The sequence below is a fragment of the Mesocricetus auratus genome, unplaced genomic scaffold, assembly GCF_017639785.1.
Source record: "Mesocricetus auratus isolate SY011 unplaced genomic scaffold, BCM_Maur_2.0 Super-Scaffold_100007, whole genome shotgun sequence".
In the NCBI taxonomy this organism is placed as follows: Eukaryota; Metazoa; Chordata; class Mammalia; order Rodentia; family Cricetidae; genus Mesocricetus; species Mesocricetus auratus.
In genome coordinates, this window is record NW_024429191.1 from 60,734,399 (window position 1) to 60,877,968 (window position 143,570).

Below are 143,570 nucleotides of genomic sequence, written 5' to 3' on the forward strand. Positions count from 1 at the left end.
GCCCAGATGCCTGCTTTAGGGACTCCCCTTCGGGTGCTGATATAAAACGAGTTGTTTTTGAGACTGTTAGCCAGCCTCTCCCAGTTTACAGTCTCTTTTATGTTTACAAGTCCTATGAATGTGCGATTGAAACAGACCAAAAAATGTGTCTCAAGAATCTTACGTGCTTGGAAACCAAAGCAAGATGCCGTGGTGAAGGGAGAGACCGTTCCAGAAACTCAAGTCTGAGTTATGGGAACTGAGTTAAAAGCCCCATTCCAGAGAGATATCTGGAGTCACAGCAAGCCAATGAGGTAAGGTATCGCTATGTAGAGAAAGTCAGGGAAGTTCAGCCAAGACACTTATACTAAGGATCCTACCAGGGCAGCACACAGAGCCCCTACCCTGGGATGCTGTGGGTTGACACCGAGTCATGCAGTATGCCAGGCTTCCAGCCATCTCCACATTCTGGGCACTGAGGAAGATGGTGACAGAATGTAGGAAACAGCCTAACTTTCCTAATCTGGAGTCTGGGGTTAGAAGGAAGATGGCGGAGAACCACTTTGCTAGGTCTTCACCCGTGTTGTCTTACTTAACACTGAGCATCTCCTGTGTGAATGGTAAGGAAGGAAGCTGGAAGAGAGTTAACTTGTCCACGGTCGGATAACTAGTTGGGGTAGGGCAAGAGTGGTGACAAAGGCCAGCCCCTCCCCTATCCAGTGTGCAGCTGGGAGGACCCTGAACTGATTTAGACATGACTTTATCCAGGACAATCTGTCTGGAAGAGCCATTTAGGGCAGATGGGAAAAGTTAATTCGGTCACAGAAACCTTACAAACGGGAGTGGGTGAGGGGGTGACTGCCGATCCTCCACAGTGAAAACTGGAAGCTGAACTGACCCACATCCTCATCCTGTGTCCTGGGTCACTGTCCTTCCAGGTCTTGTTGATTCATGAACAACAGACTGCACCTTGGGGCATGGACATCCTGGAGATGGCACCACTGGGGCTTTTGGAGACAGAGGGGGGAGAATCAGCTTGACTGAGAGCCAGAGGGACTGAATTTTAGTCTTCTCTTGGCCACATTGAACCCGACATTTGGCACATGACCTCCATCCAGCATGTAACATCCCTCAGCACAAAGCCTGGCTCAGGTGCTGTTTCAAGCCTGTTCCTCCTCTATAGCACTTGAGTTTGCTTCTGGAGCCTGGTCTATCAGAAAAGCTGCACTCAACCCATCTTACAGAGCAAAGTCCTTGTCCTGGGGCTCGGGTGGGTCCTGCCTACCTCTGCTAGCCATGTACAAGGGCTCTGGCCTTCTCAACAGATGGGGGCAGAATCATCTCACCGTCTTGCTTCCCTGCATCTCCCCGCCTTCTTGGATTTTTTTAAGTGCCTCTACTCAGAGTTCATCAAAGATTCATCTGACTTAGGATTGGCACAGACATCTGTGGGAAGGGTAGTGCCTGGGAGGGAGACAGGAGAGCAGAAGGCAGCAGGGCAGGAGGGGCACTGGGACTCTGCCAAGGACTCTTCATCAACCTCAGAAGGTCGCTAGGTGAGAGGGACTGGAGACAGGGAAGAGTCCTGCCTCCCCAGAGGGAGTCCCAGTCACCAGTCTCCCTTCTTGGAAGCAGCAAGATCCATGAGATAACGGGTGGCCCGTACTCTACAGTGTAGTGATTGAAACTAATGGAAGGGAGTGTTGAGGGTGTAGCTCAGTGGTTGAGAGCTTGATTAATATATACAAAGCTCTGGGTTCATTCCCAGCATCATAATTCAGACCTGGTGTCTACACACTTGTGATCCCAGCACCCTGGAGGTGGAGGAAAAAAGGTCAGAACTTCAAGGTCATTCTTGGTTACATAGGGAGTTGGGGGCCTGCCTGGGATATGTAAGACTCTGTCTCAAAAGAAAAGACTTCTACAAGAAGGGGACTAAATGCATCCGTCCTTAGCAATGGCCTCTGAAAGCTATGAGAGGGTCCACCAGGGTTCCCTCTCCTGGATTTCAACAGCTCCTTCTATTACCAGCTATGTCTCTAAATAGAAAACTGTTTAGAACACAGGGAGTGTTTCACTTTTAAAGTTCACAAGTCACTGGAAAGTCCACCCCTTTAGGCTCTAGCTCTCAGGCGGGGACTGGTCTTCCTCTCCATGGCTGCACCTTTGTCCCAGGAATTCCCTGACCTCTACAACAAAGAGCTGATTGAGCCACCACAGGAGGGTAAGTGGGTTTTTTTTGTTTTTGGTTTTGGTTTTGGTTTTGGTTTTTGGTTTTTACGAGACAGGGTTTCTCTGTATTGTTTTGGAGGCTGTCGGTCCAGCCCAGCCTCGAACTCACAGAGATCCGCCTGCCTCTGCCTCCCGAGTGCTGGGATTAAAGGCGTGCGCCACCAACGGGTAAGTTTTGAATGACGTTGGCTCTAGGTGCCAGGTTGGAGCTCCTTCCATCTCATCGCTGTGCCTGGCCACACCCTGCTTCGTAAGCGTCACTGCAACTGCTACCTTCTCCTCCTGGAGGTGTGGCAGGTAGGAAGGAGGGGACCCTCTGTTTCCCATCGAATTTGCTGTCTTTCAGCAGCACAACACCCACAGAGGACTGCATCAAGGCAGTAAACCATGTTCATGACATTTTAATAATTACCCAATGTTTGTTTAACAAACAACTGTGGTCAGCAATAAAACCAAATTAAAAGCCCAACCCAGAAGTTTGAGTTGAGCTCTCTGGCTGGGAATAGAAGAGTTGAGGGAGAGGAGAAGAGATGAAGGGTAGGACTGGAGAATGGTCAAGGACAACCTTAGGGGCATGCCGGGGCCACAGTGTTCTGTACCCTCACATTATGAGCCAGCAGCTGCCCACCCAGCTCTCCTTGCAACCCTAGAGGCACATGTCTTATTTTCCTATCCCAGAAGGATCTCTCAGGGTTCTGACAGAAGAAACAACTAAGACTGCATAAATTCTCAGCCTATGGGCAGAGCCTTACTGCCACAGTCAGTGTCTTCAGTCTCTGACTTCTAACGGGTAATCAGCTCAATGAATGAATGAATGAATATAAACAAATGAATGACTGGGATGCGTGAATCAGTGAAATAAGAAATGGATGAATAAATGAGTTTAAACAAATCAGTGAATGGGTGAGTAAATATAAATGAATGAATGTATAAGTGACTGAGCATAAAATGCTGTCTCTTCATTTATTCATTCTTTTAAGGATTTTCCCCACCTTAAATATGTATCACATACCTATACTTCCTGGGGTACAGATGTGAACAAAATCCTTGCTGCCTAGGAACTGAGTGCCAGGGGGATAAATGATTCATGATTCTGGTCACTGTGATACCTGTTCAGAGTCCCCACAGGGGTCCAGGTAGATGAAGGGCAGGATTCACAGAGGCCTCCAGGAGGAAGAGTCTTGAAGTTGAAGTTAGATCCTGAAGGGCTGTTAAGTAACAGCTAAAATGACAGGAGCCTGGTCCTGGGCGGTGGTAAGTGACAGTAACTGGAGTACAGTACTAAGGGGACAGTATGTATAAAATGAAGCAAAGAAGAGTTGATGTGTTCAAAGACTGAGGAGAGTTTGTGGGAGTGGAGACCGGAACAGGAATCCGAGTATAAGAGGGAAGGGGGACCCTTGGACTTCATTCTGAGTAAAGAATCCATGGTGACGGTCTGGGTAGAGGATGGCATAGTCGTAATGTCACTGCGATGGTGAAGTTTGATTGTCATGGTGACTGGTTTCAGAATTGCCTAAGAGACACGCCTCTGGACATGTCAGCAAGGGGTTTCTGGAGAGGTTTAATAGGGAAGGGAAGGGAAGGGAAGGGAAGGGAAGGGAAGGGAAGGGAAGGGAAGGGAAGGGAAGGGAAGGGAAGGGAAGGGAAGGGAAGGGAAGGGAAGAGTCGCCCTGAGAATGGGCAGAACCGTCCCATGGGCTGGGTCCTGGACTGAAAAGAGCCAAGGAAAAAGAAGCTGTGTATCAGCACCCATCCCGGGTTCCAAATATGAGTATGATGTGACCCATCACTTCACATTGACCTCTGCCTCGGTATACCATACCCTCACGCTGTGGGCTGAAATCAGCCCTTTCTGACTTAAGCTGTTTCTGTCAGGTCTTTGGTCACAGTGATAAGATGAGTGACCTAAGCATAGATACACAGGAGTGGATCCCTGCTGTGATGAGCCTGACCATGCAGCTAGCAGGCCTTTGGAATTGGTTTGTGGGAGGGGTGAGGAAGAGTTTGGAACTGCGTGCTGCAGCGGTCCTAAGTGCAGTAACCAGAGATTAATGTGCCATGCAAATGGAGTCTTCAGTGTTGGGGTCAGCAAATACCATGTCTGCAGCTGCACTGAGCTCAGGGGCCCTGCTGTCCTTTGGTTCCTAACTGTTGTCAGGAGAGACAGCAAAGGGGATGGGAGGTCTGTAGATCAGACCACCAACTCTGCCCCTTCTAGCATGAGCTGTGCAACACCCTGGCCCTCTCTGAGCATCAGGAAGGGAATCAAATGGGCTGAAATAATGCATTAAATAAGAATACATGCACAAAAGGATGGAACGATGATTTTTTATCTGCACTGTTACTGTTCTGTAGCCTTCTGGTCTGCACCTGCTCCATTGCAGACATATGTCTAGTCAGTGTCCGCTGATTCTATACCGTGGGGTTGTGTAGATGATCCTGGCCTGGGGGAAGACGGACAGAAGCAGGGCTTGACACTCTCCAGTGGATCTTCCTTCCCTCCCCATTCATTCGTCTCTCCCACTCTGAGACCACCCAGGCACTACCTCTTCACTGCCCAGAAAACTCAGCAGCTGCTTTGAGACGATGCTAATAGTACCTCTTCTGAATGGTCTGCTCAGCCTCCATATGCAATACTGCTCAGCCTCCTGCACAATACTACTCCCTGCTCTGCACACTCCTCCCTGCCACTTTGAGTCTCCCTGAACTCCCCTTCCCTCTAAAGCAGAGTCTTGGCACAGCATCACACCCTGGCACATATCAGTTAAAGTGTTGAAAAATAGTGATCAGGTAACCTGCAAAAAGATACTGTTCCTCGGGAGGCAGAGTCAAAAGGGAAGATACAGGGTTGGAACCAACATAGGGTGGCCAGCTTCCTCTTCAGGTTCTCAGTGCTGGAGCAAGGAGGAAGGGGTTGGGTTTCCTCCAACCAGGGAGGAAGGATGGTGAGGCTCCCACTGAGGAAGTATCTGGGAGAAACCATTCGTAAATGGGGCATAAAGAAATTTCTGATGGGGTGAGGATAGCCAGACCAGCAAGACTAGGCAGCAGCCATTCCTCTAAAACAAGGGTGTGGGTCTTTAATGAATGGAGCCAGCATTCAACAGCTCTTTGCTGAGCTCCAGAACAGAAGTAATCTCTGGGTTTGCAGTTAATTTGTTCTTTTAATGGACCCATCTTGTTATCAGCTACTAAAACGGGCTCTCCCATTAGCTGCTGGCACCCAGAGAGGTTGCCGATTTCCAAGGCCCTCGGCTTTAACAAGGGTGCACACATATGTGAAGAGGCACAAGGCGAAGCAGGGCTATTCACCTACAAATACTAGCTACAGAGACAGATAGACAGACATCAGAAACATGGGAGCAGAGACTCAAGCCCAAGACATTTAAATACTAAACCCCACTAAAGTCCACACAGATGGGCAAAAGGGAACCAGTGATCCCTGTATTCAGAGGCACGTGGAACCAAAACAGCCCTTGAGAACAATGAATCCAGTTCTCTTTTCCCCCAAATTTTAAAACTGGTATATAGCTATATGTGTACATATGTATGCATAATGTATGCACATGTGTGCACACGGCATTGCACACATTTGTGCATGCATGTCTGTGGAAATCAGAGATGAACATCATGTGTCATCTTTGGTTATGCACCACCTTACTCTGTGTGTGTGTGTATGTGTGTGTGTGTGTGTGTGTGTGTGTGTGTGTGTGTGAGTGCGCATGCGCATGTCCACATTAGCCATTTATTTTTATGTTATAAGCATTTAGCAGCAAGTTTGGCCAGATAGAGTAGTATGAAGAGATTATAGCAAGACTTTCCTCCTTTCCCCAAAGAGAAGTTTTTACTCATTGGGGGAAGAAAAGACTGGGAATAATGGAGAAGGAGAAATTTTACTGGAGGCAGTGTGTACTCATGAATACACACAGACTGGATGTAGTGAATTTCTTTCCTTTTTTAGCTTTCTTTTAATTTATTCTGTGTATTTTCACATCATGCATCTTGATTCCATTCATTTACCCATCCCTTCACATCTGTCTTTTACCCCTGAAACTGCCCCCCCAAAATAAAACAAATTTAAGAGAGGGTCATGCAGTAAATACCTTTGTCCTTATATCTTTACTTGCAAGTGTTCATTGCAAAGAGTCATTGGTCTGGTCAAGGCCTCTGGTTTCTAATATCAATGCTGGGCCCTCACAGAGGAATGGATATCCTGTTGTTGCCCAGTGCTGTGATCTTTTGCTAACCTGACTGGCTAGCCTGACTGGTCACTGAGGCCCTAGAGGAATTCTCCTGTCGCTCCCTCCCAGCATGCATTATAGGTACATGCTGCCATGCTTGGCTTTTTACATGAGTGCTGAAGATCCAAACACAGGCCCTCATGCTGTACAGCAAATACTTTACCCACTGAGCCATTTACTCAGCCCCATCCCAAGTCTGTCTTGTGACAAACAAAGGGAAACCCCAGAGAAGGAAATTGTCTATCCTGAGGCTACATATCACTCAAATGCAGAATTAGATCCAGAACCTGAGTCTCCTGGGTCCAGTCCCAGGAGTCCACAAAATGTGAGAAGCAAAGTCAGATACCAGAACTCCAGAGATGGGCAGCCTCACACTGGCTCGTTTTCTGTGTCCCCAACCACCTCCTCACACAAACCTATCCTCAGCATCACAGCTCAGCTCACAGCAGTTACACTCCTGACACATGTGCAGTGCTTTACAGTTTGGTCTCAAAGGTAGACAAAGCCAGTATTATTTTAATCTCCATTCTCCAGATACGGAATCCAAGGTTCAGACTGGCTCGAGTCGAGGATTTGCCCAAGCTGATAGCTAGGAATACTAAAGCCAACATTCAAAGCCAGACTATCCCAATCCAAGTCCCAGCTCCTCCCAATGCTGCCTTTGTGACCCCCAAAACTGATTCTTCCCAGGTCACAATAAAACACACAAAGTGCCAAGAAGTACACACACATTACACACACACATATATATATATATATATATATATATATATATATATATATATGCCTCCCCCTACACACACATACATGTTGAACAAATGAGCAGGGCTGAAAAGTGTCCACAAGCAGATGCCTCCCCGACTCACGCTCCCTCTACCACCCAGCCAAGGCTGGCTCAAGTCTGCCTACACTCTGGGCACTTAATAAGCAAAAACATCAACTCACTCAATCAATAAGCTCAGCTGTCCACAGCAAGCAAGGGCTGAGCACTCCGAAGAGCTAATAATGCTGTGAGATATAAACATGGCCATTAGCCTGGCTCCCACCCTGCCAGGCAGCCTAGCCACTCTGGCCAGGGGCATTTGCAGCCAAAGGCTGTGGCATTTTATGGTTGGCTGAACCCACTCAGCCTGTCCAGGCCAAAACGGTACTCCCACCTCCTTTTCGTGAAATCCTCAGGTCCCTTGCCCATGATGCCAAGAGGCACCCAGCTGAATATTTCCAAAACAATGAAAACCCTAACAGTCACATCTCTGGGATTCCATAGCAGGAGACTATGCTGACTTTACAACCTCACAGTGACAGCCTCACAGGGTTACCAGTGGGGAAGCGGCACACACAGCCCTTAGGAAAACTGTCTCCAGAGAGGTTGGGCCATCTATATTTGAACCTAGCTGTGGGGCTTTAGGTGAGGGACTTAATTGCTCTGTGCTTCAGTTGAATTATATGTAGATGTGATTTCTGTGCCAGGCAGATTCCCTCTCCTTCTTGAGGCTGAAGAGTGATTCCCAGAGCCACCTACACAGGTGAGAGGCATCATCAGACTTGAAAGAAGAATGAGCCAGTGCGTGGTGTCTGGGCCCTCCTTCCTATGCCTTGAGGGCAAACCTGCTTCCAGCTCTCTCCTACAGTGACCTTAAGCATCAGAGTTCCGTTCAGCTTGGCCAAATGAGGGTCAATGTGAGGGATCAGGAAGCCTGGATGGTACAGGATGATAGTGACCCACCAAGACTCCAGCCCTTGCTGAGAGCAGACACCAGATGCCATTCTGGGTCCCAAATCTGAGCTCTGCCACCTCCTCCTTTTGAAAGTGTCTCAGGCCCCTGCAGGGAGTTGCAACATCTAAGGTTGCTGCTCCACCATGGATAATCAGGGGAGCACATACTCCCCAAGCTTTGGGGGGAGGTGTCTTTTTAGCAAGTAGAGTTATTTGAAAGTGATGTCAAAACAAAAGTCTTCTTCTTATTCTCTGAAATGTCATAGAGTATTTGTCATCTAAGTAATGTCTCCTGCCTGCTCACTGTGTGTCTGCCTGTCTCTCTGTCTCTGTCACTATCTCTGAGTGTGTTCTCTATGTCTCTCTACACCTCTGTGGCTTAGGGTTCTTTGTCACTATTCATCTTTGTCTCTTTATCACTTTCATCTCTCATTCTGCATGTGTGTGTCCATGCATTCTAGAGAGAGGGGTGGACAGACAGACAGACAGACAGACAGACAGACAGACAGACAGACAGACAGGCAGACAGGCAGGCAGGCAGGCAGGCAGGCAGGCAGGCAGGCAGGCAGGCAGGCAGGCAGGCAGGCTGGCTGGCTGGCTGGCTGGCTGGCTGGCTGGCTGGCTGGCTGGCTGGCTGACTGACTGACTGACTGACTGACTGACTGACTGACTGACTGACTGACTGGCTGGCTGACTCAATCATATTCCCAGGCTCTGTGCCTCGTCAGGAGTAGGGTTCAGGGCCATGGACAGGGTCTGGTGCCCTGGCCAGACCTCATGCTCTAAGGAAAGGAGGGCAGGCCATTGATTGGCTCCTAGGATCAATACAGGTGGAAAAGAGGGCCCTGGATGGGTGTGATTGAGGAAAGCTGAGAACAGAGTAAAGATGTAGGGATTGTGATGGTGACAGGCCACGCGTGTGCCTCTTTGGTACATTGTGTATCCTGGGTGAGACAGTGAGTGCAAGCAACCTTGAGTATACTAGTCAGGTAGGTGAGCTGTGAGTGTCCAAAGAGATGAGACAAGCATGAGGATAGGCAAGTGGGTACCAGATAGAAGAGTACAGGCTAGCCCTCAGGCATCCTGGCATTCTGCTTCCTGCTAACTCCTGGGAGGCCAGAAGAAACCCTGGGGTTACCAAGCCCAAGGAGTAGTGGGAAAGCCACACACTCACACTTGGGACTCCATACATGGATTAGAGTTGTGGAGGAAAGCAGGCTGTTCCACCAGGCCACACACCCAACACAAGCAGATAGTTGGACCTGGGGAGATGGCTCAGTGCTGGCTGCACAACATGAGGACCTGAGTTCAGATCTCTAGAACAATATAAGAGCCAGGCACAACAGTGTGCATGTCATCCCAGCTCTGGAAGACAAGGATGTGTGAAGACAGTCAGAACCCTGGAGCTCACTGGCCATGCTAATCTAATCCGTGTGCTTCAAGCTCAGTGAGAGACTGTCTCAAAAAAACAAGGTGAAGAGGAAACAACATTAACCTGTACATGTATGCATGGGTGAGCATATCCACCCACACATATACACACACGCATGAGCACATACATATAACACACACACATACACACACACACCAGCCACGTTGCCACCATACCTAAAAAGACCCATATCACTGGACCCCTCCACAGTGGCCCCCCACAACTCACATGATAACAACTGGCTCACATAGTACCACTCACAATTATATGCATGAATTGTGTGGAAGCCCTCAGAGACCTGTCATTGTAGATGGAACAATATCACTTACATAGAGAGTGTGCAAGATCTCATACAAGGACCAAATACGCACTGCAAACAGCGTATCACCTAAACACACAGAACTGGGGCATGAAAATGTTAGCTTACTTGCCTGAAGTTTCCCAGCAGGAAGAAGAAAACAAGAGTTGGTTCCAGAGTCCTTAACTTACAATGTTATTCTCAGACACCCTGGGCCCTTGCCCCCAACAACTTCCATCTAGACAAAGACTCTCCAGTTATATTAGGGCTTATCTCTAGGACTCCTATTCTGTCTATCCACAGAAGCCTTTTTCTGACTATAGCAGAAACTCTTCGCAGGCATGTATTTTTCCTAGAAATCCAGGCCATCTGTGAAGTGGGAATGAGTGTGTGACCCTCACAGGATCTGGCACAAATGCAGACATCTGAGAGAGCACTGCTGGCTTTAGAAAAACCAAGGCAGCTCTCCACAGATTCTGACAGCAGCATCGGGAACCTGGGACACTCACTGAAGCTCTGGCTGTCATGTTCCCTGTTCCAAACACCACCTGAACCTCTGCTTTGTCCTGATGGGAATGTTTAAAGCCCCAGAGTCCTTCTGAATAATGTGCTCAGGGATGGAGCAGCCTGGGAGCCATCAAGACAGAGTCTCAGAAGCAAACTAGCCCATGACTTTTCTAGCAATGAGAACAAGCTATGTCTTGGTCAGGATAGGCTGTATTTGACTGCAGTAACAAATAAACATTACAAATCTCTGTGCCTGAAATCTAAACTCTTGCTCACCTCACACTTCCACCTCCAGGTGGCAAGGCACACTGCCCAAGGTCATCCGTAGGCCCAGAAAGGTGGAGCAAAGAGGAACAGTAATCCTGCTTGTTGCCAGGCCTCTGTGTGCGTGTGTGTGTGTGCGTGTGTGTGTGTGTGTGTGTGTGTGTATGTGTGTGTGTGTGTGTGTGTGTATGTGTGTTAGCCAGCCCAAGCCTAACTCATCTTCTCTCTCCCCCTACAAGGTCTTTCCACATTCACAATGTCTACATATGAACATTCAAAGCCGTGCATCCATTCAACACGACTTCAATGCCCCCTCTGGAGCAGGCACTGTTCCAGGAGCTGTGATACTGAGATGAAAGACCTGGTCTCTGCCTTTGGCAACAACTCAGTGTCAAGTGGAAAGCAGAGGAGGACCAGGCTCTGCAGAGCAATGGCAGGGGTGTGTGGGAACAGAGCAGTGATGAGCCCTGCAAGTTAGGCAGGGGTAAATAGGAAAATTCTCTAGGGAGACACCCTGATAGAGGACAGGTCTTGGACAGGTGGGAGGGGCACACAATATAAGGAACAGCGGTTAACAGCCTCCTGTAATACATTCAGAAAGAATCTCTTTCAGGGAGCCAGGGATTCTACAGAGGCCCCTAGCAAAGACCAACTAGAGACCCTTCACCAGGCCAGGTAGCTTCTGTTTCCTCTCAGCTGCAGCCTCGTCCTGACATTGATTCCTAAAGCCCACCCGCTCTTCATCCCCCAATCCCTTCTATAAACTCCCCTCCTGCAGCAGCCAGGGGTCACCAGTCTTGAGTCAAGTCCACTCCAGGTCCAACTGCTAGCCCCCAGGAGGCCCAGGGTTGTCTGCTACAGTGGGATGAGCCCAGAGTTGCAAGGGGAGTTTGCCAAGCCCTGTACCTTCCAGGTACTGAATTCTGTAGAAGGTCCTTAAGTCACCAGAGGAAACCCTGGGGCTTCCTTCTGAGGAGAGTGAAGACCACTGTTCCTAAGCAGGAGAAGGAACAACTAGATTTGTGTCTTTTGTCTAACAGGAAGATGGAATAAGTGCTTGGCAGTGTGGGCTCTACCTGGGTGTGTGGAAGCAATCCTGGAAGCCAGGGACTTTGGAGCATGGAAGGAAGTGATGGGAACTTATCTTACTTGCTAGCTTCACAGAAGGCAGAACTCCCCCATCCCCCACCTCCTCCTATAGACTGGCAGGAGCCTTGCTCAAGGTCACTGTGGAGGACCTTAGCTGGGCTTGGGCCCAATCTCTAATGTACTGTGGCTGGGTCTCTGTCACTGGAAGCAAACAAAGAGCCATCACAGAAGGAGAGGAACCGTCTCCAAGTGTGCTCCCATCGTGGTGGCCTAGGAATACAGCTGAAACCTGGAGCCCCACTTCCTTCACTCTGAATTTCCCCAAACATTCTGCATGGAACTGCCAAGCTCACTACTGGGAGGGCCGGGCAATAGGAAAGCCTAAGAAGTCATGAAACAGGGGAGACAGGGGTTCTAAAATGGGGAGACAAGGATTATGAAGGAGGCCCTGACATCCTCCCCAGCATCTTAGCAAGAACACCCTGAAGTCCACAGCTCAAACATGGAAAACCATATGTACCCACAAACACATAGGCACAGCCATCTCAGCCCAAGCCCTTCATAAACACCACGAGGCCACAAGACTGGTTTAGTTTTAGTCTATTTGTTTCTGGATTTCCTTTCTTTTCTTCCTTCCTTTCCTTTTTAAACAGGGCCTTATGTAGCCTGGGCTGGCTTTCAAATCACCCTGTGGCTGAGGATGTTTGAACATCTGACCATCTTGCCTCCATCTCCTGGGTGCTAGGATTGTAGGAATAAGCCATCATGCCTGGTTTATATATGCTGGGATTCACCCAGGGCTTTGTTCATGGTAGGTGAGCTGCATCTCCATCCCCAGGAGCTGACAATATAGGGTCCTGAGTCAAGGCCATCATCCAGAACACAGAACAGTAGCCTCCAGTCCCACCTGCGTGCTCCTGTCCCTCTCTGGGCCCCTGCCTCTCCCATCTTCTCACTGGCAGGTGGCAGTTCCCTTGCTGCTCTCCATCCTGACCTCTGTCTGTTCCATCCTGTATCTGCCTGGATCTTAATGAGCTTTCCATCTGGGTCTTCCCAGTTCTCTCTAGGTCCCTGCCTTGGTCTCCAAATGTCTATGTCTGTGTCTCTTTTTCTATCTTATTCCCTGTTTCTATGACTCTTTCTGTGGTTCTGTTACAGACTAGACAATGAGAAAAAGCACAGCTTTACTGGGCCTAGACTTGCACTGTGGGGATGAGGAATTGGGGCCAAACCATGAAAAAGAGCTATCTTACTTGCGAGCACACATATCGTTTCATTCAGCTATGGTTGAGAGCTTTCTCATTTTCTCCAAACTAGAATTTTCTCATCACTTTGTGCTGCTGCCTAGGAGAAGGAAGAGAGCAGGGCGAGAAGGACAATGTTGAGCCCACAGCAGCGAGGCACAGGATGAGCTCCAGACTAGCAGGGAAAGACGCAACTCTAGAGATAGCATGCCATCAACATGCTATTTAACTTTGAACATATACCCTAACATCTCTGAATCTGCTTCCTCTTCTGTGGAATGAAGATGACATGATGGGAGCACCCCTGTCTGCTTTGCAAACCTCTTTGTAACCTCTTATTTGAGGATGGAGATGGAGATGCTTTCAGATAAAAAAATACACCATCATGCAGGAATAGAGAACAGATAAGGGCAGTGACAGATGCCAGTGAGGGTGAATGAGGATAGTGGTGATGATGATGATGATGATGATGATGATGATGATGATGATGATGATGGCAATGTACTAATAATGGTCATGATGGTGGTGATGATGAGAGTAGTGATAGCAGTGGTGGTGGTAACAATAATAATGATGGTGGTAATGGTAGTTGTGACGATCCATCTTCATTGTCATCTTGACTGATTTAGACTCAACTAGGAGACTGGTGTGGCACCTCTTTAAGTTAATCCATGAAGTGTACCCAGAGAAGATTAACTGAGGGTGGAAAGCACATCTACAATATAGATTATGCCATCCCCTAGGCTGAGAGTCTAAATGGAATAAAGAGTAGAAAAGGAAAAGAGTAAAGGAAAAGCCATCCTGACCTTTTTTCCTTTTTGGTTTGTTAAGATATGTGTTTTTCTGCTCTACCATGACCTCCTCACCATGATGGACTGAACCCTTTAAAATCATCACACAAAACAAATACTTCTTCCCCCTCTGAGTCAGAATAATGCAAAAGCAGATAATACAATGGTGGTGGTGGTAACAGTGACAGTTGATAATGGTGATATAATGATGCTAATGGTAGTGGCTATGGCGATGATGATGGTAGAATGCTGATTATGATAGTTATAATAGTGGTGTGATGATGGTGGTGATGATGATGGTGGTTACGGTGATAAAGCTAACAGTGGTGACTATGATGGTATGGTGACAATGACAATCATGGTAGTGGTGGCATGATCATGGTGGTGGTGGTGATGATGATAGTGATGGTGGTTATACTGATGAAGGCAATGATGGTGGCAATGGTGTGTTTGTGATAATGATGGTATGGTGATGGTGAAGGCATGGTGGTAATGTGATGATAATGGTGGTGGTTACGGTGATGAGGATGATGATGGTGATGATAATCACTATGGCATGCCTATGAAAGTATAAGAAGCTTACAGAACAACAATAGGCTATATATTATGCTACATAACATAACTAAACACTAAACATACAGAATAAAGAACAAATATTAAGAGCTGCAAAGGAAAAAGGGCAAGTAACATATAAAGGCAGACCTGTCAGAATTACACCTGACTTCTCAGTGGAAACTCTGAAAGCCAGAAGGAACTAGATAGACATTCTAAAGACACTAAGAGATCACAGATGCCTGCCCAGACTAATATACCCAGCAAAGCTTTCAATCACCATAGGCGGAGACAGTCATCATGATGAGTGTGATGAGATTGGTGGTAGTGAGGGTAATGTTGATGGTGGTGGCAGTGGGGGTGCTGTCAGTGTTGGTGATCATGTTTACAATAACACAGTGCATCTCGGAACCAAGCGCCCAACAGAGTCAAGAAATAGTGGGTATGCTTAGGGAATAGGAGTTCCTCCACCATACATTGAGAACCTCCCACCTCTCTGGACCAACCCAGGCCTCCCATCCCCCTCATACCATCCTGGAGCTCAGCTGCTGGCTCTAGCCACATAAGTCATCTCCTCCAAGCTCTTTCCTGTAGGGCTCACCCTGTATCAAGCTTGTATGTGCTCCTGCCTCTGCATCATTAGCACCCTGCCCTGGCTAACCCTGCCCCCAACACACACTCATTCACCCCTGTTCTCCCACCCAACTCACTTCTACCCAGACAAGGAACATGAATGCCCTTACTACAGCTAATGGTCTCTAGGAGCACCCCATAGCCCCTGTCTAGGTTTTAATATACTCAGCCTCACCCACAACTAACTTGTCAAAAGGCAGCAGGACATAGCCCTGCTACTGCCACATCAGCTCTGTCTACATCCTTGAGGCAGGGTGATACCAACTCTCTACCTCAGTTTCCCCCCAAGGGAGTTACTTATTAGTCTCTGGGACCTATGAGAAAAGTTTTCCACAGTGTGTAGATGGGACAAAATCAGCTTCTTAAACCTTGCTGCCACCCAGCCAGTCCTCATTGGATGGCAGACAGAGCAGAGGCTGTGGACAGACAGTAGGCTTCTATAACAAGAAACAGCCATTTCCTCTTCTCTCCACTCAACATAGAAGCCACCAGGGGACCTAGGAGAATAGGAAGGAGGAAGGAAAGAGAACAGCTAGACGACCATAGCTCAAGTGCAGAGCCTCCCCTCTGTGCCTCAGGTCAGCCATTGATCAAGGCACAAGTCTATTTGGGTAGCCTTCCTGCAGAAGCAGGCAGAACCTGATAGTTTTCTCTTTCTACCATGGCCTCCCCAGGTCCTCCCCAGCTTCTCCCTAACTCCTCCCCTGCAGTGACCCTGTGGTTGACAGGACCTCTGGGGGAATCAATCACACCAGCATAGCAATCCCCAGCCTCTGACATTCCAATTAAACACTTCCCTCTGACCTTGGTTGCATTACCCTGGCTTAGAAATATCATCTATCTTTGCTGGATTGATGGACAGACAGATGGGCAGACACACAGATGGAGCCCATGAGGCAGGCAAAGGGACCAGCAACCACACAACCCCAGAGTTGGTCTCAGTGCCCTGAGAACACATTTCAATCACAGGGAACTGCAGTACACGCCAGGAGAGAGCCGTCAGCCTTCTCAGGGACAGACATCCATCTCTGTGGAGGAGACAAACAGCCTTCATCCCCGGCAAGGGGCACCCTGCATTTGCCCCACAGCCCATCCCATCAGTCATCTGTCACCGCTAGCCTGAAAGTCTGGAGTCCAGGTGGCAATTGCAAAGAGAAGACACCAAGGGCATGGGCTGATGGCCCCTGGCAGGTGACCCTTGTCTGATGGGGGACATTCAGCCCTTCTAGAAAGCAGTCTAAGATTGGAGGGAGGTGTCTACCTCAGGACTCCAAACTGTAAGGGAGGCAGCCACATCAGGGAGATGTCCCTCCCCTGGGTAGCTACTTTCTGATGGAGAATCATCCTTGACTGGTAGAGAGCTCAGACTGAGAGACAGGCAATGTAAGTCCCTCCCCCAACCACAGATACAAAGTGCCTGCCTTGGGATACTGCACCTGAAGGAGAGGCATGACCTCTGCCCAATCATGAACAACCTTCCTCACCCACTGGAAACCAGGAGAAACTGAGCCCTCCACTCAGGGCTACCTAAAGGAGTCTTTGTGACCTTTGCCTTTGGGCCAACTTGACCTGAGTTCACATTCCTGTGTGTCCTTTAATCAGTCACCCACCCTCTCTGAGTCTCTTACTTTACCTGGGGTGAATAGGGCCTTCCTGGAGGCATGTGGGAGAAAAGCCGAGCAGACCACCTGGGTCACGGGAGAACCTCAGTGGAAAATGATGAGTCTGGGTCAGACTAGTTAGCAGGACTGAACTGCCAGGAATGAGTTAGATGCCCAGAGGAACCCCAAAGATTATCTGGGGGCCCAGACTGCGGGATTGGAGACAGGACACATTATCAGTCAGCCTCACATTTACACATTAGACTGTATTATCCCAGGAGCAACTAAAAAGTTGCCTTATTCGCCCCCACCTCCAAAGAACTGCTTCTGAGTTGGCACTGTTTCCTCTGCAGTTATTTTTAGTTTGTTTTCCCAGTAATGATCCTTTTGGGTGAATTTCAGGGTTGTAGCTGTGTGCTCTCTGGGAGATGGGAGCCGTATCCATACAAAGAGAAGAAGGAAAAGGGAGGCTGTTATTCATAGTAATTCAACTAGATTTGTAAAGTTATTATTAAGCATTTGTCACCACAAAAGTCACTCTGATTTGGCTTTCCTTCGAGCCGTTCTCCCAGCTCAATTTTGTTTCTTTGTTACATGGGAGGCCCAGAGAGCTCAGAGACCGGTCCAGTACACCCAGATGAGTCCTTGCAGCAGGGCAGGGTGAGCCCCTTAGGCTTTGTGTCTAGGTGAGCATGGTGCAGAACATGAAACAGCTCTGGCAAGCCATACAGAGCACCAGGGCCAGCCACTACCACAACACATGGCCACACTCAGGGGAGTGCTGCTGACAGTCCCAAGGGACAGTGCGGAACTGGGCACAGACAAAGGAAGGAAGCCATCCAAGGTCACGTAGCTAGAGAGCTAGGATTTGAACTTGGTAACCTGGATCCAGATCTTGAGTTCAAATCACACAGTAAATGTTGTCTGAGAACCGCTGAGATGCCCCAGCGAGACAGGAATGAGGTAGAAATGGGGCCCTGGGACCACAGATAACTTTTGTGCTGTCTTCTGAGCTTAGAATGTGGCTTCATTTAGCCCAGAGAAAGCAGTGGGACCTTGCAATGAGGATATCTGCAGGGAGCTTGTGTTCTCTGAGTTTCCAGGGGACACTGAGGTCCTTGCTCTTCCTTCCTCAGGCTGCTTAGTTGCTAGGCTGGTAGGGACCCCCTTAGCCTCCCTCTGTCCTGCTGGTGGATTGTGAAGTGGGCTTGAGGTGTCCCAGGGAGATCAGCTTCTGAGGCATTTATAATTAGAGGAGGGGTTGGGGGGGCTTTACTAGGCAGTCAACAGACTTGGAATTGAACCCCAGCTCTACCACTTCTAGCTGTTGCAACCTGGAGCACATAGCTTTGTCCCACCAAGCTCAGCCACCTCTTGTCTTAGTGGGGATGGTAAGTGCATGACACTTGGAGTCTAGAGAAAACACAAAGGGTGACAGATAGAAAGTACCTAGCAAGGTGCCGAGCACTGGCATCTAAACTCTTGCCTCATGTGCCCTTCGTTCATTCACCATTCATTCGTACACACGTTTGACTAGTAGGTGCTCAAAACCAGGGCTCTGTATATGAAACTGTATGCAGAGCCAAGAGAGGTTTAAAGATGGATGAAACACAGCTTTTGCCTTTGAGGGTTTTACAACTGAATAGAGGAAGCTCAGACAGAGGCTGGGTGAATTCTAACTAGGAGATAGGAACTAATCTATCCTGGATGGAAGAAACAGCTTTTTCAGAAAAAGCCACTAGGGATGGGGAGAACAGAATAGCAGCCAAGCAAAGGACTGGTGGTCAACTGAAGGTGTTCTGTAAAGCCCTAAATGCAAGGCTGAAATGAATCCTACAGGCAAGAGGGAGTCGCAGACGGTCCAACAGCACAAGCAAGGCGTGGGGATCTGAGAATTAAGATGTGGGAGGAAGATTGGGAACCTGAAACAAGAACTCCCACTTCAGGGGAGCAGGAAGGAGATTCTGGGTTCCACTTCCGGCCTGGACCTAGCCCCTGTATGAAATCAGGAGAGGTATCTGCGGTTCTGAGGCTTGCCTTCCCCTCCTAGCACACTTGAGTCCTCTAATGGCTGTCTAGACATGCAGTCTGCAGTGAGAGGGCTTCTCCCCCAGTCCTGCCTCTGCAGCAGCCCAGACTGAAATTCTCTCTCAAGGCAGGAAGACTTGCCTGTGCCAAACCCAGAGCCAGGCAGTGCTGGATGGACAGTCCCTAGAGGCACACGAGCAGCGGGGATTCTGGTGGACACCAAGGACCCTGTTCTTCTCTCTCAGGGTTCACTGCCGTTTAACTGCTGGGCTGGGACATGGCTAGGGTACTTTCTATCTCTCTGCTACACACAGAGAGAGAGAGAGACAGAGAGACAGAGAGACAGAGAGAGACAGAGACAGAGAGAGAATTCTATGTCTCTATCTCTGTCTCTCTCTTATACACATAGTGTCCTATCTGCTGTGTCTCTGTCCCCCTACACATACATATAGAGTGTGTGTGTGTTCTCTGTCTCTAGCTCTCTCTTATTCACACAGTGTCCTATCTGCTTGTGTCTCTTCTCTGCCCCCTACACACACACACACACACACACACACACACACACACACACACACACAACCACCACTTTACCTTGGAATTAAAAGAGGTTGTATGGGGGTGGGAAGGAAAGGAGGAGCCCAGAGTCCAGCCTGCCTGGCCCAAATCCAAATCCTTTCTTGGCTGGGAGCCCAGGGTGGTCCCAGCCTACTGGCCATGTGTATTCAAGGGAGGATGGGAAGGAACAGCCAGACATGGTTGGGGACTGAAAGGAGTATGTGTTGAGAAAGAAACAAAATGAAGATTCTAGGAAAATGTGAGCCCTAGGGTCTTTAAAACAGATGTTTCTGGGGGTAGTTCATTTTGAAGATGATATATATATATACTATATGTTGGGAGTGGATGCATGTACACATGTTCACCCATATCATGTTGGTGCTATATACGTGTCCTGATGTCTTCGTCCTTCTTTGTGAAGTTTCATGCGACCGAATTGATAATTCCAATTGTACAATTCTCACAAGCACATGCTTTTGCATCTGCTGGCCTCTTCAGCTTCCTGACCACTCCACCCAGTCCAGTGCCCCGGGCATGATGAAAATCTCAGTTCTGAGAACTTTCTGGAACCTTCAACCTCCTGTTTAAGAAAACTGATCTCTTTTCTGGTACCACCTCCCCTCTTTGCCAGGCCTTCCCTATCAACCCATCTTTCCTTCATGCAGATTCAGGTCACCTCCTCCAGGAAGCCGTCCCTAACCTACCTGGTTCCTGGGAGCTCTGGGCTTCCCTCTGAAGTGGTACTCACTGCCAAGAACACTGAAACTCTGGAGGCCAGGGACCATTTTGTGCATCTATCAAAGGTCTGAACACATAGTGGGGGGGGCACTAACAGTTCAATAACTTAGTGGCCAACTGGCTGAAACAGCAGGCAAAAGACACCCAGTGGGAACAACACAAATGGCCTATGTTAGTGGGTCTCCTCTCTGCAGGGAAAGTCAAACAGATCAATGCGATCCCAAAGACACACTGCTTGCTACAGGAGGCACACACAGAGCCTTAGGTGACGCATGGCATAAGGCAGAGCCTGCTCAATGACTTGGAGGGCTTCACAGAGGAAGAAACGTCCACAGTAAGCATGCGCAAGGTCTGAACAGCGCCGGAGCCGCACCTGGAGCAATGAGGCAGGGAACCTCATGCTATCTGGGGAAAAAGAAGACAAACTTCCAAGTCTGCTGTGTGGCTGAGCCAAGCACTGACACTGGCGTGTCACAATGGGTTCATGGAGGAGCAGGAGCCAGGTCATCCACTTGTAGTGATCCCTTGACTGTCTAAGTAAATTCCCGTGGGACTTCAGGTCCAACACTAGCTGTCGGCGCACCTTGGTTTTCTTGTCCTTAGAAAATAAAAAAGAAGGCTGGGGCTCAAACTCCTCCATGGTGGAACACTGGCCTGGTTTGTACAAAGCCATTCATTCCAGTCCCAGCTTTGGGGGACAAAAAAATGACAGCAAATTCTGATCTAGAATATTAAACTGGTCGCATAACACTATGTTTGGTGGGTATGGGAGTGGGGTTCACGAGGCAGTGATGATGACTAGTTAGGAAGGGGAACTGAGCAGGGCAAAATGCTCAGCGCACAGGAGGGACTGGGACTTAAAACAAGGCCACCAGGTGAGTGATGGGGCCCAAATGCCAGGGGCCAGCGTTCGGCTTTCCCTTACTTGCTCATGGCATACACAGCTGCTGTTCTGAGATCATCATTCTTGGTGCTTACCTTCCTCTGGAAAACACCCCAGTGTGGATGATGAGCTACAGTTCCTGTTCGGAGCTACATTGTGAACTCTTAAACTTGACACATTGAAGTTTTGCCTCTAAGTAACAGGATGCAGTTATATTTGGAGACAAGGTCTCTAAACTGGTGATTAAGTTGAAATGGGGTCTTTGGCATGGGGCTCTCATCCAAAAGACTGGTGTCCTCATTAAAATAAACCCAGGATTCATGAGCACAGAGAAGTGGCCATATAACCACACAGAAGACATCCATCTGCCCTCCAAAGACGCAACCCTGCCAACACCTTCTTATTGGACTTCCAGCCTTCAGCAAGAGAAGTAAATGTGTTAATTCACCCAGCCGGTGACATTTTATTACAGAAGTTGGAGGGGACTAGGCAGTTGCCTTGCCTTACAGAACTGGAAGCAGGTCTCTGTCTTTAGCTGCTGACATCTTCCAGAACAGATTAGTAATGGCCCTGAAATCTTAGCTAGGAACCCATCAGGCATGGGGAGGTGAGATACCTGGAGGCCAGAGGTGGGTAATGGTGATGATAACCCTATGCATGTGTGACCATGATTAGACTCCACATAGATCGAATGTGAAGCCAGTGCTGGAGGTGGGGAGGGATGTGACAGGCTGAGCTTCTGTGAACAGAGCCACAGGAAACAGTGGTTCCTTGCTCCCAGACACCCACAGTCAGCCTCCTGTGCCCCGATGGCATCTCTGGACTGGAAGTTCTGTATATGCCAGAACCCTCCTGGCCATAAGCATGACCAGGGAGAGACAGTAGCCTGTAGGGTGAAATAATCAGTTGGATTACATCTTTGATCTCTGCAATCACACATTTGGTTTGGCGCCACTGTTTTCTAGTCAAGTGACCCTAGTCAAGAAACATCCCCAGTCTGAGCCTCAGTTGGATATGGCAATATTAACCGTCTCTATTTAACAAGGGTGTGGCAAGGACCCACACATAATGCATGCAAGATCCCAAGCACTGTGCCTGGCACATCAGATGCACTCCTGGTGTTAGTTTTCAGTGCCACTGGGTACCTGACAGAGTTTTTAGAGGCTCTCTAACTTTTATCATCTGGGTGTCTTCTTGCTCACTGTTCATTCTGATGACTAGCACAACACTCAATAAAATAAATGTATTTGTTCCTGTATGCCTGGGGAGATTGCTCAGTGACTAAAGTGCTTGTTGTGCAAGTATGAGGACCTGAGTTCAGATCCCTGTGTGAAAATATGGGAGTGGTGATGTGTTCCTATAAGCCCAATGCTGGGCAGGACAGAGGCAAGTGCATTGCGGGGCTCGCTGGCCAGCAAGTTTAGCTGAAACAGTGAGTTCCAGGTTCAGTGAGAGACCCCGTTTCCTGCGACCTGCAAACTCCCTTCCACCCCGCCCCACACATACATGTTGTGCATCCAATGCACCACACACTCACAAAGTCAAAACAGTTAATACAATGGAATGGCAGAGTTAACAGGCTGTGATGTTTGCAATAACAAGAGTAAGGGCTAACTTAGGAAATCTGAAGAGGGGCCCCAGGAGGTCCCAGGAATACCCTCTTGGGGATGCTCACCCTGGTCTGCATCCTCCTAGTGGTGGGCATTCTGAAAGCCAGGGCACACTCAAAGGGGTCCTTTAAGCAGGGAGGAAGCCCCACTGGCTCTGGATTGGGTCTTGATGAGCACTTGACAGGGTGCTAGGGCAGAGCCCCACTCCCTCCCCCCTCCTCCTTGTCATCTGTTCTGGATATTGCAAGGGAACTGGAACAGAGACAGCCCCAGCCATTACCTAAGCTCCAACGAGAAAAACACTCAGAAAGGAAACTCAAGAAAGAGACAAGATGCTCCTGGGCCATACGCACCTATGCATGCCAGTCCTCCCTCCAGCCTCTGCCCCACCTGACCTCTGCTATCGAGGTCCCAGTGGCATGTCTCTTTGGGAACCCATGACCAAGGCTTCTTGGTGAGACAAGGAGCAGCTTGTCATAGTCCAAAAGCGGGGGTGGGGGAGGTGGGCACTATCCTCTCTCCAGGGAAGTTGTGATAGGGATACCTGGATAATTTCATTTTATGCCAATATCTTTTCCCCTGAAACCTGGAATGTGGCTGCCAAGAGTGAGAAGTCCCCAAGCAGTAGAACTGAGATTCCTTGAGTAGTTGACCTTCCAGATGAAATGAACAGTCCTTCATTCCTGAGGTGGAGAAGAGGGACATGTGGCATTTGGGAACCTGGAAGGCAGTCCCTGGCCCATGAAGGGCAGATCCCCATAGAAGGTATTAAAAGAACTCCACTCTGTGAGGATGACAGGACCATGGACTGGCAAGATAGTTCAGTCAGTAAAGTGCTTGCAACACAGGCATGAGGGCTTGAGTTCAGATCAACAGGAAACGTGTAAGAATTAGGCATAATGAAATGTGTCTACTATCCCTCATGTTGAGGGGGCAGAAACAGGCAGATCCTCGGTGTTTGCTGGACAGTCAGTCTAGCCCAAACAGTGAGTTCCACATTTAGTGAGAGACATGATGGTGGTGATGATGATGATGATGATGATGGAGAGACTGAGGAAGAGACTTCATATTGACCTCTGGTTTCCACAGGCACATGTACACCCACAAAAACACATACAAAAATGAGGGTAGGCCCCTCAGCCTTCCTGAGACAGCCTCCATCTTCTCCAGGACTAAAAGCAGGTATGACCAGGTATTCCCCCACTGTCTGACTCATACACTTAGCATCTCCTTCCCTTCCAGAACAGAAGGTCTATGGGAACAAGAGCTAAATCTCCCTTCCTCATGGTTGGCCCCATGACACCTGTGGGGCTGGAGATATTCACAGTACTGTTGTGAAAGTTGGGGTGGAAGACAAGGAAACTGAGTTGGGACAAAGAGAAAGCCATGATGTCCACATCACTAGCCATCTGTCCAGCACACAGTGCTATTTCCAGCTAGGGTCAGGAGGGTAGGGTGAGCCCTCAGCCTCTTTGACTCTTGAGTCAGACACAGAAGCTGGGGAGAAGAGCAACCTGGGCAGCCATCTTGGGGGAAGGATGTCTCTTTCCTCTGGCCCTCTCTAAGTTCAGGGTCCCGGCCGCACTGGAGGGCAGGGCCAGAAGGACTTTTATTCCTCTTTTCACAGAACCATCCTCCACCTCAGGAGTGGATCCTGTACTCTTCACCCCAACACCACACACACACACACACACACACACACACACACACACACACGGAGTGGGGGGGATGCAGCTGATTGCTGGCTTGCCTCTCCTTGGGATGGTTAATAAGCCCTTAGGTGGCATTAATTGCCACTAGACATTAGGGACCTAATGAGAATCATCTTCTTTGACTGCTCCAGCATGGTCCGTCCCCAGAGCCTCCAATGAGCCTGTGAGCCCTCCCCAGTATACCTCTGAGTTCCAGCCAGCCAGCCATGGGGGAAGGGCGAGAAGAGCTGGGCAGGTTCCAATATGAAACCAGCACCAGCCTCTTCCTCCTAGCCGTTCAAGCCCATTTCCCCACAGGTAACTCACAGGATCCCAAGGGCTAGGACCTGAGTATGGCAGAGAAGGTGTGGACAGACCTCTGCACCGGCCTCATGGCCCCATACCCTACCCGGCATACAAGGGTGACTCGAAAACTCCATCCTCTCATATGGGCTATGCCTGTGGGACTGGAGTCTGCCCTCCAGAGTAGAGCCGATTGAGATCAGCCCTCTCAGGATTCCCTCATGACGTCCAATAATGCTGTCAAATAACTGCCATTGATGCCTTGTCTGATTGACGGTTGACTGTCGGGTCTGATTTGGGTTGCATTCTAAAGGAAGAGCTGCGATGGTAGAGGTGAATGTATGCCTTCACTCACACCCTTCCCTCTTCAACCGATGACGGGGTGAAGTACTGAGGGACAGTTTCTCATATTCTTCCAGGCCCTCCAGAGGCTTGCAAAACAACCTGTAGGCAGAGACAAATCCCTCCTCTGCCCCCATCGGCGCCCCTTGTCCATCCCTGCCCGAGGAGCTCCAACCAGAGGAGCTGGGCGCGGCAGCAAGGCTGATTCCCACCGGGTGCCCTGCAGAGACCCACGAGGACTCAGAGGCTGTGGGAGGCTGCCCCCTACCCGCGCCTCGTGTAGAACCCGCTGCAAACATCTCCGGCACCCGGCCGGCGGGGAGCTGGCATCCTTTGAAAAGGGACATCAGCGGCGTCTGCGGTGGCGTCTACCCAGGAGAACCGCAGTCGCAGCAGTCGGCCGGCCCCCACTCGGATCCCAGCACCAACCTGAATCGCTGAGGAAAATTTTTTGAAAATGTAAAGCACAGGAGAACTGAACGGCGAGGCCAGCCCTGGGCTGACTCTCATTAAGGAGCCGCGCGCGCCCCCAGGCTGGGAATGCGGAATGGACACGTGGACAGACAGGGGAGCCGGGGGAGGGGGGGGAGTCTCCGTGGCGCGCGAGCCGTGGGCCGCGCGCTCCAGGGCCACGTGATCACGGGGAATCTGGGAGGGGAGGGAGGGAGGAGAAGGGAGCGAGCGCGCCAAGCTGGGCGCCCGCCCGCTACGGTCCTGGTGGGCGCTGGATGCCGGACAGAGGAGGAGGGCGGCGAGCATCAGTGTGTGCCTCTCTGGAATCATTTACGGAGGAGCTCCGTGGAGCCGGCGGCGACTGCTTCGGGCAACTGTGGCTTCCTCCGCCTCTTTTTTTTTTTTTCCTGCTCCTTGATTCTTCTTCTTCCCCCACCCCACGTCCAAGGAGAGCTGGCCCCCCCTGCCGGCATATTTCTCTTAGCTCGGCCTCCCAGGCACCAGCTGCTTCCTCCTCGGCCAGGGGCTGCGCAGGTGCTGATGCCTTAGCCCCCTGGCCGCGCTCCCGCTTCTCTCCATCCGCAACCGGGACTGGAGCGGCGATCCGCTCGTCCAAACTGACTCCAAAAGAGCTACAGCCTATTCCCTGCCGCACCAAGGCAACGGGCAAGCGGGTGTTTAGGGGGCAAGGCGAGGGTGATGAGGAGGACCAGGCGTCGGAGACTCTGAACCTCGGAAAAGTTCAAGGTTTGTGCAGGTCCCCCCAGGGAAGGCGAAGAACGGTGCGAGGCGGGGCAGGCCACCTCTCTGCTGAGACAGCGACACCCTACCCGAGAGGAGAGAGAGAGGGGTAGCCCAGTGCTGCCGCGGGCTGACCACCCCGTTTCCCATCCTACAATGCTCAGGGGCTGGATACTGGAGGAGACGCTCCGGGAAGAAATGACAGCTCCTTAGCTGGTTCCTGCTCCCTCGCTTGTTTCATCTCCACGGGGCAGCGGGTGCCTAGAGCTCCACCCTTGCTCCAGCCATCAAGCCCCAGCCAGGCCAGGCGTCGCCGAGTCGGCCTGTGCTAGCGCAGACCTGTGTCGAGACTGGAGAGAGCACGCTGGAGTCCAAGACCGAGCACTGCGAAGGGACAAACATCTGGTCACACACCTCAGCCGTTCCATCTGGGCGTCGCCTAGGGTGGTGGCGACCTGCGTCGCCTGTCTCATCCCTGCAAGGAAACTTTTCCTTCCCCGGATGGATTAAAGTTGCCTGGATTTTCTCTTTCTTTGCGAAAGAAATCATTCGTTTGCTTCCGACCTGGGATTTTCCCGGCTGCTGCAGGGCGCTTGGAGGAGGAGGAAGAAAGCTGCGCTGTGTGTGTGGGGTTGCCACCGAAACCAAAGCGATCCGGGCTCGCGTTGGGGATCTGCACCTTCGAGCGAGTACGGATTGGAGAGGCTCGGCGAGGCCAAGGGCTTCTGCACGCAGCTATTGGCAGCCCTCGGGACGCCGGTGGCAACCCGGCCCCGGGACCGCACGTGCGGCTCCCCCCTCGCCCCTCAGATCCTGCAGGGGGCACCAGCCCCGGGAGGTGGAGACTCCTCCCGCCCCGAGCTGCGCCCCCACCGGCTCCAAGGGTGTAGCCGGTGGCGCCCGGGACGCCCCCTCCCCTCAAAGTGTCCCCAAATTGCGCTCTCTGGCCCCTGAAGCCTCAGCAGAAACATCTGGGCTCCACAGTGAGTTGGAGGCGACCGAGCCCAGCCTAAGACCAAGTCGCCGGGGACCGCTGTCCCCTAGGACTCCTCCCGCTCCTGTCTCGGCCATGGCCCCAGGGATGTCGGGCCGCCACGGCGCCGCCCTGCTCTGCCTCTCCGCGCTGCTCGCCCACGGTAAGTGTCGCGGCGCAGACTCGGGGTGAAGATGCGGCGGGCGCCCCTGGAGGGGGCGGAGGGAGAATCGGAGGAAGGAGCACCCTCATTCTAGTGCTCCCCTGGACTCTCCGCTAACGCTACCAGCACGGCGTCCCCGGCTGCAGCGGGAACCCGGTGAAGGGACCGAGGTTGGTCCAGGGGGGATTAGAGGAGGGGGTCTTTCCCTTGGCCTCAGAGTTAGAATGCAGGGTCCAACCCGAGACCCTGGGGGCGTGTCCGCCCACGGATATCTAGAGTGATGCTAGAGATCAGCCAGATTAGGTCCCCGGCACCCGGCCGCGTCTCCCCGTGCAGCCCGCGAGGCTGATGACTACTGGGACCCACGAGATCCCAGCTTCCCAGCCCCAGCGCACAGGCGGGTGCGGGGCCGTGCGGCCCGCTGCCTGGCTTCCAGCGGCGGGCCTAGGGCAGGGACGCGCACGGTAGGGGCCCGGGAGGCTTGTGAGCTGCATCTCAATGGCCGGCCGGCTCGCGGAGCAAGGCGGGCGGGGGTCTGGGCAGCGGGCGCGGGCCGGGAGACTGGCGGCGCGCGGAGGCAACGGGGCCGCGCTCCCGCGTTCTGCAATCTGTTGCGTCTGCTCCCCAGGCTCGCCTGGGGCTCCGAGCTTCGCGGGAAAGGGGTGACGAAGGGAGGGGCCCAGGGTGGTGCGCCCAGGCAGTGAGACAGAGAGGATGCAGGTTGAAACCGGGGTGGGGGGTGGGGTCTTAGGACAGCCTTCCCCACCCAGAGTGGGAACTCAGATGAGCCTGGAGGACGCTGTGGCGGCTTCCGCAAGCTGGAGATGCTCCAGGAGGCAAGGAGCGCTGACCTAGGCGGAAGGGAGGGAGCTGTAGAAGCAGGTGAGGGTATAGCCCTCTGCTGCATACAACGTGGAAGCAGCTGACCCGGGACGTTCATCTAACCAGCAAAGGACCAGCTTGGTGTCAGAGGGGGTTACAGGGACTCTGATGCCCCACTCTGAGGGTTGAGCCAAGGACAGAATTGGAGAGAGACTTGCTGGAGTGGGCCCTCTCCGTGTGTGGTTGTCAGCTTTTGCCAGAGTCTCTGCAGTCCCTAGGAGCCTGACTGAGCCTGCTGTGAACCCACCCAAGGTCTTTAACCAGAAGCGTTGCTCACTCCTACTAAGATGTATTCGGAAGGTTGAAAGAGTAAGAAAAAATGGCTTCTAGGAATTGTAGGGTCTAAGGGCTAGGAGGCCTAGGGGAACAAGCTGACCTCCCCTCTGGGTGACTGGGTTCCTCCTGCTGTAGGGTTAGCTGTTTTGCCTTTGGTTGAATGGAGATTGCTAGTCTCTTGTTTCTTCACGTGAGCAACGAGCAGGCAATGGCTGGCAGGAATGGGGTGGGGGGTGGGGTAGGGGCTCGGGTGCAGCCTGAGAGCCTTCAGCTCTGGGAGAGATCCACTGTGGGTAAGGAAGGATAAGACAGTTGGATGAGCTGGTAGCAACCCGGAGCTCAACCTAGCAGTGTCTAGGAATGGCTCTTACCCCTGCTTGAGTTTCATTGCTGGCTCAGACCTGGCCCACAGGCAACTAACTCGGTTACTGTCTATAGGCCCATGCTACCCACTGCATATTCTCTGGCCTGGCAGTAGAAATCTGTTCCCCTCCCTGGCCTGTCAGACCTGTCTGCTTCCTAAGCTCCTGCCCTAGGCAGGCCTTCTGGAGTGTCCTGCATGCTGTGTGCCTTAGTTAGGACTCCATGCAGTCTCTGAGTCCAGGGTGTCCAGTGGCTCAGAGCAGGGACCGCTGTCCTTAACCTGTCCACACACAATGCTAGCGCAGTAGTTGCATGCTTAGGACTAAGGACTGACTTGTGGGAAGAAGACAGTGGAGGGGGTGGACAGCGTCCTATTGTCCCCATCCCTGGCTCCCTTTCTAAGTGCTTCCCTGAGCTCGAAAGTCTCTGTGTCAACCCATGCCTCGATTTCACGTTTAAAACTTGAGCATACCCCCAACAAGCAAGATCAAACTGAAAGACATCCTGTAAAACTGAAACAAACCTGAGCCCCAGGCCTTCATCCTGAAGAACCCTGGAACCCCCTCCTGTCAGCACCTCTCAGTTTGAGGAAGGTTCATAGACTTACAGTCACTTAGGCCAACTTACAATAGGTTTTCTAGGCTGTTGTAAGATTCTGGGGGCTGGGGTGGGAGTTGTTGCATGATACAGTACCTGGCAGGGGTCTGAGGCCGAAGGGTTCTGACCACACAGCCAGACTGGGGGCCAGACAGCCTGCGCTTCTGTCTGACTGTGGCGCCATTGGGCAGGGTGACCTTGGGCTGCCTCCCTAGTGTCATGTCCCCATCCCCCCAGCCACAGCTTGTGGTCTCTGGCCCACAAGTTCCTTCCTCATGTTCTGCTGGATGGTTGGGCAGAGGCCTTGTATAGACAGAACACCACACCCCTTCCGGGCCCAGCTCAGCCACACAGGGTGGGCAGAGTGGGGTGTCTGGCAATCTCTTGCCCTGTTCCCAGTCTGAGAATACCTCTGAAGCAGAGCTTAGAAGGTTGCTCTCTAGTATCTGTCTTTGGGGAGGTGATCCTTTACTTTTAGTTTGAACAGGAGTCTGGGGGTCAGGGTGGTGGCTGAAGCTGTTGGAGAGCTGACTGGGTCTGCCCTCTTTCTCAGTAACCTCTACTGGCTGCCTCCTGCCAGTGGGACCAAAGCCCCATTCTCTGCCTGGTATCAGGGTCCTTCGTGATCTTGTTCCAGTGTACCTCTTCCCTATGGTGCTCCTAACCTCTCTCCTTTCTCCATGTGCCTTACCTCACTATCTCACTTCCCAGCCTTCCATGGTCAGCATCTGGCCTCCAGAAACCTTTACCCAGCCTTCAAAGCCAGATCCAATAATACCTCTGCCGGGAACTCTCTTAGACCACCCCCCCCATCATCAAGGCCCTTTCCTGAGCGTTCTCCTGGCACCTCCCGATGGCTGCCCTTTGGGCCCAGTTCCCAGCTGGCGTCTACATGCAGTAAGCCCCCTGCCCCAGCCCTGTGGCTTACACACACTCTCCTGTTAGTCCCATGCCCAGTGCTACACGCGCAGCAGTGGGACAGAAGAAATGGATGAGGCGAAGCAGGCCCACTGGGGTAACGACAGAAGAGGGCAGAGAAAGAGACAGGCTCAGCCTCCAGGAGAGGAAGAAGGGGGAGCAGGACCAGGCCATAGTCCCTGAGTGACTCCTTCAGGCTGTATATCCCACGAGGCACATTGGCCCATGGTCTTAGGAGACTACAGGCTGTCTGACACACCCCGAGACTTTCTCCTGAAGGTTGTGTCTACCACCCCCACTGTGTCTCTCAGGATTGGACAAGCAGCAGGCCAGAAAGGAAGGCCTGCCTTGGTTGAGGAGCTCAGCTCTGTTAATGTGTGAGGCCAGTAGGTGGGGGTGTGTTCTAAACTTGGTGGCAGAAAATGAGCTTTGCTGGAATGCATCCTGAGGATGCTGGGTGCTGGGCTCTGGCTATATGAGTCTCTGTAGAAGGCCAGAGCTGGGACTGGGCTCTGCAAAGGCACCCATGTGGTTGTGGGGGAGGGACAGGAGGCTACAAGCACAGCCTCCAACCATCAGAATATGGCCTATCTACCTGGGCAGGGTCTGGTCTTGTCAGCGTCCAACACTGAAAGAGAAGACCCAGGACAGCCAAATCCAGTCTTCTGGTATACATGGATGAGGAAGTAGGCATGCAGGAGAAAGCCTGGAACTCATGCATTAAGATAATGCTGAAAATTTAACCATCCCTAGAGCCCAAATGGGGTTCCTGGTTTGGTCTAAAGGCCCTAGGCAGTTTTTAATCCCAAAATAGTCTGCAAATCCCAAGCTAGTCCACAGTGGCCAGCCTGTGGACCTTCCCTAATAACCCTGGTTACACACCACAGGGCAGCCTATAGAACCTCAGGGCTGAGTCTCACTCCCTGCTGGACCTCCCAGACCAGCCATGGAGCCCAAAGACCCCCACCTTGTCCCCTCTCAAGGTGCTTTGTCATCACCAGTCCAGCTTCTCAGAGGGTTGAGACTGGAGGAACCCAAATCCAAGACCTGTTTGGGATACAGATCAAGTTCAAGGCCAGCCTGAACAACTGCCTCAGAAAAGTGAAAGAGAAACTAGGACAGTCCAGTGGCACAAAGCTTGTCAACCCTGTGCAAGGCCATGAGTTTGATTCCAGCAACACAACAACAATTTTGTAAGGCCGTTTGGACACAGAGTCTGCATGTTGCAGGACACTCAGTGTGCCTTATCCCGGGGAAGTCCTTTCCTCCTGAGTCTGTTTCCCTCCCCTGACATTTTTAACCTCCTAGTTCTCTGCCCCCTTCCACACCTCCACCTGCAGCAGATGCCAGCACGTGGCTCTGACTGCCCGCTCTGCTCCTCCGCCCCAGCCCTGGCAATCCTCCCTCCCTTCCTGCTAGAGCTCAGCACAGAATTTTAATAAGAAATTAATGAGCCAGGTATGTACGTGTGTATTTTTAAGAAAATAAATGTCTTTTTCTATTTTGCTTCTCTGTCCTTTAAGCTGAAAAGCAAAGTGGGCATGCCTTGCTATCAATTCAAGCTGGCTGTGTTCTGCCTAGCCCTCCCAATGGTTGGGCCACATACCCACCAAAGCCAGTGCCAGTGCTCAGCCAGCCAAGTGTTGTCAATGGAGGATGAATGGAACTTTGGGGAAGGGACAGGTGAGGCCACTGGGACATCAGAGGCAAGCCAACATTCAGGGTAGCCCATCCCCCATGGCCTTGGAGCCCATAAGTCACTGCTATGTCTTGCTTTTTGTCCCTTCAGCTCACTTTTCTTCCTTGCCACCTCTTAGTACACACACACACACACACACACACACACACAAAATGCCAGGCCTTGTTGGCTGTTGGCACCCAGTGGGATGAGTGGGAAATGGAAGCAATTACCTAGATAATTCAATGCTTGTTGCATGAATGAATGGATGCAAGAATGAATACTTAGCTGCAAAAAAGGGCAAGAGTAGAAAAGGTAATTGAAAAAATATTTTGTTTTTGTTTTGTTTTCTTTTTCACTAAATTATCTAGGAAATTATCTGCTTTTAGAAAGTTGCCCTTTTTATCAAACCTGAGTCCTTCCTGTTGCATTCCCTCCCCAAACTTTTGGTCCATGAGAATAGGCAAGAAGCTTGCTCTCTTCACTCAGATGGCTTTTCCAGTTCAGTTCAAACAGCTGGTAAGTTACATGCTTGGCTTGTAGAGCCTGGCAGCCTGTCTCTATTTGCCTGGACCTGTCTTTGGGCCTGGGAGAATGACATACCCAGGGACATCTGGATGATGGATAGCTCTTAACAGTGGTCCGGATTCTCAGAGACATCTCCATCACAATCCCAAGCATGAACACGGTGGGATCCTAAAGAGCAGGGACACAAGACTCCGTCCTACCTGTCTACACTTGAGATTAGTGACCCCACTGTGTCCTCAGGTGGCCATCATGTGAAGCCACTTCCCAGTGAGCAGTCATGGCCATGCGTGCTCTAAAGTCGGGCTTTCTAACGCTCTACCTGGAGCTCTCTTGCCATCAGAGAGAACGCTGACATGGACAGAGAACGAGGGAGCCTGTGAATACACTAGGCTGCGTGAGATTCCCTTTCTCCCTTGATCTCTTAGGTGTGTCCAGTCTCTTAATGACCCTCCCTCTCCATCTCTGTCTCCCTCCCCTTCTCCCTCTTCCTCTCCATCTCTCTCTCATCTCCCTCTCCCTCTCCTTTTCCCTCTCCACCCCCATCATTCCCTCTGACTAGAACACTCTTCCACCTTCTCACCAACCTAGTCTAGACAGCACATCCACTCTTTACATCCAGAAAGCCACTGTCTGATTAGGGATATTATTGCTGTGATGAAACACCTGGACCTAACAGCAAGTTGGGGAGGAAAGGGTTTGTTTGGCTTATGCTCCCACATTGCTATTCATTGTTAAAAGGTTCCTGTCCTGACAGGAACCTAAATGGGGAAGGAACCTGGAGGCAGGAGCTGATTCAGAGGGGTGCTGCTTACTGGCTTGCTCTGCCTGCTTTCTTACAGAAGGACCCAGGACCACCAGCCCAGGGTGGTCCCACCCACATGGGCTGAGCCCTCCCACATCAATTACTAATTAAGAAAATGCCCCACAGGCTTGCCTATGGAAACATTTTCTGAGTATTTTGATGATTGTCTAAATGAACCAGTGCACAAACCCTTGGCTATATCCATGCATACACAGACACTGTCTTCAGCACTCAGCAAGCATTCAGTTGGTGCTTACTTACTTGGTGGGGCCAGACATCATCTCAAACAGTCTTAGAGTGAAACTCCTCAGGCTGCTGACTAGCTGTCCTTGGGCAGTCAGGGAGGCAATGGCCGGGAGTGCACACGTTCATCAGGTGTGCTATGCTGTCAGAGACAAGAGTCGTGTAAGAAGAGTAAGGAGTTCTAGAGCAGCAGTACAGTTTACCCCAGCAAAGTGAGCTCCCACTGAATGGGGCATCGTTAGGTATGAACTTCAAGGAGTGAGGAGATGAAAGTGAGACCATCAGTATCTACAGGCCTTCGTAGAGGAAGCATGGTGAAGAACTCTGAATAGGTGTGGCCACTCGGGAAAGTGAGAGCCTGGCAAGACTTCCCTAGGAGGCCAAATACCAGTGTCCTCATCTCACAAGACCCAGGGTGCCATGCAGCATTCTCTTCCTTCTCCATGGTCACATGTGTTGACTAATTATCAAACTTTGCAAAAATCCTGCTCCCGAGGACCTGGGCATGACACGTGCTCTCTTGGCCTGATTTTATACCACTTTGATTTGAGGGGGTGCTAGCCAAGAGATAGAGGCTCTGCCAGCATCCGGGGAGCACAGAGCCTGCTTCCTATAAATCTCTGAGCAACCTTCAGTGGTCCCTGGTCACCTGCTCTGGAACCTCTCTGCCTGCCTCATCATTGACCTGCAAGTGTCTTAATGTTGACCTCGCCTCCCAGCACCAGATACTAGCCAGTGATTATCAATGGTGTCCACACCTCAGCCGCGGGGATGTCCGTATGTCTCCTGCCTTGTTCTTCCTCTGGTGCTATATAGGTGTTTGGGCCTTTGTCTAATGGGAAGAAACTCTCCCACTGGAAATAGGAAAAATGGTCATTTTTCTCTGCTGCCAACACAGCAGAAAAATGATCTCAATTTTCTGTGGCTGTTCTCAGAGAGGTAAAAACTGCCAGTAGCCAGCCCATGGGTGGGAGGGCTGAGAGGGTAGGGAAGACAGGCGGTGATTGGGGTTTAGCCCCCACTGGTGCACTATAGCCCTTCCTGAGACATTGTCCCCGACCTTGGCCCCTACTGATCACACACCTGCATTGGGCAGCCATTGCTCTGTCTGCTGAGCACCGATTGTATCCTCCGGTTGATGTTGGGCATTGAGTCATCCCCTGGAACCAGTAGAGGACCTGTTTTGCTTCCACACGGCTATGACATTCAGAGCTTTCCTTCTCCACCCACTCTTTCCCTGTACTCAGCATTAAAATCCCTGACTCCTTTGCCCCTGGTGTGATATGGGCCAAGTTGTTCAACCACTCTCTGCCTAAGCTCCTCATCTGCCAAGATGATGATCAGAGTACCCCACTTGCGGGGTTTGTTGTGATGATTCAGTGAGTTATTTCATGCCAAATATTTCAGCACATGGCACCGAGCACAGAACAAACGCGTAAAAATGACGGTTGTCAATATTATCATTACTAATGTCATTAGTGTGTACCAGGAGCCAAGTTGAATGTGAAGATGAAGCTATCTGTCCCTGCTAATCTGTCCTTAAAGAGGTTTCTAATGCAATGTCCTAGAGGGAGGACACTTGTCTGCAGGGATGGTCACCAGACGATTGGAGCCACCATGGGAGGGACATGGAAATGTTGTAGGGAGACTGGGAGAACTATGTAACTTGGAGAGATCATGGGAGGCATCTGGGAAGAGGTGGCTCGGGAGCCCTGGTCAGGTTCCAGAATGCTGCTGTGAAGGTGAGCCTGTCAGTGTCTCTTTCCAGGGAAGACAGAGCCAGGGCAAGACGGTTGCAGGCCTAGTGCTCAGAGCCTGGGGGTGGGGTGAACAGGTGAACAGAGACTGCATGCTGAGGAGCAGTATGGGAGGCTAAATGCCAGGCCTCTATGTAGCCGTTCCTTACCAAGATGTTCTGTCTAGAGACCTCTCGAAACTGTGACCCTGTGTTCCACAAAGTGCTTGGAAGCCATTGAGAGTTGTAGAGAGGGAGGATGACACCACACAAGCAGCATTCTTAACAATGGCCAGGTCAGGGGACAAACTGCAGATCGGTCCAGAGTGTGGAAGGAAGTTGTAGCGCTACCATCTGGAATTGTGGGTTTTGGCATGGGAAGTGGCCATTAGCTGTCTTTTCGGGTACTGCCTTGGATGGTGAAAAACCCACTCTCAGAACCAGATTTGAGGGTGAGCTCTGCCTCTGTGGCTGGCTGGGGAGCTGGAAATGCCGGATTCTCGTGGGTCTGCAAATGTGCAAATGGAAGGTGGGGAGCCTATGACCCAAGACTCAGGACGTGGAACTGACAAGGCCCAGAGTGCCCGGAGGCACTTGCTTTATGGGCTCCTGCACAGCACATTATAGCCCAAGCCCAGAGACTCCAACTGCCCTCTACTGTGTGATGGAGGCCCAGCCAGTCTCATTTCACACCTACCCACCAGCCAAAGGCAGAGGAGACTTAGCTGCTCTGGGAGCCTGTAGCCTGCTGGGAGACCTCGGGAGCCAGTTACATGGGGGCTGGGATGTTGGGAGCATTCCACAGTACCCCAGCCTGTTCCAACCCTTCCCACCACAGGGACGCCAGCTGGCCTGAGAGCCGGGGACTTCGGAAGCTTGGTCCCCAGAGCCTCAGTTTCCCCACCTGCAGCCTGGGAGCATTGGAGCCGTCTCTCAGGAAGCTGTGCCGGGGCAGAGTCCACTCTGGAGGCACTGGGAACAAACAGCAGGCTCCTGCCACAGGGCTTAGTAAACACAGGTTTCTTCTTTTCTTTCTTGTCCAGAGTCAGGCCTCTGCCTGCCAGGAAGCATGTTCAAAATGTGCCAAAGGCTTCCCGGAGAGCAGTTGTCTGGTGATTGGGGTTTTTGTTTTGTTCTGTTGAGTCTTTTTTTTTTTTTAAGCCCTAATGCCTCCTAGCAACACACTGTTGGGTTTTAGGACCACAGTAGCCGTCTCAACAGCTCCGCCCCTGCCCAAATCTCTGCAGTAGCCCAAGTCCCTGCCTCTGACTCTGCCATAGCACAAGAATGGCACTTGCCCAGAGGGGCCTTGACCTCCTGAGATTCGCATCCCTATCAAGCAATCCCCAAGGTGAACAGAGGATGACCTTCACCCCCATAGCCGGGGCCTGGGTCTAGGGTCGCATGGAGTTTCTGGCTCAGGACCCTGGCCTCCATGATCTTGTAGCTTGAAAGCTCTCACAGGGACAACACAGAATGAATCTCTGAGGACTCATTACACACACACACACACACACACACACACACACACACACACACACACGGCTACATATCTACAGTGGGAAGAAAATCTTACCTATCCTGAAGACTCCTCGAAGGCCGGTCATTAGAGCAACATGCCCTGCGTGGCACCTACAAATCTTGAGACAAAGTCATGGAGCTGCTGCTTTTAGTGGTGTCACTGGCACCAGGGAACCTGAGGGAGTCGGTTCACGAAGGTCTGTCCCAGTGGTCCTCACACCCATCACCTGCATTTTTCTCCTTCCTCTGCTATTTCTCCCCCACCCCCATGACGGCATGGATGATCAAACCCATCTGCCCAGGGCTTGGGGGCAGGGTGTAGGGTTCCTGATTTTATTGCCAAACAGTAATATAGCAGAAGCCATGTGTCTGCTGCAAAGTAATTTTAACAATATATTTCAATCCATCTGTCCAAAAGATGATTGTTTCGTAGGAAGCTGTGAGTGGATGTCTGGGGCTCCTGTTTCCTTCTGTCGGAGTCACAGCGTCAGAATTCCGGCCTTGCACTCTGGCAGCAGCAGACTTAGCTCCCTTCTGAACCCCACCCCCAAGCACACCAACTCCCCCTCCTGGATGGTGCACCCAGGACCTCTTCCCCGCAGGGCCACTTCCAGGGCCTACTTCTCGGGGACCCCACTAGTCCTGAACAGCTCTTCTTGATTCTTTGAAAGCCCCTGCCCACTTAGAGCCCGCTCTGCCTTTCCCAATGCTGTGGTTCATGTTAACGATGGTGACCCCTCTTAGAAGCAGCTGCACCTGGAGCTCCTGCACCTCACCCCCTACCACTGCCAGACTCTGGACATCAAGGTCAAATGCAGTCACCCTTCTGCTCAGCGTGCCCTCCCCTCACCAGGAGAGAAAGCCAGAGTCATTGAAGCAGCTCCCAAGCTTACTGGGAATGTCGTTTCTTCCCACCCTGCCTCTGACCTCTCCTCTCTAGCCACACTGGCTTCCCAGCATGCTGAGTGTGGTGCCCCAGAGGCTTGGTCTTCGGGTCCCTCTGTCCTTTAATCTCTCAGATGTTTACCAGGGCAGCCTTCTCTGGCCACTCGCTCCGCGCTGGGATTTCTCCCAGAAATACAGAGCTATGTGTCTTCTTGCTAAGAGGTTGAACCCCCAGCTGAAGGGAGGTCCCTGCCAGCCGAAAACACATTTGTTTTGATGAGTGTTGTACCCAGCACCTGGACCAGGGCCCAGCACAGGGATTCTCAGTCTATAACATGAAAGGAAGGAATCAATTGGAGGTGTGGCCCCCTCCTTTCCTCTTACTTGCCATCCAGAGAGCTGCCGGAGAAACAAATTAGTCCTTAAATGGATGGTAGAAGCCAGAGGCATTCATTTCTTCACTCACTCATCCACACATTTGTCTGCAAATCCTAGCTGTGTGATCTTAGAGAAATTGCTTACCTTCTCTGTGCTTGGTTTCCTTGTTTACATAATGGAATACTAGTAGTATGATCTCCATGAAGTTATTACAATGAATTTAGGAGATTATGTGGACCTGGAGGAAGGTTTGGCTTGTGGTACGTGCTCAATACATTCCAGCTATTATTGCTGTTGTAATGCTATTGAAGGGTTTATCTGTGCTGAGCGTGCAGCACACACTGGGCTTGTATATGGCAGCCACAGGCTGGCACGGGGCAAGTGTGCAAGCAGGTTTGGTGCAGCGCAGTTGATGCCAAGTAGCAGAGGTGCTTCAGAACACCTGGTCTAACCTGGGCTTTGGAGGGGGCCAGTGGTGGCTTCCTGCCATGGAAGCCACAGCTGCCAAACTCTGTACCAAGCAGCAGCATGTTGAACCTCAGCAGCGCCATAGCAGAGAGAGAGAGAGAGAGAGAGAGAGAGAGAGAGAGAGAGAGAGAGAGAGAGAGAGAGAGAGAGAGTTTTGTCTGGAGCCTGCTCACTCCATATAGCATGCAGGGAGGTGTTTCAGCTCTGCACCACACTGGGGAACATACTACTGTTCCCTGGCTTCTACCTACTAATCTGTGAAGGGGGAATCCTGGGAGTCAGTGAGCCAGTGGGAGCTGGAGGCCCCAGAAGCAGATGGTAGGTACCTTGTGGGCATCTTAACACAAAAGGGGAAACTGAGGCTTGCAATGATTGACTTCCTGTCTATCTCTCCCCTTTGCTTCCTTTTCTTTAGCTCACAGCTGTTCCCTCTGGTCCCCTGCTCTGTCGTAGGGTACCCTAGCGCGTGGGCCTCTCAACACAAAAGGGGAAGCTGAGGCTTGGAATGACTGACTTCCTCTCCATCTCACCCCTTTGCTTCCTTTTCTTTGGTCGGCAGCTGTTGCTTCTGGTCCCCTGCTCTGTCATAGGGTACCATAGCCCTAGAGCCCCAACCCTAAGAATCACATTTCTGCTCCAAGGCTATGCAAGTTGGTTTGCATAAAACTATCCCCGGCCTTGCCTTTAAAAGTCTTCATCGTTTCTCTAAACAGCCCTAAATGATTTCTGTAAATTGCTCTAAGTAGGAAAAAAAAGAAGGAAAGAAGTAAAAGGGAAAGAGAAAAAGAATAATAATGTCCGTGCCGACTGCCGGACCAGAATGTGGATGACTCTCGCCTCCACCTGTTCCTTCCTGCAGGGGACCATACCACAAAACCCAAACCATGCCATCTCCCTCAGGCAGGTGACCATCAGACAGGAAGTAGTTCCCTCCCCTGCCCTGCTATCCCTGCCACTCCAGACGTCTTTGGGGACATGTACCTCCCTTGTCAGCTACCACTCTTCAGGAGGAACTGCTCTTCTTGTCAGTTTAGGGACTTCCTGAAAAAGGTGGGGCCTGCCCATCAGAGGGATCCAGTTCCCTCTAGGCAAGGACTGGGTGGAGAACACTAGGATCCCCTCTAGAGCCTGGTTTCTCCCACCATAGCTCAGACTGCACAGGCTGGTTCCCAGACTGAGACCTCTGGGTTCCTCCAAGCACATGCTAGTTGGTTTGATCATGGTTCCTCCTTCACAGCTTTCCCCAGCACCTGCTGTGTGTCAAAGCCTTCCCAATGATGCTTCCCTGACAAAGTCAGAGAGCTGCACTAATCTATGGGCAGAAAGATAAATATTCAGAAGCAGCTTGATACTATGTCCATTTAGCAAAATATTAGTAGTAGGTTCACCACTGAGGCCCATGATCTATCCAGCACAGTTTCTTGTTCCTGTTAACTGTACCACGCATGAATCCCATTTTATGAAGAGGACCTTAAACCCAATAAGAAAGTGGTTGGTTACTTCCTCCTGCAAGCATAGCCCCTTAGAGGAGAACTAGAACCAGGCCCTAGGTGTGGCTTGGCTCTCCTGGCGTAGGATCCACACTAGAGGCTCTGTGTGGAAGCCCCACTATGGCCTTGAACTTAAGCTCAGTCCAGGTCATCCCCATGCTATCATGATCACAGCTCTGTTGTGACCAGAGAGCAGGGGTAGGGGTGGGCAGTTTTGGGGTAGTCTTGACTTACTTCCTCCAGCATCTCTCCTGTATGCTCACCATATTCGCTACCGTGAAGTGGCACCATTGCCTGGTATTGCCAGATCCTGACATGATCATGTAGCCACAAGTCCTTTTCCCTTGCCCAGGCCAGTGTCTCTGTGTGAAATGTGATAAGATTGGGTGAAATAAGTGATTTTCTACAACAATTTTAGGCATGGAAATGTATGCCACACATGATATACAACACATCATAACATCTTCATACAGCACACACATCCGGATGGCAGGTGACATAGGTGAAAACCAGCAGCCGGATGAAGGAAAATGAGGTCTCACGAGTTCCACTTTCCCCAAAACCCCATGGCAGCCCTGAAACATGTCCATGAAGCCAATAGTCAGGCACTGGGTCTGGTGTCACCACACCACTGAGAACCCACAGGGCACTGCTAGTAGGAGCATCCGCAGACTTCCGTGCTCTCTTTACCCAAGACCCCACTCTGCTTTCCAGGGGAGGTGAGCCCCAGGGAGATGGGCTGACTCCAGCACCCACGGCACCAGATGGAGTCCAGTGGGATTAGAGCCACAAGGACCAGAAAGGCTTGGGTGGCGAAAGACGGGTGCCCATACCAGTCCTGTCCACATTCCCAGCAGGCAAGCCGTTCCAAATGCCACAGAACCGCCATTTGTCATCTTCGTGGGCTCCCTTTGATGTGCTGAGAAGGAAGGAGGACAAACACAGACGCAGCCTCCGCTCCCTCTCCCACTTAATTGGAACCCAATTAAGTGAATAATTGTTACAAATGTGAAATCACCGTCCACTGCTCGGGGGTGTGGCCTGCACACAGCATGAGCCACAGGCCCCTCTAGAGACAGACTTGGCCTAGCACTTGGATCCCCGCAGTGGGGTGTGTTGACCTGTAGAGCTCCCCACTCTCCTTCACTAGTTGCCCTAGAACTCAGCCAGCCACCGCCCCAGCCCATGGCTGCTCCAGCAGAGTAATCCATCCAGATGTCAGCCTCTGCTCAGGCATTCACAGCCTGCTAGACTGTCTCTATGCCAGGTATGGCTCACTAGCTCCGAGCTCATGCATGCTTGCTCGTGGGAGCTCACCGCTCATAAGTGGCATGCATGCATAGGAAGTAAATCAAGGCGGAGAGATAGGTGCCACCAAGGACAGTGAGGGACCCAACTGGAACATCAAAAGCCTTAGGCAAAAGCTTTCTAAGGAAGGGGGATGCTCCTGGGACTGTCCACTTGATAGAGGGAGGAGGACAGATATATGGAGAATCAGAGCATGGAAGACAAATGACTCACTTTAGGGAGTGTCATAGAAGCCTTTGCAGTGAGCACCCCACACCCGATAGGCATTTGCCAACATCACTCATACCTACTTTCCTCTGGGCAGTGGTAACATGGTGGAGTGGTTTGTTTGGTGCAAGGCTCTGCACATGGGCTTTTAGGGTAGAAAGACCTCATTAGTGATACACCCAAAGCGGATGGCAAATCCCTTTGCAACTGTGTGATGAGGACTTGGCTTGAATTGGGGTTTTCTGGATTCAGGAGCTGCTCAATCAGAAGATGTTGATCTTGGCCACACACTAGGTCTGCCATCCCACTTAGCATCTGAATCTGCTCCTAGGTAATTCTTGGGATAACCCAGTGCCAAAGCAAGTCGGGGAGTGGAGAATAGCTGGGCCCCAGAAGCCAGCATCACATACGGCTCCTGGCACTGATTGGTCTGAGGAGGTTCCCCAATGCTGAGAGACTTGGTAGGTGGGACATCTGGAAGGTTCTCAGGGTCAGAGAACAGAGCTTGGAGAGGAGGAGAAAGTATGTTGAAGATGGGTGTGTGCTATTGGTCTGTGTGTGTACAAGCTCACTGTGTGTGTGTGTGTGTGTGTGTATGTATGAATGTGTGTTTGTGCAGGTTCATACATATATGTGCATATGCATGTAAAGTCCAGTGGTCCATGTTAGATGTTTTCCTCTTCCACTCTCAGCCTTGTTTTTTGAGACCTGGTCTCTCACTGATTTTGGAGCCTATTAAACTAACTGGCTAGGCTGACCAGTCAGGAAGCCTCAAGGACTCTGTCTCTGCCTCCCCAGTGCTAGGATTACAGGTGCTTTCCAATACACCCAGATTTGTATATAGGTCTCCGTATTCACACCGTAATCACTTAACCAACTGAACTGTCTCAGGTCAGTCCCCAGACCTATCTTTCAATAATTTGGAGAAAAACTTTATTTTGTTTCCTATCTGCTTCTGTGGCCCTTACCTTTCTCATTTGGTTCTCTGTTCTGGGTCTAGGTGCCCAAGGCAGGTCTTCTAGAGCCACTGTTGAGTATCGCTGTATATGTAGATGGGGCTACTCACTGCATGAATTGTGAATAATGTGTTTGGTGGGCTAGCCTTGGAACAAAATTGCCAACACCACAAGCTGAGCATTCCAGATCTGAAGATCTGAAATCCAAAGTGCTCCCAACTCAGAAAGGCTTTGAAAGATGTGACACCCCCAAGAGGAAAACTCCACACCCCACCTCACTAAATGGGCCACAGTCAAAATGCAGATACATTGGAAAGAATAACCGTCAAGCTACATATTTGAACAAGACATAAATTAATTTCGTGTTTACTCTTGGGTCCCATCCCTAAAATGTCTCTAACTGAAAAAGAATCTGAAATTCAAGGCCTTTCTGGCCCTGAGAAGTGTTTCCAGGCTCCACCTGCCAATTTCCAATCAACTGTTTGTAAGCAGGCCACTTAAAAGTTGAAGGGTCTGGGTGGAACATGAGTGGGGCGGGGTTAGACAGATATATTCTCTGTGACCCATCCTAGCCAGAGTTCCTTGAGGGTCTTCTCTGAGGCATTACTTTAGCACCCTGGTTGGCAGAGGGCTGGGAGCCAAGGACTGAGGACAGGTGTGGGGCAGGCCTGGCCCTGAGCCAACAGGGTGGAGCTGGGAATGCATGGAGCGCCAGGGCGATTTCCTAGAGGCCTAAAGCGGGGAGCCCAGGAAAACAGCTCCCATAAATCAGACTCCAAGCAAGAAAGGAGGTATGCAGCTGGAAAGGGGGAACTGTGAGGCCAGCGGGGGGGGCTGTGGGAGCCCTGGCTCTACATGGGCTCCCATTGGCATTCACAGAGGCAGAGAGAGAATGAGTCTCCAGCTTGGACAATGGGGATCAGTGGACAAGGGGCTTGTCTGCCGCCTCTGCCTCCTCCTCTTCATTCTCTGTGTAGCCCTGACTGTCCTGGATCCCACTCTGTAGACCAGGCTGGCCTTGAACTCAGAAATCCGCCAGCCTTTGCCTTCCTAGGACTGGGATTAAAGACTGGTACCACCACTATACAGCATCCCGGCTGCCTTCTTAAAGTATAGAATTCTGACAACAGGCATCCTGTGGACAGAGTTGCTCAGGGGGCTCTAGCCTGTCACTTCCTATATGCATGGGGATGGGCAGTTAACTTGCCCCATCATTAGTGAGGAGAGAGAAAGTTGCTAAGAGAGGGGAACAGAGTAGCAAGGGGGCCTGGGAGGAGCCTGTTCTGCTGTTCCCTGGGAGGCCCAAACTGCAAAGATCCCGTGCTAAGTGTCCAGGGAGCCCCCCTCCCCTTTCCCTGCTCCCAGGGGTTGCCGTTGACCTCAGAATAAGGGGATTGGGCTCTCTACTGAAGCTGTTATGTCAGCTCTGTGGGGAGTGGTGGTCTTTCCTCAGAGGCCACTTTTGTCCCCAAAGCCCCAGCCCTGCTTCCTGAGGATGGAAGACTCAGAGAGGCAGCCATTCACAGGGGAGATGACCCTGGTGGCCTTGGGGGAGGGGCTGTCCCTGACCACACAGGGTGACAGTGATTAAATGCACCAGCAGCTGGGCCATCAGGCCCTCCCTGCTGCTAATTTGGGTCAATTAAGCCAATTTGTCTTTGTTGACTGGATGTCCCTTCTCTGTAATGGCTTTGGCCCCTCTGGGACCTGGGAGGAAAAAAAAATGGGGAGGAGGAGTCTCCTGACCACAAGCTCTCCTCCTCCCCCCAGGATACCCCCAAAGCCCTGGGCTCAAGGGGGGGGCTTCGGGAACCTTGTGACCTTTCCATTGTCACAGGGGTGTTGTCAGCAGCCCCATCCGGCAGCTGCCCCAGACTTCACCTCCTCCCAAAACAGAGTGATAGAACTCTTCAGAGTCAGCTCCAGGCCCGGTATTTACTCTGTGGTTACCTTCTGACCTCTGCAATTTCCCCAAGATGCTTGCTGTGGGGTCTGGTCCTGCTGCTCTGAAACCCCCTCCCCACGTTTCCTTGGAAACTCACTTCTGAGGTATCAGATTCCACCTTGCACAAAAGAAAGGGAAGAAGACTCAAAAAATTGATGGCTTCAGAGGGAAGAGGCACTGGGCGTGCTCCTGAGAGGGTTCCTGGCTGTGGGATTATAATGAGGCTACCCCCAAGCCCAGCCTCCCTACAGTGAGTGGGGTGGCAACCCAAGGTCAGAGGCCAGACTGCCATACAGCCCTGTCTCCTCTTGCTGTGAGCACTGGCATGCCTCTTCATTTCTTGGACCTCAGTTTACCTATACCTAGCTCTGGAGGCATAGGAAGATGGTTGGCCTTGGCTCCCATAGCTCTCACATGAAGGATTGGCATAGAGGTAGTACAGTATGATGGGTAGTTTTCTCTTGCTCCTGTCTAGGAAATGTAGCATTACCTCTTTCTCCACTCTGGACAAGTGAGCCAAGGAAAGGCTATCATATATAGGGACACATGGGGACAAAGAAGACAAAAAGCTCCTTTGTGATCCCTGTAAAAGCTTCATCATCTCCACAGAATCAGTGGAGGGAGGGTACTGCCCAGGGCAGTGGGTCATGAGGGAAGGGGCTCTGGGGAGAAGGCAACCAGGGAATGGAGCTTGGCAGAATCAGTCCCAACCGTGCACACATGGGATTACCCATGCATCAGTAACTCTCACACACATAGGATGGCTTCCTTAGCCCACCCTGTGACCGGTGAAGATGGGAACAGGTCAGAGGGGGACAGAAACAAATTGAGGTGTGAGTCATCACTTGGAGTGCTCTCTCCATAAGCACAGCTCACTAGACTTGTCCTGTGTGGCGTCAAGGACACCTTCCCATGAGCTGTGACCCGCAGTCTGAGCCCATTGGTCCCATGGCTAAGTCCTAGGTGCTTTTATGAATGGATGAATCTAGGTGGACAGCAGGTAGAATGAGAGGCTAAGGTGCCTAACAGTGGCAATACAGTAGATCCATACCCCTCCCTCTCTCCATCCACCAAGTGTTCTCCTAGAGGCTAAGCCTGTGAAGCTTGTCAGCTGTGTGACAGGCTGACCTGCATAGGCATCCATATTAAGCCCGTGAACCTAAAAGCTGACAGGCTCACTGACAGCACAGAGTCCTGAAGGGACCTGAGGGAAAGGCTAAGTCCCTTCTCTTACTTCTGGTATAGACATGGAGCCCCAGGTGGTTCCTAGCCAGAAAGCTGGGCAGATGCATGCCGTGGAGGCCAGTCATGGTTCCCAGGCCCACTGGCCTCCTTGTTTAAGCTGAATGAACACCCATGCTGTTCCGGGTACCCAGGGAGAAGGGGAAGTGTGTGATGGTTTGCCTGCAGAAGGGCCTGTCAGATGGGTATATATGCCAAGAGCACATTGGCGTAGATCATGGAGAGTCCCTCACAGCTTCTCCTTTCTCTGGTATGATCTTGACAAGGTCCCCCACCAGCCAGCCTTTTCCTGGGGGTGTTTCTGGGTTCCCAGGCTATGCCTTCCCACCTCTCTGACATGCCTGTCCCCTGACTGATGTGCCTTACTAGGTACCCCGTCTGTGTTGAGAGCCTCAAGATCTAGTGGACACCCTTTGAATGTTCTGTAGGTTCTCAGCCCTGTCCTTCCCCTAGGCTGGACCACATATTGTCCATCTCTTTACTCAGATGTCAAATAGGAGCCATAATTGTGGTCCTGCATCCCTCCCTCCACATCTGGCCCAGGCCTACCTGGTGTCTGGACTTTGTTTCCAGGTGGTCATACCTAAAATGGCAATAAGCACCATCCACCATATGCCCAGACAGTCCTGGGCCCTGACCTGGGGGCTTTTCATGTTTAATTCATTTATAAACACCCCTGCCATGCACACACACAGCAGCTGCAGCAGCAGCCCCAGGAGGAAGAGCAGCAGCAGATTTCTGGCCTTGAAATGGCCAGAACTTGCCTAGCTATCCCTTGTCAGTGTGGAGCCAGGCGAAGCTCAGCAGATAGACTCTGGAGTCTATGCTGCTCAGAGAGCTCTCGGGAAGGATTCTTGTCATTCTTCATGCTCAGGTACTGTCACTCAGCTAGACCTGGGCAACCACATCCTTAGAGCACCCCCTACAGGATCTCTTCCCTGCAGCCTGCTCTCTGAATTCTTTCTCATATAGTCAGCGGACCTGTCCCTACCACCTTCTGGTACCCATTGTCCACGAGCAGAGGAGGTACTTCCAGCTCCAACCAGTGACCCCCATCGCCCTGTCTTCTGACCTCACCAGGTCTTCTGTGTTTCACACATTTCCTTACTCTCTTCCCCAAACACACATGGGCCTCACCCCACACAAATAACTCAGAGATCCCCAAGGACCCAATTCTCGCTTCTGCCATTACCCACTTGCTTGCCCTGAATTTATTTTTGTCATTGTTTGTTTTGCGTTTTGAGACAGGACCTTAGTGTATAACCCAGGATGACCTAGAACTCACTGCAGTCCTCCTGCATCCATCCCAGAGTGCTAGGATTAGGAGTCAACACTAGACACCTGGCTTCCTAGCCAGTCCCTCGGTAGTCTCCTCACTAGAGGCTCTGCTCAGGCCTCCTGGCTAGAGCTCCTCATCCCTGTGCTACACCCTCCACAGCTCTGTTAGTTGTTCGCAAGTTTGTCCCCTCAGAGACCATTTGTGACCTCCCTATATACCCTCTAGCACTCAGCAGGGCCTGAAAGGAAGGCATCAAAGAGTAGATGCATTCTGAGGAGAGAAAGCCTGGTGACTTGGGTAAAAGATTCCTATTTATAGAAGCTGCAAGCGTTCATTACCAAGCCAGTTCCGGGCCAGGCCTTGGAAGGCTCTCCCTTCTCGCTGTCAGCCCAGCAGGAATTTAGGAAGGTGGCTGACACTGTAAAGGATGGGTGACTAGGCCCAGAGGTGTTAAACAGATTACTCCAAGTCACACAGCAGAAAAGAGGCTGAAGTAGGATTTGAAACTACCTTCTCTGAGTGCAAAAGAGAAACTTGAAGCTCCTGGGGCCTGAACCCAGATGTTCTGTGAGGCTCAGGGAACCAGATAGCCTGGAAAGAACCAGAACGTTTGGAAGTGGCAAGAGCAGGCTGTGCTGGCCCTCTGCTGCCTGGAAAGTGCTTGTATTTCCCTTATGTAATCTGCCATGACGTCCTAAGTGAGCAGACACAGGTCCCTTGCGCTCAACTGTTGCATGGTCAGTTGAGGCCCTCAGAGCATGAACAGTGTGGAAAGTGAAGCCAGGCCCTGCTGAGGAACCATGCTGCGAGTCAAGGCTGGGCACAACAATGCAGCCCCTTTAGGCATGGAGGCTAGGTGCCCTGAGCACCCTCTCAGCAGTGGATGAGGTCACATAGGGAATATTTCAACACCTCCCCCTGCTGAAGCTAGCCCACCCCAGCCTTGTGACGGACTACCCAGACATGGCCTGAGTCTCTTGTAAGCAGAAGATGAAAGAACCATGTGTTAAGGCACAACCCTATGCTGTGACCTTGCCTATGAGCAGAGGGAGGGTGGGGTGACTTGCAAAGCCCCTCCACATATCTACGAAAGATTTGTTAGTCACATATTGTCACATAAAGGCCACATAACGCTCAAGAAATCTCATGATCTGAAGCAAGGGAAGTCAGCAGTTCCTGAAGTTTGGCCTATGGCCTGGACTTTGTCTGCTGGACTGGGAGTCATCTGGCTATGTTTCTCCCACCGTGTGTGTGTGTGTGTGTGTGTGTGTGTGTGTGTGTGTGTGTGTGTGTGTGTGTCTGTCTGTCTGTCTGTCTGTCTGTCTCTGTGTGTCTGTGTGTCTATGTGAGTGTGTATCTGTGTATGCATATGTATATCTGTGTATGCTTGTGTGAGTGGGCATGTATGTGTATATCTGTGTGTATGCCTGTGTATATGAGTGTGTATCTGTGTGTGCTTGTCTGAGTGTGTGTGTGTTTGGGGAGTGTTGCTGGGGGAACGAGACACAGAGCTTCTACAGGCTAAACAAGTTCTCTGCCACTGAGCCCCAACCCCAGGCCCTCTTTTTAAAATTACATTAAAATATTTATTTGTGTGTGAGTGTGCGCTCATATGTGTATGGCATGGGATATGTATAGAAGTCAGAGGACCACTTTCAGGAGTCAGTTCTCTTCCTCCATCCAGGATCTGGTGGATGGACTCAGGTTTTTGGACTCGTTCAGCAAGCATGTGTATCTGTTGAGCTATCTTGCATACCTTCCAGCCCTCATTTTACTTATTTATTTGGGGACAGGGTCTCAATAAGTTGCCCAGACTACCTTGAACTTTCTTGACATTCCAGACAGGCCTTTAACTTGTGATCCTCCTGCTTCAGTCTCCTGAGTAGCTGGGATTGCAGGCCTCTGCTACCACACTGGACTATCTACAGGCTACATTTAATGGCCCCTTCTTTGATCTTGTTTTGTGAGACAGTGTCTCATGAAGTCTAGGCTAGGTGTAAACGGGCTGTGTATCTGAAGCCAGCTGTGTCTCTGTAACCTTCAACCTCGGCCTCTCAAATGCTGAAGCAACAGTCCTGTACTGTGACACCTGTCTTTCCCACCCTTATATACCTGACCCGACTTACAGTATAGTACATTCTTTTCTTGTTGAAAATACCATCTTGCAAGCCTCCTATGGGTAGGTTCCCTGTGATTGAAAATATTATCAGCTACCACAAGCCCAAGCACTCCCCAAGTCCAGAGAGGATGGTGTTCTCTCCCACAGGCTAAGACCAAGCTGTAGCTTGTCCTGCTATGTTAGAGCCTAAAGAATTGGGATAAGTAATGTCTCTATTGCCCAGAAGCAGAGCAGGCCAGTGGTTAGAACTGGAAAGAGCTTGAACAGCCACCTGTAAAGGAACTGAAGTCCAGGGACAGGAAAAGACATGCCCTGCCTGAGTCACACAGCAGGACTGGATGGAACAGAAGAACCACCAGCCTGGTCTTGGGTTTGGCATGGTCCGTGCTCTGCCTGTCTGTCTTGGATGTGTTATGCCCCAGGCTCTGCCTGTCTATCCTGGGTTTCTTGTGCCCCAGGCTCTGCCTGTCTGTCCTAGACTTGTTGTGCCCCATGACATCTGACTGCTGCCTCCAAGACCGCTGGAAGGGGGTGCCTAGCCTGGAACTATGTACCACCAGTGTGTCAGTCATCAATCACTCGTGCTAGAATGCCACAGCTTGTGCTGTGCTACCCATCCTGCAGAGGCAATGAGCAGAGATGGGAATTGGATCTTTAAGCTGTGCAATATTCAGAGAGACTGCAACCAGAGAAGGCAGAAGATTAGCATCTTTGCCAGGAGGCTTTATAGAGAATAGGGTGAGGGAGTTGAATAAAGGTAGACGGTCATTCTAGAACTCAGCCTCACTCCTCTGGTTAGACATGCTTCTGAGACTTAAGATACATGCCTGTGGTAGTTTGAATGTAATTGGTTCCCATAATCTCTTAGGGAGTAGCACTAGTAGGTGTGGCTTTGTTGGAGTGGATATGGCCTTGTTGGAGGAAGTGTGTCACTGTGGGGGAAGGCTTTGAGGTTTCCTATGCTCAAGATATAGCCCAGTGTCTCAGTCAGCTTCCTGTTGCCTGCAAGATGTAGAACTCCCAACTAGTTCTCCAGCACCACATCTGTCTACATGCTGCCATGCTCTCTGCCATGATGATAAAGGACTGAATCTCTGAAACTGTAAGCCAGCCCCTTATAAGTGTTGCCTTGGTCATGGTCTCTCTTCACAGCAATAGAAACCCAGCTAAGTCAATGTTCCTCTCACTATCATCCTTTGTGCTCTCCTCTCCTGTGCATATCTAGGTTCATGTATTTCAAAAATAACCCATCTCATTAGTGCCCACTAGAATTAACCTTGCACTCCTTCAGGAGTATGTGGGCTGGTGAGTAGGGGTCAACAGAACAAACTGTTAACGGTGTATACATGATGCTCTCTTCCTAAGGAGTATAAGTGTGTTTATACAGCAGAGAATATAACAACAGTGCCCCCATCCATCCTTCCTGCCCCCCTGCAGCTATAGCAAGTAGCCAACATCATCATCTTCAGAAGAGAAAAGGCCGCTTTTCAGTCGTGGCTTTACTGGTCCCCCGTGGTGGAGTAAATCCATTGCCTTTAGACCCCCGGTGGAAATGCATGTCAACAGTAAACCCACTCTCTTTCCAAGTCAGAAAGTGAAGGGTGCAGAAGTCCCATTAAGTGTTTCAAGGACCCTTCCCTGTGAGCCAAGGACCCTGCTAAGCCACATCTCCTAAAAGTTCCCGCAATCTCTTAATAGCAGCACGTTGAAGACTGAGCCTTTGAAATTACCACCAGACCCAAATAATAGCCACCCTGGGTCCCCTGAACCTCTGAATGAATAGAGAGACATTGCTGTTCCATTTTCTTCAACTCTCCAGCTGTGCCCCATGCCCGGATGAAGCAGAGTGCTCTGAGATACAGCCACACAGATGGAAGACCACCCAGCTTGTGAAACTTCCTCAGTGAAGGCTCAGGCTTCTCGAACTTGGGATCCTCCTGGGGACAGGGCGCTCACTGTGAGGCAGTACGTGGTATTGCTAGGCACTTCTGTCCTGAGAAATGACTAACCCATTTCTAACTCCAAGACCACTTCCCCAATGTCCTGTTCTCTAGCCAGTTCAAGTAGGATTTGGGGAGATCCTAAAACATACCAGCTGGGGCTTGGGACAGATAATGGTCCTTGTGGCCCTTAGTCCATAGGGAAGCAGACTGATGGAGCAACATGGTGTGAGGGGAAGGTGTTGAGATGGGAGAAAGATCAGCCCATGGTTGTCCTGGAGAGGAACTCTAATCCTACATAGATGGGCAGCAAATACCTACTTTCCTGAGGGAAAGAATCTTACTCTGTTTATAATACCTGGGCCCTCAATGTGTACAACACACACACACACACCCCAAATGTGTACATTATTACATTATGGGGGTGGGGAGCAAGCTCGTGTGCAATTCTTGTTTCCTGAAGGCACCAAAAAGATGCCTTCCAGCTCAATTAGATTCTGACTACCTTTTAGAGATATGCAGACCTCATAGGCTAAGGACTGGGTAACACAAAGCCACTCCCAATTCTGTATTCTAATGGCAAGTAGGAGGTGGCCAAGGTTCCTACACTACCGGGCCACTAGGATACCACAACCCATCCCCAGCTTCAGCAGCTTGCTGATACAGCCGCTCACAGAACTCAGGGTGTCTACTCACTGTTTCCAACTCCGGTGAGAATTTATAAAAAGCACAGCCAGCAGCCCCGTGAAGGGGTGTGCAGAGTGACATCTGCTCCTTTGAGTCTGGGATGCACCACCATCCTGTCATGTGTGTTTGCCAAGCCAATAGCTTCCCATGACCCTCACTCTAGGCATCTAATGGAGGGTTCCCTAAGTAGACACAATAGTGAGATCCCTGAGCCATTGGTGTTCAGCCCAGACTCCAGTTTCCGAAGTGCCTAGGGCCAGTGGGTGGGGCTAAGGTTTCAATTCCCCAGGACCATGGTTGGTTCTTCTGCCAGTCAAGACACCCTCCCCCACATCAGCACATTAGCATAAGCAGCTCAAGTGTGTTTGGAAAGTCTTTCTGTGTCAAACCCTGTGCCTCTCACCCTTCCCAGAGGAATTTCAGAGTCTGGGCAGTCCCTGAGGGAACAGAGAACAAGATAAATACTTATCTTAAATCCAAGAATCACTCTTTTCTTTTTTAACCGTGCAGTAAGAGCCTCATGCAGGCTAGGTAAGCCATCAGCCAACCAACTACATCTGGACCAAGCTGTAACCTTCTGAGTGGGACCTTTCCCTAACCCCTGAGTTGGGAGTGTTGACTGCCAACCAAGGACCCGATGCTTGGCAACCAGAGCCAACTGTAGTCACTTCAAACACACAGAGCGCGGGAGTTATCTTGTTAGACCGAGCCTAGGGAGCAGGTGGCCTTAGGGATGACGAGGACATAGGTGCTTTATGTTGCCTTTCCAGAAGTTGTGGGCTTCAGGTGTCCTCAGAAAATGTCTAGTGGAATGCTCCATCTAGCATTTGGAGTCTGGAGGGCGAGGGCAGTGGAGTTATGACCAGCTGGCCTCGTTTCCACGTGACCCTCACAGCACGCAACTCTCCTCAGTTGGGCCCCCCCCAAGATGGGGTCCAATCTGAATTTCGGTCATCTCAGGCTTCTTGGAATGGAAGAGAAAGAAAAGCAAGTCTGTAAACTAGCTTGGCTGTGCAGTGAGCCAGCCCAGCTGTGCCATCAGGACAGGCTTCCTGAAGGCAGAGAGGCACATTAAGCAGGAGTGAGGAAGTATATTCGGAGTTTGGGGGTGTCTGGGGAGGTTCTAGGTTCAGCTCTGTGCATGACTCCCCATCCTCAACCAAACCCCTGTGCTGGGTTTCCAGGACCCCATAGTAGCAGTAGGCAGGGTCAGGAATGTGGGAGAACAAGGTAGATTGGAACAGAGTGGAGTGAGCCAGATGGGGGTGCACCTTTACGCAGAGGGCAGTGGGAGGCTTCTTGTACCCCCATGCCAACAGAGCCCAAGGTGGGGAGCCTTGCCCTGCTTGCCCAGCTGACCTCATGGGTGGTGAGCTCTGGATATCTGTCACAGCACAGGCTTCTCTAGCCTCCCTGCTGCTGTTTGTATGTATGGGTAGGGGCATATACTCTAGAACTCAGTGTACTCAATGGCTCCCCATTGCTACAGCTCAGTGGATAAACATTGTTAAGGGGCCTGAACCTATAAGACAAGTAGAGCCTCTGTGAAAGTCTATAATGAAGCTGTCCCCGGGAGTAAGGCCCCATTGCATTACCCCAGGACTCCAGGGATATTGGAGAACCTTCAGAATCAGCCTCAACACCTTAGCCTGACATTCAAGGCCTTGGCGCTCCCTAGCCTGGTCTCAGCACCCTACACACCTCCATCACATGCCCCGCCTTCCAAACTGCCTGTTAGCCCTGACCAAACTTGTCACCTTGTTCTCCCTTACTGAAATGTCTCTGACCCTACCCAGAAATCCCCGAACCCCTTGTCACTGCTACACCATGTTTCTGGTTCTCTGTGTGGGCTGCTGGTGCTGGAGCCAGGCACTCCTGTGAAGGCTCGCAACACTTCCCACCTTTTAGCGCGTTATTTATGTACTTGTCTGGCCTCTTGTTAGCCAGCAAATTCCTTAAGGGCAGGCTCTACCTTCCGCAGTCCTCTCTCCCAGTGGTTCCCAGCAGGGTCTCTGAAGAGCTGAGCTGGATAAATATTTATTTGGTGAATGTCTGCGAGAGTCGGCAACAAACCCTAATATTTCACTAGGAGCTCCAGGCCGGCTGCTCCACGAAACCTCAGCCATTCCCTCCCTGTCCACAGCAAGGCCACTCCCTGTGAGAAACTGGAGACAAAAAACCAGCCTCGTCAGAGTAGAGAGGAAGCACAGAGGGGTAGGTGCCAGCAGCCAAGAGGACAGGACCTAACCCACTCCCCAGGAAGGAAGCAAGGAAAGTCCCATGGAGGATATGACATCTGCATGAAGTCAAGAACAAGTGAAGCCCATGAGGGGGAGGTGTGGAACACAGCTTAGCAGACAGAGAAATGGCAAGTGCGGGGCAGGGAGGCCTGGGAATGGTGCCTAGAGGTTGCTCCAGGGTACGGGTTAGGAAAGGTGAGGTTACAGAAAGAGTGGACAGGAAGGGGGTTGGGACTGATGCTGCAGGGTGCTGACGGACCAAGGGAGCGTTTGGGAATGGTGACCAGGGCACAGAAAGTCAGCAAGTTGGCAGGGAGGAGAGAGCTTCAGTGAAGAGAAGCCCTGTGAGATTTTAGCAGGCTTTTCCTCTTCTCTGGACCCAGACAGTGAAAATGAGAGAGGCTTAAAGCCAAGTTAGAGATACTGAGAGTACAGGAGCCAGCCACTGCCAGTCTATCCACATGGTATCTAGAAAACCTGGTGCAGCAGGACTTGGCTTCCCAGGGTGGCTGGAGGAGAGCAAGCCAATCAGGAGGCCCTACAGGGAGTGGAGGAGTAAGGCAGTCAGGGGTTTCTTGTGGGCCAGGATGTGTGCAAAGCATGTTGTGTGGATTCCCACATCCCTCTTCACTGCTGTGTATAGAGGACTTTGTGAGTCTGTTCTGGTTTGCTTTTTTGGTTGCTGTGGTAGATACTAGGGCCAAAAGCTGGAGAGCAAAGGGTTTGTTTCCATTTATACTTCCTGGTCACAGACCATCACTGAGGGAAGCCAGAGAAGGAATTTAAAGCAGTGCCCGAGAAGGAACACTCTTTACTGCCTTACTCTCTGGCTTTGCCATTGACTTTATTATATAATCCAGATCTACCTGCCTATGGATGGTGCCACCCATAGTGGGCTGGGCCCTCCTATATTGATCATCAAGACCATCTTTCACAGATATGGCCATAGGTCAAACTGATCTGGCCAGTCCTTCAGCTGAGACTTCCTTAGAAGACTAGGCAATGTCAAGTTGACTGTTGAAGCTAACTAGAAAGAGTCCATTTTGCTCATAGCGAGTTGAGTCTCTGCCAGGAAGTGGCTGAAAGCCAACGCTACGATTTTGACTCATCCATAAGCAGGCAATCCTCAAGGACTCCCATTCCCCTTCCTACATGGGAAACTGGCCCAGCCCGTCGCCTTGTACAATGCAGCCACTGTAGACCTCTTTAGACCCTACCCACAGCCCTGTGGGAGGGAAAGAAAGGTTGGTCTACCTCATTCTGAGGGTGATCAACTGTCTGGATTTGCCCAGGCCTGAGAAGCACTAGCTATCAAGCCCATGGCAATCCAAGGCCATCTGGGGCATGTTGGTCAATCACTTTACTCCTACAAGCTGCTAAAAGGCCCAAGTCCCCCTTGCAGGTCCTCTAGAGTTTCTTTGCCTCTCATGGTGCACACATCTGGGCTTTCTGTTCCAAGCATCATGTTCTCCAGCTTCTAGTAGCCTGGTCCAAGCTGGGAGTCACTTAAGGCCCTTGGAAATTGATGAGCTTAGAGCTGAGTCAGGGACACCAGCCCAGACAAAGTGTGGGGGTGGGGAGTAGGGGCAAGGAGAATGGTCTGCTGGGGCTCACAAGTTTCATTCTCCTCCCACTTTAGCTGTCCCCAACAATCCTTGGCTTTTGTGTGCAGCCCTTTCCTTGCCAAAGCCCCTGTAGAGCCCCATCAGAGCAAGGCAGGGCAGCCCTCACTCTGCAGCTCATCTCTAGAACGTTGGTAGAGTGGTCTGCAGTCACAGGGAGGACCAGTCTCACCCCTCAGTAGCACTGTCATGACTTCTAGTTCATTCATGTGCAAGGAAGCCGCTAGTGACACCCACCTGGGATGTGGCCCATGGGCCTTCACTCCAGCTGTGTGTCTTTGGGCATCCCTCTTGGCCTCTCTGAGCTTCATTTCTTTCATTGGCAAAACTAAGGATGCTGTTGCTTTCCCCAGGAGTTATGGTGAGGGCCAGTGACGTGGCCCAATGCTTAGAACTCCAGATGCAACCCCTAAAGGTTAGTTAGATCCATGTGCCCTACCCCTATACATGCAGGGCCCTGGTGTTTGCAGTAGTCCTCATGTCTGCTCAGCCCTCATCAACAGACTGGGGGCAGGGAGGGGGTGACTTGTCTCCCTAGCTCTCTCCAGAGATTCCCTACCAAGCCCCGCCCCCTACTCCAGCAGGTATGCTAGCAGTAAGTTCGCTCATATTCACTCTTCCTCCCTCTCTCTGTCTCTGTCTCTGTCTCTGTCTCTGTCTCTGTCTCTGTCTCTGTCTCTGTCTCTCTCTCTCTCTCTCTCTCTCTCTCTCTCTCTCTCTCTCTCTACACACACACACACACACACACACACACAGAGGCACACTTTCCTTTTCTGTTGTTTGGTGCTAATTGTTTATTAGGAGATGCATGCAGGCGGCCCACGCTGGTGGGGGGCTCAGCTTGCTCCGCTATAATTAGGATAATGCACATTAGTCATTTAGTGTAACTCGGCGCTGCGCCCTCCCCCGCCCTCCCCCGCAGGCTCAGCTCCAGCCCAGGCATGCAGCTTTGCACAGGTACTGGCCTCTTTCTTAGTCCTCCCCAGCCCTCCTCCTGCTCTGGCTGCCTCCTCCCTCCCTTCACAACAGCCACTGTGCTCACCCTCCCTCCCTCAGGTCTTCCCTCCAGCCTCCTCTCAATCTGTCTTATTTCAGGTCTCTTCCCTCCCCAGACCCTGCCTAGCCCGCTGGGTTAGGTAGGTGGGATCCAGAGCAAGTCAGAGTCCTGCGGGGTGGGGGTGGGGGAGATAGTCTCAATCCCTCCCTCAGCCTGTTCCTCCCACACTGCCCTCCTTACTGCTGTGTGTCCCTGCCCTTCAGTGCCATGTCCCTGTGGCTGGTTTATCCTTGTGCTAGTTGCTTTTTGTCAACTTGAACAAACCTAGACCTATCTAGGAAGAAGGGGTCTCAATTGCAGAGTTGCCTCCATCAGATTGGCCTGTAGGCAAGTTTGTAGGGCATTTTCTTGACTAATGATGGATGTGGGCAAGCCAGTGATAGCCCTGGGTGGGTGGTTCTGGATTGTATAAGGAAGCTGGCTGAGTGAGCAATGCTCTCCCATGGCCTCTGCTTCAGTCCCTACCTCCAGGTTCCTGCCTTGATTTCCTCTGACATTGAACTGCAACCTGAGAGGTGAAATAAACCCTTTCCTCCTCAAGCGGCTTTTGGTCATGGTGTTTTATCAAAGCCAAAGAAACCTAACTAAGACACTCACCATCTTCTCCAGTCACTCATGCTTGCTTCAGATTCTAGAAATCTTGACCTGCAGGAACCTTGTTTCTGTGGCAGGTCGTGATCGGATCTCATACAGTGATGGTGGGGCAGGGAGCTTTCCATGCCATGGGGACTGGCTTGGGCAGGAGCTGCGGGTAGTAGGGACGCTTAGAGACAAAGGGCTAGTACCAGAGTCTGAAGGATTCCTTTCATCTCTAGATGGACACCCACTAACTGACCCCAGACCCAAGACCTACGAATGTCTGACCCCACTTCCTCCATCCCTGCCCACCCCCACCCCCTGTCACAGAAGACCCCTCACATGGGAGCTCATGACCTCTGAGCCTTCCACAATCGCAGCTCCAAGGCATGAGCTGCTGAGTTGGAAACACAAAGCCTCCTGTCTTCGCAGGCCTCTGGAGGCAGTCCTGGGGTCACAGACGTAAGCGACCAGCAGACACAGGCTTGAAACACACAGACAGGCATAGGGAGACAGAGTCACTGAACTGGCAAGGATGGGCTCTCTTCCTGCTACTCATCTCCTCCCTGGCTTAGAATTCTCTCCTCCAGCCCTGAGCCGCTGGGCTCCCTGCTTTGGGCCCCTCTAGCCCAGGGACAGCAGCCTGGGTTGTACCTTATCTAAGTCACAGGTACTCACACCCCATCCCAGCTTCCCCTGCTCGCCTTCCCCTATCCCCACATCTCCATGAAAGATCTCCCAGAATCCCACTACAGTAGACTAGAAGGGACTAGTCAACTCCCAGGACCAGAGAGAACCTGGTGGCAAGGTTCTGGGCTGGCAGGCAGGACCCAGGCAGCCTGGTTCTGATATTATGGTGGCTGTGTGCCGTGAGCCAGTACTCACTGGGTCTTGGGTGCCACAGATCAGCATCAGCTAGCTGATTCTAACATTCAAGGGCTGTCCCCACATCAGCTTTGTGGGCCCCTGGTCACCTATCCTTGGGTACATGGTCCTATTCCTTGCTCTCAGAAGCAGTCCTCATACACTGTACCCCATCTGGATTGCTCCAATGGCCTTAATGCTAAGGAGCAGCAGCCTCTCTCGCCAGTGGAGGGTTGCAGATAGCAAGCAAAAGGAGTAACCAGTTCAGTATGGGTGAGCTAAGAGAGGGGAGGATGGCAGAGGCACAGCCTCCCAAGGCCACCTCATTCATTCATTCATTCATTCATTCATTCATTCATACAGTGCTCCATTCAGCATGAAACTGTTACCGGACTTTGTGCTGGGTGCCAGGAATCAAGGAAACAGCTGGGCCTGCCCAAAGCAGGAAAGAAACCCCCCCACTGTCAGCAAAGGTGCACTAGTATTGGAGTTCCACATGGGAGGGCATTGACCCTTGAGGCCACGTGGGGATGTAGTTAGTGACAGTTCGGAATCACATTCAAGCATCAGCCGGACTGGGAACATCCTGTGGACAGTCCTTCATTAGAAGATCAGAAACACCCCCTTGAAGGAGGTGCTGTTCTCATTCCATTTACCAAGTGGAATGGAACCCAAGGTGGAGTGCAGAGCCAGGCCCTACTCAGGGCCACACAGCCGATAATGGTCAAGTCCCTGGACACAGCCCTCATGACCTGCATCTTCTTGATGCCTTCCAATGGAGAGATGGAAGCTCCCAAGCAGAGTCCCATGGGACTCCTGAAAAACAGCAGCAGAGAAGGAACCTGTCTAGCATCCCACCCAGTAGGGCACTCACTGAAGCCTTGGGTTCTGGCCAGTGTGGGGTAGGGGAGCAAAGGGTGTCAGTCTTTGGGGCTCAGGATCTAGGGGCACAGGGAGGCTACTGATGCGTCTGGGAGCCTTGGGTTCCTGGAAGCTTCCCTACTCTTCCTTCCCCCACCTACCCCAACCTGCTGTGGGTACAGCCTCTAGCTGGTTAGAAGCATACTCTAGCACTTAGAAACATCCAGAAGCCACCCATGCTAGTCACTGGGCAGATCAGCAAATCTGGAGCTACTTGGTTCCTGAGTTTGAGCCAGGGATCTTCACCCTAGACACAGAGAGACCCTGCCTGTGAGGCGGGGGCCCAGCTACCAATGCTTTATCCCTCTGGGCTCCATTTTGTCCAGAATGGGCCTCCCTGCCTCACCCGTGAGACACAGGACAGGGACTTACTTCTCCCATGCTAGGAGGTTAAGCACTAGAGACAGAGGGCCCCTGATACAGGTCACACATCAAGCCACTGGCAGGAACTCCTGGCTGGCTTCTAGGGCTCCAACAGCTGGTCCTCCTCCCAGTCTCTGGGTCTCTCAGGACCTGCATTATGCACCTGTCACCTCTTCTTCCATTTAACCTAACAGAAATTGACAGGGTACTTGCCATTGGCCAAACAGTGCTCTAAGTACTGAAGAAACCAGGTCAGCGTGTCCCTCCTCTTGAGCTAAATGACCACCAAGTGTTGATGAAGAAACACAGGAAGAAATGAATGGGCGGCACCAGCCCATCCCTGAGGACACCAGTTTACTTACAATGACTTTGCGAAATACTGTGACTCTCATTTTACAGGTGTAAGAAATGGACACTCAGAGAAGTTAAGCAACTTGCCAAAGGTCACACAGCTAGACGTGTCAGAACTGTCATTTAAATAGGAGCTTGTGCAACACCAAAACCCATAGGTTTTCTTCCTTTCTGCCCTTCCTTCCTTTTAAAAAAGTTCTTTATATTTATTTGTAGAACAGCTTCTACCATTTTTCTTCATTTAAAAAGACATTTACTGTTTTCAATTTTATACATGCCCGTTGCAGACATTTAGGAAATACAAGAAGGATAAAGTAAAAAATGACAGTCACCCCAAGATAATGCCACTGACACCTTGATGCATTCCCTCCCTGGGTGCTCTGCACCTGCACACAAACCCCATGGCTCCCTGGTACTTGGCAGCCCTTCTCACCCAGAGCACCTCTTCTGAGTAACCTCCCCTTTACACACATCATTCACACCAGATCAGGTATTCATTTCCATACATTTGCATATGTAACCCAGCCCTCCTTTCAGACATTTTAAGTTGTTTCTTGTGTACTCTGAGAAGCGTCTCATGGCTGCAAAGCATCTTTCTCTACTAACCCTCCATTATGTTCCTACTAATTACTCTCCCAAGGGAGGTTTGCTGAGAAAAAGATGTGAATATTTTCAAGTCATTTAAAATAGTGTGTGTGGAGAAGGGGGGGTCATTGTATGTGTGCGTGTGCTTGTGTGGTGTGTGTGTGATCTTGTTTGTGTGCATGTGTGTGCATGAATGTGTGTGTGTGTGTGTGGAGAGAGAGAGAGAGAGAGAGAGAGAGAGAGAGAGATTGAGGATTGAAGCCAGGGCCTAGCTTGCACTAAGCTGGGCTTCCCTTGATGACACACATTTGAGGCTGGAGTGTTGCTCAGCAGCACGTAGTTACCTAACAAGCACCAGGCCCAGACCCTTTGTTTGATCCTGAGCTCTGGCGGGAGCAGGAGCAGTGCATATAATTTGAAATAGCTTCCTAGACAGCTTGTGTGGTTGGCACTGTTGCTGTGGGGTAGGGGAACACCCTGTCTATTTAATACTTGCAAGCAGGGAATGTCATTGTTTGTTTATTATATAATGAGCCTTCTCCAAAACAAGGTTTCCCCCCTGGCAGTCTGTCCCATGAGGACCCTGGTTGTGTGTCCATTGGTTATTCAGTTTCCTTTTGCCTGCTGGGGCATAGGTCATAGAAGGCAGAAAACAGCATTCCCAGGCAGACCCACTGCTCAGCCCAAGGAGAGCCGGCCTGGGCTCACTCTCCCTGCCAGCTTTAACTTCCTCATAGCATACGGTTGGAGAGGGGTGGCAGGATGCACCCTGAACATGAACTTCATGGCCTTAGTCATGGTTCTTACCCCTCTCATTTATTCATCTACCCATGAATGCATCCATTCACAGGTCTGAGGAACAGGCTTCCTTTGGCACTTGTAGTCCAGGCACCATAATGGGCTCTGGATATTTGTTGTAAACTCTCATCATTGCTGCCCTTACACCATGAGAATCTGCCACTTTGGTGCCCTTAACCCTCTTGTGGTTAAACTTCTGTGAGGCTAACTACATACCCACTGTTCAGGTGGACACAGAAATCCAGAACTTTCCTTTGGGATCCCAATGTCGGCCTGCCTGGATCTCAAGGCCCTGTCTTCTCTTATTCTTCATTCTGTCTCAGAAGCAGGAACTGAAGAGTCCCCAGACACCAACCTTCCATATGACCCATATGCCTATGTATACACACACACACACACACACACACACACACACACACACACACGCCAGTCACAGACCAGCACCCATGAGAACAGCTGGACTCCATTGCCTCAAACTCACCAAAACTAATGACACTTTTTTTCTGATTTGAAAGTGATTAGTATTAATTTAGGAACAATTAGAGGTAGAGGCAGGAGGCATCTGATCCTGATTAGATGCAGGGAGGTGGCCAGTGCCCCAACCCTGAGCTTCCAGGAAGATTTATTTATTCATTCAATAAAGAAAGAGGAGAGGACTAGCCTCTGCACCCAGTCATCTCATATGCCTAAGGCCAGCCTGAAATGCAGGGGGCAGGAACTCTGTCTACCCACCTCCTCCTTACATGTGCTCCCACCATCATAAAGGCATATGGTACCATTTGTCAAGCATCCACAGGGAGCCTCACTGTACTACGGGAAACCAGTCCAACTCCTGTCCATCATATCCCAGTTCAGATGCAAAGGCAGATGCAGCAAAACACAGGCTCACAGGTCTGATCGTGGAGGTGCTTTGAGGGACCTCCATACAGGCCAACTGACATATGATCCAACATCCTCTGGTCCCAGGGAAATAATCACTGAAGTAACTGATGTGGGAGTTCTTTGACGATCTGCTTGACACGCGCTCCAGAGCCGGAGCTGCACAGAGAGATCAGAAGCAAGAAGAGCTTTGGGGACTGGGGATTGCCAAGTGGAATGTACCATCCCCAGCTACCCACCCTCTGAGCAAGCTATCCCTTGGGTCCTGGTAGATAGGATGCCCTTCCTGCAAGACACTGCTCATTCCTTCATCTTTCCAGTTGTGGGGAGGATAGACCTGGTCCAGCTCTTACAGGAGGGGCCCCTTGGGAGGCATAGTCTGGAAGGGGTTGGGGTGGTCCCCTGAGTGTCTGTCACTGTCCTATATGCAAAAGATGGACTGCCCCAGCATGTTTTCTTCCTCCGTCATACTTGTGTGATCCCTTACTAGAGGAAACTGAGGCAGTGAGGGGCAGAAGCAGTCAGTTCTCAAGTATTCATTTGCCAGGAACACCAATGATAAGGTGGGTGGCTTGGGCACCTGAAACATGTCATTTCACAGTTCTCAGAGCAGACAATGGAGATGGTGTGGGCAGAGTCTAGTGCAGTGAGGACCTCTTCCCGCTGGCCTCTCATGTCTTGTGTCATCTTGCCTCTGGGTATATCTGTCCGCTGTTTCCTTATAAAAACATCTTGTCACACTGGACCCACAGCTCGCCAATACCTGGAGGACCTCTTTAGAGACCTTATCTGCAAAGAGCTGCATGAGGAGACCTTGGTTATATGAACTAGGAGGATACAGTGCAGCTGTTGGGGGGCTGAGCAGGCTCGGGTGAGATTCTACATGTATATGTATGCTGTGTGTAAGGCAGGGGCACGTGTGGGCTTCCAGGCCAGCATGCAGGCCATGGGCAGCTGCTGTGTGTGAGTATGCCAAGTCTGATCCCAGCTGTCCTTAACTACCAACTACCCTGTCTCACCCCTAATATACCCACCATTGACATGCCCTGACCTCCAGAACCCCACACCTGTCTTTCTTCAGCAACCTTCCAAAGCACATAAAGGGGGTCTAAATGTATTTAATCACAGAACTCGGGAATCTGAGTTTCAAAGATCAAAGTCTGCCTGGGTTACATACTGAGACCCTGTCTTAAATAGGCACACACATGTGCATACGCGCGCGCGCGCGCACACACACACACACACACAAAACACACACCCAGGGGGGTGGAGATAGGGACACAGACAAACACACATACAGAGACTTCCAGGTGTTTCAACGCCCTAGGACAGCGCCTTGCTTCATGAAGTCCAATGTTTACAGCTGTGTGCTAAGTCTCAGGACACTGTGTATGTCGGCACGTACGCTCAGGCACATGTCCACTAGTTCTGAAACCTCTGAGTGAACCTCTACTGACCCCATCAGCCCTACTCCCTGCACTCTCCATCCACCCAAGAAACCTTCCAGAGCCTTCCTAATTCCCAAAGGAAATCAGAGCCTCTAGAAGCCAAGCAGCTTCCTTTTGGCTGAAGACTCAGGATCCAAGCCAGAGACCAACCCTATTCCGCCTCAGAGGAGCCCTTAGGACCCCAGCAGGGTACAGTGACTGGGAGTCTCTCTTGGTGGGCAGGGTGACAAGGCCTGCTGTGGGCCACCATGCCACAAACAGGAAAAGGGGCAGTGCTCTGATCAGCTTGAATACTGGCTGTTTCCTTTTCAGAAGTTTAGTGTCCCCCATCTGCAAGGTCACTGAAAGAGGGTAAAAGCCACCAAGCTTCTGAGCCTGAAGCTTTCCCCCAGGGCCCATCCAGGCTCCTCTGGAGGCCTCACTGTAAGCGTTTCGGGATGGGTCGGGACAGGATGGAACAGGAGTGGGTCAGGTATTCTGGCACGCGGGAGTCACAGAAAACTGAGTGTTACACAGCTCAGGTGGAAAGGTACCCTGGAGCTCAGGAGTCAAGGATACTGAGTGTTACACACTCAGATGGAAAGGTATCCTGGAGTTCGGGAGCCAAGGACCACCACAGGTTGCAATAAGCTTAGCAGCTTACAGCCTTGCCTCAGAGAAAGGCTTCCCCAGTGTATTGGCTCCGCTCAGGCAGGACAGTTGGTAGCAGTTTTGCTTGGCAGGTGGTTTCTCGGGGGAAGTTGTTACAGTTCAGCTCTGCTCCTGGAGAGCAGAGAGCGGAGAAAGGGGAGCAGAGTGTAACAATTCCGCTCTGCCAAGGGAAGGTTTCCCCGGCAAGTGTTACAGCCCTGCTCCCTCTGTTCTGCTCTGCCCAAGGTCGCCTCTGCTCTGTCGCCGCGGCAAAAGAAGATCTTCACCCAATGCTCATCCGAAGGGGTTTATTGGAAGCGTACACAGGGTTTATATAGGGATTCTTGGGGTTGGGGAAGTTTTTCCAGGGTGGGGATTGGTCCGATTTCAGTGCTGAGCTCAGATTGGCTAGAGCTCTGCTCCGGGATTGGTTACTTTTCTGCACAGGATTAGGGTCAGATTTGGCTCTGGTTTCAGGGCCAAAGTGTGTTTCTTTCTCTGGTCCTTTTTAGCGTTTTGGCTCCAATTTTAGGGCCAGGGTGCATTTCTTTCACTGACTCTGATTCCAGGGACAAAGTGTGTTCCTTTGGCACTGGTTTCAGGGTCAGGGTACATTTCTTTGGTTCTGGTTGCAGGGCCAAAGTGTGTTTCTTTGACTCTGCTCAGGGTGTGTTTCTTTGGCTGGACTCTTTTCCCTACACTTGGTTCAAAGCTCAATACCTCAAAAATAATAAATAAATAAATAAATGTGCTACAAACCGGTAGTCCCAGCATTCCAGAAGTAGAGGCAGGAAGATCAAGAGTTCAAGGTCATCCTCTGCTATCCAGGGCTATATGAGCCCCTACCTCAAAAGAAGGGGGAAAGAGAGGGAAGATGAAAAGGAGGGAGGGAGGGAGGGAAGAGCCTAGGATGACTGGAGAGGTAGAGTATTTATGACAGTCACTTAGGGAAGATACCCCTGGCCAGAGATAGGTATTGTGTGACAGAATTTTTCCTAGGGAGATTCAACCCCACACAGGGATCCCATGACAGACTAAAGCATAGATGACATCAAACCAATGATTTTTATTGGGGTTACTTACAGGAGTATGGGTGAAGGGTTACTTACAGGTGCAGAAATGACTCAGAGACAGCTGCATCACCAGTGTCCCCCCAGCATGGGTAACAGCTCACAGAGCTGGGAACCTGGAGCACAGTACACAGCCTGCTGGCAGCTCAACAGGTTGCAGAGTGCCCTTTCCAGGTGCCTCTGGGTCTGAATCTCTTCCTGGCAGCTCTGTGGGGGGCTGACTCGGCTTCTGCTTCTCCCTGGCAACTTCCTCCCTATCTTTTCTACAGATCAGCTTATCTGAGTCTCTGCAGCACAGCTTTTTTTCCCCCTGGAAGAGAGACTCTAAACTTTTAAGGTTTGCTCTGTCTGGGAGGGACCTAGAGAATCAGGTCAGTTTCTGGGAGTTCTTGAAGCTTTTTAATTTTTTTTAGGTTATTTACCTCCTGCTTAAGGAGCTCCCCTGCAGGGTGGAATGTTTTGATCTCCTCCACACAAAGTGTTACACAATTGCAGAAAAGTGGCAGAAAACCTGCCATCAGGGGAGAGGGCTTCAGGCCAGGCAGGCCCCCAGGCTAGAAGGATTTCCCAGATTCCTCCGGCACAGAAGGTGATTTCAAAGATCTCATAGTTTGACTTTGCCAAGCTAGTCTTACCCCAGGAGGCATAGGGGGCAACTTGTCATCCCCTATCCTCCTCCCCCTCCCCCTCACTTCCTTGACACCCCTTAGAGTCCAGTGCCCTTCGAGTGGCCTCCACTCCCAGGTTGCCTCCAAGGCCCCAGATGGTCATCCATGAAGAGAGTAAAGGGGCAAATGGGGCTAAGTGCCACTTAGCAGCCTCCAGGAGGCTCATGGGACTGTCGGTGAGGGCAGGGGCAAGGTCAGGGTTTTGACCTTTCTCCCTGTCTGCATTAGAACACAGCCCACTGACTGCTGCTGCTTCTCCAGGCCAGAGGGACAGGCATGGTACACACCCACCACAGTCACAGTAGCCTCAGTCCTGAGCCCATACTCCTGAGGCTCTCGAGATTCCTGTGGAGGCTGCAGCTGATGTCACCTCTGCAATTTTAGAGGCTCAATGTAGGGAGAAGCCTTGGCCTAGAGTCTAAGCAAGTATCTGCTCACTGGGCTCCTGCTGCTCTCAGAGCTGACTGGCTGCCCTGCCCTGAGTCAGCTGTCACCCTGAATTTCCACACTGCCTAGAGGCCAGCCCTGAAGCTTCTCTGCTTGAAGGGAAAAAGGCAGAAGGGCTCTCCACAGCCACACAAGCACCTTCTAGAGCCCACCTTAGATACTTGCTCTCCTCCGTTCCGTGCCTGCCAGGACTTCTTGTAGGGCTCAGTGTGTATAGCAGGGTTGAGTAGCAAGGGCTGGTGGAACCCAGAGAGCAGAGGAAGGTAGCTTAATGGAGAAATCATTGGCTTCCAGGGACTAATGGTATCCCTGGAAGACCCTGTGGGCTGCTGGAGAGAAGACAGTGAGGTATTGCCCCTCATACCACAATGGATTCTGGGACCCAGCGAGGGTCCATTGCTTTCGGATGTTTTCCAGTTTGTTTGTTCTGAGTCAGTGTTGCTATGTAGCCCAAGCTAACCTCAAACTCAACATCCTCCTGCCTCCGCCTCCTGTGTGCTGCAGTTATAGCCACCACATCAGATTCAGTTACCTTAATTTTCCTTTTTAATGTGTGTTTCTGATATTTATGTGTGTATATGCAGGTTTGCATGTGTACAGCCATATGTCATGGAGGGGTTCCTACACACATGTGCACGTGTGTGTGGGGGGGGTGGAGGTCAGTGTTGGAAATCAGTCTTGACCACACTTCCATCTTATTCACTGAGGTGGGGTTTCTCAAGCAAACCCACAACTTACCCATAAGGTTAGTCTCATAGCCAGCTTGCTCAGAGGGCCCCATCCTTGCCTTCCAAGGCTGGAATTGGAATTCCAAGGTGGGTGGGTTGGCCTGCCCACTGAGCGCTTGTATGGGTTCTGAGGATTCGAACTGTAGTCCTCATGCTTGCACGGCAAGCACTTTAGCCACCGAGCTGTCTCCCCTGCCTTACCCTAGCCCTTGAATTAGGGACTTAAACTGTGGGTTTTAAATAGGTTAAAGATAGTGGAGCCTCAAGAGCAGGATGCTTGGATTTCACAGCTTTTGTGAGGAATCAATATGCATGTTTGTGAATCTGCCAAGGTCTAAATGACATTGATGAGATAATAACATGGGTGAACTGCGTGGAATGCCAAGTACTGACTGGGATCTCCACTGCCTGGCTTGGAGGGTCTGCAGTCATTCATGGTAGAGTCCTCGGATTGGCTAAAGGCTCACTTAAGGCTAGGCCCCATAAGTAACTACCACACAAGGCAAGAAATGAGAGCGCCCTGCTGAAAAGGAAATTTCAAAGGGTGGAAGGTGCATCCTGAAGGGCTTCCTGGAGAAGGTGGCATTGAGGCTTCTTATATGAGAGAATTTGATGAAAGCAAAACATGAACAAGGAAAAGCAATAAAGGAGAGGGGTGACAGTGACGTGTCCCATTACAAGTTGGGGCTAGGAAAGAGTACTAGGGCCAGGGGCTCCTGATGCCACACATCAAAGACCCTGAATGTCACAGTAAGGTCCTGGGTGTGGATTGGAATTCTACTTGAGCAGGCAAGGGAATCTTTAATACCCAAACAGGTTTGCATCATGTTGCACCTGGCAGGATCAGAATTATTACCACTCTGGTTCAAGTTGGAGGAACAAGACTCCGAAAGCTTGCAGGAAGACACACAGAAGGACTTTCAGTCAGGCCTTCCTTGTCTCAGAACTGGAACAGAGAAAGACACCAAGGTCTCATCGGTGCCCAGGAGAAGGGGGGCAGTCAGAAGGGGTAGGAGGAGCAGGGGGAACCCAGTTGGACATCTTTAGGCCATTATCAGCACAAAAAAAGGACAGCACTGGGTAAGGGGGACAAGGGACAGCTCAGGACACAGCAGTGATCAAGACTACCTTGGTGGGTAGATTAGGAATCTGAGGACAAAGCCCCCCAGTTATATAGTGTGTGGTAAGAGGGAATTGGGATAGCAGGAGCTCCTGAGATTCTATACCATTTGGGCTGGCAGGTTTGAATTTTCTCCTGGGCTTTTCGGTGATAAGTGCCCTTCACTTTCAATCCTTCATCTGTAAGATGTAAGTGACGGAGTGTTTAGAAATCACAATGCCACTCCTAAACTGATCTGGTGATCAAACACTTTACAACTTGCCAGGTGCTGAATGGCAGCCCAAAATACAGTGGTAAAGATCACCTAAGTCAGCCCTCCCTTGCCAGAGCAGAGCCAGAGTAGTCACCCTTTGTGCATAGGACTTCGGCGGCCCCCAAACCCACACTTTGTTTACTCATTTTGCAGATTGGGTGGGGGTGGGGGTGAGGGAGACTTAGGCCACAGCTTGTGGAGATCAGAGGACAACTTGCAGGAAGTCAGTTCCCTCCTTCTAAGGATCCAGGAGATGCAACTCAGGTTGTCATTCTGGGCTGTAAGTGCCTTTATCCACTGAGCCGTCTTGGGAAGCCATCATTTTGCAGGTTTTCAGGGCACCAGGGGCTACAGCCTCACTGAAGGCTCTCTTTAGGAGATGGGATGGATGGATGAATGGATTAGTGGGGAGTTGAGGAACAGTACCATGAGATCCCCAGAGGCCTCTTCTGACCATTCCAGACCTCTCTGCTCTCTGTCCATAGCCGCCAGCCGCTCCCACCCGGCCAGCCCCAGCCCCCCAGGGACGCAGGCCAGCCCTGTGCTGCCGGTTAGCTATCGCCTGTCGCACACGCGGCTAGCCTTCTTCCTGAAGGAGGCGCGGCCCCCACCGCCAGCTGCAATCAACGGCTCCCTGCAGCGCTCAGAGCCCTTCGTGGTGTTCCAGACCAAGGAGCTGCCAGTTCTCAACGTGTCACTGGGACCCTTCAGCACCAGCCAAGTGGTTGTGCGGGAGCTTCTTCAGCCGTCCAGCACCCTGGAGATCCCCGAGCGCCTGACGGTCAACTGGAAGGTGCGCGCCTTCATCGTGCGCGCCCGCGTGCCTGTCTCGCTGCCCGTGGCACAGGTGCTCTTCTATGTGGCCGGCCGCGACTGGGACGACTTCGGGGTCACCGAGCGGCTGCCCTGTGTCCGCCTGCACGCCTTCCGCGACGCACGCGAGGTGCGGAGCTCGTGTCGCCTGGGCGGGAGCTTAGCCACTTGCTTGGTGCGCGCTGAGCTACCCCTGGCCTGGTTCGGACCCCCGGCCCCGGCTGCGCCGCCTAGCACCCGCCGCAAGTCCCCCGACGGACTGGAGCCCGAGGCAGTGGCCGAGAGCCAGCAGGTAGAACTCTACTACACGCTGCACGCCCCCGATGCGGCTGGTGGCTGCGGGAGCGCGCGGCGCGGCCCCGGGCCCGGAGCGGCCGCGCGCGCTGAAAGCCCCACGCAGCACCCGCTGCTGCGCATTGGCAGCATCAGCCTGTTCCGGCCGCCGCCGCGTAGGGCCGTTCAGGAGCATAGGCTGGACAGCAACCTGATGATCCGCTTGCCTGACAGGCCGCTCAGGCCCGGCGAGGTGCTCAGCATCCTTCTCTATCTGGCACCCAACTCCTCCTCAGCTGCCCGCCCCAGCGTGGAGCACTTCACACTCAGGTAAGGGACCTGGGAATGACAGGGGCTCTCCAGCCCAGGTCAAGTGCGTCTCTGACCCTTCAGGGCCTCAGCATCAGTGTCCTGTCTCCTCCAATATCTTCTCACCAGAGCAGCTACATCTCTGAGGCTGTTTGTCCTTACTGTCCAATGCAACCACAATTTCTTTGTTTTTAATTACAATTGTTTGTTTTGTATGCGTGAGGCCTGCCTGGTGTGGCCCTCTTGTGGAGGTTAGAGGGCAACTCTCAGGAGTTGGTTTTTTCTGTCCATCATGGGAATCCCAGGGGTCCAACTCAAGTCAGGCTTGATGACAAAGGCCTCTACCCACTGAGCCACATCCCCTGTTCCCGATCACAGCTTCTTTCTCCTGCTCCTTGTCACATAGAGAAAGATTTGCAATAGGAGTGAATATGAGCCTTTTTACAAGCATGGCTATGCTCAGGCACACACTGGTATAGCTCACCCAAATTTCATGGATGAGTCCAGGGTGGGGACTACGGATGCCTGGCCCTTTCTGTACAGGGTATACCCATTCATAGATGCCCTGACCATATCCCATCTCCACTCGACATCGTGTTTTTTTAGTGGGAAATCATGGTTTGAGTAAGGTCAGGGATTCTGAAGACATCAAATAGGCCCCACACCAAATTGCTTCCCTGCACAAGCAACATGTCTGGAAACTGAATTATCCCCATCAGCCTTGCAACTTCTCTCCGGACTGCCTTCTCTAAGCACACGCCCACAGAGCTCACAAATTCCCAGAGAGTGTCTGCCAGATTCGGTGATGGAGACTTGAATGTGAATGGGTTTTATCAGCCGTCCTGGGCTGCATTAACAGTAGTAGAGCATGTAGATGTATTGAGGCGATGTCAGCGGTAATTAAGGCACAGCAGAACTTGTGTACTGCGGGGCACATCTCACGTACATCCAGAGGCAGGTGGTGAGGCTGTGAGCTCCTCTGCAACCACGGTAAAAAGCAATGGGAGAGTCTGGAGGCCAGAGAAGACTGCACCTCTTTGCTGTCTGAAGAGCTGTCACAGCGAAGATGGAGGGATGCTCTTCTCTCTTGCCCCAGCCCAACTCAGGGCTGCTGTGTCTCATGTCAATTAAAAAGATGTGGTTCTAGGGCTGGGGATGTAGCTCAGTGCTTGTCTAGCTTGCATGAAGCCTGGGTTCCATCCCCAGAACTTACAAACTGGGTGACACATTGCACACACATAACCCTAGGGTTCCAGAGCTGGAGGAAGGAAGATTTTCAGAAGTTCAGGGTCACCCATGGCCACATAGAAAGTTGGAGGTCAGCCTCGGCTACATAAGATCCTGTCTTTATAAAAGGCAGGGGATATGCTCTATAGGCGTCTGTGGGTTCCAATGGGGGTCGTGTTACTAATGTAACTGAGTGGAGGATGGGCCAGGACCAAGACGAAGGCACGGCAGTTTCAGCTTTAGAGAACTGACCACTCAGATGTTAAGTGTAGACCCTATGGTACTTCAGATCACTCACTTCCCCCAACCCCAGCTCCATCCTAGGGCTGGTGACCAGGGGAGCAGACTTTGCCTCAAAGCCTGACCCTCGGCCTCTTCTTCCTCACTTTTGCTCCAGGGTGAAAGCCAAGAAGGGCGTGACCCTCCTAGGTACCAAGTCACGAAGTGGCCAGTGGCACGTGACCTCAGAGCTGCTGACTGGAGCAAAGCATTCAACAGCCACCGTGGATGTGTCCTGGGCCCAGGGCACACCCCTGCCCCCCTGGTGAGTTCCCCTTCTGTAGAGCAAGCACCAGGGGCTGAGTAGCTAACCTCCATGGAGAAGGATGGACTTTAAGAGTGCAGGGGCGGGGAGAGTCAGTTTCCAGGAATCAGAAGTGGGATTCTGGGCTTGGGATACTCCAGTGGGTTGGGGAGACTCCAAAGACTGAAGAGAGTAGCTACTCATAAGAGGCATATTCCTGTTAGGGCTGCAGAGCCCTGCCCTTGGTCTTCTGACTTCCCCATTCCTGCTCTGCCTTGCAGGGAAGGTCAGGGACCCCTGGAGATCTTGCAGCTGGACTTCGAGATGGAGAACTTCACCAGCCAGTCCGTGAAGCGGAGGATCATGTGGCACATTGACTACCGAGGCCACAGTGCCCTGCCCGACTTGGAGCGAGCTGTCACTGAGCTGACGGTCATCCAGAGAGATGTGCAGGCCATCCTGCCCCTGGCCATGGTAAGCAGACCTTGATCAAGCACCCCACCCAGGCCCATGAGTTCACATGTGTGTGGTAGTGGGACTGGGCAGGAGAATGTGTTGATGTCACTCTGAGAACTTTGGCTCAGGTCAAGGAATGTTCCTTGGAAGCAGGGAAGCCTTCCTCAGCCGTCCGTCTGGATTGGTCATCTGAGGAGGAGCCCAAGGCTAGGCAGAGGCAGGTCCCTGCCATTTCCCCAAAGAAAATAGATATTTGAGGAGGGGGTGACAGGCGTGTCCCTGGAGGGAAGCATGAAGCAGAGCTCCTACCACCCTTGCCTCCCTGCAGGACACAGAGATCATCAACACTGCCATCCTGACAGGCCGGACTGTGGCCATTCCTGTTAAGGTCCTAGCCATTGAGGTGACTGGCCTCGTCCTGGATGTTTCTGCCCTGGTGGAGTGCCAGTCTGACAATGAGGACATCATCAAGGTGGGTCTATGGGAGAATGGAGCTCCCAAGCTCCTCCAGGTCATCCTTGGAAGTGGCATACAACTGCCCTGCCGTGGACCAGCAGTTGCCCCTCCTCTCTGCTATCCTGAGCAGCACCCCAACTCAGTCCCACTTGTGTGGATACCCCCATGCAGACTTACATCCCCTGTCCTAGTGCAAAGGACCCCTTCATCCAGACCTGGTGAGTTCCTGGCAGAGTAAGATAGGCCAAAGGGGGACGGGTAGTGTTGACAATGTAATTCCAACATGGCAAGTCACTATTAAAACACTGCACAAGACAGATTCAAATAAGGTAAAAGGGTGGATAGTTTTGCCCTGAGCCCTGGGTAGGAGGGGAACAGGGTGAAGAAACTGGAGCTGAGGAGGGCAGCTTCAGTAATGGAGGATTCGACACACCCCAGCACCTACAACTCCCCTATGACCTTCCCAGCTGTGACTCCCTCCTACCCCCAGATGCTCTCCAGAGACCAGCTCTGTCCATCTCCTCCTTAGCCTAGGACACAGAGCATTCATCTGACTTGATGGCCCCTCCACCCCAGAGGTGGCTTGTTCTTTCCCTAGCCTTCAAGAGGCAGGATGGGACAGGTGGCAGTGTAATGCAGCGATGGTGCACATGGGGTGGGCTAGCCTCCAGTAAGATGGAAGCAAGCAATTGGACAGGTGGGTCTATCTCCCGCTTCCCTGACCACTCCACTGAGACGAGTCAGGGCCTGGATGGACCATCCTGCCGCTCACATGCTCTCTGCACTCTGCCTCTGATTTCCCCAGGTTTAGGGAACCTGGAGACTTTGTCCACCCCTGTCCCAGGTATAATGTCTTCCAGGGAGATGGAACAGAATTTAGCTCACACCCCCATTCCCTCTGTCCACTCCTGCGGCTGGGATGGGACATGATCCTCCTGCTTCCAAGAGCCTGCATGTAGTACTTTCTCAGCCACCACATTTCCCCATCCTGTGATGGCTAAGGCACCAGTAGGATTCAGAGGGTTCTAAATGCACTGATACAAATCTCTGTGAAATATGACTTTTTTAAATGGAGGCTGCTAGCCTTCCAGTAGAACTTGCCAGTCTATGTTGGAATCCCCTGCCTTCCAGGGTGGAAGAAGAGCATTCCTGTTTCCCTCCACCCCACCTCTAAGGTGATGAAGGAGCTAACGGCCAAGGGTTTGAGATGGTCCAGGGATCCATATATGTGTATGAGACATTTCTTAGTTACACTTCCATTGCTACGCTAACATACCACGACCAAGGCAATTTGCAGAAGAGTTCATTGGGAGATGACTTAGCTTTTTATTGCAATGGTAAAACACACTGGCCAAGGAAACTTATAAAAGCAAACATTTAATTTGGGACTAAGGTTGCAGAAAGTTAGTCCGTGACCACTATGGTAGTGAGTATGACTACAGGTAAGCAGGCATGATGCTTGTGCAGTAGCTGAAAGCCTACGTGTGATCCGAAGTAGGAGGCAGAGAGAACACACTGGGAATGCTGTGGCCTTTTGACACTTCAAATGCTGCCCCAGTGACACACCTCCTCCAACAAGGCCACACTTCCTAATCCTTCCTCAACAGTGCCACCAACTGGGGACCAGGTTTTCAAATATATGAGCCAATAGAGGCCATTCTTATTCAAACCACAAGGTATGATCCAGCGCCCGCCCCCATCACTGCAGAGGTTTTGGGATGCGACCAGCTCACTGGTCACATGGTAACTTCTCCAAGACTCACAAAGGTGCCCCAAAGTGTGTTCCTGCAGCAGTGTCCAGGTGCATGTGTACATGGGATCCACCCTACAGTGTGTATACATGGGATCCACTCTAGAGTGTGCCAGGTGTGTGCATAGACATCCAAAGAACAATCAGACCCATGTACCTACCCTGAAGTCTTGGTAGTGGCTCTCTGGGAAGGATTGAAGGCTGCTTCCAGCAACATATCCCCAGTAGGCATGTGGGTTCCATGAGGGAGCCACTACGCATAGTGTTGCTAGCCAGGTGGGCACACATTTGCATAAACACTACACATCAGTGGCCACCATTCACCCACCTGTGCTCAGGCTTCTGTGATTCCAAATTTTCCTTCCCCATTCCCTCTCCTCCATACCTTCCAGAGACAGCCCTTCATTTGAAATTAACTAGCTGCCCACTCACCTAGCAAGTCATGCTACTGTGGCATGGAGGAGGCAGGGACCTGTTCCTTACTCCATCTCCTCTGTTCCATACTGCCCAGTCAAATGCCCCCTGTGTGGTGAAATCCATCTGGCAGACACCTAGTTCCAGAGCCTTAGGTTTGTTGCAGTAGAGAGCAGCCCTGGGAAGCCCCTCCCCTAGCAATCCTCTCCAGCAGTCTTGCTGGTCCTATAGTCAGACCCAAGTACCCTGAATGCCCTGCAGGAGGACCTGGGAGGCAAGCCATGCCCATGCTATATGTTCCTGCCTTTCCCCAGGTGTCCAGCAGCTGTGACTATGTGTTTGTGAGCGGGAAGGAGTCTCGAGGGTCCATGAATGCCAGAGTCACTTTCCGCTATGATGTCCTCAGTGCCCCCCTGGAAATGACAGTCTGGGTTCCCAAGCTACCTCTGCACATCGAGCTCTCAGACGTTCGCCTCAGCCAAGTGAAGGGATGGAGGGTACCTATCCTTCCCGACCGAAGGTACAGCCCCAGCACATAGTGTAAACATGAGATAGTAGATGTTAGGTCCTTGGTGAACACAATCTGAGGGCAGTGATACAAACAGCACCCTTGTATTGGGCAGCCACTGTGTTCTGGGCACTGGCAGGTATTTGAGATGTGGGAAGGGTGTGATCAGCCAGGCTCTCAGTCCAGCAGGGTGGGAAGACATACACACATCCCAGAGCATGGTGGGAAGCTCTGTGGGCAGGAAATGAAAGGGCATGAAATTCTCCAGAAATAAAGCCAGGTTTCCTGGAAAAGATGCTTCTTGAGCTAAGTCTTAAAGGAGAAGTAGACAAGGATCAGCTGGGGACCCATAGGCCCCAGGGGGCTGGATACACCCTTGAACACAGTGGCACACACTGCACCTATAACCACCCCCCAGCCAGGGATAACCACACAAACAGCAGCGCACACACTATCTCCACTGACCCCAGATGGGCACCAAGGACAGACTCCTGGGCCCATAGGGACAGGTTTGCCACAATACACGGGTATACTCAAGCTCCCTGGCCAAGATGCAGGCTTCCATACCTCAGTGCCCACCTGTGGGTGCTGTATATGCACACTTACCATGCTCCACTCACCCATTCAGAGCTGCCCCAGTGGAGCCCAGCAAAGGCTCTGTGAGCAGCCAGGGCTATGAAGAGAAGAGAGGGAAAGGAGAGTGGGCTGCATTTGGGGCTGTGGTGACTCAAACAGCAAGAACAGTAGCAGACCCCCTCCAGCCTGAATGTGTGTGCCCTTCCATTGTTAGGACTTCTGTTAGCATGCAGCCTTTGCTTCAGGGCAAGGACACAGCCTGGGCCTCTGCTTTACCAACATCTGCAGAGCAGTGGCCATGACCCTTTGAGTGCTGAAGATGTAGGAAGCCTTTTGGCCAGGTAGCATAGTTTAAATCCTGGTTTTGTCATTTACTAGTAATACAACTTTATGCTACTTACTCAACATCTCTGACTCATTTTCTCATCTGCGAAATGGGCAGTATAATACTTGGCTGGATAGTAGTGAGGATTAAATTCGTTAACACAGGTAAAAGAATGGATGTTTTAGTTGATTAATTCTAACAAAGCACCAGCAAGCTTATTCTCTAGTGCACACCCCCCCAAAAAAATATCAGGGCATTCCCTGATTTTAGCATCTTTTCAAACAGTAAAGGCTAAGGATTTCCTAAACTATTAAGTCCAGGTTGCCTTTTGCTGAGTGTGTCCTGCCCGACCCCCTCGGTCTACACAACAAGAAGAGACTGAGGGTGTAATTCATGAAATAGAATGCTTGCCTAACATGCATGAAGCCCTGAATTCAACCCCCCCCAGTACCACATAAAACCAGGAGTGGTAGTGAATGCCTACACAATCCTAGCAGTTGGGGAAACTGAGGCAGACGTATCAGGAAGTTCAAGGGAGATCTAGTCTGAGCTGTAAGTCCTTGCCTTTTGAAAAAGGCAAATAAACAAAAGCACCAGGAAGAAACTGGCTTCACCTCTTGGCTCAGCAATCTCCTCAGGTAAACACCAGAGTTTCTCACTTATCACTCCCGTTCCACACATGACCATAGGACACATCGGCTGAGCCTGCTGCAAGGATCTCTTCTTGCTCCAGTTTAAGGCTCAGCACAGTGTCGTGTGTGCTCAGTGCTGAAGAAGAAGCCACCGTCACTGCTAGGATGGGGTGCCAGCTGTTGGCAGCCATGGGTTGGGAAGGCAAGAGAAGGAGCCTCTCTAGATGAGAGAGGCTGGGATGGCTGGTGACTGCATACACAGTCCCAGAGGACATACACCAAGGAGGGCACATGCGTAAACTGGCAGAGACAGAGGTGCCGCGCAATTACACGGGGAGAGATTGCTTCTAAGCCAGAGAGAGCCATGGTGGGGTGCTATTAACCCCCCAATCCTGACGTTGGCATTCCCCAGGTCAGCTCGGGAGAGCGAAGATGAGGAGGAAGAGGAAGAGGAGCGGAGGCAGAGTGCCAGCCGAGGCTGCACTCTGCAGTACCAGCATGCCACCCTGCAGGTCTTCACCCAGTTCCACACGACCTCTTCTGAGGGCACCGACCAGGTGGTCACCATGCTGGGCCCTGACTGGCTGGTGGAGGTCACTGACCTGGTCAGTGACTTCATGCGGGTGGGTGACCCCCGAGTGGCCCACTTGGTGGACAGCAGCACCCTGGCAGGACTGGAGCCGGGCACCACCCCCTTTAAGGTAGGAAAGGGCTCTATCCAGGTTCAAAGCGGTAGACTTGGGAGCCTGGGTTATCCACAGGAAGAACTCAGATGTACCCAGGACCTTCACTTCTGAAAGCCACCCCAGTGACCCCCAAGAAACACTTGCTTCCCTCTACCTTGCACCTTCCGAGGTCAAGCTCTTTCCACTTCTTGATGAAGTTCTCAGGCAAGCCTCAGCAGTCTTCACAGCCCCCTGCAGGAAATGGGATCTGGGCTGCGAGTGTGGAAAGAAAATCATGCTGCTAAGTCACAAGAAGGGACCTATGGGTGGCCTAAGAATTCAGTCCTTGCCTTCCTCTGTGGCAGTGGGGTGACCAAGTAGAAATCAGCCTTCTGAGAACTTAAAAATGACCACAGCCTACAGATGTACTTTGTTTATAAAACAATTGATTCTGCAGCTCAACACCAGTTCCTATTATCACCGCTCATCTCATCTGCTTCTGCATTTCTGCCTAGTCCCTGGGAGCCCCCGACTCTCCATTGTCCCCACTTACAGACCTATGGGAGAACCAGGACTCCTGTGCTCCCTGGCTCTTCTCCCCATCAGTGCTGGGGGTGTTCCCTGGGTGGGACCCTGAGCAAGACAACTGCTTTCCTGCTGTCTCTCACCACCGTTTGTTCTGTCACAGGTTGTGTCCCCTCTGACCGAGGCTGTGCTGGGGGAGACGCTACTGACAGTGACAGAGGAGAAGGTCAGTATCACACAGCTGCAGGCCCAGGTGGTGGCCAGTCTAGCCTTGTCCCTGCGACCCAGCCCAGGGAGCAGCCACACCATCCTGGCCACCACAGCTGCACAGCCCACCCTCAGCTTCGTCAAGCAGGTAAGTGACTCCCTGAACCCATCCCTGCCCCACACCATCCCACCCTTCACACTCCTACCCCCACCCATACTCCCAACCCCCCGCCAGCATGTCAGGTGTGGAATAGGACCTGGAGGCTCTGAGCCATCAATCCTTAGATGAGGTGTTTAGATATACAAGGAGCTCTGCACCTCATCACCCAGTCCTTTACAGGGGTGGACAGGGTTCCAGTGTCCCTGTTGAGGGTCCTCTACTGGATTTTCAGAGGGTTCTCTCCTCTGCCACCCTCCAAACTCATCTTTGGATGAGTTTGTAGTATACCAATACCTGTGTAGTATAGGTATTGGCCATAGAACAGAGACAGAACAATGATGGATAGTATTAGGCCATAGAGATCCCTTGTCCCCTAATCTTCGATCCAGATCACTCTCTTTTCTCTGGGCTTCATTAGCCAAGAGTCAAACAGAGATCTGGGGTTACCTTGGTGACTGATGAGGTAAACCCAGTCAAGATCTTACCTTCAGGGCAAAAAGAAGGGAGTACCTGGAAACCCCATCCTCACAGTACAAGGATCCTCATTGTACTCCAGAAGTAGTCTTGAAATAGCATGTTGGGTGCTGAGCCAGCAGAGCTGGTACCTGTCAGAGAAGATAGTACGGAGCCAGGCAGAGCTAGTACCTATCAGAGAAGATGCTAAGACTGGCCCTGACTCCTGTCCCCTCTCCACTTTCAGGAAGCCCTGCTGAGTCTGTGGCTCTCCTACAGTGATGGAACCACGGCACCACTCTCTTTATACAGTCCCCGGGACTACGGGCTTTTGGTGAACAGCCTGGATGAACGGGTGGCCACTGTGACCCAAGACAAGGCTTTCCCACTGGTGGTGGCCGAGGCAGAGGGGTCAGGAGATCTGCTCCGTGCGGAGCTCACCATCTCAGAGAGCTGCCAGAAAACCAAGCGCAAGAGTGTGCTGGCCACTACTACTGCGGGCCTAAGAGTACACTTTGGGCGGGATGAGGAGGATCCCACGTATGACTACCCGGGACCCAGCCAGCCTGGACCTGGTGGTGGGGGCGAAGATGAGGCCCGAGGAGCTGGTCCACCAGGCACTGCCATCCCCGCCGGTGAGGTCCCTGGATTGGGCACTTCCGGCCCGGTGCCACCCACAGAAGACTTCTTACCGCTGCCCACGGGCTTCCTACAGATGCCCCGGGGGCTGACGGACCTAGAGATTGGTATGTACGCATTGCTGGGAGTCTTCTGCCTCGCCATCCTTGTCTTCCTCATCAACTGCATTGTGTTCGTGCTGCGATACCGGCACAAGCGCATCCCCCCGGAGGGCCAGACCAGCATGGACCACTCTCACCACTGGGTGTTTCTGGGCAATGGGCAACCACTGCGGGTACAAGGTGAGCTGTCGCCGCCTGCAGGGAGCGCACTGGAAACCGTGCCTGCCTGCTGCCACGGTGATCACCACAGCAGTGGCAGTTCACAGACCAGTGTCCAGAGCCAGGTGCACGGCCGTGGGGACGGCTCCTCTGGGGGCTCGGCCAGGGACCAGACGGAGGACCCTGCTAGCTCGCCCACCTCCAAGCGCAAGAGGGTCAAGTTCACGACGTTTACCACTCTGCCCTCGGAGGAGCTGGCCTATGACTCAGTGCCTGCTGGCGAAGAGGATGAGGAAGATGAAGAGGACCTCGGTTGGGGTTGTCCAGATGTGACCGGAACCACGCGGCCGGCTCCGCCCCCAGACCTACACAATTACATGCGCAGAATCAAAGACATTGCGTAGTGGTGGCCTGGGGTGGCGGGATATCCCCCCACACACAGTGGCCTCTGGGACTCAGCCTGGACCCCCAGCTCACAGGGACTCAGAGGGGCAGCTGAGTGGATTTTATAGACCCTGCCCCTGCAGCTTTGGTCTGACCAATTGTGGCCAGATCCACTTTGACCTTCTGCCCCCTGCAGGTGGAAGGGTCCTTCCAAGCCCATTGTGAAGCAGGGAGACAGTTCTGCCCTGTTCACCCTTTCCAAACCTCAGTCCATCTTAGGCATCCCCACTGCCCCGAGATCGCGGCACCAAGGCCAAACTTGGGGCCGGGTGGGCCCACGCTGTGCCCTACCATGCCTCTCACATCCCCAGTGGTGCCCCCTGTGCAGGGGACCAGAGAGGGGTCTTGTGTCACAGGCTGCACAAAGACTTTCTTAAACCAATATTCAGGGATTTCTGTCCTGCAGGGTGGGAAGTGGTGGCTGCCTGCCTTGCCAAGGATCTTGCTGCAGACAAAACATTTGGGTATTGGGGGGCAGTTGTGGTGTCTGCTGGTTTCTGGGTGTCTCCCTAACCTGGAGCTGACTGCAGAGCCCCAGTGCAAAGTGGGCACTTTCCCATGGCTTCCTCTGCCCTTTAGACGGCAGGAGGGCCTAAGTAAGAGGGGTTTTCATATCTCTCTGGCCAAACCATACCCACACAGCAAGCGCAGTGGGTGATGTACAGCCTGTCCCCACAGCAAGGTCAACACTACTGCGCCTTAGCCTGGGCTCTGCTCACTCCTGCTTCCCTCCATACCAAAGGGCAGGCAGCCACAGCCAGCGTCCCTGAGATGGAGGAGGCCACCTGGGAGTATTGCAAGAGCCCATCGGGTGGGTGAAGGCAGAAGGGAGCTATTGCTCTGCGCCTTCCCCATTCCCCGAGCCTCACCTCTTGGGTTCTACCCACCACTGTGTCAGTTTTTCATAAATAAATGGAAGGCATCAGCCTGGCTTGGGGACAACAGCTCCCTAAACACAGACAGTACACAGAGACTGGCTCCGTCTCATCCTTGTATGTTCGCCACAAGACACCATGGGACAACACTGCCTACCTAAGGCTGGTGACCTGCTCTTCCTTCCATACATGTTGTATCTCTCTTTTTTTTTTTAAGACTTATATTTCTGAGAACACAGACTTGCATCCCCTCTTCCTGGGAATCACACGATGACAGCATACTTCACTACATTTCCCAGAATCCTCCTAGACTCCCTAGTCCCACCTATCTTGCTTGCCTATTGACCAACAGTGCTTTATTCAGCAACCAATGAGAGACAGATTTACATAATGACATCTCCTATTAAGAACCTATTTCCAATTGATAACTACTTACAAAAGAAAAAAATGGTTTCTTGGAGGGAGCCTCACTGTGGGTGCAAAACACACGTAAGGGCAGGCTCTATGCCCAACAGTAGATGGCCAATACAAAATGAACTCAAGGGTATTTTTGGAGGATTTGTTTGTTTGTATCATATAGCTTTGTCTGTACTTTTTCTTTTATCCTTAATGACTTTTTGTTTGTATATTATGGTTTATGATTTTTTTAGGGTTTATGGTGTGTGTGTGTGTGTATTTCTTTTTTTTATTTCTTTTTTTATATTTTTTTTCCAGTTTAAATTTAGATAAGAAACAAGGTTGCTTCACAAGTCAGTTCCAGGTCCCTCTCCCATTCCCTCCCCTCTTCCTGTGCCCTCCCCCCAACCCCCCCCCCCGTTATCCCCTCATTCCCCCAGGGAGGGTGAGGCCCTCCATGGGGGTGTCCATAGTCTGTCATTTCATATAGGGCAGGGCCTAGACCCTTCCCCAAGAGTTCAGGGTGAGAGTGCACCTCACATTGTTCTATGGGAGTCCAAAGTCCGTGTGTATACTTGGGATGGGTACTGATCTGCTGCCCAAGGCTCAATAGATTCCCTAGGCCTCCTCACTGACACCCAGATTCAGGGGGTCTTGATCAGTCCCATGCTGGATTCCCAGGCTGATGCCTGGGATTCAAGAGTTAACCTTTGTCTGGTCAGCTGTTTCTGGGGGTTAAACCAGCCCAGTCTTAATCCCTTTGATCATCAGTCCTCCCTCTCTGTTACTGGCTTTCTTGAGTTCAGCTCAGTACTTAACCAAGGGAGTCTGCCTCTTCTTCAATCAGCCACTAAATGAAGTTTCTGTTTCCCAGACTCTTTGGCCATAGGATTGTAGGCTGGCACTCCCCAGATCTATGTCTAAAATCCATATATGAGAGAGTACATGCCATGTTTCTCTTTTTGTGACTGGGTTACCTCACTCAGGATGGTTTCTTCTAGTGTCATCCATTTGCCTGCGAATCTCATGATTCCATTATTTTTTTCTGCTGAATAGTACTCCATTGTGTAGATGTACCACATTTTCTCTATCCACTCTTCGGGTGAGGGACATCTAGGTTGCTTCCAAGTTCTGGCTATTACAAATAAAGCTGCTATGAACATAGTGGAACAGACATCTTTGTTGTATGAATGGGCGTCTTTTGGATATATGCCTATTTGCTGGGTCTTGTGGTAGGTTTATTCCCATTTTTCTGAGGAATCTCCATACTGATTTCCAAAGTGGCTGAACCAGTTGGCACTCCCACCAGCAATGGAGGAGTGTCCCCCTTTCACCACATCCTCTCCAGCATAAGTTGTCATTGGTGTTTTTAATTTTAGCCATTCTGACAGGAGTGAGATGGTATCTCAGAGTTGTTTTGATTTGCATTTCCCGGATGGCTAAGGATGTTGAGCACTTTCTCAAGTGCCTCTCAGCCATTTTAGACTCCTCTATTGAAAACTCTCTATTTAGTTCTGCAGCCCACTTTTTAATAGGGTCCTTTGGTGTTTTGGAGATTTGCTTCTTGAGTTCTCTGTAAATTTTGGAGATCAACCCTCTGTCAGATGTGGGATTAGTGAATATTTTTTCCCATTCTGTGGGCTGCCTTTTTGTCTTGCTAACTGTGTCCTTTGCCTTACAGAAGCTTCTCAGTTTCAGTAGGTCCCATTTATTAATTGTTGATCTCACTGTCTGTGCTACTGGTGTTATGTTCAGGAAGCTGTCTCCTGTACCAATTCGTTCAAGGGTACCACCCACTTTCTCTTCTAAGAGGTTCAGTGTGGCTGGATTTATGTTGAGGTCTTTGATCCATTTGGACTTAAGTTTTGTGCATGGAGATAAACATGGATCGATCCGCATTCTTCTACATGCCAGTCTCCAATTATGCCAGCACCATTTGTTGAAGATGCTTTCTTTATTCCATTGTATATTTTTAGCTTCTTTGTCAAAGATCAGATGTTTGTACGTGTGTGGGTTAATACCCGGGTTTTCAATTCGATTCCATTGGTCTACCTGTCAATTTTTGTGCCAATACCAAGCTGTTTTCAGGACTATAGCTCTGTAATAGAGCTTGAGGTCAGGGATGGTGATGCCTCCGGACGTTGCCTTGTTGAACAGGGTTGTTTTGGCTATCCTGGGTCTTTTGTTTTTCCATACAAAATTGATTATTGTTCTTTCAAGGTCTGTGAAGAATTGTGCTGGGATTTTAATGGGGGATTGCATTGAATCTGTAGATTGATTTTGGCAGGATTGCCATTTTTACTACATTGATCCTACCTATCCAAAAGCATGGGAGATCTTTCCATTTTCTGAGGGCTTCTTTAATTTCTTTCTTTAAAGATTCAAAGTTCTTACGATACAGGTCTTTCACTTGTTTGGTTAGCGTTACCCCAAGGTATTTTATGTTGTTTGTGGCAATTGTAAAGGGTGATGTTTCTCTGATTTCTCTTTCAGCCCTTTTATCATCTGTATATAGTAGGGCTACTGATTTTCTTGAGTTGATCTTGTAGCCTGCCACTTTGCTGAAGGTGTTAATCAGCTGTAAGAGTTCCCTGGTAGAGTTCTTTGGGTCATTGATGTAAACTATCATATCGTCTGCAAACAGTGAAAGTTTGACCTCTTCCTTCCCAATTTGTATCCCCTTGATCCCCCTTTGTTGTTGTATGGCAATAGCTAGAACTTCAAGTACCATGTTGAAAAGGTATGGAGAGAGTGGACAGCCTTGTTTTGTTCCTGATTTTAGAGGAATTGCGTTGAGTTTCTGTCCATTTAGTTTGATGTTGGCTGTTGGTTTACTGTATATAGCTTTTATTATGTTTAAGTATGTCCCTGTTATCCCAGATCTCTCTAAGACCTTTATCATGAAGGGGTGTTGGATTTTGTCAAAGGCTTTTTCAGCATCTAGTGAGATGAAGCATGTGATTTTTGTTTTTCAGCTTGTTTATATGGTGGATTACGTTGATGGATTTTCGTATGTTGAACCATCCCTGCATCCCTGGGATGAAACCTACTTGATCGTGGTGAATGATTGTTTTGATGTGTTCTTGGATCCGATTTGCCAGTATTTTATTGAGTATGTTTGCATCAATGTTCATGAGGGATATTGGTCTGAAGTTCTCTTTCTTAGTTGTATCTTTGTGTGGCTTGGGGATCAAGGTTATTGAAGCCTCATAGAAAGAGTTTGGCAAAGACCCTTCTGCTTCTATTGTGTGGAACACTTTGAGAAGAATTGGCATAAGCTGTTCTTTGAATTTGTGGTAGAATTCTGCACTGAGGCCATCTGGACCTGGACTTTTTTCTTGGTTTGGAGACTTTTGATGACAGCTTCTATTTCCATAGGGGTTATAGGTCTATTTAAATTGCTTATCTGTTCTTGATTTAGTTTTGGCAAATGACAGCTGTCCAGGAAGTCATCCATTTCCTTTAAATTTTCGAATTTTGTGGAGTACAGGTTTTCAAAATATGACCTAATGATTCTCTGGATTTCCTCAGAGTCTGTTGTTATGTCCCCCTTTTCATTTCTGATTTTGTTAATTTGCGTGTTCACTCTCTGCTGTTTGGTAAGTTTGGACAAAGGTTTGTCTATCTTGTTGATTTTCTCAAAAAACCAATTCTTCGTTGCATTGATTCTTTGTATTGTTTTCCTGGTTTCTACTTTATTGATTTCAGCCCTCAATTTGATTATTTCCTGGCGTCTACTCCTCCTGGGGGAGTTTGCTTCTTTGTGTTCTAGACCTTTCAGCTGTGATGTTAATTCTCTGGTATAACTGTTCTCCTGTTTCTTCATGTGAGCACTTAGTGCTATGAACTTCCCCCCGTAGCACTGCTTTCAAAGTGTCCCATAGGTTTGGGTATGTTGTGTCTTCATTCTCATTGAATTCGAGGAAGTCTTTAATTTCTTTTTTATTTCCTCTTTGACCAAGGGATGGTGCAGTTGAGCATTATTCAATTTCCATGAGTTTGTAGGTTTTCTGCAATTTGTGTTGTTGTTGAATTCTAATTTTAAAGCATGGTGGTCTGATAAGATGCATGGAGTTATTCCAATTTTTTTGTAGCTGCTGAGGTTTGATATGTTGCCAAGTATATGGTCGATTTTTGAGAAGGTTCCATGTGGTGGTGAGAAGAAGGTATATTCTTTTTTATGTGGATGAAATGTTCTATAGATATCTGTTAGTCCCAGTTGGGTCATTACTTCTATTAGACCCTTTGCTTCTTTGTTGAGTTTCTGTCTGGTATTCCTGTCTAGTGGTGAGAGTGGTGTGTTGAAATCTCCCACTATAACTGTGTGGGGATTTAGATGAGATTTAAGTTCTAATAATGTTTCTTTAACGAATGTGGATGCCTTTGTATTTGGGGCATAGATGTTCAGGATAGACACTTCATCTTGGTGGGTTTCACCTGTGATGAGTATGTAATGACCTCCTTCATCTCTTTTGATTGATTTTATTTTAAAGTCTAGTTTGTTAGATATTAGGATTGCTACCCCTGCTTGTTTCTTGGGTCCATTTGATTGAAATTTTTTTTTCCCAACCTTTAACTCTCAGGTAATGTCTGTCTTTGAGGGTGAGGTGTGTTTCTTGTATGCAGCAGAAGGAAGGGTTCTGTCTTTGAATCCATTCTGCTAGTCTGTGTCTTTTTATGGGTGAGTTAAGGCCATTAATATTGAGGGATATTAATGACCATTGATTGCTCATCCTTCTTCGATTTGCGATGGTTGTTGATGGTGGAATTATGTGTGGAATTTCACCCCTTTGTTCTTTTGGCTGTTGGTAGAGAGGGATTCTCTAATGCTTATGTTTTTCTGGTTGTAGTTAGCTTCCTTGGGTTGGAGTTTTCCTTCCAAAATTTTCTGTAGGGCTGGGTTAGTGGACACATATTGCTTGAATCTAGTTTTGTCCTGGAATATCTTGTTTTCTCCGTCTATAGTGATTGAGAGCTTTGCCGGGTATAGTAGTCTGGGCTGGCATCCATGGTCTCTTAGTGTAGGTAGAATATCTATCCAGGACCTTCTGGCTTTCAGAGTTTCCATGGAGAAATCAGGTGTAATTCTGATAGGTCTGCCTTTATATGTTACTTGACCTTTTTCCTTAGCTGCTCTTAATATTCTTTCTTTATTCTGTATGTTTGGGGTCTTGATTATTATGTGGCGAGGGATTTTTTTTGTGGTCCACTCTATTTGGTGTTCTGTAGGCTTCTTGTACCTTCATTGGCATGTCTTTATTAAGGTTGGGAAAGTTTTCTTCTATGTTTTTGTTGAATATGCCTTCTGCCCCTTTGAGGTGGATTTCTTCTCCTTCTTCTATACCTATTATTCTTAGGTTTGGTCTTTTCATGGTGTCCCATATTTCCTGGATATTTTGTGTTAAGGATTTGTTGGATTTAAGGTTTTCTTTGGTTGATAAATCCATTTCTCCTAGTGTATCTTCAACACTTGAGATTCTCTCTTCCATCTCTTCTATTCTGTTGGTAATGCTTGTATTGGTAGTGCCTGACTTTTTGTCCAGCTTTTCTATTTTCTGCCTTTCTTCAGATTGTGTTTTTTTTAATGTCTCTATTTCAGTTTTCAACCCTTGCAGTGTTTGCATTGCTTCTTGCAATTTTCTGTTTATCTTTTCGTCCGTTTGTTGCCTTTTATGAATTTTTTGGTTTGTTCTTTCTTCCATTTCTTGCATTTTTTGGTTTGCTTTTTGTTCCATTTCTTGCATTTTTTGCTTTGTTTCTTCTTCCATTTCCTGCCTTTTTTGGTTTGTTTCTTCTTCCATTTTTTTCATTTTTTGCTTTGTTTTTTCTACCATTTCTTGCATTTTTTGCTTCATTTCTTCTTCCATTTCCTGCCTTTTTTTTGGTATGTTTCTTCTTCCAATTCTTGCATTTTTTGCTTTGTTTTTTTCTTCCATTTCTTGCATTTTTTGCTTCATTTCTTCTTCCATTTCCTGCCTTTTTTGGTTTGTTTTTTCTTCCAATTCTTGCATTTTTTGGTTTGTTTTTTCTTCCATTTCTTGCATTTTTGGGTTGTTTTTTCTTCCATTTCTTTGAGGGATTTTCCTATATCCTCTTTTAGGGCCTCTATCATTTTCATGAAAGTGCTTTTAAGGTCGTTCTCTTCTGCTTTGTTCGCATTGGAATGTTGGGGTCTTGCTGGTGTGGAGTCTCTAGAATCTGGTGGTGTCATATTTGGTTTTCTGTTGCTGAGTGTGTTTTTGTATTGTCTCTTTCCCATCTCTTCTTCTAGTGGGTGCAGAAAGAGCCCCTTACTGGTCTGGGGACGAGAGTTCCCTTTTGGTGGGTGCTAGCAAGTCCAATAATCTGGTAGTTCTTCTATTCCTTGTCCAAATGCTGGTCCCGTGGGTGGAGAAGAAGAACAGGACTCTGGGGCGCTTAGCCTCCTACCTGGTCCCCTGGACGTTATGCTGGGTCCTGTTGTACCTGATCCGGAACAGCTATTCCCCTGGTCTCCCTGCCTCCTCTGGTTTCCTGGTCTCGTTGGTGGGAGAGAAGATCTGGAGTCTGGGGTGCTTGGCTCCCGCCGGGATTGGAAGCTCTGTGCAGTTCCCAGACGATCTGCAGGCACTGGAACACAGGCCAGGAAGCCGGCCTGTTTACCTGATGCTGCCAGAGGAACCTCTGCTTCCCTGGACTCCCAGCCTCCTCTCGTTTCCTGGTCTCGTTGGTGGGAGAGAAGATCTGGAGTCTGGGGTGCTTGGCTCCCGCCGGGATTGGGAGCTCTGTGCAGTTCCCAGGCGATCTGCAGGCACTGGAACACAGGCCGGGAAGCCGGCCTGTTTACCTGATGCTGCCGGAGGACCATGTTGTGTCTCTTAAGACGCTTGGGTGCCATGGAGACACCCACGTTGTATAACAAAAGATCCAATGTCCTGGAAAGGTGGCTTTCAAAAAATGGGTCTTCTCCAGGAGTCTTCAGTGGTCAACTTAGGGGGAAGGAGCTGGCCTTGAGACTGGCTCAGGGGAGAAGTCTTATGGGGGGAAGTGTTACACTGTGCCAGCCAGAACAGCCCAGTTTCCTTTGTCTACATAGTGGAAGTCTCTCCTTGCATCCGCTATGGCAGGAGCATAGCAGTTCTTACCTGGAGGTCAGATGGGAAAGCTCTGTTGGATGTGGATGTCACTTTGAATGAGCAGAGCCCTTTTGGGCTTGGGAACATTCACAGGGTATCTCCAGGTCCCGAGAGACCACATCAGAGAATAGGCAGCAAGTCAGACAGGGACATGGCCAGGGGAGCTGGCCAGCCCATGCACAGGGCTATAGTAACCATATTGGGGGGAGGGGGACCTGTGGCAGCAGAATGGGGTTGCACTGACTGCCAGAACATTTTTGATGCACCACAGAAAGCCAGCTGGCTTCCAGGGTCACCTGTCCCACAACCCAGGCAGTCGCCGCACTTAGCAGAGATCACAAGTCGAGAGTCTCAGTGAGTAGATTTTTTTGCCAGGACCAGAGTCCAGCTTCTGAGGAAGGTGTGAGTGTGAATGGGGAGCCTGGCAACGAACATTCTACTTGCTCACCACGTGTTTGACAACAGAGCTCAGTGACAAGACCGGGCCACTCCAAAAGCTGAGCACAGACAGGGTGGGGCTCAAGTTCAGGTCAGGGTTCCTCTTCAGAACACAAAGGCTTGCTGTGTCAACCTACCTTACATAGCTCATGGAGGACCCTGAGGTGCCTGACGTTGGTAAGTGCTCAGCAAATGTTTTCTGACTAAATTAAAGTCAAATGCAGATTCAGTGACAGTTCTTCATCCGGGGCTTGGTTTGTTTGTTTGTTTGTCCACACTGGGTACTGAACTGAGGACTGAGGACATTTCATGTGTCAGGCAAGCCCTCTACCACCAAGCCACCCTCTCATCCTCCTTTTACTTTTGTCTTACTTTGTTTTGTTTGACTGAGACAGGGTCCTCACTATGTAGCCCCAGAATGACCTTGAACTCTATAGTCTGAGCAGGCTTTGAACTTGCAAACCTCCTACTTCAGCCTCCTGAGTAGCTGGTGCTGTAGTCAGCATCACAGTTAACAGCATGGGATTTCCTGTACCAGGATTCATAGTGTAGGGAGTCACAGGTGTCCAAGGCATCATCCCCTGGGAGCTCCCAGGGAGAGGGAAGAGGGAGGCAGAGATATATCTTCAGAAAGAATATTCCAGAGGTGTGAGTGAGACATCACTAGTGTTAGACTTACTTAACGCATCAATTTTCTGTTATGTGCTGGACTCTGCCGGGAATCTGGGCTGCAATGTGGACCGATCCTCAAGGACCCCACTGCCACCTGGGAGGGCTATAGAGTTTTGCCTTGGGTGAAAGAAAAAGGAGGAAGTGAAGGAAGAGGACAGTAGAAGACATTCTCAGTGGGTATGGAGTCTCAGGCTGCTGCTCAGCCCTGCAGCCATGCCCCTGCCTCTGTCTGTACTAAGTCATTGACAACAAGGAAACAAGGAGAGCTTCTATGAAAGGGCTGGTGTGGGGGGGGGGCAGAAGGATTGCTGTAGGGCCTCATGGGTTTGGGCATCGTGATCCCACATGAAGTTGAGATGTTTTCCTCTGCCTGGGTGGCGGGAGGATAGCAGGGGACCAGATAGCAGTGAGGCAATAGCTGCAGCAGACAGAGCACAGCCCAGAGCCAGGCAAGAAGAGTAGAACCAGCACACACAGCACTGTGCAGAAGCAGGGCTTGCCAACCGTTCATCCCATGTAGAGACATTGGGGAGAAGAATGAGCAACTGCTTGGTTGTAGAGACCCCATCCCCCCACTCCCCAGGGCTGAGGGTGCTGCAGGCAGGCTCACACTTTTGCCAGCCAAGGCACTAGGGCCCACCATGGACACAAAGCAGACCGAAGCTACACAGCAGGCTTTGGGATTGATCCCCCAGCTGTGCCTGCCATCCTGTCCTGTAGTTTGCCACCCTTTCTCCTCATCCCTCACACTGTTCACATTGGAGAACTCAGAAGCAATCACTAGAAACCACTATGCATGACCCTGGAGAAATTCAAGCCGGAGCAGGCTCAACAGGAATAAAGCGAGGACCTTAAGTTAACAGCCGCCCTGGAACAACCTAGGCACTGAACTCCTCTTTTTATAAAGTGCTGTCTTCAACCCCCAAAATGAATGGAGACACCACGTACAGAGTAGCTACTGACAGGGATACTTGAAGGATGTTGGAGAGCTGGGCCCAGAAATCAGCTCACTAGCAAAATGGGATGGGTATGTGCCAGACCCTCTGCTCCTCTTTAGACACTGTTCTGGAGGCAAAGAGGTTGATCTCTTGGAGCCAGTGGAGAAGCTACTAAGAAAAAAAAAGTCAAAACTCTTAAGGGGACAAACTTCCCAAGGTCAGATATTTTTGAGGGGCCTCCAGGTAGGTACTGCCATTCTCCTACTTTAAAAAAATGTTCTGCATGGCCTTCCTGGGGGGTGGCTGGTGCAGGAGCTCTGGGGCTATTTCCATAGGAAGGAGACAGGACAGAGAAAGGAGAGCGAGCCAGCCCTGGGAGCTTTCCACTCCTCAGTAAGAGGAGCCAGACAGCTTATCACCTACCTTGAAAGTTGACTGACTCCACGTGACAGCTCTTACCCATCAGAGGCAGCCTAGAAGGTAAAAGGAGTGGGCGGGGCAAAGACTCCATCTTTACTCTTTGTCTCTGCTCCTCCTGTATACTTACCATCTCCCTACCCTGTCCTGGGCACAGGCTCTGCTACTCAGGAGATAGAAATGGGGAGGCGATGGCAGGACTCTGGAATGCCAGTCCCCTCCCTCTGCCCTCTGCCCTCTGCCTGCACAGACACACACTTGCACACTGGTAAAATGGTGTCTTCCCCATACCCTCCAGGTTCAGGTCCAGATTGTCCTCTGTGGAACTGGCTATGGAGTAGGTGAGGATGCGACTTTGGCTAGTCCATTCTCCCAGGGACTGGAGAGAGCAGAACATTCCAGCAATGGCTGACTCTCAGAAAACTCTACTTTGAAGCCACCGGTCCAGGTGATTAAACTGCAGCCATTGATAGAAGCCCCAGACATAGGCCTCTGGATCACAGAGCGCAGGCGCAGAGCGCCCGCCCAAGTTGCATATACACGAGCAAGTGTCTGTTCCCTGTGCATCCACAAATGCACACCCTTCTCACACGCACAAGCACACACATTCCTTGTATGCACGTGTGTACACACTTGTCATGTGCCCTTGTAGGGCTGTGTGACTTTTCCTGGAGAGATGTGAACAGGGCGCCAGCGATAGGCACGGGAATGCATTCCAGCCAAGTCCAGCTTGGTAGCCACTGAGTTTGCTGGACTCACAGGAGCGTGGGTGGCTCAAAGGCAACCGTGTCACCGAAAAGCCTACCGCAGTGTGGGTGACGACTGTCAAAAGTTCCATCCCTAGAGCTCACTGTGCAGCTCAGCAGGCAGAAGAGTCTCCTCTCACTTCTACCAGTTACTGCTTCCATCACCCTGGGAGGATCATGTAACCCTCAGAGTTTCCAGAACCTTCTAAGTCACCTGAGATTCTCTCTTTGTTTGACGAGAGAAAGTTGCAATATTCCAGAAATTACTGTGTGTCGTATGTACACACCCCTCCTGGGAACGCCTATGCAGGCTCCATTCATGCGCACAACTCATACTTGTTAGTAATAATGCAGCGTGGCGTGGTGGGCGGCAGGTGGAGGGTCCCCAGTCCTGCACTGGGACCTTGAGGATCGCGGTCAGTACTGCGGGCGGATGGGGAAACAGACACCTGTAGACGTGACTCATTGAAAGTTTTGTTGAGGGGGAGGTAAGAAAATAAGGTAAAGAGACACAGAGACCGAGGACAGAAGAGGCAAGGGAGACCGGAAAAGTCTTGTCTGCCCCAGGGGAACAGCGGGCTGGGCGTGGGGTCTTTCTTTGAAAGGGGTCCTTTGCACTTGAGTGCAGACTAGCAGTCAATGAAACTCTGGGCTGACCAAGGTACTGCCTGAGTGTATTCTTCCAGGTGACAGGGCAGGCCAGCATAATTCCTGGATCCTTACAATACTCCTGCACACTCCTCACATGCACCCACGCACACACTTCTTAGTTGCACACGTGCATAGAGGCTGGTAGAGCCTCACGGCATCCAAGCGGCCGGTCCCCCATTTTATCGGGGCTGAGCTGAGGTTGAGAAGATACAAGTCACCTGGATGACCACTAGGGCTATGAGTCTAAGCCTGGGCTTAATGAAGGAGGTAACTTAGAATCAGGCCGCACTAGAAGTTCCAGGGCCCTGACGTTCCTCTGTGGACAGGCTGCCACCCATCTGCATAAATAACCTTCAGGAGCCCGAGTGTGTGCTGAGCTTGTGGAAGCAGCCCAGACTTACAGCAGTAAATAAAAGCTCTGCCCGCATTCCGAAGACTGCCATTCACATGCAAGCCATCACTGAGTTAATTACAAAGATTCTTATCTGTTCATTAAAGTGACTAGAGGGCCCTCTATTTGGAAACATTGCAGTTAAAGGGACTGTGTTATTAACACTAATGAAATGATTCACTCAGGGCTGGTGCCTGTTGGGGTGGAACCTGGGGACAGAAGCCCTCATTTAGGGTGCCTGGTCCTTTGTGCCACAGTAAGAAAGGGACTCTGGGAGGAGCCCCGGCTGAGGCTGGCTGCCAGGTGGTATGACTCAATTCGCTGGGCCACGGGAGGAGCACGGCTGATTCTTCCCTGAGCTTTGCTTCCCGGTCCATGAAACAGGGATAAAATTCCCATCTCAGAGGTTCTTGTGGGAATTAAATGAGTCATTCACTGGATAACAGAGACTGGCTAACCCTTCAGATCACCTCAGCAAACACGAACTATTATTTTATGATCTTTCACAGAAAGATGCATTTCTCAAGTGAGGTGACATGAAGGTCTGGTCTCAGTGTCCATCTAATGCTACCAATTTTTTTTCTTGGCATTTCGTCTTCCTTCTTGACCTGCGTCATCTCTCAGGGAACTTGAGAAGTTCCCTGAAGACTTTGGAAGTCTCTAAAAGAGAGACATTGGTATATTGATATTTTACTTTACTACACAGAGGTGGGGTTCAGTGTGTGTGTGTGTGTGTGTGTGTGTGTGTGGTGAATGTCACAGGTGACTCAAAAGAGGGTAGCTGTGAACTGGTGTAGCTCTGTCTGCTTTCAAAGCATCCCTCAGGACACGCTCCACCCTGAGTTCCCCAATGCCTGGGATAACTCTAAAATGAGGGGACCACACTCAGAACAGGGACAGTATGTCCGCCTTCCCAACCCGGGTTATCTCACAGGGAACAGAGTGCTTAGGAAGGCCAGGCCCGGGACACTGAGAGTCGGGTCTCTGATACAATGGGCCAGCTGCTGTTTACCATGCAGGACCACACTCAGCTCCCGTCCCCTCTGTAGCCCAGCACAGGGCTCTAAGGGCACTGGTGTCTATCTACAGGGTGAGGGGCAGATAAAGCCAAGCCCAAGCCAGGGAGCATCTCTCTGGTTTTTCTCTAGGTCTCATTCACAGGCTGCTGAGGACACAGCTTTGTGGCTGGCTGCCACCTCTTCCAACTCCATCCTTATGTCCTTCTCCTTTCCCAAAGCCTACATCTTAGTTCTCCTGAAGAGGCCTTTCCAGAGGGAGGGACCTAGGGCAGAAGAGGAGAGGAGTGAATCAAGAACAAGAAGATCTGGAGCTGGAGCGGGGCATGCTCTTTTCCTAAAATAGGGGGTGACCAGGGAGTGTGTATGTTACCCACAAACCCTTTCTTCTGGGGAGGAGCCTCCTGGTGGGCTGTGACTCCTGGCCACAGATGTACACAGGCTGTACCCCAGGCTCCAAGGTCCCTGAGACAGGAAGCTGCCACCTGCTTGTCTCCTCCAGACCCAGATGAGGCCAGGAACCAGTTTCTGCTGAACTGCCTGAACTGCTCTAGGGCCCCTGGAAAATGCTAGGAAAAGTGGTGGCTTCACCTCTGCCCACAGTTGCACCTCAGAGGGCTTCCTTGGCCCCTTCACCAAGCCCTCCACATGGCTCAGCCTCCAGCAGGCCAGGTCCTTCACCACACCTGCCACCGCCTTCTGTTTAGTTAACGCTCTATCCTCCCTTCCCGACACTGGGGCGAAACTCCCTAAAGACTGGCCTTATTTACTCAGTGCTGCCGTCCACATCTGGCTTGGGGCCTGCACACAGGAGGTGCTTCATATGTGTGCTATGGACAAGGCCACACTGGGTTGGCTGGGAATAGGGATCAGGGACAGAGGCCTTGTTTTTCACATGCACACCCAGGGAAAGGACTGTGGGATCAGCTCTACTTCAGCCTGGGGTGTATATCAGGGAGCAGTCCGCCTCACTTCTATACAGACCTAAACAGAGATTCAGTAGAAAGAGCATCCCAGGGGAATCATATCAGGTTCTCCACTGAAAATATCCCTGGTCCAGTTCCCGACCCCACTCCCATTATAGGATGACAATTCCTGTTAAGAGCAGTTCAGAGTTCACACAAGGAACACAGCACAGCAAATCTTGGGTTCTACACTCCTCCACCCAAAACTTCACCATCTCCTCCATAGCCCTGAATTTGTGAGGTAGCTTGGAGACTTGCTTAGGCCAAGGACATCCCATCACCCACTGCCGGTAGGAGTCCAGAATCCCAGTGATGGTCAGCCCTGGGGGAAACAGGAGTGAGGGTTCACATGCAGGGGCTCTCACACTGTCAGAGCATCTGAAACGGAGGCAGGCCCAGGGGATGAACTTTGAGAAGTACACAGCCTCCCAAAATGGTGTGTAAAGAGAGTGTAGTGTTTGACGTGGACTTCATTCCGTTCTCAAAGTGATCCAAACTGTACAAAGATCAACTTGAGGTAGGGGATGTCAGCATTTAAATCCTATCCCAAGCCCTTTTGTGCCCCCTTCAATTCCAGGCCTGAGCATGGACCCCTCCCAAGTCACAGGAGAAGGGGACTCCTTTTTAAGAGTAAATAAGACCACTTTCTCATCTCAGATTGGAGTAGAATTTACAACGCAAATGAAAGCAAACCTCCAGCCCTAACTAGACTACAATGCACTCCAGATAAATGGAATGTGGGTACAGTGTTGAGAGTCTGTGGGAGACTCTGTACTTATGCCACCCTCCTGGTAAAAGGCACCCACTCCTAGTTCTACTCTCTGGGGGCCTAGGCAGGCTGTTAGGCCTCCGCAGGCATCTCTCTGTCACAAGGACTTGATCTTCTGGCCCCCTATAATCCAGTCACTAGGTGGTCATCATGGCAGTAGAGGGTATTAAAAGAGTCCTAAGCTGGGAGACGGTTGGTAAAATACTTGCACTGTGAGGACTTGAGTTCTATCCCCATGAAAATAAATAAATAAAAATAAGGTCAGGCATGGTGGCATGATGGTGGTGCATACTTGTAATCCCAGTGCTGGGAGGGAGAGACTGATCCCTGGGGCTTACTGGCCAGCCACCTTGATGAGTTCCAGGCAAATGAGAGAATTTGTCTCAAAAATAAACAATAAACAAACAAGGTAGACAGCATTGAGGAATGACAGCTTAGGTTGTCCCACTCAAGCACCTACATACACATGAACACACACGCGCATACACACACAAGCACGCACGCACCCACAAACAGAATCCTGTACATCTGTCTCCTGTAAAAAATTAGCATAACCTGCTGTGTTTGTTGAGTCAGGGTCTTTTGAAGCATTTGAAGCTGATCTTGAACTCATTGTATATTCAGACTGTTTCAAACTCTCCATCCTCCTGCCTCATTTCCAGACTGCTGGGATTGCAGGCACAAGCCACCACACCTGGTCTATAGCTAAACCTTTTCTCCAGCAGCCCTTCCCCAAATGCAGATCGGGAAGAAACAAATCTAATGGCCACATATGTAGGAAAGGCATTTTTAGGTCCAAACTTTCTGTGGATAACATGCAGGCTGTGGAGGAAAGACTCACACTCCAGAGGGGAAAACAAACGAGACAAAAGAGCCTGTGAGTTGCAGAAGGGGACACAGATTCTGCTACTGAGTGAGCTACAGAGTCACAGCAACCGGATACAGGCCAAACCAGCAAGCACCAAGACTCTAGATTTTATCCTGACCTGGTACGTGCCAGCAGCAGCTGTTAAACATGCCTGAACAAAGTATCCCACTGCATTTCAGGAAGTTGGCCGTGGTGGGGAGGGAAGGGGTGGATTAGAACCAGGTCATGCTAGTATTAACTGAGCCCAGGAACAGAAGGCCAAGGGTTCTCTTGAGATTCCCCAGTTTCAGTGTTTTACTCTTTGGAAGGTTCCCTAAGTCTAGGACTGTGTCACCACGCAGGAAGAAAGGACTTTCGGATTTGGTTCTACTGTCTGTCACACATCACTTTGAATCTGTATTATAGTTATCTAATCTATAAAACAGGCCGAATTTCACTCCCCCCCCCCAGGTGGTTATGGAAGCCGGTAGCCATTTCCATACAAGTTTACACACAGTAAATGCTTCCTAAATGGAACCATCAGTGTCCTGCTTTTAAATGCTCCATGCAGTTTTGTTCTGGAATAAGCAATGAAAAGATTCCAATCCAGTACTGGAAGAAACCAAGACCCTGAGCCTGGAGTGACTGGTCCTCAGTGCTCAAGTGTGTAGTGTAGAGAAACGGCTTCTGACCCCTATCCTCTGCAGACTTGGCTTTTAAGAAATCAGCGGGTGTCACCTTTCCCCATGCTGTCTACAGAGGCGAGCAGGACAGGACCATTGCCATCCCTCCACCTAGCCTGTGTTGGAAGAGCTTTTTGCAAAATTATCATGGCCATCCCAGCCTACGGAGGCAGTCAGCAAGGATGGGGGAGGAGGGCCAGAGCAGCAGGAAGAGATGCTAAATGTTCACCAGTCTGTCCCCTGGGCCTCGGTGTGGGGCTGAGGGATGGCCTGTGCTCTGTCAGCGGCCCCAGTCTGCGATGGATGTGCAACCTGGTAAGATGGTGTCGGCAACACTTGGCGAGATTCATTTTCCCCACCGCTATGGGAGAAAAATGGGGCCTGAAAGCCATCCATCCACTCAGCGGCAAAGTGGCAAACAGGAGAGCAGCCTTGCAGAGAGAAGACCAGCCAGCCCAGCCCAGCAGTCTCAGAACTGGCAGGGAGGTGGGAGGCAGCGCAGGTCTTGTTTCCCTGGCTGCCCAGGATGGCCGTGTCTCCTGGGGGTGGCCTAGCATGTAGGACTTCCAGTGCAGCCACCTGCACCTTCAGAACCAAATGTTAGAAAGTCATAGTTCGTGGTTCCTATTATAATCGTTCTCACCTTTGGGAAGATCCTGGAGAGAAATAACTGTTTACCCCAGTGTTATCAAAGCCTGGCCTTTCTGTCCCTTCCACAGAGAGAACCTGAGCTCTCCCCCCTCTTTAGAGCACGCCTGGAATCCTACTGGAGCCAATTACATAAGCACTTCAGCCGTGAGTCTTCTAGACTCTCCCAGTCATACCTCCCAGTGCTCACAGAATCTACTGTACAACTCAATGCTGCTTTGGGAAGGTGAGTAGCATATTCCACTTCAGTCACATCATTTCCTTTTCTAGTTTCCTAGATTTATTTTTTAATTATGTGTGTGCCTGTGTGTTGGTGTGCCATATGTATGTAGGTAGCCTTGGAGGCCAGAAAGGGGTTCTCTGAAGTTATGGGTGGTTGTGAGCTGTCAGACATGGGGGCTAGGGACCAAACTCAGATCCTCTGAAAGAGTAGCAGGCACACTTAACTACTGAGCTGTCTTGTCAGTCCCTAGCCACACTGAACCCCTGTTCCCTCAGTATCAAAAATAGGGAGGCACCCAGTGCAGTCAGGACTGGGCTGAGACATGTCTAAAAACAAGACTCCCCTTTTCCCTACCACATCAAAGTCTACTGCATCCCAGCAGGTACTGTCAAAGACACATGTCAAATGCATTGTGTTTCCAGGAAAGTGACTAAGTCACAGGTGTTCCTCCGTTTACAGAGGCGTTATGTCCTGTTAAGCCCATCACACATTGAAAAAAATCATAAAATGAAAATACATTTAATCCAACAGATGCTATGCCTCAGCACACCATGCAGGGGAGACTGCTTTGTGTCCCCTGATGATCTCATGACTAACTGGGAGCACTGGCCCACTGCGTCTGTCCAGCATCTTGACAATATGTCCTACTTCATGACTCTGGACCGGGCAAAGATTGAATTGCAAAGTACAGTTTCCGGTTGAGGCTGGAGCTCAGTTGACAGAGTATTTGCCTAACATGTACAAGGTCTGGACTGGTTCCCCCACATGCCATAAGTCAGGTGCATATCACATGCCTATAGTCTGAGTGCTTGGAAGATGAGGCAGGAGGATCAGGAGCCCAAGGCCAGCTTCAACTATAGAGTCAGCTCAAAGCCAGCCTGGGATACATGAGATCCTGTTTCATAAAGAGACAGAGACAACCAGAGGCAGAGACAGAGAGAGAGAGAGAAAGGGGGAAAGTGTCTTTCCAATAGAGCTGAACCTCATCTACACCATCAAGAAGTCAAAACACTGAACCACAAACTACCAGAAGAAATTAACTGTCTATAGAGACCAGATGAGGTTTGGTTCATCCAAAGTCAACATTACAACAAGTTTAGCATAAAGATCTTTCCCATCTCGTGATTCTAGAATTGAGTAGCCCTCAGAACCAGAGCAGGTTTAAAGAACACTGCACTGAATGTGGTCAGGAAGAATCCGGGGACAGAAAGCAGAAGTGAGCATTGAAATAGGAGGGGTGAGATACAAAGCTTGGTGTTGAATTGGCCGGCCTCCTAGGTGGTCTTCCATCGGTGACTGTCACTCAACTGCTACAATTGACCAAGGCCTGGCTGTTTGTTACATGACTGCACTTTTAAGTTCATTTGCTTGGTTTAGCCTGAACAACTCCATATTGGTTTGATCTATTTGGGTCAGTACAGGAGCCTGGTACAGATCAATGACCTCCTACAAATTGCATTTGCCAACTCCTCCTTCCTTTGGCTTTCCCCTCTGCTTGCTGTCCTCTCCCCCACCATCTCTTTCCCCTTAGAACCTTTCTCAAATCCTTGCCACTAGCCCTTCCCTTTGTTGTCTATAGGCATCAATGTGCTTTTGTGCCTACGCTCTGATCCTTAGGTCTTGTTTATGAAGGTTTGTAATCAGTCCCCCCCCCCTTGAACACATCAGGAAACTGATGCAAAGATGAACCTGGCCTTGACCAACAAGAAGTCAAAGCAGGGGCTAAGATTGACTTCATTCCAAAATTTCAGAAGCAGTCTTTCCCATATTAGTATATTAATTTATCTGTGTGTGCATGCGTGTATGTGCATATGAGAGGGGGGCTCATGTGTGTGACTCTAGGCATGTATGTGCCACAGTTCCAGTGTGGAGGTCACACCACAACCTCTGGAGTTATTCCTCACTTTCCCCCTTGCCTAGGGCAGGTACTTTTTCCTGTGTACGCCAGCCTGGCTGGCCAGGGTGCTTCTGGAGATACTCCACCTCATCTCACCGTAGGCGCACTAGGATTACCGGCACCATACCTCATCTAGCTTTATATAGGTCCTAGGAAATCCCAATTCAGGTCCTCATGCTTGTGCTGTGAGACCTTTACTAAGTCACCTCTCCAGCCCTCTTGAAGTTCCAGCACCAGCACGAGGCCCCTTCTGTCTCCTTTATCACCAACAGAAGCAGGCATACCCCAACGCTCACTCTGTCTCCCCATCATGTGCTCACCAGGACACCCAGGCTTCCTGGCTTTCCCGCTGCAGCCTCTTTCTTGCCTGTCTGATCTGTCATTGCTCAGGCAGAGGACTGCGCAGAGATCAGGCATTTGCCAGCCTAGGGACAGGATCCCTGTACTGTTCTGGGCCTGCTTCCTCAAACACAAGGTTAACTCTGCAGACTCTGGGGAACAGGAAGGACAACTCTACACTACATAGTGACTGATGTGTATTTATCTCCTCAGAATTAAAACATTCCCTCCTGAAGGAAGAAGCAGGGGTCATAAGAACCAGGAAGCTAATGACACCCATAGGATTCCTAAGGCCTTTCTCCAAAGATATATAAAAGCAGGGAACATTGGCTTGGGGTGGAGGAGACTCTAGCATGGAGCTGCCTACAAGTTGAGCAGGCACAGCTTTCATTAGACCTTATCCAGGCTCACTGAGAATTCCCAGATAGACTGTCCTTAAAGCTCCACAGAGGCCACATTCACATTTCCTACAGCAGTGGTTCTCAACCTTCCTAATACTGGGCCCTTAATACAGTTCTGCCTGTTGTAGTGAGCCGCCCCCCCATATAACTATTTTCGTTGCTACTTGGCAGTTGTAATTTTGCTACTGTTATGAATCACAATGTAAACATTCGCTGTGAAGGGTATCTAATATGCGACTCCTGTGAATGGATCATTCAGCCCTCAAAAGGGATAGTGACCCAAGGTTCTTAAGAAACTTCCCGGCCAGGCCGTGGTGGCGCACGCCTTTAATCCCAGCACTCAGGAGGCAGAGGCAGGCGGATCTCTGTGAGTTCGAGGCCGGGCTGGACCGACAGCCTCCAAAACAATACAGAGAAACCCTGTCTCATAAAAACCAAAAAAAAAAAAAAAAAAGAACCCTCCCAGATTGCTTGTTCCAGGACTGGCCAAGTGGGAAAAGCAACTGGTCTTTCCCTATCCCCTGGCAGCTAGGCCCAGCATCAATAAGGAGTGGGGGCACTGCTCTCTCATCCCTCAGCTGGGGTGTTAGTGGAACCAGCAGGGCCATTACTTATTGAGCCAATCTCTTTCTCTGATGCTGACCCGCCCCCACTCTCTCCTCCAGAGAACAAAATTAAAAGAGATTTGTCCTCAAGCAGCGACAGCTCATCTTGCTTGCTCCTGCTCCGGATCAGTAGCCTTCCCAGGCTACGGCTCAGGCTTTCTCTGCAGGAATGGCAAGTGGGAGTCATTTGTCCCTGGCCTCAGTGGGCCCTCCAGCTCTCAGCAACCCTCCCTGCTTGCACTCCCCAGTAACTTTCCCTGTCCTGTCCTGCTTTCTCTGGGGGGCATTTTACAGGGATTCAATTGAAAGCTTCAGCGACATTCCTGTCCCCCATTTTTAAGGTTCTCAGCCTGAGTGTGAGGCTCATTTGTTCCCATTTTCATTCAACAAGTAGCTCGATTTATCTCCTCTATGTTGAGGCCCCTAGACTGTCACAGGCTGAATTATGGAGCCTTACTTGGAAGCCTCAGATTGAATATATCCCTGAGGCTGCTGTCCTTAAGGAGGTCTGCTGCTAGACTTTCTACCCTGTCCACTGTCCCAGGGCAGCAGTAAGCTATAGGAAAGCACAGTCTAAATCAGTTACTTCCCCTCCCTGAGCATGGCACACAGTGTGAGTCAATAAAGAACTCACTATGACTACAATCTCTGGTACCACTATGTGCCAAATACAAGGTGTTAACCAATAATGAGGTAGCTGAGAGAGGACACAGATATAGAAACAAATAAAATGCCCCTGTAACCATGGATACAGGGTAAGCATCTCCCCACTAGCATGGTACTACCTACATTCACACTGACCACAGATGGGCTGGGCTCCTGTACAGACAAGGGGCCTAGCTCCCTTTGGCCTCCTGCCCATTCTCATCACTATCCAGGGCATTGGAACCAGAGGAAATCAAGACTCAGTGCCAGCTGTGCTCCTTAAGAGGAGAGTAGAGGATTGTGGGAAATTCTCTTTTGGCTTTTTTTCATCTTCCTATAGATGGTGAAGGTCTAGCAACAAGGGGAAAGTGAAAATGAACCATTCCCATACTCACTTGCTCCCTTTGCACTCATTAGTGAAAAACTGTCACCCAACCGCATCCAGGACTGTGATAGCTCATCTTGGTTGTCAACTTGACTGCTTCTGCAGCAACTGAAACACGAGCTGTTGGGCATCCGTGTGAGGGATTTCCTTGATCTGATTATTCAAACCAGGAAGACTCACCCTAAACGTGGGTGGCATCTTCTGGCAGCAGTCCATCTCTGGATGCAAAAGAAGGAAGCTTTGCTTCTCACCTCCTTGCCTTCATGGCCGTCATCAGGTTCATCTGCTCTGATGCTGCAGCATTCCTTCACTGATAATAAAATCCACTTCTTCAGTGTTCCAAGAATAAGTCCAGGAACCCTCCAGGCCTTCAATGCCAGCCTGAGACTGCTAAGACGTCCAACCTTGTGGACTGAGCAACTGTTCTCAGAATCTCTGCCTCTCTGGTGTAAGATAGCTGTTGTTGGCTCCCTAGACCCCATCCTGTAAAGCAATCAAATAAACCACCTTCATGTGTGTGCTCATCCTATTAGTTCTGTTCCTTTCTAGAGCCTGGAGTGATACAGATCAACTTCTGTATTTTTTTTGTAGGCAGAAGTTTCTGTCTCACAAGCTACACCCAAATAACCAAGCAGAAGCTTAATATTAATTATAAATGTTTGGATAATAGCTTAGACTTGCTACTAGATAATTCTTACATTTCAAATTAACCCATATTTCTCATCTATGCTTTGTTGCATGGCTTGGAACCTTTTCTCAGTAAGGCATGCCCATCTTGCTTCTCTCTGCATCTGCTTGCAGCGCCTGACTCCACCTTTCATCTTCCCAGCACTCTCAGTTTGCCTCTTCCACCTACCTTTATCCTGCCCAGGTACTGGCCGGTAAGATGCTTTATTAAACCAGTCTCAGTGACATATATTCACGCAGTGTAAAGGAGTTTTTCACAGAGTTTGTTTTGCGTTATGGCTCCAGAGAGATGATCCATTATCACAGGTAGACACGAAAGCAAGCCACACACATGACAGCAGGAGGAAGAAGCTGAGAGCTCACATCTTCGATGATAAGCCCAAGGCAGAGAGCAAACTGGGAGTGGGGTGAGGCTGTGAACTCTGAAAGCCTGTGGTACTTCCTTCAGCAGGGCTGTGCCACTTCTCCAAACAGTGTCACCAGCTAGGGACCTCGTGTTGAAATACCTGAGCCTACAGGGAATGGTTCCATCCAAACCATTACAGAGACAGACTCGTTACAGAAAATGACTAAAGCCTTTCAGAAGAATCCACAGCCCTGCAAGGGAAGCTTGCCAGCCCCTGCTCAGGTCCTCCCAGCAACTGCAACAGAAGTAGCTGCTTGGTCAAATCACATGCACAGAAAGCCTCAACTCAAAGAGCCCCTTAAGAAAGAATCACCAAGAACCAGGAATGGGGGAGGGCGGCCAGGATCAGTTGATTTTTAAAGGACCAGCTAATGTGTCATATAGTCTTTATTAAAATATCTCCATCTTTTCAGGGAAAAAGCTGCCTTACACGGCACTGAAGAATTGGATACGAGTGTACTCCATTAGAGATTTGTAAAGAGGCAGCCATCTGCTAGAATGTATGCATACACATGTGTACATAAAACACACAGACACACACCTTCAATAGCATCAGAGCTGTTAGGTCCAACTCTGCCATGACATAATCCAGTCAGTATCCTAAGCATTTGCCCTCATGATTCACACTGCTCACATTCCAAGGAAAGACTTCTCTCTATCTTTGGACCCAGGTTCTTCAAGTCAAGACTATTGAGTTCAAATACAGAAAAAAGAAAGAAAAGCTACCAGAACTTGCTGTTGGTGACATCAACTCTACTCCAGAATGTGAAGAGGGTCTGAGCCGCAGAAGCCCAAAGGCAAGAAAGAAGAGTAATGAATTAGCTTTTCAAATCTTTGCTTGCTGGTAGCAGGAATGCAATCCAGTCTTGCAAAACAAAGCATCATTTTTGAGTAATGCCAAGTGTCCATTTTCTGGCTGCCTTCCTGCTCTAATGAGTAGTTCTAAAAGTATTCACAGGTTATCACATTATTATTTGTAGCACTGTTCCCCTTGACATGTCAGCCAAGGAACAGTTTGCAGCATTAGCAATTCATATATCATATGAGATGTGCATAGGCCTATAGGTCTTGACGTAGAAAACAGGATTTACTGCAGTAACCAAAAATCCTACTTTCAATGCAAGAGTTATGAACATTTTCTAAATGTTACTAAAATATTTAATAATATTTAAAAGTCTTTAAATTTTTTAACTAAAATGCCAGCTGTATATAAATGACTTTTACTTAGTTGGTTTATATTAATTCCTTGTAATATAAATTATGCCTTTTAATTTTAATAATTCATTTTGAATCCTGTTTTGAAATCATATGTGAGAGATCTGACTTTTTTACTTGAACTTAAGTGCTTAATAAAAATATATTCAAATTTTAGAGACAGGATAAATGATGTTTTATTCTCTTATACTTTGTCTGAGAGACCTGCTACAGTTTTACTGGCTACATATGGACCATCAAAAACTTGAAATATGCCTAGTTTGCATTGAGATGCACTGTAAATATAAAGTATGTACCATATTCAAGAAATTTGGCACTTAAAAAAGGAGACATGGCTCAGCAATTAAGAGAGCTTGCTGCTCTTACAGAGGACCAGAGTTCAGTTCCCAGCATCCAAGTAGTGTGATTTACAATAACCTGTAACTCCAGCTCCAAGAGACCAGACACCCTCTTCTGGCTCCCATGGGCACCAGCGCTTAGCTGTACATACACATACACAAATGAAAATGCCCCTTTAAAAATAATAAGATTCTTATATTGGGACTGTGATGATGGCTTATCATGTATTTGCTACACAAGCATGAGGTCCTAAGTCCAAATATTCAGCACTCACATAAAACCAAATGTGGTAATACATGTGCCTGTGATCCCATCACTCCTACATAAAGATGAGAAGTACAGACAGGAAAATCTCTGGAAGTTTCTAGCCACCCAGTCTGGCATACACTGAATAGAAGAATGGCTCCACACACAAGGTGGAAGGCCAGAGCTGGCACACGTTATTCTCAGAACTAGGCATACTCAACACACACTCTCTCTCTGTCTCTCTCTCTTATTCTCTCTCTCTCAATCTCTCTCTCTCTGTCTCTCTCTCTCTCTCTCTCTCACACACACACACACACAAAAGATAATAATAATCTTCATATTGACTGGACATGGTGCTGCATGCTTATAATCCTAGAACTCAGGAGATAAACGAGTTCAAAGTCATCCTCAGATACATAGTAAGTTCTAAACCAGTTGAAAGACATGGAGCCATGTCTCAAAATAATAATGATAGCAACAATAATAATCTTTGAATTGACCATCTGCAGAAATAATATTTCAGATTTTCTGATTGACTCAGAATGTTGCTAAAACTAATCCCAGGTGTTCCTTTGACTGTTTCAACTTGACAACCAGCTTCATTTGTGACATGTCCCCTAGACAAGTTCACTTTAGAATGAATGATCATATACTGTTAGTGCAACACAAATCATATGAAAATCCCAATTATAATTACAGACTTGTGACTTTGCAAGAAAAATGAGTTGTTATGGGGTCAATATGTGATCATCTAAGCAGTGGGCAGGTATGTTTCGTGTGATTCCTGGCAATGACTAGTTCTAAATTTCTCCTGATTCTGTCATTAGGCTTGACTGTTTGAGAGGTTTTATTTGCATGCAGTAAAATGTTTTCCTTCTGAGTTGCTGGGTGAGTCTGGATGAGTGCAAACATATCCTACAGCACCTCAGTTTAGATATGAACACCCCATCACCCCAGGTACTCCCCCATAATATTTTGCAGCTAAACTGAACTTCTACAGGCAATTCACTTTTCTGGTGTTTTCCAATGTTGTTGGATTTAGGTGTTTGTTTGTTTGTTTGTTTGTTTGTTTGTCTGTAATGAGGACCTGAACCTAGGGTCTCAAGAGTACTAGGAAAGGAGTCTATCATCTTGCTACATCCTCAGACTTCTACTTTGGTTTTGTTTGGTTTGGTTGGTTTTGGTTTTTCTGTTTTGTTCTTTGTTTCTTGAGACATGATTTCTCTGTGTAGTCCTGACTGTCCTGGAACTCACTCTGTAGACCAGACTGGTCTCAAACTCAGGGATCTGCCTTCCTCTGCCTCCCTAGTGCTGGGATTAAATGTGTGCACCACCATGCCTGGCTTCTGGGCCTTTTCATTTTCTGTTTTGAGACAGGGTGTTGCCCAAGCTGGCCTTGAACTTTCATTCCTCCTGCCTCATCCTCTTAAGTAGCTGAGATGATAGGTTGACACCCTCAGGCGTGGCCCTCCTTCTCTGCTTCCTGTTCCCATGGATTCACTTTGCCTTTTCTTGAGCTCCATGTGAGCAGGATCACACATTATCTATCCTTTTGAGTCTAGCTTCTTCTGTAAGTCTATTTCATTACTCATCTAGACACAGTTCCCCCTCAGGACACTCATGGGCGAACTACCACGCAGGTGTCCTCTGTAGATATCTGCTATCATGGCAATTTATATGCTTTGTAGTTTTGTCATAATGCAAGGATACTTGCTAGGGTGGGTGATAAACATTTTGTTTACAAGTCTGTTCATTGAATGAATAACTTTTAGACATCTAAACATATGATCTGTGGGTGTCTCTTTCACACTCTTGACCTGTGTAAACTTGAATGGCCTAGAAGGGCAAGGGACGAGCCTGGCACTGTAGTGGACCCTTTGTTTCAGCCCAGAAGCCTCGCCATTACCTCCCAGCTGCCCAAGGAGTCAAGAGTGGACTAAGAAGCTGGACACCAATGAAATAGGACAAAGGGAGAGTCTTCCAGGCCAGCTGAAAGAGGCATAGATATGTGACTGGCAAATACAAGCGTGGTGGCCAATTTTGATTGCCAAGTGACAGGATCTAGAATTATGGTAGAGACACCTGGTCATGTCTATGAAGGATTACCTAGATGAGGTTAAATGAACTGGGAAGACCTACACTGTGTGTGGGTGGCACAGTTCTGCGCCCTGGGGTCCTGGACTGAATTTAGAGGAGAAAGGAGCTGGACTCCAGCATCCATCCTTCTGCTCGCTGACTGACTAAATGCTTCTTGTTCCTGGAGCTGTGAGACGAAATAAACCTTCCTCCTTTCCATTGCTTTTGTCAAGCATTGACACAGCAGTGAGACTAACACCAGTTCTCACACTCACACACCTTTGTTCACTAGTGGGTTTTTTGGTTTTGTTGTTGTTTTGCTTTGTTTGTTTTGATGACAAGGTCTCTCTGTAGCCTTGGGTGATCTCAAACTCCTACCTCAGCTTCCTTAGACCTAAGGTTGTAGATGTATACTCCCATATCTGGCTTGCTTGCTTATATATTTATTTACCTATTTGTTTGTTTGTTTCTGTGCTGGGACTTGAACTCAGAGCCTGATACATGCTAAGCAAGCACTCTCCTACAGAGCTACATCCAGGACTTGACAAATCCTTTTCAAGCACCAAGCATTTGGGCCTAGTGTGGTACATTTTCGAGTCATTGTGACAAAAAATAAATAAATCAATAAGATATCCTCTGACCCCATGGAGCTCACAGATTGGTAAAAGAGACAGATATTAATGGAATAGGCATACTCACGGTGCCAATCCTGGACTCCTAGGAACAGTCATCCCTGCCCCTGTCTCCCTCCACTGCACAAGCTCTTCTGTCTCTATCTTCCAGCTCTGTTAGTCCCTAATCATTTAGCAAATCTCTCTCTCTCTGTCTCTCTCTCTCCCCTTTCCCTCTCTCTCTCTCTCTCTCTCTCTCTCTCTCTCTCTCTCTCTCTCTCTCTCTCTCTCTCTCTCTCTCTCTCCCCTTTCCCTCTCTCTCTCTCCCTCTCCCTCTCTCATACCATGTCACACCTTCCCAGGAGTCTCCCTTCTGAATCTGAGCCCATCTGTCCTTACCGCCAGCGTGTTCCCTCCTAGGTAGGCATCTCTGCCTCTGTACCTCCTCCCGCCAAGAAGTCTGAGGAATGTGGAGGGGAAGGAAGAGATGATGCTCTCCAGACAGCCCCTGAGTCTCAGCTCCAGCTCCAGCACCTCTACTCACAGCTCCTGATGGTGGTGGCCTTGTTTGCCTAGGAGAAGAGTGTGAGGGTTTCTGGTGTTTCAGTGAGGGTTGGTCAATAGTGTCATGTGGCAGATGATGCTGAATGACAGCCCTTTCTCCCTGCCCCTCTGTTTGGGAAGCCCGGGGGCCTACTTGACAAGAGGGTTATCCACCCTTCGTTGGTTTCCTGGCTTCTGTATTCAGGGATGGTAGAGAGCCTCCATAAAGAGAAGTAGCTAGGACAGGGGATGAGAGGCGGCAGGGGAGGCTGAAGCCTGGGGTCCTGTGTGGCTCCCATCTGCAAGGCAGCTGAGGGTGGGAAAGAGGTGGCTGCTGTTGGCAGTAGCCAGGCTTGGAGTGAGCTGCTATGGTGATCATGTATGAGGACAGAGCTGGCACACAGCAGCTGGGATCCAGGTGGGCCCTGCCAGGAACAGGTCCAGCGTGCTGGACCACTGCCCAGTGCCGCTTCCCGAATCCCATCTTCTCCCAATTCCCAGAGTGTGGTCATCACTCTGCCAAGCATCCTGGCAGCCTCTGGCAACTCGACTTCCAGAGAAGCCCAGGAACCTGGGACATTGCCCAGTCAACCACCAGTGAGCTGAGGCGTCTCTGCCTGAACCCTGACAGCAAAGGCCCTCACCCATCCCGTCACAGAGCTCCTGGCTCTGAAGCTTTGCTTCAAACACTCCTAGAACAAAGTTCCCTCCTAAGACCCAGAGCAGCCTCCTCCCAGACAGAGAAAGAAGGTGAAGTCTTAACCTTGAACCCACAGCTTATCGTTGACTCCTTTCACATAAGCTGACACTTGACTTTGTTCTCATCCATTGCATGAAAATAACAAGTTTTCACAGCTCTCTGATGTAAATGAGGCCATGCAAGGAACGCATTTTACACACATGGTCCATCATGCTGTGTGACCTCAGCCATATTGTTACTCCTCTCTGTGCCCTAGGCAACATTAAGAAGACACTACCATAATGCCCAACTGCCAACCTCCCCCAAACCTGTCTCCATGAGTATCGCCAGAGGGTGTTGCTTGGAATGGATGCTTCTCTTTAAAGAATGCCTAGCCTGTATCCTTTCCTGTCTCTATCCATTCTCTGGGGAGTCTGGGGAGAGTTCCTGCCGCTGGAGGGTATCCCTGCCCCGAGAGATAAATCTCCCTTCCAGATGCCCACTTGGGTCCTGGCAGCAAGCCTGGCTGAGCCCAGCATACTTCCCTCGCAGATCAGCACTACTGCTGGCGGTGCTCTTGGTAACTCCAGTTTGCACACCTTGTCCAGCCTGGCCTCTCCTCCTCCTATCTTTCCTCCTCTAACCCTACACCCACGTCTTCTGTTTTCACTCTGATAGGGATTCCTGAGAGCCTGCTGTGGTCTGTAGGGACATAGCCCTGAATCCTGGATTCTATAAGAAAGCAGGTTGAGCAAGCCATGAAGACAAGCCCGTAAGCAGCACTCCTCCATTGCCTCTGCATCAGTTACTGCCTCCAGGTTCCTGCCCTGCTTAATGAAGTTCCTGCCTTGGCTGCCCTCAAGGATACCCTGTGATTACTACATATACACCAAATAAACCTTTCCTCTCCAACATGCTCTGGGCCATGGTCTTCATCACAGCAATAGTAACTTAACTAAGATGGCCTAGCTTCCAATTCCTGCCCTGCCCAGCACATCTCCTCACGGGAACAGATCTTCCACGGAACTCAGGGGACCTGGCCTGTCTTCAGGGAGGGAACTTCTTTTGAGTAGCCTCTCTCCCCAGGGAAGAAATTGCCTCCTTCCACATACACAAAGTGCCCAGGTTTTCAGATCCTCCCTGTCCTGGTGTGATTATGGACAAAGAGCACTGAGCGTTGAGTCAAAGAACTCTCAGTAGAGGTAGGGGATGGGAGGAGAGGGGTAAAGGGAGGGGTACAGGTAGGGACCCTCATTCTTGATTTCTGACTTTGTATTTGACTTTACATGTAGAGATGATTTCAAACTCCTTCAGGTCTGGACCCTACTTTGTCATTCTAGAGAATGAGATTAACAATTCTGGCCTTGCTTAGCTCTTTGTGTCTGGGAACACGTGAGTATTAATTGACCACCACATGCACAGCATCCAGTATTTATTGAGCATTTAATGTGTGCTAACCAAGACCAGGGCCCCCACCCCACCACTACTGAGAGTTTGAAGTTCCCTTAGCAATTCCTAAGGAAGATAAAAACTAGAATCACTGGTGAGCAATGGGACAGAAAGATGAGACTGGTGACAAAAGCCTCCATCATCGGGGTCCAGTATCCAGTTTGTCGTGTCCACCTTGAAGTAGTGACAAGGAGAGTGAGGGAGTTCAGTACCCCTGCAACTGAGGCTTGAGGCTCCAGGCTGCCTGGTGGATAGGGCTAAGAGGCACTCCACTGAGGGTCTTCCTTCAGAATGCCTGCCTGTCTGCCCTCTGGCTGCACCTGCCAGCAGGAACAGAAGGATTCCAAGGCCTCCATGGAGCCTTGGTCATGAGCTGTGGAGGTTCCCCTGACCTTGCAAATAGAAAAATGCACAGACAAGAGGGTAGACCGGCTTCCCAAGAGACCACATCCCTCTTCCCTGCTAGGTCCAGCCCAGGTGGTTCTGAAAGACAGCTGGAGTAGGAAGGCTCAAGACTGCCTGGAGTCATTGGCTAGGATCAGGAAGCACTCAGAAGATCAGAGCCCAGGAGGGTGGGACTTATGTGGGTCACAGCCTATTGCAGATCAGTGACAGTGTCCCCACACTTTGCATCAACTATACAGCCTAAGATCAGCATCTTGTAAACAGGAAACTCAAGTGTGGAACAGTTAGCTTGTCCGAGCTGGGCACTGTACATGCCAGACCTCACTAAATTATTCTTCCTATGGCTCCATGCTATAAAGAACTTTTTAAAGACAAGGTCAAATCCACCATTCTCCTGCCTTCATCTCCAAATATTGGGATTACAGGCATGTATCACCACATTCAACTCAAAGGGGCTCTGTATCACCATTGTCTAGATGGTGAGATGCTGGCTCAGAGAGGTTAAGACATTTTCAGGAGACTACACAACCAGGAAGCAGGGTACTCTGAAATGGACCACAGGTACTTTTATCAAAGCCTGGGATTCTGATCACTGTGTCACATGCATCAACCCTCACCCCCAACGAAAGAGGTAAATTATCACCAATTCCATTTTCCAGAGAAAGAAACTAAGGCTCCAGTGTGACTAGCACAGAGTACCCCACTAGTAGTCAGGAACACCTTAACCAGGACCATGTCTCAACATGCCAGCCTCCAGCACTATGGAGGCCATGTCCTCTCTAGCCCAGGTCTGCCAGTTTTGAGCTCCCTGTCCCCAGATCCTGCCTATGACAGCTCTGCTTAATAAAGATTAATTGCTTGCTGGAGCACAGGGGTCTCAAAAAAGGATCTCAGGCTCCTGGAGGTCTGTACCACACTAGACTAGAGGTTTGAATTAGGGCTGAGGACACTTGGTTGTCCAGCTGCTGGGAGGAAGTAGGGTAGGAAAGATTTTGATAGGCACCACCTCTGAGAAAGTTCAAATTCTACCCAGGGCCCAAGAGTTTCTCTGTGATCCTTAACCTTTGGCAGTCTCCTGACCCCCTTGGTCCTGTGACTCTCAGATGGGGAATGTCTCCTGTTCCCTGCTCCAGTGCTGGGTGGCCTGGAGCAGCAAGCTTCTCTACTCTGGACTCTACTTCTGCAGAGGACTCAGAGGGCCCTTCCTTACGGACCTGTATCCATGAGTGTCCTCATCCAGAGAGGCAGCCAAGGCCCAGTTCCGGAACCCTCGGGCACTAGAGGAGACACAGGTTGAAGACCCAGAGCCCAAGGCAGTGTCTGCAAAATCATGACATGGAGGACAGATAAATGGCAGAGACAGGGAGAGGGAGAGAGACACCGAGATGGGAGCTTCTTGGGGTGAGTTAGAAAGGAAGGAATAGGGCCCCATTGATGGCAAACAAGACACAGAGACAGCAGATGCACAAATCCACTTGCTCAGCTTGAGGAACCACAAAAAGGAGAGAAGCGAGGGCACGGGCAAAGGTGTGGTGAGGAGCCAGAGAGAAAAGCAGAGCCCTGGGAGAGACCCAGAGGCAGGCAGAAAGGGAAGGATGGAATGCAGGGCTGGGAGGAAGGATGGACCAGCAGGACAGGAGGGAAGGATCAGTGATTCAGGCCCTTGCAGGGCAGGGAGGAGGCTTGAGCGGCTCTGGCATATGGCTTCTGATCTCCCGAAGGCACGCGAGCATAACCATTCATCTCTATAAATAATTTTACCCGCCGAGCCTTCTAAATGGCTTCTCTGTGTCTGTGAAAGCTTTTAAACCCCATTTGCTTAGTAAACATGCAGGAAGCAGACAAAAGCTTCTCCCTGGCAGTGAGGGGGCTGGAAGACCAATTAGACTGAGGAGTGATTAAAAGGAAAGCGCAGCACCAGCTGTGGCTGCTGGGGTCCCCTGGCCCTCCATCCCCCCTGGACGGCACGCTTCTCTTCGGGGGAGGGGCACACTCTGGGCATCTCAGCCACATGCCTGGTCTGCCTGTGCACAAGCCCGGGGGAGGATGAGTCTTTGGCTGTTGTTCCGAAGGAATGAGGAAGCTCTTCTTTGTCTCTGGTCTGAGTCTCCATGTTATTCTATGCCTTTAGACCTGACAGTTTGCCCCAGTTGCAGAGATCTGAGGACACCGGGACGCTGTCCAAATTAGGCATTTTACATCCCCGTGTCTATATGCAGGTGTTCAGGATTGGCCCCAAGCCCTTCTTCCAAACAAGACAACTCTCTGGGCCCCGGCTACCTTTCTTCTGTATCTTCCTAATCTTACATGAGGGACTGACTTGTCCATTATTTTTGGTTCTGTATTAACAGAGCCCGAGACAATGTTGACTATGTGGGTTTCCAACTACTGAACAAACAACAGTTCCATAGGACCATCTGTCTAACCATTTATGCACTCCTTCTGGCCCTGGTCCTTGAGTCACCCAAAGTAGGACTGGTCCTTTGTCCCTGTTAAGTTTGCTCAGGTCAGATTCTGGACTCATACAATCAACTGAGACCCCCTTGGATGTGGATTGTGCCACCGGCTTGTTCACTGTCCCCTCTGTCTCTGGGCAGCAGATCTGGGTGCAGTAGAGCATTGTGGGGCACCCTTGAGTACTTGGCACTCTGGGTGCTTCCTCTGGGGACCAGGGACTCTGATGAGCTTTCTCTTCAAAGCTTATGCTTCATGGCCTGCCCTGGCTCCTGAGCTACATATTACTACCTCCTACCTGTTCTTAACTGCACACAGCTGATGACTGTGCTGAGAGCCCATTGGGGCCTAGCCACATGGGCTGACATGGATATACAGTGACTCCCAGAGCTCATGAGTGGAAAGGATATTATTGGGAGGTGGCTGGTTCTTGAAGGCACTAACTTCATCAGCAGACCTATGCATGAATGAACTCATAGCTGAATGAGTTGTTAAGAGGGTCTAGTTGGAGGAAGCGGTTGCTAGGGACTGTTTTTGAAGGACCTCTCTTGTCTTCACCCTTCCTGTCTTGTATTCTCTGCTTCCTGGTCACATTGAGGTCAGCAGCTCTCCTCCATCTTGTGTTCCCTTCCATGGTTCTCTGCTTCATCTCAGGCCCACAGGCAATGGAAGAGCCAAATCACCATGGACAGAAACTTCTGAAGCCATGACTTTCTTGAAGATTTTGTCACCCAAGATGAAAAGCTAATACACGAGTGTTGGGCCTAAGAAAGGCTTGGATGCGAGGCCCAGTGTAAGCTCCTGAGCCTGACTTGAGTTTAGGGCTCTGATGTGAGGCCCAGTGTAACCTCCTGAGCTTGGCTAGAGTTTAGCGACCTGTCTCTAACCTGTAACCTCCACGTGGGGTGACTCAGACAGATCTGATGCAAGATTGCCCCCTGCCTAGCTACCTGCCTGCTTGGTGGAATACTATTGGCCCTTAACTCCTCACATCACCTTACCCTATCCCAAGATTCCCATCCCCTACCTCAGTCCTATATAAGTTCCTGAGTGTTGGAATAAATCGAGATCCTGCTTCAACAGACTCCTCCCAACTCAGTGTGTGTTTCTCCCCCCCTGCCCCCCCCCCGTAACTAATGGGGGGAGGGTCTGAGTCGTTGACACTCACCATCCCTCTCAGCCCCCGGGAAGAGGCCGGCTGGACCGGCCCTTCCCCCACTCTACCTTCAGGGAGGACCCTGCACACGAGTTCTGTCCCTGAATGGGCGATACATGTGGTTTTGCCAGACTCACACCAGTCATCCCAGACACTCAGGAGGCTGAGGCAGGTCAGAGTGCTCAGGATCAGCCTGGGTAACTTAACAAATCCCTGTCTCAAAATTAAGATTTGAAAAGGGCTGGGTGTAGTGCAGTGGTAGAGTACTCACCTAGCTTGTGGCAGTTAATTCCCAGGATGGGGTGGGGAGGCAGTCATGTGATGAGCATCAAAACTTGACAGAATCTGGGTCTCTGGGCATGCCTGTGGGGGACTTTCTTAATTATGGGAACTCATGTGGGAAGACCATCTAAACTGTGGGCAGGACCAGTCCCTGACAGGACTGTGTAAAATGGAGAGAGCAAGCCAAGCATTCACTGATAACCCTCTTCTTTCTGACTCTGCATGCGGTGTGACGGGCTGCTTCAAACTCCTACAGTATTGACTTCCCCTGCCATGATGGACTGTGTCCTTGAACCAAAAGCCAGAATCAAGTCTTTTGCCCCTTAGGTTGCTTCTGTGAAAGTTTTTTGTTGTTTTCCCACAACAGTAAGAAAAAACAGGTAGCTTATCTCCCTAATCTTCCAGGGTGCAGATGGGGAGCCTGGAGCCAGATCGAGGTAGTAAGGTAATAGCATTCACATTTGTACCTGCTCCAGCCCCTCATTCAGTTACTCAGTGCATCAATGCTGGGCATTGGGTGTGGGCATAGGGTAAACTAGGGTGAAGAATGGCTTGCATTCCTCTGGCTAGGGACTGGTCCCCTTGCTGGCTCGGTGCTGGCTCGGGTTACCCAGCAGCTCTGGGATCTGCTTCTGCCTGCAACCACTATGTTCCCTCACCTTTATACACAGCCCTGTGGTTCTGTTAGCTTTCACTGCTCCTTTATTAATTGGCTTGACTGTCCTCGGGATTATTTGATTGCCACTTAATTGCTTGATGACAGCAAGGTTTATTTTTGTTCTTTTCCTCTCTTAGAAAGGGGGCAGATGCTGAAGAATGGGCCAGGCTGGCTGCTCAGGGCTGTCTCATTCCCCGACAGGGTCCTGCTGTCCCTTCCCATCTGCCACAATACCAGGAGGGACGTGGAACCTCTGAGAGTGCTCCAGCTCTAAGACCCAGACAAGGGCTTCTGGGGCAAGGACAGCTGGGTGTTTACGGGCTCTTTAAACTGCTGTTGGTGAAGCTGTGCCCTGAGCCAACTGGGTGAGGCCTGAGCAGGACATCCATTGTACCTCTGTAAGTGGGAGCCTCTGGGGTAAGGCAAGTTCTGAGGAACTAGCCTAGGATGGAGCAGGATAGGAAGCCAGATCTACAGCTACTAGGGCAGACCACTCTTTCCATATGGGAGCCTGGAGGTTCAGAGGGAGACAGAGGCTGCAGTCTCTGGAGGGGGGTGGGTCTCTGGGAAACACATACTCTCTCATTTATCCACTGAGCACATATATTAAATATGCATGGGGTCTCATGCACATCATTGAAAATGGGAGGGTGGCTGCAGTATGCTTCGATACTGCCCTCCTGGCCTTAGAACAGTATAGGCTAGACCAACCTAACCCCTGGGAAACTAAGTCTGTGAGGTGTACAGGGCATGTGGTAGGTCCCTGAAACTCAACACTTTGCTTAATATTCATGAAAACTCTGGACAGAAGAACCAGGAAGGACCTCTGTCCATCTGTGTCGGCTGTAAATAAATAAGGAACCTGCAACTTAAACAGCTAGAGGGATTTGCTCATTACATAGCTATAAATGGGAGGCAGAGTTTGCTTCGGATCTGTGGGGATCTACATGTTAGACCCTTGATGTCCCATTTTGAGAGTTGGAGAGTTCCTATGGTCCCGGACTGGGCAAGGGTGAACCTGTGTAGCCTGTGCTTGCTGGATATGCTCTGGGGTCCAGATACGAGGGCATCAGCCAAGAGTGACCATATTGGAGGAAGGGATGTCTGTTCCTCCATTTTCATGGTTCATAACCCACACTTGGCAAGAAGCACCCTGAATAACAAAGCTGTCCCCGATCCTCAGGGCTCCCTTGCTGAGGCCAGTCATTCCTTTCCACCATACTAGGGTTTATATGGCTGCTCCAACTTCAACTGGGCTCTCCCCACCCCTTCCCCCAGCCTACAAACTTACATGGGAACTTCACCTGGCTGGCCTTCAAAGCCTGCCTGATTGTGATCCAAACTCCTCGGGCTTGTTTCTGAATGCTGAAGACCATCCCACCTCACAGACTTCACCAAACCAGGAATCATAACCTAAAGTGTTGGTATCAGGAGTATGAACTTGCTCACACTAACATAAAGACCCAGTGAGACCCCGGTGGGGTCCCCAAGTTTTGCTGTCTTTTCCCTCCCTTGTGCACACCTCCTGTCCTCATCCCCAGACCCGCCAAGGGCTTTTCCTTCTCTGGCATGGGTTCTGGCTTCTCCCTGAGCTTCCCATCAGTTCACCTGCTCACTGCCGCACACCGACTAATTGTCGGGATATGAACCCTAGTTCCTAGATGCAGGGCTCTGATGGGCTTAACATAGCTGGGCCTCACTTCTGGCTGTGCTCATAAGGCATGGAGCCCCACGGAGTTGGGGCTGCCCTTGTTTGGGGCTCTGCCTCTTTAACCATGGGTGGCAGGCCTGGAAGCTGTGAATGATGGCATTGGGCCTCTTCTTGTTCTTCATGCACACTCGTTCCCCGCAACCTGGGACACCTCCCCACAAACCATGGCCTTCTGTGATCCATTCCAAGTTATTTAATTTCTCCAGCCCTCTATTGGGTATCAACCCCCAAGCCATCTTTTCATGGCCCCTTCCATATCCTCACACTATGATAGCCACATCCAGTGGTGCCCACCTAAACTGTCCTCCATCTAACCCAGCCCAGCCCCCACTAGCTCTGGCATACCATTCTTCACCCCAGTCTGTCCCCTATCCCAATGCCATGCACTGATGCTCTAAGTAACTGATTGAGGAGTGGACCCAAGTGTGAATCTTGCTGCCCCTGGATGGCCTGTGATACCAACAAGGATGATCTTGTTAACCACCTCTTCTACGGCAAGCTGACACCTGCTTAGGCTGAGAACATTTCTCCTCCCAACGCAACCTCCAACACAACCCCTATCCTCAGACCAGACCTTTCAGCTGCCCCTTTCCACTCCCCTGCTGGCACTGCCTTCTCCTCCCTCCCCAGTAGATCTTTTCAGTGTAGGATCACAGAGTCCATGTGCTTAGCTGCCACTCTCGGCAACCTCTGCTCTCTCGGACTGACTTTGTGGACTTGCGTTTTCTATTGTCAGCCCCACGATTTTCTGATGTTTTCCCCCCGCTTTTTTTTAAACACGGGATAATTTCAACCTTCCTTTCACAGATGGGCAGCTTTCAACTTGGGCACTGGAATTTGGCTTTGATTTAATTTTTGATCCTCTGAATAGATTTTCTCCAATCAGAAAGACCCCTTGTCCTCAGGGCTGTGAATGGAGCGTCAGAAAAAAAAACTGTTGCTCAGACTCAGGAAGGAGAGGCCATTGACCAAGTGCAGCAGGCTCATTAGGGTGAGGTCTGAATGCCCTGCATCCTCATAGCTGGACTCTCCCCACCCTGCTGCATGAGGCCACTGTCTATAACCTGCCAAAAGTATGCATTAAAGAGGAAAAGCAGGAAACTGGGTCAACCAGCCTCACCTTGGAGAAGACCAATGCCAAGACAGGTTCTCAGAGACTCGGTTAGTTATGAGGACTGTCCTTGTGTGGCTCATAGAGCTGAGGTCTGGTGTGCTGGGACCACAGCTGCCCTCAAAGACCCCAGCCTCTAAGCAGAGCCTAACGTCTCTAGGAACTTTGCCTCCTTGTCACTTGCATTGCAGGCTCCAAGGATGGGCCAGTCATTCCAGCTGCCACCATCATAAAAACCCAGGTTTATCCGGGACTTTCCACCCACTCAGTCCTTTACATGCCTGTCACACCCAGCCTTTCAGCTGTTGCATAGATTGGGCACCATTGCCACTCAGCTCTCTTTACCTGTCAGTAGATACTGATGTTCATAGAGACCCAGGGATTTGTTAGGTCACACAAAAGACATAAAGGTCCAGAACTGGAAACTGCCCCTGGCTCCAGAGAGAGCCCAAGCTCTTCCTCTCTGATTTAGGATGAGGCCGAATGGAGAGGGGTTAAGGACAGGCACGGGGTGCAGGGGGGGCATGAAAACAAATGCTATCTGTTAAGACTGTCAGCCCCAGCCAAGCAAACTGGCCATGAAAATCAGTAGGCAGCCAGGAGAACAGGGTGGTAGGGTAGACGGGGAATCCAGGGACATCAAGATTAAGATCAGAGAGAAACAAATGGCAGAGGAAGACTGGACACACCGCCCATTGTAACAAAACAGAGCATGGGAAGAAGGAGTGCATTGTATGTAAATGAACCATTAAAAAATTAATGTTCCCAACCTGTCCCCTGCTCTGTCTCTTTAGGTTCTTGGCTTCTCTCCAGAGCTGGCCCATTTCCAAGCTTGGAAGTGGTTTCCTTTCAGAAACCATCCCATTTTCAGTTCCCAGCCACATGTCTTTTTCCAAATCTGTGTTCTGGGACACAAGACCCTGAAACTTTTAGTGGGTGCCCACCGAACCCAGATCTGCATGTATAAAATGAACCCAGATCTGCATGTGTAAAAAAAAGTGCACCTGACCAGCTCCAGCAGACCAGACATTGCACCTGCCTCACACTCTGGGGTAGATGTTGTGGCCCTGGGATCACCTGGAACTAGGTGCACATAGTGTACCTGTGTCCAGGCCTGGGATGGTGGGAGCAGGTACCTGGCCCCCTGCACACAAGGTGCTGGCTGGAGGCTGGGGAGGCAGCCTTGGCTCTCTGTCAGGTGAGAAATGAAGCCACTATCTTTTGGCCTTCATTCTTAGAAGGATCCTCCCAGTAGTGATTATTGGCCCCATCTTCCACAGGGCCTGTGGCCTCTTTGACCTGGCTATACTCCCTGTTTCCTTTTTTCACTGACACATGAGCTTCCACGATTCCCTCAGATCACACAGGAATCTAGGTTCCCTGGCTCTGTGCTTGGCTCACCCTCTCCTTCTTGAACTTGCTGATAAATCCCACTCACCATGGTCCCAACCCCACAGTCTGCTTTTTCTCTCACATCTCCGTCTGCAGCCTCCTACCCTGTCTGTTCCTGACAAGTGGGTGTGTTTGGTTGTCCCCACACAGAAGTTCATGAGATACAGGTTTGGTCTACTGTGTGGACTGCTCTTACCCTGGGTTTCTAACAGGGCTTGCCATGGACGTGTGTCATCATAGAGTGAGGTCAGTGGTTTCTTGCAGGCAGGAGCCAGCCCACCGGGGCCACAGGCAGAGGAGGTACAATTGCTAGGAGATGTCATTTTCAGGTTTTCAGTGGTTTTGAAGGAAGTAGCAGCCCAGACACAAGGCCAGGGAGGAAATTTCTACTGAGCAGCCTTGATGATTGTAAGGATGAAAGCCTAACACTTTTTTTTTCTATCTCAGTATATGTTTCTGTTCAGTCAGGAGGAGCTAGGCTAACACCAGGAGCAGAGGAGTGTGTGTGTGTGTGTGTGTGTGTGTGTGTGTGTGTGTGTGTGAGTGAGTGAGAGAGGGGGGAGAAGGAGAGGGGAGAATGGGAGCATATGAGCGTGTGTGGCAGTATGTAAGAGTGTGTAAATGCCTATGTATATGAGTGTGTGTGAATGCATGTGAGAGTGATAGTGTGTGTGTGTTGCAAAATAAAAAGATAGACAAAGATAGTCAGTGACAGCCATTGACAAAAACAGCAAAAGGGAAGTAAGAGGGAGGCAGAGCTGCCTAGGGCATCTTGCAGAGCTTCAGGGCAACTGTATCTCACGCAGCTGGGATTCCCACTGCACATATCATCATGTCTGTGGGTGTAGTGGATGTGCTTGTCTTCCCCGGTCCTGCAGTGGCACTGGCTCTTTAAGGATAATGTAACCTAGCCTTGACCCTTGAGAGCTTCCAGCAGGGCCTAGAGTGCAACAGGTGCTCTCTGCACCCGTGACAAATCCACCTGCCTCAGCTGGACTGGGGACGACAGTGACTACCCAGACTCTGATCTTCATGAACTGGCACACATGCTGCAATCTTTGGGGCACCCATATCTGTCCGATACTATGTGGGTATGTGAAAGTTGCATTCCAAACTCTAGGAGCCACTTCAGAGTGATGGAGATAGCTATTCTTTCCAAGGTACCAACAAGGAGAAACTGTGTGCCCCGGGGATCAGCTCCTCTTTGCCCTGCAGTATCCTCAGCTTCCAGGGATCTACCCTTTCCTTACATAGGGTCATTGTCCATTCCATGTGTGATGTCAAGAGCCAGGAGTGTCCAGGGCTCCTCTGACAGCCTCATTCTCACCCCACCCCACCCTCACCCCCTGCAGAGAGACCTGGGTGAAGTGTGACTTTGAGCAAACTTTTCCTTTGGGACCATCCATGGCTCCCGTTGTCCACAAGGCTCCCTGTAGTCCCTCACAGCATTTAAGATTGTCCAGGAAGTGGCAGCAAATCTGATTTCTCAACTCCAGTTCCTTGTAGTGTCCTCATTTCCAAATGGTGTTCTATCTCTCTCTTTCTACCTGCCTCTGTGGCACATTCTTCCAGCCCAGCAGCAAATATACTCCAAATGCCCAGTCTCCTCCTTGCACCTGACTCATGACCTCCAATCAGCAGAATATTGACCCAGATGACTCCATCCTCTGCTGGGTTTAGTGTGAGCATCAGGAGGCTTGTCAAGGACTTACTCCACAGCTGACCCGTGGGCCCTCCATCCCACCCAGGGGTCTTAACACACTAATACTTCGTACATGTGGAAGGATGGTACATCAAGAATTCCAGGCTAAAGCAGATGTGACCACCAGTCTGAGAATGCAGGGTCTACTCATCTGTTCACTCTTCCTACTTCTGCAATGCAATAAAAACCAGAGTCCTTGTCCCTGGCTCCTGGCACTGTTCCTAAAACCCGAGTGATTGATAGGCATGTCTTTGGTGGTCTGTAGTAAGCCGAGTGATAGGCATGTCTTTGATGGCCTATAGTAAGCCATTATAAACCATCTCTGAGTCTATCCTGCTGGTCTTGCACACCATATCAAGGCGGAGGCTTAGAGCTAGAGGAGCTACCCAGGTGATTGGAAAGTTCTAGAACTTCCAATCCTGCTTTCCAACCTCTAAGAAGGTGAGAGAGTTGCAGAACCAGTTGGTCACCAAAGGTCCTGACATGCTTACACAATTACATCTCAACAAGAAATCCCTCATGCTCACACTGGGTACCAGTGAGATTTGGGTGGCATTGAAACATTCACAGTTGGTGTCAGAAAATTCCAGAATTGGTTAGATGGTAGAAACATCTGTCATGCTTTTGCTTACATTAACATATTCTGGGGGTGCTGGAGACTGAATCCAGGGACTTGCATGCCTGATAAGCAAGTGTTCTACCACTGAGCTGAGACCCTAAAGGACTTACTTCATCTGAAATGCTCAATATTAGCTCTCATCTTCACAGATCTAGAAGTGCTGTAGTAGATGGAGGCCTCGGATTGTGTCTGTGAGGGATTATCTAGCTTGAGTTAACTAAGGTGGGAAAACCCTTAAGTGTGTGAAACTGTTCCCTTGGTTGTGGTCCTTGGCTGAATCAAAGGAGAAGAAAGCAAGCTGGGCACCAATCCATCTCCTTCTGACAGAAGATGGCAATTTTACCAGATGCCTCCTGATTCTGCCACCATAATCTTCCTCTCCATAGTAGATTGCATCCCCTAGACCTGTAAGCCAAAATGAACCTTTCCTTCAGTCACTTCTGACAGGTATTTGGTTGCAGCAATGAGACAAGTAACTAAAAGGTCTTCCCACAACAGTCCTAAAGTGGACACTGTTTCCACACCCCTGAACAAACAGGGATGCCTTGCCGAGGCCAGAACCCACTTCAGACTACAGAGTTTGGCAACACAGCTAGGATGAGAATGTGAGTGGTCCAGCACTCCTCAGAGCTACCCCTCAGCTCCTGTGTCTGTTGCAGGCCTCTCCATACCGTTCTACCACATAGGCTCCTACCGCCTTGAAGCTCTCCCTCTTCTTGGTCAGGAGGCATAAAGAGCCCCAGCTCCTGCCAAGGCTGGGCAGGGCAAGGCTAGTTTCCTGGAGTTTCTGTCATGGTAGATGATCCATGGAAAGGGAGAGAGATGTTTAGATGCATGGTCCTGAGCCTAGCATGGGAAAGATGCTGGAAGAGGAGCAGGACTGTCTCATGCGGGATGCTCAGAGAGTCCCCGCCGGAAAGATAAAGGATGCTGATGGGTGGCAAGAGTGAAGAGTCTAGAGGGTCTAGAGACAGTATGAGGGGAAACTCTCTGTCTCACACTAGTTACTCCCACCATCCCAAAACACTTCCCAAACATCCAAAGGGAATGTTTGTTATGGGGGAAGTTCCTTATGGGGTCTCAGTGGTCCCCCAAGCCAAGAGGAGCTCTTGGGAAGAGCAATCAAGGGTCCTATCTCAAATACGGTGGGTAGTGATAGAAGATTATCTGATGGCGATCTCTGATCTCAATACATGTGTGTACCCATGTGTATATACTCCTACATGTGTGTACACATGTGAACACACATACCACACAACAAAGGATTCCAAAGCCCTGCTTTCCTGGCACCCAACACATAGATTAAGAGTTGAAAATCACCAGTGCTAAATGCTGTTTTGTTTTTTCTTTCTCTCAGCGCAGAGCCTAGGGCATTTAAAAACATCTGGGTGATGAGCTGGTTGACTCTGCTTTTCCTGCAGATGTTCAGCCCTCTAGGCTCAGCCTGAGTAGGGATGTTGTGGAAACTTCTGGAGGTTGGGAAGTTGAGGGTTCTAACCAAGGAAAGGGAGGGAGAGTAATATGTACTGTGAACCCTTTTGTCCCAGCTCATCCAGTATCATTCAGAGACCAGACCCCTGGCTGGAGCATTTGCTCCCCCTCCACCTCTTACACAGACCCCAGTTGCAGGCAGTGGGGCAGCATCATGTTTATACATCTTCCCCTGGGATTTAGCCAGCCCAACATGAATGAGCTAGCGTCTCCTAGCTCTGGATTATGCAGGCAGTGACTCTTATCGAACCTGGCAACCAGATTTATGAATCAGTCGATATTTATTGCAGAGAACAATCTATCTTCAAGTCCAGTCTATGCACACAAAACCCTGCTCTGGGCACACCCAAGGGGTCTTGATGCTAAATGTTGGGAAGGTCCTTGTGAACACATCAGAGATGGGAGCGACAAACAGAGGGCTGACATCAGTTGGAAAAAAGAAAGGAAATATAAGGTAGGGATGATGTGTCAGTTATAAGGGGGAAGTCTACTTTATGGGTCACATGCTCGACATGATCTGACCTCTCCAACCTTTTCCCACCCCGCTCTCCACCGGATTGAACACAAGTCAACTAACTGTTGTGTGATTTGAATTCAAGCAGGATGTAAAACTCGATGGAGTACGTGGTAATGCATGGAAAGTATGCTGGCAATTCCTTCTAATTAGTGACTCTTTTGTTCCCTCCCCTGCCCACTGACCCATTAAAGAATAAAATGGAGCCTGAACTCCCTAGATGTCTTCTGATGGGCCACAGGAAGCCAAGGTTATGACTCAGCTAGAGTGGACAGGATGAAGACCATTTATGATGCTTTCATTTGCATACCTGCATCGATTGGCTAAATCACTGCCAGCTCTCAGTTAAGGCAAAGGCAACCCAGGTACTACCCACTCAAGGTCGGTCGGCTCCTTTAGAGAAAGATCTAGGAAGGATAGTCTACTGAATAGAGCCAAACTGATTGGAAGGGCGGGAGCAAGGAGTAGAGTTTAAGATGGGTGAAAAGGAAGAAAGTAGGTTTCCCAAAGCTGTTCCCTTCTGCCTCTACTCAGCCCTGATGGGATCTCTTGCCCTGCCCTTCCCTCTAGCCTTGTACCCCAAGATGACTACACTCCAGGTCCTGAGTCCACAGATCATTCCATACAGCCTTTCTTAAAGGAAACCCAAGGCTCTAGGGGAATGAAGGAGGGACAGAGGAGGCATACAGGAGCTTAGCAGTCCATCTCTCTGAGGCTGTAAAACGGTTTCTCCAGGCAGGAACATCTGGCTGCCTTTGTGCTATGAAGAAACATCTGGATGCCTTTGTGCTGTGTAGGCACAGGGAGGCTATTCTCACAGTTACTGGAGAGTCAATGACTGGGTAGGCGGACATGGCTGGGACCATCTTTACCTCTGGGATGGTTTTAGTCTTCACTTTCAACTTGGTTGAATCTACAATCACACAGGAGGTTGAAGCCCATATCTGGGTACATCTGTGAGGCATTTCCAAAGTATCGGTTAAGGGAAAAAAGACCCACCCTGAATGTGGGTGGTACTGTAGGAGACATGTAGGTACTTGTGCTCACAGATAGGCACTAGGGAAACCAGGAGTGTTAAACACACAGGGTTGTATCTTCAAATGGAGAGGTGCATAACCTGTTTTCCACCCAGAAGGCTGGGAGCAGAGGTGGCTAATAATCTGGTGACCTCTGGGCTATGTTATATGTCCAGGTCACACTGGTTCCCCCAGACTCTATCATCAGCCTTGTTTACTTTGAGCCTGCTTCTTTGTTTACCTATCTTAATGGAAGGTATCACTTGTACTTTACAAGAGTTTCAATGCAATCATGTCTTAAGCTTTATTGTGCACATGGGATTGAGTTAATTATCATGAGGAAATTTTTCCCAATTGTGATTAAATACGCCTAAAATAAACTACCTGGTGTCAGACTCTCGAAGTTTGAACCAACGCCAGCTACTGAGCTGTGGTGAACTTCCTTCTTGCCTCCCCTGGATGACACTCTGTGGAGTTTGTAGAGGCCCCTACCCAACCTGGCACCATCCACCATCCATAGGCTGGCTGAACCAAACAGAGTAAAGGAAGGAGAAAGAAAAGCTGGTGCGGCACCTGTGTTCCCTCTCTCTGTTTCCATACTGAAAACAGCGTCTGTGAAGAGCTTCTGCCACCATGATGATGCAAGGGAGGAAGCAGCCGTGGGCTGAACCTGCTGAAGTCATGAGCCAAACACATCTTTCCTCCTGTAGGCCATTTCTATCAGGCAGCTCATCAAAGTGATGCAGAGGAAATGAATAAACAGTCGCATACACACACACACACACACACACACACATATACATGTGCACACATGAACACACACACATACACACATGCACACATGAGCGCACACATACTGCCTGTGCCTGACGTCAGGCAGAAGTACTTCCTTCTTGCCTTGTAGAGACAGTCATTAATGGGTGGGACAAATGGGCAGGTGGAAAGGACAGATGATATCTTTACTCTGCAGCTGACAGAGAGCAAAAAAGTGGGCGGAGCCAACCCCTGGGAGCCTGAGGGAAGACAGCTCTCCTCTCCTCAGTCCCTACTCAGGCCAGGACAACTGGACACGGGAGTTCTTAGCCTTGCTCTGGGCCTCTGAGAGATTGCTTCCTTGTCCTTGTGAGACAAGAAACTCTTCTCAGCAACCTGCAGAGACAGGCAGCGAGCCAGTATATATGAAGGGACTGAGAACAGTCTTCCAGGGAGGCAGGCCAGAAGAATGCAAGTATGCAGAAGAGATTTCTGTATTCAAAGTGTCTGGCAGAAGAAGCAGGAGAGTGACCTCCCCGTTACCACAGGCATCCAAGCATACTTTGGACAGCCATCTGTTGTAGAGTATGATTTCTGGACACTTCCCTGCACTGGATGGGAGCTTTGCATAATGTGTTGGCTGCTTCTAACTCTTTCCGATTCTATGATTCATCCCATGAATGTTTATCAGCTGCCCACTGGACCCAGCTGTATTGCTAATGCACCCTATCTACTTCCTTCCCTCTCCTAACCCGGTTTCCCCTCACATAAAGGGAATGCACTAGGTCCATGACCTCAGTGGCCTTATCCCGCTCTGACTGCTGCCTGGCTCAGAAGAGAGAAGGACCCACACACCCACCCTCTCTCCCATCTCCTTCCTGATTGCTGGATGGCTGATTTGCTACCTCTAACTTAGTGAAGTCGAGACAGAATGAACTTCTTCTGGCCTGGGATGCCATTAGAAACAGATGGCCCTGTTGCTATGGAGACCAAGGAGCTACTTGTCCTGGGGGGGCTGGGGCCGGGAAGGGGGTGAAAGCAAGCAAAGTGATTTACTTCGGCAATAGCCCAGCCTGGAATTCACATGAATGTTAAACAGGGGTGGCTCCAGGCCATCGCTCAGCCAGACAGATTGGAAACCACTTAAGATGAAAAGCCCAGAACACTTGCACATCCCTTTTCAGGGAGGCCAGAGACTTCTCTGGCTCCCCACCCCCACTACATAACCCTGGCCAGGCCAGTGCCCTCTTTCTTCCTGGAATTTGACTTATTCCTTCCAAAGGCAAAGCTGGAGTCCTAAAAAGAGGGGGGGATTTGGGCATCTGGGAGAGGGCGTGGCAGGGAAGGGTCTTGCTTGAGACTAAGGAAGGTTCATTTTTGTCCACATTAGAAAAATAGAGTTCTCTGGCATTGCATAGCCACAGATGGGCTGTCCAGGAGGGAATTGGACCCCAGCTCCCAGAGGATTCAAGCTAGGCTGGCAGATCTTCAACTGGGGATTCTCAGGTTGATTTTGCCCATCAAGCAGATGCACAAGGCAAGTAGCAGATTGTGCAGGGCAACCTCTAACGGGGTTCCTTCGGGTCTGAGACCTGGTGCTGGCAGAGGCATCAGCATTCAGGGTAGTGAGTGGCTGCCTGCCTCACAGTTCCATAGACCTGGGCTCTGCCCTAGCTCTGCATCTCACTTGCTCATGACCCCAAGCAAATTCACATTCTCTGAGCTCTTATCTCCTTACCTATGAAATATGAATCCTAATAGCGGCTTTTAAAAGATGGCTTGGGCCAGCCTGTGGTGGTACATGCCTTTAATTCCAGTGGGAGGCAGATCTCTGAGTTCAAGGCCAGTGTGGTCTATCTATCCAGTTCCAGGACAGCCAGGGCTACATAGAAAGACCCTGTCTCAAACAAACATATGCTTTGGTTATGGTGTTTTATCGAAATAGCAGAAAGGTAACTAAAGGATTAAAATGAAGCAATGTATCTAATGAGGTTGGCACTGAGTCTTGTAGGCACAAAACATTCAGTGAACAGTCAGTATTCTGAGTATTAATAAATGTACCCAGGGATGGAGGCTCCCCAAGCTGAGTTTGGATTGTCCTCAGCAGAGATTCCTGGCTCCTGGTCTGTCGTTTATAGAGAAATTTTTAATTTTTTCCCTCTGTTTCCTCTTCTGTGAAATGAGGCTAATCGTGGTACTTATACCATCAGGTCATTATGAGGACTGAATTCTATAAACCATCTAAATAATCCAGTCTAATGCTCACTGGCAGTGTGTCATCATAATAAACAGAATGCCTGTTCCCAGTCTATGTGCTGAAATCCTTAGTCACCAGTAGGATGACATTAGAAGCTGGAGACCTCATGGGGCAATTGCATCATGAAGATGAGCCTCCGGGAATAGGGTCAGCACCCTAATAAGAAGAACCAGCAGAGATTACCTTCTCTTTTATTGTATTTAGTGGGAGCTGACAGAGGACAAGTTTTGGAATTCGGTTTTCTTGTCCCATCATGTGTGTCCTGGGTATCTGAACCCTGAGGACCTGAACTCAAGTGGGCTTAGCAGCTAGCGCTTTTGCCTGCTGAGCCATCTCACTAGCCTTTTGGCTGCATAAAACAGGAAGTCTGTGATCAGCAACCTGGAAAAGGACCCTCCCCAGTGCCTGAGAATGCTATACTCCATGTTCAGCATGACTGAGACAATGGTAGATATATCTTTTGCTGACAAGTCACTTAAGTCTCTGGTGTGACGAGGGAGTCAATGCAATGGAGAAACCAATATATTTATTAACCGGATAAAACTTACACACAAGCTGGGAAGATGAGAAGCGTGGCAGGCTTCCAAAAGAGAGAGAATTTTGCTTCCTCTTTTCCTTTTATATTCTTACCTGTCCCGTACCCCAAAGGGGTGTGGACAGTATTGTGGGCTCACCCCTACAATGGTGCTTTGGTATGGTAGTCAGAACTGATGAAGGCAACAGTATCCTAACCACTGTTACCATCATCATCTTCATCCAGTGCCTAGCACTCAGAGCTTCTTCAAGGATCCGTGGGTGAATAAATCTGAAAAGAAACACATGGAGAACCCTCACCAGCATAAGCAATTGTGAGGATCATCTATGCTTGTAGCTCTGTGCTAGCTGAGAGAGTACAGAAGGCTGTTCTCAAGGCTAAATGCTGGGTTTAAGCAACCAACAGCTACAGGAAGACATGCAAACATTAGTCCAGGTTATAATGCACCAAAAGAAGTCAAACAAGTCAAATTATCACTGACAGTATAATCGGGGATTCCTGGATGGAAGCTGTATGAGACTTGAAGGAGGGCAGAAGCTTACCAAGGCTCCATTCGTGGGGGACAGTAGGTAGACAGAGAGGGAAGACACAAAAGGTAACAGTGTTCATAATCTTTCTGAAAAACAGTGCCAGGGTAAGGATGGCTTCCTATTCAGTTTATTCCCCCATCCCCCACTCCCCAAAGACAGAAGAGAGTCAAAAATCAAGCTTGAAGGCTTCACACGTAGGAAAGAGGGTTAGATTACATTTCCACCTGGTAGGTGAGTGACCTTGGTCAGTTGCTAAATATTCTAAGCCTCTATTTCCCCATCTCTACAAGGAAGCTAATGCATGCCCTCTAGAAAGAGTAATGGTTAACTAATATCAATGCAGATCTTGCTGTGTAATAGATACTCAATAAATTGCAGATGTTTTTATTTCCTTTTTTCTTTTTTATAAAATTTTTAAAAATTTTATCTGTGAGCAGTGAAAAGCCCAGGGGAAACTTTCTCCCGATGTGTTTGAGGAAACTAGTCACTGAATGGAAGGAAGGAAGGACTGAAGTGAGAGCAAGGACAGAGTTAGATCTGTTTAGAGATGAGGGCTCCTGAGTGAGGCATGGCTGATGAGCTGCTTCAGTGCAGGCAATAGAGACTGAAGGGTAGAAAAAGAAACTGGGAGACCACGAAGAGAGGCTGACAACTACAGAGAAAGACAAGAAGGCAGCGATGGGTGCACACTTGAAGAAAGAGGACTCGAAAGGGATCCAATGGAACAAAGTCGAGTGGTTCTACTTGGAAACCCTGATCTTCATAAAATGCAAATGTTACATATGGAATCAACAAACATCCTGAAGATCTGCAGTATGCTAAAGACATAAATAGGAGCAGATGTGGGTCTTGCCCTCAAGGACTGTGGAATGGTTGGGAGAAACAGGCATCAACAAATACAAGCAGTGAAATGTAACAGACTCTTTCCACCGAGTCTGCCCAAGCAAACTGCAGAGCAAGGAAGTGTTTGCCTAGTTTTCTCAGGAGGTTATGCAGAAACAAAGTGAATGTTGTCCAGTGAGACTGAAGCAGCAAATAATCCACAGGAAGAGGAAAGCATAAGAGAAATCCCAATAAATTCTAGTGCCTCAAACCTATAACCCCAGCTCCAGGAGCCTTAAAAGCAAGAGGGTCACAAGTTCAAAATTAGCTTGGGCAACTTGGCAAAACTCTATCTCAAAATAAAAAGTGATGAAAGCGGGGGCTGTTGTTCAGTGGTAAAGCACTTGCCTCGTATACCAAGAAGAAAAAGAGAGAGAGAAAGCATAGGTTTGCACTTTGTACTGCTAATCAAGTGCTGTAGATGCTTCGAGGGGCCATTGAGTGGACACCAGTGGGCATCATAATGTGGAAAGAAGAACAGAGTAGAAGGACCTACATGAGTCAAAGTTCAAGGCTTGATGCAAAGTGAGGATACCACCAACACAGGGTAATGAAGAGTTAGACAAATGAGTGGAGGAGAACAGAGACTCAGGAAGACCTGGGTGGACACGGCCACTTGATTTTCAGTAAGAGAACAAGGTGGTCCTGTGGGTAGAGCAGGTCTTTTCAACAAAAGTGGCTGAGACAACTGGCCACTCATCTGGGAAAACATGAACTTGACTCCCGTCTCACACAATGCATAAAACATACTGCAAGATGCACCAAGAGGTCAAGCGCACAAGGTAAGACTATAAAGATTTTAGAATAAAACAAGTTTTACCTTCTACCAATGGGCAAGCTGTCTTCGATAAATGGCAAAACCTGATCATTATAGGCTGGTGAGATGGCTCAGTGGATAAAGACGCCTGCCACCAAGCCTGATGACCTGAGATCCATCCTAGGACCCACATGGTAAAAGGAGAGAGCCAACTCCCACAAGTTCATCATGAAAACAAAAATGGAAAAAACAAAGGAAGCAGAGAACCTCTTGAACAAGTTAGGAATTTTTTTCAACCTGGTAAAAGAAGTCCTAGAGCTAACATCAGATTGACTGATGTGCACGCACGCACACCACAAGCACGCATAAGCATATGCACATGCAGAAGTAAATGAAATGTAATAAAATGATCATTATAAAAGAAAAGGAGGTCATTTAGATTTCATAAAAATGCAAAATGCCTGTTCATCAAAAACAGTTACAGTGAGCAGAGTCACACTGGGAAGAAGTGTTTGCAAAATGTGCCTGTTAGAGGCTTGTACTGAAAATACAGAACGAACTCTTACAATGTGATAAGGAAGTACAAACAACCCGGTGGAGAGAAGGAGAAACAATGGGACACCTCACAGTACGTGTGACGTGGATGCTGACCTCTACCTAACCAATGACCCAGCAGAAAGGGAAGCAAGGGGCCACACACTTGGCTGAGGATGTTCACAGCAGCCCCTGTTGGAAACCCCCCCCCAAACTGCTGTCCACAAACAGGAGAATAAGGAAGAAATGGTGACCGGAAATGGTGACCACTACTCATCGGCACAAAAGGACTGACGTGACATGGGTGAGTCTCAAAGTCACGAGTTCAGACTCTATTTGTATGGAATTCTGGAAAGATTGCTTTTGTTTTCGAGTTTGTAAGTGTCTATCACGTGTGTGTGTGTGTGTGTGTGTGTGTGTGTGTGTGTGTGTGTGTGGGTGTGTAGGGTGGAGTGAGTGCATGCCATGGCACCTGTCTGGAGTCAGAGGACATCTTGTTGGGGTTGGTTCTTTCTTCCGGCTATATGGGCCCTGGGGGATCAAACTACTCAGGTCATCAGGCTTGGCAGCAAGTGCCTTTACTAACTGAGCTGTCTCTCCTGTCCTATTTTTGTTACTGTTGTTGTTTGTTTTTGTTTTGTTTTTTCAAATGAGATCTGTGATGTTTCTGCAAGATGACAGCAGTGACAAGAAAGGCACAGGGACAGACTTTCTGATTGACACAAGTGCCCCCTGCCTTCATAGAGTTTAGGGTCACACATGTGTGATATACTCAAAACTTGAGCATCTTGCTATTTTACTGCTATGAACCCTGCCCCATTACCCCACCTTAAGGCACACACAGAACCACAGTGTGAACTTTGCTTAATGACACACATACTGAAGTGTTTGGAGCAAAGAATGCTACCAAATATACTGTGAGAAACGTTTTATCATTGCTGTTGTTTGTTTTGTTAGTAAAACAAAATTAGTTAGCCTCACAGGACAGGCACTCAGTCCTGCAACCTTATCCTGTGCACCTATTAGGCAATCATGTCCGACTGTGAAATTGAGTTCTCACCAATGGGATGAGACACAGTCTCTCCCTCATCCAAGCTTCAGTGTGCTTGCTAAGCCTGTTCGAGCCTTGGCACAGCCCTTTTTGCAAAAATAATTGCCTCGCAGAGCTACTTTCACTTTGTTCATGTGTTCCTTTGTGCGACAAGATCGTTCCGGTTTGTGTCTGATATATGCCCAAAGTGATGTTTAACAACAGATACAGACATGGGCTTTACTTGGTGAAGATGATAATGTTGACAGCTATACAGGCGATGCTTCAAGCTGTCCCACGTGTTTAGAAATGTCACAATAAACTTTGTGGAAAGGAAGTGGGGGGAGGGGAGAGCAGGGCCAGTCAAAGACTGGGGGAGTTGGACAGGATTGCTCAGGGCAACAGCACCCAGCTGGAACTTCAATGCCAGCCAATGCTGGAAAGCCTGTGTCATGCTCCCAATGGCTGTCCCTCTAGTCACCCCAGCCAGCCTGAACTCCTTGTCCAATAGGACATCTGGGGACAGAGTGTCCCCTCCCATCCTCATCCCCTGAAGGAAAGTGTCTCCCAATCAGACCAGAGGATCCCCTGGGGCAAAGACAAATGAGGTCTTCAACATTAGATGAGGAGCCCTTTGCATCAACCTCAAGTCTTTGTATGATGGAAATACTGTCTGTACTTCTTCCCATGACTTGGAAGCTCCCTGGTGATGGGAGCCACCTCTACCATCAAAGGGTCCCCTGAATGCATCTTGCTCATGGTAGGGCTCCTTAGCAGGTTGTCATTAGCTTATCTGCATTTCCCTGAGACTCTCACCGGGGATCTGCAGACTGAGCAGAGAGTATGAGAGAGAAGTGATTGACAGGATCCGAATAGGAACGCTCTGACTTCAATCATCCAGGAGAGCTGACATTCACTCACTCGGGTTTCACAAGGAGACAGAAAGACAGCATTAATTCCCTGCAGTGAACGAGACTTTACACACCCTAAAGTGCAGACAGTTTAACTGAAAACTCCCTTTGCAACTGTAGGGTAACAGGGTACTGACAGGAGGCCACAGGACTCAGTAGCTCATTGAGCAGGCAGGCATGGGGCTGCTTGCACACATAGGGTCCAAAGAAACCTAGGGTGGGCTATGCCCAGATATGAGAAAATGGGAAATGATTCTGAAGTGCTGGAAACAAGATGCTTAAGCTACTATTATGCTGCCTGGAAGGTCTGCCTGGGAGAGGAGATGTGGGGAAAGGCGAGAGAATTGTGTACAGACGTATGGGGAGGTGACAGACGTAAAGTCCAAGAGCCCTCCAGAAAACTCCGCAATGTGATCTCCTGTGCCAGCTGAAAGTATGACTCTGTTTTCACAAGACAAGCTCCCTAGCAACTGATGACACATTCCCCAATCATGCATATGATGGCACCTGGCTGAGAAATCAAACACACAGGGTTTCCGTGTGGATGTGAGATGCTTTTCTCTTCTGCTTCCAGCCAGCTTCCTAGAGCTCTCATGCCCCAACAGACCCTCAGAGTCTGACTGAACTCTCAGACTCTCCCTGAGACTCACAGTCTATCGCAATACCACAGCTGTTTGTCTTTTCCTGGGTACAGTGGAGATGAGGGGCGGCCTGCTAAGCCAGTATCCCATCTTCTCCATCAGGGTTTTAGAAATGTCATCTAGGGTTGACACTTTGCAGACTGGAGTCCAGTGAGAGCATCTCGGGTAATTGGAAATCTTTTCACTAAAGATGACAAAAAGAGAGGTAAGTGCATGCTGGGACAAATGTGAGTGAAAAATTAGGAAATGACACCCATCCCTACCATCTCTCAAATGCGTGAGTCAAAGGTGAGGAGTTTTACGCATTGAAGAAGAAAAAAGACCAAGATGTTTCCTGTCTTCTTTCACATCAGCACTTTAGAATCCCACCACAAGAACCATTAGACAAGAAAAACCACTAAAAGTACCCAAGCTGGAAAACAGGAGGCCAGACAACATCTGTGAATAAATGACGTGACCCTGGTTACAGAAACGTAAAAGAATCTCCAAGAAGCTGCTAATGTTCGGTATTAAAAAGTAAACAAAAATGCAAGAATAACAGTGACTGTGGTAGCGAATTCTTGTAGTCTCAGCACTCAGGAGGCTGGGGGGAATCATAGCGAGCTTAAGGTTAGCCTGGGCTACAGATCAGTGTAAGGCTAGCCTGTGTGCCAAAGTGAGGGCCTGTCTCAAAAGGGAAAAAAATCTGCAAAAGAAAATCAATTCTGTTTCTATAGACCTGCAATGACAAGAGAGAAACTTGAAAAAGCAACCCTATTCATGTCTAAAAAATTAGACTACGAATAAATGTAACCAAGAGGGTGAAAAAGACTTGTCCACTGAAAACTACAAAACACTGTTGAAAAAAATTAAAGATGATCTAAATCAATGGTAAGATAATTGTATAAAGATGATCTAAAAATGAAAAGACAATTGCTTAAAGACTGTCTAAAGATAACCTAAATCAATGGAAAAACAGTCATGTCTATGACAGGAAGATTAGTTATCTATAGCACCCAAAGCAATCTGTATCAAAATCCTGATTTTGAGGGCAGAAAAGGAATAACTAAGCCCCCAATTCACATAAAATCACCTTTACTAAAAAGCTATAGGGATCCAAACAGAGGAGTGCTGGTGTAAGAATAGCAATATAGATAGGCTGTCCTTAACCCGTGGGTCGCGACCCCTCTGGGAGTTACATATCAGATACCCTGCAGATCAGATATTTACATTTCAATTCACAACAGCAGCAAAATTACAGTTATAAAATAGCAGAAAAATAATTTTATGGTTGGGGGATGGCCACAACATGAGGAACTGTACTGAAGCATTGCAGCATTAGGAAGGTTGAGAACTACTGATATTGACCACGGCTGTTGAACTGACAGCCCAGGCATAAACTCATTGACTATGTTTAAAGGATTTTTGACAAGGCTCCAGGTCTCTTCAGTGGAGACAGAGGTTCTCTTCAACAATGGTGCCCGCAAAACTAGATTTCCATGTGCAAATGAATGGTGCTGGGCTCCTACCTCATAGCAAATGCTAAGATTAGGGCAAAGTGGGTCAACAATTCAAATACGAGTGCATAAAATGTAAAACTCTTATTATAAAACATGGGGGTCTCCATAACCTTGGAGTTCCCATGGATTCACAGATGAGACATCAAAAGCACAAACACAAAAGAAAGAGGAGAGGCATCTGCTTTCTCAAAATGAGACACATTTGTATATAGAAGGACATTATCGATAAAGAAAAAGGACAACCTATATAGAATGGAGAAACGATGTACAGATTCTTCATGATGATTTGATATCCAGAATACAAATAAAGAATTTCTATAACCAACAAAAAATACAACCTAATTAAAACATGGACAAAATACTTGAGTAGAGTTTTCTTCAAAGAAATTATGCAAATAGATAACAAGCCCCAGAGAAGCAGCTCACTATCATCACCCTGACAAGTCAAAGTTGATGAAACACCATGTCACGCCTATCATCATGGCAATATTAGTAACAATAATGCAAACTAAACATGGGGTGACACATGACACAGAACTCCATTCCTCAGTCAAATAGACAATTGCATATCAGTATTTATAGCAGGCACATTCACAACAGCCCAAAGGTAGAAGCAACCAGAGGCTGTCAGCAAAAATTTGATAAACAAACGCTGTCTGTCCAACCAGGGACAGACATACAGCCATACAAAGGAAGGAAATTCTGACACATGCTTAGTATGGCTGAACCTTGGAAACTTTATGCCAAGTGAAGTAAGGTAGAAGACACAAAGTCCATTTACAATGGAATGCGTATGATTCCATTCATGTGACATAGCCTAAATAGGAAAAGATGGAGAGACGGAGTGATTTAGAGGGTTGGGGAATGAAGAGTTATTGCTTAACGGTAACAGATTTTCTGTTTAGGGGTAAAGGAAAGTTTTGGTAATTGGGCCAGGGGTGTAGCTCAGTTGTTGAACATGTACAAAGCTTTGAATTTGATCCCCATCACTGCACAAACCAGGGGTGGTAGCACACAACTGTAGTTCCAGCATTCAACAGGTTGGAGGCACGAGGACCAGTTCAAGGCTGAATTAAGGAGATAGCTCCTGGGTAAGACACTTGCTGTGAAAACCTGATGATCTGAGGTCAGATCCCCAGAACCCACAAAAAAGCTGATGCAGTAGTTCAGGTATTTGTAATCTCAGCATCCCTACCAGGAGGTGGGAGATGGAAAGAGGAGAATGGACAAAATCTCACAGGCCAGTTAATCCTGTTGTGAGTAGCATTGAACAAGAGAGTCCGCCTCAAACAAGATGAAATGAGGGAACTGACACCCAAGGCTGTCCTCTGACTTCTACATACATGCTGTGACACCGTGTGTCCACACTACACACACACACACACACACGCGCGCGCACGCGCACGCGCACACACACACGCACGCACGCACACATGCACACACACACACTCACACACGCACACATACACATGCACACACACACACACAGAGTTCAAGATCAGCATTAGCTGCATGGCAAGTTTGAAGGCAGCCTGGGTTACATGAGTTCTTGTCAAAAAGAAAGTTATTAAAATAAATAGTGATAGTTATGTAACATTGTGAATGTAATCAACAACACTGAATTAATTATACACTTGAAGTGTCTGGAACTGAATATTTAAGTTTTTACCACAGCTACTGCATTTGTCACAATAAAAATATTTAAGGCCAATAGAAGTATTGGTGACAGAAGCAGGCCACAGCAAGTACTTGTCTTAAATACTTTTTTCCATAGAGTAGCATTTCCCTGACTCCCAAAGGAAGTGAATCCAAGGAAAATACCTCTAAATCTAGGTCCTGTACACACCCATATATTTGTGCAACCAGACATGAACTCACAGTCAAGAATTTTAACTGCATAACAGAACAAACAACTGTAAATGAAAACCTAGAAGAAACCAATAATAAATAGAGGTTTGCAAAGATTTCCATTATTGAAACTATTTGCTAGATGTAATTCATAAAGTCAGAGATTAATATGCTTCCTTTAGCTGAATAAAATTTCTATATAATATTTAAAGAAATTTGAAAAACAAATTAAATGAACTATCAGTAAAAGACAATAAAAACTACCACAAATTACTATTAAAAAATCAAAATAGTACTTCTAGAAATGAAAGGATATAATAAATTAAACATAGTTGAAGAGAAAATTTGGTTGACTATAAAATCAACCTGAGGAAAGTATCCAAAGATAAGATAATGTTAAAGAAATAAAAAGTTAAGGTGTATGGAAGAGAAAGTCAAAAACACTCAGCAAGCATTTAATCAGATGCAAAAGGAAAACATTTTAAAAAGGTAAAGATAAGAAATAAATAGAAATGAATGAATATTTTCCATGAGTAATAGAAAAATATTTGAAACAGTACAATATGTAACACATAGGGTATTTTAGAAATGTACATTAAATACATTGTTGTGAAGTACAGAATATTTACATATATTGTGAAATTATAGGACATCAGAAAAATGACAGAACCCAAAGAAAAATCACTATCTACCCAGAAATGTATTCTCTGCAGGAACAAATGTGAAGAACTGTGTTTACAGAGAATCAAAAATTAAAAAAAAATTGATCACTAACAGAACTTTACTAAATGAGCTATTAAAAAACACACTTCAGAAAAAAAGAAAAATGATTCTAGAAAGGAGGTTGTAGACACAACTGTTATGGGGTACACTTTAAAGATGTATCGCTACCTGAGGCACCTTGTGATTGGTTTAATAAAGAGCTGAATGGCCCATAGCTAGGCAGGAGAGAATAGGCAGGATTTCTGGGGGGGAGAAAGAGAGAGCGAGAGAGAGAGAGAGAGAGAGAGAGAGAGAGAGAGAGCGAGAGAGCGAGAGAGAGAGAGAGAGAGAGAGAGAGAGCGAAAGAGAGAGAGAGAGAGAGACTCCATCCATGAAGAAGAGAAGTGGAGAGATACCAATGAGACACTGAAGAAGTCACACATACAGAACAGAGGAGAGGTAACCAAGCCATGGGGCAGAACGCTGATTAATAGAAACAGGTTAATTTAAAGCTAATTGGAAAAATGCCTAAGCTAAGGCCAAGCTTTCATAATTAATAATAAGTCTTCATGGCTTTTTGTGAGCTGGTGGCCCAAAGGAAAGTCTGACTACACACAGCAACAGAATGGTTATCAAAGAACTGGCACAATCCAGGCATGGATGGATAGGCACCTGCAACCCAGCACTTAGGAGACTTGAGAGTTAGTTGCCTTAAGTTCAAGTTAGCCTGGGCTACACAGCAAGACTCTCTCAAAATAGTCAAAGTAAGGGCTGACAAGATGGCTTAACAGATAAAGGCACTTGCCATGCAAGCATGACAACCTGAGTTCTGTCCCTGAGACCCACATAAAGGTAGAAGAGAACTGACCTCACAAAGTTGTCCTCTAACCTCCATTCTCATGGCATGGCAGGGGCATGCCCACATATCTGTCACAGACACAAATATAGTAATAATAACAGCAACAATGATGATGATGATGATTTTAAAAATCATTGTTTATTGACAATAATAATTGTTATAATGTCCAATGTGGAGACAAAAAGATAGACTAAAAGGACCAGAAAGTAGGAATTCTTTTGGGCTCTTTAAAGTGAACAAAGTCCTCCTAGCAATAGTAGAGAGGGTACCTGAACTGGCCAACTACTGTAATCAGATTGACGACTACCCACATTCTCATCAGAGATACTCTATCCAGTAACTGATGGAAGCAGATGCAAAGATCCACAGCCAAGTACTGGACTGAGCTCCAGGAGTCTTGCTGAAGAAAGATTGCACAGGCCAGGGGGTCATGACCGAGAACCCACAGAAACAGCTGACCTGAGCTTGTGGGAGCTCATCATCTCTGGACCAACAGTTAGGTAGCTTTCATGGGACTGACTAGGCATTCTGCATGCATGTTGCAGTTGCGTAGCTTGGTCTCTTGGTAAGGCTCCTAGCAGTGAGACCAGAAACTGTCCCTATTCCCCATGCTGTATTACCTTGCGCAGCCTTGACACAAGGGTGGCCCTGCCTCAACTTGATGTGCCATGCTTCATTCAAGCCCATGGGAGGCCTGCTCCTTTCTGAATGGAGACAGAAGAGGAGTGGAAGGGCTAGGGTAGGTGGAAAACAGGAGTGGGGAGTGGGGGAGGGGTTGGGAGGACTGAGAGGAGAGGAGGGAGGGGAAACTGCATTCGGTATGTAAATGAATGAAAAATGTTATTTAAATTAAAAAGAAAATCAAGGTTATTTATATGTAGTGGGATACAAGTGAGGAGACATAAACAAGCTTCTGGGCTTTATGTTGGATTATTGGGTATTTGACAGGCATTCCTTTTGGTTCAAGAAACTTACATTGAAGTAAACAATACAACACGTACTTGTGAAAATTCATCTGCAACTCAGCCAATGAACATTAAAACAGCTCTAGACAATCAAATTCTTTGCCTTTTGTTTCTTCGTTTTATAGTGTTACCAGAAATTTTGGGGAGCCCCATAGTGGGCTAGGGAAGTGGGTATCCATGCTGACTGGTTTTACATCAACTTGATACAAGCTAGAATCACAGTAGAGGTGAGAACATGCTTCCATAATCTTGGATTGTAGTTAAGCCTGTAAGGTATTTTTTGAGATAGGATTTCTCTGTGGAGTTCTGGCTGCCCTGGAACTCACTCTGCCTGGAGTGGGTATTTTCTTAATTAGTGATTAATGAAGGAGGGTCTAGAAAGTAAAAAAGTTGCATTCAAATGGTGAGAAGTTCTTTCCCTGGTGCTACCCCTGGGATGGTGGTCCCGGGTTCTATAAGAAAGCAGGCTGAGCAGGCCATGCAGAGTAAGCCAGTAAGCAGTACTCCTCCATGGCCTCTGTGTGAGCTCCTGCCTTCAAGTTCCTGCCCTGTTTGAGTTCCTGTCCTGACTCTCTTTAGTGATGAACAGTGATGTAGAAGTATAATCCAAATAAACCCTTCCCCCCACCCTCCACCCCTCACAAATAGATAAAATAAAGTGAACAGAGTCAGTGTTACTGTGTCCACTAATGAACCTTCAGAAGTTGAGGGAAATGGTTTAAGTAGCTGACTAGCCTGATTTTCTGTGAGGAAGTCTAAATGGAGTAACTAAACCTGACCCTCTGTGAGGAACCCAGGGTGGAGAGACTGAGCCTGACTCTCCATGAGGGAGTCCATGATGGACACTGTGCCATATACGTCTATTGGGCTGTGGAGAAGGTCCACTTCTAAAATCTGTTTCCTAAATGCGCACCTAACCCTACTCAACATTCCTGATCTAGGACATTGTCTGGACACATTCCACAATAAATCTAATGTGGACGCTGGCCTCTATTCTGACTCTTTTCCCACTGCGTGTTTTTATTGGTTCATGTGTGTTTTACTTCCAAGTCTTCCCTCATCTCAAATTACATGTCTTTTGTTTATTTTGTGCGTTATGTAATGTGTGTGTAAGTACGGAGCTCAGAGGACAACTTGAGAGAATGAATTCTCTTCTTCCACTGTCATGACCCATCCAACTCAGTTGTCAGGCTTGTTTCTGGCCCCGAATCCTTTCAAGTACTTTAAATACTCATAGCCTTACTGCCACAGATGCTGCTATGCATGTGCCATTTTCATGCAGCAAACATGCGGTCTATTGACCACCATGTCAGACTCGAGTGGACCATTCATTTAAAAGGCCATTATGCTGCTGACCAATCTTAATCTCTGGGGATTGTTCCCTAACCTGCACTTTAAACAAGATTCCTCAATATTCTTTCAGCTAAAATTTAGACCCACAGCCATGAGTAACTGAGGAGGAGTGAACAGGCACCATGAGGCGTGTAGAAGGCAGATGAGCTTTGACATCAGTCATTGATGGGAGGTTTTAGGAGTTGCTGAAGAACCTGCAAGGACCTCTCTAACAAGTGACCTTGCTCATTCTTAGGACGAGCATCCTAACTGTTAGGTTTCTGCTTCTCTGATAGAGACCATGACCAGGAGAACTGGAAAGCATTTATTTAAACTTACACCTCGGGTCGGGGTCACATTCCGCCGCTGAGGAAAATCAGAGCAGGAACTCAAGGAAGGAACCCAGAGAAAGGCACTGAAGCAGATACCCTGGAGGAGTGCTGCCTGCTCTTCATGGCTCGCTCTTCATGGTTGCTTGACCTGCTTTTTTGTACAACTCTGGAGCCCCTGATAAGAGGTGGCATTGCACACACTCAGCTAGATCCTCCCACATCAATCATTAATCAATAAAATACCCTCCCCAAGCTTATGCACAGGCCAATCTTGTATTGTTCGTTTGTTTGTTTTTTCAATTCAGGTCCCTTCTTCCTGAAATGACTCTAATTTGTGTCAAGTTGACAAATAACTAACAAGGACAATTGAGTACTTTTCAACTTGGCACACCAATATATTACTATTAAACCCTCATATTAATATCAATACCGCCATATAAAATTTCTGAAATTTCCAACCCCAACTTTTGAAATTTCCATAGTCTTTACAAATTCAAACACTTTAAAAGTCCCAGTCTCTTTAAAATATCCTAGGTCTCTTTTGATGTCCAAAGCCCCTCTAAAATGCCCAAAGCCTCTCTAAAATATCCAAAATCTCTCAAGTGTGGGTTCCTAAGAATACAAAAACAAAGCAAACAAAATAAAAAATTACATCCTTTCTTACTCCAAAAGGAAAGAATCAGGCACAGTTATAATCAAAGCAAAGAAAAATCACACTCCAACAATACAATTAATTCAGCAACTAATGTCTGGAATGATGGGGGATGTCCTTCTGTATATATGTTTCTCTTACTGGTTGATGAATAAAACACTGATTGGCCAGGAGAGACAGGAAGACAGGCAGTGAAGATGAGGAGATTGCTGGGAAGAGAGGCAGAGAGGCAGTTCGGAGATGCCATACAGATAGACATCAGGAAGATAGGATGCACCAGGTGTTCTCTGGTAAGATAAGGCCATGTAGAAATGCATAGATTATTAGCTATGGGTTAATATTAAGAGAGAGATAGCCAGTAAGAAGCCATAGATATTGGCCAACAGTTTAATAATTAATATGTCTCTGTGTGTTTATTTGGGGCTGAAGGGTGGTGGGGCCCGGCGAGACAGAAGCTTTCATATTCACTGGGACTCACTGTCTTCTGGGCTCCAGAGGTCAGGTACAGCTCTACTTCTCCAGTTCTGCTTTCCACAACATAGCTAGCTTTTCTTCTAGACTCAGACTAACTTTGCTCCACATCTGATTCTGTCCTTGGTGGCTATCCCATAATGGTATCTCCAAAATGCTGGGGTCTCCACTGTCTCTGAGTTGTACCTTCACTAATAATTTCTCCTGGACTCTCTTTGAGGACTCTAACCCTGCCACATGGTGCCACACCTCAACTTCTCTCCATGGCCCCTTTAGTCGTGGGGTTTCTATTAGAATGAGACTAGGCCTTCACCAGTGGCTTCTCCTGGCCTTTCCAGGTACCAAATGTCAGCTGCTCTCCATGACCCTTCATGCCTCCAAAACTAGTACAGGTATATCCTTGGACCCTCTGGACCACAGCTCCTATGTGCTGACTCTGAGGAAACACTTCCAGAAGATTTCATCTCAATGATGCTGCTCTCTCCTTAATCATAGCTGATTCTTCAGCTCCAGCTAACAGGAAACAATGATCCCAGCAAAATAAAGGTTTCTCTTTAGTGGTTCTGGTCTCTTGCTAATCACAGCTTATTTATCAGCCCTGGGAGACAAGATCACAGATCCGAATTCAGATTACCACTCAAATGATCAGAGTAGAGTCTTTGCTACCCTATGAAACTTCAGAAGTCAGGCCTCCATTGTCTGTACTACTCTCAGCATTGTTTTCCAAGCTTCCACAATAGTATCTCACTAATCTCTGAGCTTTTCCAGGCCGAAGTTCCAACGTTATTCCACATCCTCCCCAAAAACAGATTGGTCAAGTGCGTTACAGCAATACTCCACGAACCTGGTACTAATTTCTGTCCTAGTTAGTTTTCTATTACTGTGATAAAGATCATACCCAGAAGCAACTGGAGAGGAAAGATTTTATATCAGCCTACAACTCTCAGGCCATATCCCATCCCGGAGGGAAATCAGAGCAGGAGCTCAAGGCAAGAACCTAGAACAGCAGAAACTGAAACAGGCTGTGGAGAGTGCTGAGTACTGGCTTGTTCCTCATGGCTTGCTCAACCTGCTTTTTTATACAACTCAGGGCCACCTGCCAGAAAGTGGCACCGCCCACAATGGTCTGGGCCTCCCTGAAACCATCATCAATCATGTAAATGCCCCATAGGCTTGCTTACAGGCCCATCTTGTAGTGGCATTTTCTCAGTTGGGGTTCCTTCTTGCTAAATGACTCTAGCTGTGTCAGGTTGTGAAAAACCTAACCAAGATCATCACTCTTCTTCATTCTGTTCCAAACATACACACACACACACACACACACACACACACACACACACACACACACACTGTGAGCTATTCTGCAATAAGACAATCCCAGGATCACAGGAAGGCAAACAATATTTAGGCAGACCCTGCAAGGGAGGGATTGACCAAAGTAACCCAGGGAATGGCAACAGAGTGCTCAGTGCCTGGGCCATTACTGCACATCACATAGAAGCCACTGAGGG

General features: G+C 49.4%; 1 protein-coding gene and 1 long non-coding RNA gene across 4 annotated transcripts; both read left to right on the forward strand.

The window, feature by feature from the left end:
* Positions 1-25,413: 25,413 nt before the first annotated feature.
* Positions 25,414-80,710, forward strand: Tmem132e (transmembrane protein 132E). Of its 2 annotated transcripts, XM_005076962.4 has the most exons (9): positions 25,414-27,063; positions 68,616-69,546; positions 71,150-71,296; positions 71,557-71,749; positions 72,060-72,203; positions 74,666-74,871; positions 76,805-77,093; positions 77,746-77,937; positions 78,650-80,710. In XM_005076962.4, exons 1-9 carry the CDS (start codon positions 26,997-26,999, stop codon positions 79,703-79,705), a joined length of 3,225 nt encoding a protein of 1,074 aa, XP_005077019.1. In that variant the 5' UTR covers positions 25,414-26,996; the 3' UTR covers positions 79,706-80,710. The 2 variants fall into 2 exon arrangements, with proteins under 2 accessions (XP_005077019.1, XP_040605225.1); XM_040749291.1 differs by lacking the exon at positions 25,414-27,063 and having other exon boundaries at positions 68,543-69,546.
* An 11,002-nt stretch (positions 80,711-91,712) lies between these two features.
* LOC121141169 lies at positions 91,713-103,605 on the forward strand. 2 transcript variants are annotated; one of them, XR_005878064.1, is made up of 4 exons: positions 91,713-91,830; positions 97,384-97,538; positions 102,568-102,688; positions 103,572-103,605. It is a non-coding gene; the product is annotated as an uncharacterized LOC121141169 (long non-coding RNA). The 2 variants fall into 2 exon arrangements; XR_005878065.1 differs by having other exon boundaries at positions 102,572-102,688.
* The last annotated feature ends 39,965 nt before the right edge of the window (positions 103,606-143,570 follow it).

Excerpts from the sequence above, each read along its gene's own strand:
- Tmem132e (XM_005076962.4), top strand. The coding sequence starts at position 26,997 with ATGGCCCCAGGGATGTCGGGCCGCCACGGCGCCGCCCTGCTCTGCCTC. Across the intron at positions 74,872-76,804 it reads CCTATCCTTCCCGACCGAAG|GTCAGCTCGGGAGAGCGAAG; the intron begins GTACAGCCCCAG and ends GGCATTCCCCAG. Across the intron at positions 77,938-78,649 it reads CCCTCAGCTTCGTCAAGCAG|GAAGCCCTGCTGAGTCTGTG; the intron begins GTAAGTGACTCC and ends CTCCACTTTCAG.